Source organism: Xenopus laevis, chromosome 3L (genome assembly GCF_017654675.1).
Source record: "Xenopus laevis strain J_2021 chromosome 3L, Xenopus_laevis_v10.1, whole genome shotgun sequence".
In the NCBI taxonomy this organism is placed as follows: Eukaryota; Metazoa; Chordata; class Amphibia; order Anura; family Pipidae; genus Xenopus; species Xenopus laevis.
Genome location: NC_054375.1, coordinates 130299158 through 130408262, shown reverse-complemented (window position 1 = coordinate 130408262; position 109105 = coordinate 130299158). Strand labels below are relative to the sequence as shown.

General features: G+C 40.0%; 2 protein-coding genes across 4 annotated transcripts; one reads left to right on the top strand and one right to left on the bottom strand.

Moving 5' to 3' along the window:
* The first annotated feature begins 19110 nt into the window (after positions 1-19110).
* On the top strand, positions 19111-67049 carry arhgap25.L (Rho GTPase activating protein 25 L homeolog). 3 transcript variants are annotated; one of them, XM_018253416.2, is made up of 11 exons: positions 19111-19494; positions 38900-39102; positions 50146-50233; positions 52706-52825; positions 55521-55728; positions 57464-57596; positions 59318-59391; positions 60561-60682; positions 63127-63317; positions 63963-64504; positions 66174-67049. In XM_018253416.2, exons 1-11 carry the CDS (start codon positions 19434-19436, stop codon positions 66382-66384), a joined length of 1953 nt encoding a protein of 650 aa, XP_018108905.1. In that variant the 5' UTR covers positions 19111-19433; the 3' UTR covers positions 66385-67049. The 3 variants fall into 3 exon arrangements, with proteins under 3 accessions (XP_018108905.1, XP_041442899.1, XP_041442900.1); XM_041586965.1 differs by lacking the exon at positions 38900-39102 and having other exon boundaries at positions 19120-19494; XM_041586966.1 differs by lacking the exons at positions 19111-19494; positions 38900-39102; positions 50146-50233; positions 52706-52825 and adding an exon at positions 53849-53972.
* Positions 67050-94813: 27764 nt separating this feature from the next.
* bmp10.L (bone morphogenetic protein 10 L homeolog) lies at positions 94814-103067 on the bottom strand. The gene is made up of 2 exons (XM_018253414.2): positions 102351-103067; positions 94814-96027 (listed from the first exon to the last, which is right to left on the bottom strand). The coding sequence occupies exons 1-2, from the start codon at positions 102679-102681 to the stop codon at positions 95093-95095; spliced, it is 1266 nt and encodes a 421-aa protein (XP_018108903.1). The 5' UTR covers positions 102682-103067; the 3' UTR covers positions 94814-95092.
* Between the last annotated feature and the right edge of the window lie 6038 nt (positions 103068-109105).

Sequence of the window (109105 nt, the reverse complement as noted above, 5' to 3'; positions counted from 1 at the left end):
ATTTAAAGGGAGCTATCACAAAACTAAAAAGTTTTTTTTTAACTTTTTGTACCATTTTGTAAACAATACTTTATTATATATGGTTTTGTCTCCTCCCCTTCACTTATAACTGGCAGCTTGATACATTCTGGGGAATAGCATTATGAGTAGCAATCAGCATGGCTTTATGAAGGATAGGTCATGTCAGACAAATCTGATTGCTTTTTATGATGGGGTAAGTAAGAAGTTAGACAGTGGGAGCCTTACGCGTTTCGTGTTACAAACACTTAGATCACCTATGAAGAATGGTGGAAGAATGCCTTTATTTTGAGTGTCTACTCCACAGGTTTTTTCAGTTGATCTGCTCCCTTTGAGGAGGGCTCAGGGCGGTGCAACTGGGCTTCTTCCTCAATGTGGTGAGTTGTTACTCTCTTGGGACCTTTGATCCATTCATCCTTACTTCAACATTCAATACAGTGCCCTACAGACAACTGCTTTCTAAACTATGGTACAGGGCTCACAGACACACGGGATCCCTTACATGTTTAAAACAGGTTACTCTGTCTGTACCAGCAATTACACTAGAATTCTGTCAAACGAAACTGCAATTTTGGTATAAACCATAACTTAATCACATTATAAGCTTGTTTAGTTGATTCACAATATATCTGTCTTTCAACTAATCATAGGCCAGTGTCATTGCACCAATCAGCCACCATAGTTTGGGCTGCTGGAAAGTACCGTAACTGCCTCCTGGTCTCCCATTTAACTGGACAATGCAAGGAAGTGAAGGTGTGAGCACTATTTGAGCAGAGGGAGCCCTAATATCAAGCAGAGAACAAGAGATACGATATTCCCATTGTCCAGGACAATAGACAGCGGCTTCCAAACTAACCTCAGTACCTCCATATACCAGAGCCGCTGTTCCTGGTGCAGGGAGTTTAGTACAAAGAATTCTCAGAAAACACCATATAAACTTTTTGTGGACTGTTATATAGAATCAATTTTTAAATTGAAATAGCACTTTAAGAATAATTTACTGCTATGATACCATTATTTGCAATATGAATAAGAAATAAGTACTGCCAAAAGTTCAATTTAGACTTTTATTTATCCTTACAGCTCTATTTCTATACTAAGAGGCACATGACTTACTGATACACTACCCCTTCCAATAAGTTGGACCAATGTTGATGATACTATGGTTTATTTGCCATCTACTGGAATGAAACAGGCTTCCAAGTCAAGAAGACCTTAGAGGTAAAGAAGACCATAATGCAGGCTTCCTCGAAATCCTGTCACCTGATTCAGCACATTTAGGAATGTAACTAGCTTACTAACCTCTCAGATTCAATAATAAGGATAGCCAATGCATATTTTATATCTAACATCCCTCATGACCCCTTAGTTATCAGATGGTACAGCAACTTGGATCACCTAACTTCTCCGAAATAATCCATAGCAATCAATCCAATATTAGCTCTCATTGGTTGAAAAATTAAAGAAAGCACATTTTTGATTGGTTCCCAGGGTTATTGGTCCAATGTAAAGTTTTGTGAATTCCCCCTTGTCATCACAGTAGCCTATTTTGTATCCATTTGTTTTAAAATATCCCCCCTGATTCCTGGTTAAATACCTTTTGGAATTAAATCATGAGCATATTTATGTGGATTAGGGTCTGTGGATACTAGCAGAAACCGTCATGGGTATTTATAACTCTTTCAGAAGATGCTTTGAAAAATTTTTCATGGAAGAAAATAATATGCACATTAGTTACTGACCTGATAATCTCCATTATGTAATACACAAAAACATAGATTAGATTAGTTTCATGAGACTCTGCAAAGTGCATTATGTGCCATTAAAATCAAAGTGCTGTTATCAGATTCCATCTCATCCCACAGTTACAAATGTTCTGTCAAGCGTTGGGCAATGTGTTAGGCAGGAGTGAGAAGAACCACACGTGTGGCAAATTGCTCCCTGTGGGGTATGTTACTATTTTGATGATCAGTTATGGCAAGCTATTTTCAGCTATGTGTTCTGGACTGGTTGTAGGAGAACAAGGAACATCTTGGTTCCAGTAATGAGCGTCACGTTTTGATTATTATGAGTAGCCTCTTCTTTCATCATAACTGATTTTATTATTTTTTCAATCAAAGGATTTTATTGATAAGAAACACAGAGGTCAAATACATTCACTGTCTTTTCTAGGTATGGTAAAGTGTCCCTTCCAAGGTTTAAGTGAAATAGAAAAAAGTTCTGAACTGCAATAGAACACTCTATGGGGGCCCAATGATTTTGCTTTGGGGACCAATAACTATGATTCCATTGCAGACAAGTTTATGCTGCTCATGTTAAGCTTCTCAGCATTTTCATTGCTTGATACGTAACGTAATATGTAAGTTATACTAAGTTTCTTGTTAAGGTGGGCAGTTTTGAGGTTATGTAAATTGTGTAAGTTCTAAAGTAACTTATGTAACTTTTGCGACACAGCCAAGCCCCTCTTTAGAAGCGGATTTCAACAGGCCCTCTCTCCCCATGATGGCGGCCCTGGTAGGATATGGAGGCAGTGGTGGGGGGAAATCTGAGTGTCACAGACAGGAGAGAATACAGTGGAAAGGATAGCAGGGAACTAAAATCTAGAGGGAAACCTAACGATTAAGAGACAGAAGAAGAAAGGTGATGGAAAACAAAGTAAGAAAATAAACAAATGAAAAAGAAATAGTCTGAGTGGCCATACTGCTGACCCAACTATTTAGCCGATAGGGGAATATAGAGTAAAAATGGAGAGAAGGACAGATCATAATATGCAAAGGAGAATAAAGAAGGTGTGAGACAAGAGAAGCAAAAATAGTATGGAGGATGGGACTTTGCCAAAAGTTTTCTGGTGGGCCCCTGGCATCCCATTCCACTGTCTGTAGAATGAAAGAAAACAGCCAGTGTGAAGGAATATAAGACCAAAAAGAATGGGGAGAAGGTGAGAAATAAATGAAGGATAACTAAAGCCTAACTAAAGAAGTAGCTAGAAATGTTGTACATTATGTTTTGTGTTTCTGCACCAGCCCAAGGCAACCACAGACCTTTAGCAGTATTGTATTACTCTATTGAGGACAGGCCCAGATTGGCTAATGGCAGAAGGGCTACTATCATAGACAATCACTATTTAGTGGGCTTTTTGGGCCTCTGTGTATCTGGAATGCCAGGGCCTATTTTGAGTCCCTCTCTAGACCTGATTGAGGAGGTTAATTTTGGTTTTGGTGGGATCATTTCCTTTTCTTGGCACCAGAACTGGAACAGGAGGTCCCCTTATGCCAGGAAGAAGGCTTGGCATTATGAGTTTAGAGGTTGTGCAAGAGCTGAGAATGTGGCTGGGTTGTAATGGATTATAAGTTTGTTGTACTTTCATGGTGTTGTCATGACTACAATCAGTATTGGGAATACCACTCATTGTTTTGATAGGAATATTGCACAAAACAATTTCATGGTCTGCCAAGTATGAAACATGCTAGGAAAATCAGTTAGGTAGGGTGGGCACGGTGAAACCAGACGCTCTCCTGCTGCGGATGAACTTTATTAAGCATCTGGATGATATTTGTGTTTCTGAGAAAAGATAAGATTTTTTTGAGCGTTTGTTGGGGGCCGGAAAATTTATTTTTAAGAAGAAATTCATGCCAAGGAGTTTAGTTGTTTTATATAGGGGAATGAAGAATGTACAAGTGGTTTGGGATTAATATTGTAAATCTAAGATATATGGGGTTGTAAGCTCTGGTGAGTAGGGCCCTCATTTCCTCTTTTATTCTGCAACCTGTGGTCATTTATTGTGAGTCTCCTGTAAGTTTTATTATTACAGAGCTCTACACACTTGCTGCCTCCCTCGAAATGAATGATGTCAATAACAATGGGATCTGGCTCTCTAGAACTTACTTTGTTTTTAGTATTATCATATGGTCCCTGATGAAAAGGATAAATAAGAATAACCTGAGCCTTAGTCCATTTTGCCCTATCATTCATTCTTTTTTTTGGGTCGTTTCAAAATGGCCTCATCCCATATATACCAAACCATGGTCCCTTGACTGCTACAGTTGCCATCTGTCCAATTTTCACATGGGCTATCCAGTTTAAACTGCCTGTGAAGAGTTCCAAAACCCACAACACAAAACTATGTCACTAGGAGAGTTGGCATTCACCAATCACCCCAAAATACATCATAACCTTGCCCCTAAACATCATCACCCCATCCCCTGATGTCACTGTCCTGCCCCCTGGGCCACCTCCACCTCTAAATGTCACTATAAGGGCTAATTCTTTAGCTTTATTTAATTTCCAAATATTCTTTATTGATTTAACCAAAGTTAAATAGGGTTAAACAGTATACATTCGTTCTCATACATTTATTTGTACATTTCTCAGTACACCGTTAAGGTCTTTAGCTTTATTTAAGATTTGTACCAAGTGAAATTGTTAATGGTTATAGATCCAGAGAGGAATCTAATTTCCAATATTAGGACAAATGGACATTTATTTTATCTGCCTGGCTAGTGTCTTCTTGGTTTTTCTTTTGCTTGCCATCATCTGCATTATTAGAAGGGTCGAAAATCAATTTATTGGTTTTAGTGCATCTCTACTATGAAGCAGGGTTACCAAATGCCCATATTTTTTTAATGTAAGGTTACCAAATGCAATCCGGGGATGGATGTGTACTGCCTTGCTCTCCTATGCTACTACCCATTTAAGCACATCCAATCAATATAACAGCCATAGATATTTTTCAATGCTCTATAACTGTAATTGGCCAGTGCATATTCCCCTAAATAAAACAAATAAAACAGGATATATGCTCATTACTCCAGACAGAGAGCCATAATGTGTAATAACCAGCTCTGAGCACATGGACTCGCCGCTACTTGACCCATACACTTGAAAAAGGGCCCTTGCTGCCCAAAACATGTGGATGCACAATAAACACTAATTAGCAGGTATTGTGCTTTTCGCCTTTTCTTGATTCACTCATCCTACAAATTGTACTTGACCCATAAGTGGCTTCCCATTATCTCTGTATTTAGCCCAGTTTTTTCTTCTCCTTTTCACTCTCTGTTTACTCAGTCCCTTTATCCCCACTCCTTACACCTGTTCCCCTACCATACTTCCCAGAGCTCCCTGTACATGTTCCCCTATAATGTCTTGTTCTTCATCTAATCCACTACTGAGCTCCCTGTCTTGTTGCACCTCTTTCCCTTACCACTCTCTTTTGCTCCTCCTCTCATCCCATCCCATGTTCTTTCATTTAGGAGCTTTGAGTTAGTGGAGGAACACAATGTGTAGGGCAACAGTACAAAGAATATAATTGAGTCCCTATACAAACACCACCACCACACCACCATTCTCATAAAATACTTTTTCTTCTTTCTCCTCTACTAAACCCAGAGTCAGTTCAAGATTAAATCACCCTATACCATGCTTCTGTCAAGAGTTGTTCTATACTATATATCGCTGGTATTCCCTGATGATGGTACATGGTTTCAGGACCTAGTTTTATCTTTTTTTTTTTAGTCCTTTGGACAGTGAACAGGGTGTAATGAGACAATTAAACTGATTCCAACTCTCCAGCCAATCATTTTCTACTGTTGAGCAGTAACTAACATTGCTGTCCTCCAGCGCTGGGGTGTTTGGCTGCTGGGTTGCTTTCTGGCCACCACACTACCTACAAGGAGGTTATAGAGATCATGTTCAAAAGTGTGAAAAAATGGCAGATTGCAGGCCCCAATTTTTGTTTCACTTTGCACAGTGATGTGCATTGTGTAACTTGCTGCAAGTCTCTCTAATAGAATGCTCTAAGAGGGGAGAGTGGGGGGAGGCATATAGTAGTCCCCTCTCCTGTCTATATGCATACCCTACCTTGCAGCAGGTGCAGCCCACAATGGGGTCCTGTGCTTGCTCCCTGCCATAAGGGTTTGGCAGCACCTCAGATTTTTGATTAGGTGCTCGGCTTCATTTGGAGCCAATTAACCTTCCTCTATGTTTTTGCTGTGCCTAGCGGAAGTCCACCCAAGAACATATTTCCAGGGTGTGCAAGTGCTAGAGAACTATTCTAACTAGGGATGTGTGCATTTTCAGGCGATCACCCAGGATTGCTGCACGTAATGTGTTTTATATGCAGTGATTCCAACTGATGTGAAAGGGGCTTCAGTGCTTTGTGGCCAGCGAGAGAGGAGATTTCCCACTGCCAATGAAGTGCCCTGTGTGACAGGGCTGTAAGGCACTTTATTGCACCCTTAGTACTTGTGCCTCCAAGAAATAAAAATTGATGCCTTATATGTTCTTGTGTGGACTTTCTCTATCCGTAAATTAAACCTCTCTAAAACGAAAATGGTTCACTTCCCCACAACTAACACCCATAACATCCCAGAAGTATCCATCATCGTAAACAATTCCACTATCACCCCATCTCCCCAGGCCTTGGAGTCATCCTAGATTCTGCCATGTCCTTCAATCTCTCATCATATCACGTGTAGACTACTGTAACCATCTTTCAATTGGCCTTCCCTGCCAGAGACTGTCAGCTCTCCAGTTCATAATGAACACTGCCGCCAGGCTCATACACCTCAGCAACCGCTCCTCCTCTGCCATGCCACTCTGCCAATCCCAGCTCTGGCTTCCACTACCTTTCAGAATTAAATTCAAACTAAGGAACCCTGATATTAAAAACACTTCATAACTCTGCCACTCCCTACATCTCTGAACCCATCTCTATATACTCACCCAACTGCTTACTATGCTCCTCTACTGACCTGCTACTCAATTCTTCTCTCATTACCTCCTCACATGCTCGCATTCAAAACTTTGCAAGGGCTGCACCCCTCCTCTGGAATTCTCTCCCATGGTCTGTCCCACTTTCTCCCAAGCTTTCTACTTTCAAAAGATCTCTTAAAACACACTTATTTAGAGGTCTATCCTCTGCTTAGCTACCAAATGCAATGCCATATGCTTCATCTCTCCCCTGCTTATTTCTGATCGTGCCAACTCCCTCACCTTGGGACAAATTCACTAACCTGCGGAAATTCGCCAGCTACGGCTTCACTCACACCGACACACTTCGCCAGGCAAAAATTCGCCAGGACAACGCTAATTCACTAAAATGCAAAGTTGTGTCCAGGGCGTCGAACGATGGCAAAGTTTTGCTAGCGTTAATTCGGTAATCAAAGCGAAGTTGCGCTAGCGTTGCCTAATTTGCAGATGGCGGGAAGTTAAATTTCAATGGACGTACAGTTTATGTTGCAGCAAATACATTATACTACACAAGCCCAGGGAACCTTAATAAAGAAAATAAAGTTGCTGTACACATGAGCCCACTAGCAAATTTACACCAGTGCCCGTTAGTAAATCAGTGAAGTCCCGAAATGACGTCACACTGGCGAATTTTCATCAGCGTTAGTCACTTCACCCTTTAGTAAATTTGCCCCCTTGTGTCTCATTCCCTTCCCCTTTTAGATTGTAAGCTCTTTTGCACAGGGCCTTCCTCACCTTTTGTACTGGTATTGGTCATTATGTATGTAATTCTGTATGTTCTATGTATGTAATTTGTGTGATTTCTTTGTATAAGCACATTTATTTTACAGCGATGTGCAATATGTTGGCGCTCTAAAAATACATAATAATAATAATATGGACTCTAATAACATAGATAAAAGTTAGTTGGCTCATGTAAATGTAAAGGGGACCTTAGGCTGTTGTCTTTGCTGGGACAGGGACTGATATATAATCTGCAGTAAACTCTGTATAAATAAAGGTTAATAATAATACTATATACACCCAGCCTCTAACAATAAACTTGTGTTTTGCTCTACTCTGAGGCTTTTCATGCTCCCGTCTTGCACCACACCCTGTTGATTTATGAACCCTGAGGTACCTCTTCTGTCTTCTGCTTTCTCTAGTGATACCGTCAATGGCTTTTTTACTTTAGAAGAATTATTCATTTACAGTAGGGTGAAGATGGAGAGTAGAGGGATATTAACCAAAAGGTTAAGGAGGAACTCATTCTGGAGAAAGAACACATACCATGCTGACTAGTGGATGAGCCAGTAACACAGTTGGAAAGAGGAAATACAAATGTTTGTTGTTATTAAAAGAATGTGAAAAATTTGCATGCAAAAGCAAAAAAATACATTGCAGCACAAAGCAACTTCTCTCCAGATTTTACGGTGCCATTGGTTGAGCCTTGTGTTGCCTTTCTCCTTCCTTCCTGAGCTTCACCCACTGTTCCCCACAACCAACACTCTCTCACCTTTTGCAATCCTCACTCGCAGGTTGCGGCACATGCTATCGAAAACTCAAACTTATCTCGTATTTTTATTAAACCTCGACCAAACTCCCATCCACGATTTTATCTTATTTAAACTCGATAAAATAGAGGGAAAACTCGAATCGTATGAACATTTTCGAACTTTACTCCCAAATCACTCAATTTTTTTTTGGTTAACCCTGAAAACCCTGGATTTTTTGGATTATCAAGCTAAACACAGCGCAGACAATTATATCTTCAAATTGGGATAGGGACATCTGCCATTGAATTATACATGACCTCGACAGGTTTGAGATTTGGATTCGGGCTTTTTACAGTATAATAAATCTCAAAAAATTATATTTCCCCCCCCCAAAAAGAACGACCAGAAACAAAATTGAGTTTTAGTAAGTAATCCCCTTTATGTTGGGACTACATCATAGCACATGTGGTACATAATAGCATTAGAGTCTGATTCATTTGTGGTAAGTTTGTTGTATCTATTGGCCTTTTATAACCACATCCATATTTAGCAGACATATCAACCACTGAATACTATGATATTATCTTGTTTATACCATTAGCCAGTAAGAAAAAAAAAAATATTGGGTTACATTATGATTATTGCTTAATAAACTTCCTTATTAATAAGATTTTTTAATAAAAGTCACCCTTATGGAAATATATGCTGCCTATTGCAGGCTCCTATTCATTTCAGCCTTGTACAGTGTTATGTTATACAGGAGCATTACCGGTAAGTAGGGGCAGGGGCCCCAAGATTTTTTTACCTGTCAGCCACATTCAATTGTAAAATGAGTTGGGGAGCAACACACACATGACAAACGTCTTTGGGGTTGACAAGTGTTGTGATTGGCTATTTCCTCTTCCTGCTTCTTCGGTTTTCAAATCTCCTGGGGCAGACACATGCGCAGTAGAGCAAATTAGTCTATTTCGTTAAAGTTCAGCTTTTTGCTGTACTGCACATGCGCAGCCGAGAGAAGACCCGAAGAAGCAGGAAGAGGATCTCTCCGTGGTGTTTGTTGGAATAACCCTGGGCTGGGGCGGTTTTCTGCTGATAGAAGCACCAGCATGGGGTGTCAGGTATGTAAAAGTAGTCACTTGGGGGTGCCTAACTTTTGGCACTCCCAAGGGTAAAATTGTATTTGTTCTGCTTTAAAGAAATACTAATACCAGAAATGAAACCTTTTTTTTTAGATTATAACATTGTCTTCGCATTCTATTTATCATTTTGCCTTAAAAGTATTATTGATATTATCTCATGCTCTACCTTCCTACCTCTGTGAGGAAGCTGCCATGTTTGTGCAGCAGTAGTCCATTAGCATTAGAAACTGACAGGTTGAAAAGGGACAGTCAGGTTGGCAAAACTGTCAGGTTTAGAAGCTTTAATTACTTACTTAGCTGACTTATCAGCGAAAAAACCCCCCATCAACATGACCTATAGGCAACTTTTAATGTACATTCATATTTTAAAGAGTAGTTTTTATAGTGTCAGTATCACTTTAAGCAGTACAAGACAAGGGAGTAGAATGAGTGGAGTGTTGATAAGAGTGGAGAGACAGGCAATTAGGAGCAGCAAAGAGCACATTCCTGCATTCTTTATCATTTTCCAGGCCTCAGCATTCTTACCTCCATGGTCAGCCTTACTCCATATTGTCTCATCCATCTGCTGTCAATGCCTATACATGCAATCACAGTCCTCCTCCCTCCTCCTCTCCCTAACACCCCTAAAAACCTTATAATTAGGCTTAAAAGTAGGCAGCATGATGTAGGAGGTTACAAGAAGGAAGGAGCATGGCTGACCACAGAGGTAGACATGCAAAGACATGTCAATTGATTAAGAGTATGGGGATGAAGAAAAGATAATGACCTGTGCAGAGGACACATATTTCATTCTTAGAAAACCTGAAAGTTGATGGGGAGAATCACACATGCAAGAGACAATTTGGCATAGGGAACATCATGTCAAGGGTCCACCCAAGTCAGAAATCAATAGTCTATCCATCAATGTTCACAATGGAAAAAAGCAGAGTCAGGGAACAACAGATAGCAGGTGCAAACACTGAATTAAAGGTTACCAGCTGGTCAAAAATCCTGTCCCGGAACAGATCAAACACCTGTGTTATTTATGTACTGCTTGACTCCACTGGAAACTAATTGAATATATGATCTTTTTAAAGATATTCTTTTCTATAGAGAGAAGAAAGTAGAGCTGAACCTACGGAGCACTCTATTGGTGGGGTCATTGCGTCACACACAGTGCAACACCTGTCACACATTCATATTTACACAATGTTGCAAATAGAATTCTCCAAGTTCTTTTGTGTGAGGGGTCCGTTCAACAGAAGAGACATAGGGTGAAAAGAGAATGGTATAGGTACCTTGTGTTCAGGGAGACAAGGGGGAGTGTGGGATGAGATACACTGCATGTTAGACTTGAAAATATTTAAAAGGCATCATAAGGTTTGCTGACTGAATAGGCACTAGGGTCCATTGCTAATAGAGAACATTTGTGTGTAATGGAGGAAGTCAACTTTTAAACAGAGGAACTAGGTTCTATAATGGAGGAAGTTAGTTCATGAAACACAGAACCGTGATACTATTTGCTATTCTTTTCTTTCTATTCTTATAGTAAAATATGAATGCACAAACCAAGCAAAAACAGGCACACGTTGGTGCATTGCATATCTAGTGTGAACTCTGAATTGGATTTTGGGCCCATGGAGCATCTGCACGGGCTGACAAGAAACAAACTGCCCATAATTTGATATATATTTATATTTATATAAACAATAGAAAGCTAATTAGTACAGGAGGAGAGCAATTGATTAAGACAAAATGAAATGGGTTCTTTTGGAAAAAATTTATGTGTTCTGTATGCAGCAGGGGAGGTTAACACCTCAAAAGTTTCAAGACCCCTTCGTGCACTCTTTGCCAAGTTCCAAACTAACTTTAGTAGCAACGTGAGCATAAGAACTTTCCCTTGTCCTCTCCATGTCAGTACTCACCGGGACTAGCCCCTCCCCTTATGCTCCGTCAGAAGAACCCTCCCACAAACAATAAAGGTGTCACTTACACTCTCGACGGTGTCTTTTTGGTTCTTCTCCTTTGCTCCGCTCCTTTTCTAGGAGCTCGTTTTTCTTTTAGGGGGGATTAGCTGGGACCTGCCCATAAGGCGTCCCTGGAACCGGCCTTTTCCCTGGCGAGTCAGGGTTTTTCGCCCGCCGTCTGCCTCAAAATAAGAACTCGGCGTTCCCCTGCTTCCTGGGTTACCGGCCTGCTCATAAAGCGTCCGGCTCCCATGCGACCTATGGCAGCCGCATCAGTTTTTGGAACGCAGGCGGGGATGCGGAAGTTAGCGCTCAGCCACAATCGGAGGAGTTCGTCGGGGCGATGACGTCATATCCGGAAATCCTTTCTTCCGGGTTGCGGACAAGCAGCGCGCCTTGTTTGAATTGGCATCCTGGGTCTGTGTCACGTCTGCTCTCGGCCACTGCTGTTCTCCTCTGGGTAGGCCTTAGTTTAGCGGACTCCAGGGGGTACCTGTAATTATTGGGGCTGACTCAAGGGAAAGATTCCCACCTAACAGCTACCGTATTTTTTCTTTTTACTGCAGGTCCCTTCCTGGCTGGGTCCAAGCCGCATCCCCCAGAAGTCTAGTCCCCCCCCTGCTGAGGTAGAAAAAAAAAAGATAAATCAAGCCCACGCAAGCACTACATCTGTGTAGGACCTGGGCAGGTGGGGATATTAATAACTATATGCCTCTCTGTTTTCTCCTAGCACCATGAAACCGGCCGCTAGGCGAAAGGAATCCCCCAGCCCTACGGAGGCCTCAAGCAGTCAATGCCTGGGATGCTCTGAACCAGCGCTAATGGGCAAAAGACTATGCCAGCTCTGTCTCACAGAAGCAGCAGGCACATCGATCCCGCCATCAGATATACGGGCCTGGATCAAACAAGCTGTAGCCCAGGAATTGTCAGGTGCCTCAGCTGTCACAACCCGAGCTTCCAAAGAGGCTCATCCACCAGAAGAGGATGCCTGTGGAGACCTATTGCTTGATTCTTCCTCAGAGGAAGATTCGGAAGAGGAACATTCTTCCTTTGACTTTAATCTGATTTCCCCATTGATCAGGGCCATGAGACTGGCCTTAAATCTCCAGGAAAAAGAGGCATCTACTGCCCAGTTCTTACCCTCAGCAAGGAAGAAGGGGCAAGTTTTTCCTCTACACCAAGAGGTGGCAGATCTGATAAAATCAGAATGGGAGGTCTTGTCCAAAAGAAGTCCAACTCAACAGCGATTTAGCAAGTTATATCCCTTCAATGAAGAAGATATCAAGGACTTCTGTTCCGTCCCGGTTGTGGATGCCCCAGTACTAAACCTTTCCAGGAATACGCTCTTACCCATTGATGATCAAGCCTCACTGCGCGACCCCATGGATAAGAGACTTGAGACAGACCTGAAAAGAGCCTATCTTAATGCAGGAGAGTCTCTTAAGCCAGCGGTGGCTAGTCTTGCTGTAGCTAAAGCCATGGAGACTTGGCTAGCCAATATAGAGTCTGCTATCAAAGAAGGCCAGGACAGAAACGACATTCTAGAGGGCCTTACGGAACTAAAGTTGGGTTCTTCCTTCCTGATAAACACGTCTGTGGATCAGGTTAGATTAGCCTCAAGATCATTAGCCCTCTCTGTCTCAGCGAGAAGGGCTCTGTGGCTCAGATCATGGGAGGCGGACACTACTTCTAAAATTGCCCTTTGCACCCTCCCCTTCCAGGGGCAGGCATTGTTTGGAAAGAAAATGGAAGATCTAATTTCCAAGGCTTCTGGAGGAAAGAGCCGCTTCCCCAAAGGAAAAGAAGAAGGTTTCCAGAGAAACAGTCCTCAAAGGGCAAGTTTCCTTCTAAGACTAGACAAACGTCTGGAGAATCATATTCCTTTCGGAATAAGACCTCTGATGACAAATCATCGAGTTGGCGCGGGGGCCAGTCTGGATTGTTCAGGCGCTACAGAGGAAAATCCTCAGGCCCAGCCCGTCGCCCGTTCTGAAGGTGGTGGTCCCCAGGGTCTCCAGTTGGGGGGAAGACTCCGCCACTTCTGGGACGCCTGGGATCAGTCCACAGACGATGCTTGGGTTCGCAGGGTGATCAAAGAGGGCTACAGTCTAGAGTTTGTCACCATCCTTCCGCGACCAGTCTTTCACCGTTCAGCTGTTCCAAGGAACCCAGAGAAAAGAAATGCTCTTCTCCAGTGTCTAGATACCTTGACCCAGCAGAATGTCATCATTCCGGTCCCGAGAGAGGAAAAGAAGTCTGGGGTATACTCAGTCTTCTTCCTAGTCAAGAAGGCCTCGGGAGCTTGGCGCCCGATCCTAGACCTGAAATCAGTAAACAAGACTTTACGGAAGCAGCATTTCCGAATGGAGTCCTTGGACTCAGTGAAGAAAGCCTTATGCCCAGGCGATTGGATGTGTTCCCTAGATATACGCGACGTGTATCATCATGTTCCGGTCACCATCCGGGATCAACAGTTTCTGCGATTTGCAGTAGGAAAGGCTCACTTCCAATTTCAATGTCTTCCTTTTGGCCTCTCTACAGCCCCGAGGGTCTTCTCCAAGATACTGGTGGTACTGGTAGCCCTTCTAAGATGGCAGAAGATCCGAATCTTCCATTACCTGGACAATCTAATCCTCCTTGCAGGCTCCAGGAAACAACTAATAGATCACAGGGAACAGGTGATATCTTTTCTACAGGGGCATGGATGGTATCTGAACTGGCAAAAGAGTCAACTTCTCCCAACTCAGAGAATAGTGTACCTAGGAGCAATCATAGACTCCTGCAGGGGTACCATCAGTCTGTCCGAAGAAAGACAACGAACCTTAGCTCTAGAAGCAAGGGAACTAAGATTACTCCCCAGAGTCCCAGCGATCAGATTGGCGAAGATCTTGGGGATGATGACCTCATCCATAGGATTAGTCCCTTGGGCCCAGTGGAAGATGAGGGGAATTCAATTTCCTTTTCTTCAACAATGGGATGGGTTTTCCCAGGATCAGAGAATCATAAAGTTACCTTCAATGTTGAAAGCTCTTTCCTGGTGGCAGGTCCCTCAACATTTGGCCAGGGGAGTCAAACTCTTCCTGAAACCATGGTCCATCCTGAACACAGATGCATCAGGCATAGGCTGGGGTGCAGAGTTAGAAAACCAAGTAGCTCAAGGCTCATGGCTAATTCCATCCTCAGACGTGCCCTCAAATGTGCTAGAGATCAGGGCGGTAATCGCAGCCTGTCGATTCTTCAGCGGTCAACTTCAGGGCCAAAGACTAATGGTTCATTCCGACAACATGACCACAGTAGCCTATATCAGAAAGCAGGGGGGCACAAGAAGCATCTCACTGATGCAAGAAGTAGAGCCTCTCTTTCAAATTGCGGAAGAAACCTTGGAGGATCTCTCAGCAGTCTATATTCCAGGCAGAGAGAACCAAACAGCAGACTTCCTGAGCAGACACACGCTAGAAAGGCACGAATGGGAACTTCATTCCCGGATTTTCAGGATAATTGTCCAACGCTGGGGCCATCCCACAATAGATTTGATGGCTACTTCAAGGAACTCAAAATGCAAAAGGTTCTACTCAAGAGATCCAGAACACAAGGCACTAGCAGTAGACGCCTTCTGTCAGAAGTGGATCCATCCTTTGGCTTATATCTTTCCTCCTCTTCCTCTGATCAGGAAAGTGATCCAGAAGATCAGGGAGGACAGGGCGGAGGTCATATGCATAGCTCCGGCATGGCCGAGACGTCCCTGGTTTCCTCGTTTACTACAAATGACAGTGGATGCCCCATGGAAACTTCCATGTGCAGGACCTCTCCTAGTCCAAGGGACATTCATCCATCCAGACCCGGGTCCATTGGCCCTGACGGCTTGGCGACTGAGCGGCAGAATCTAGAGGCTCATGGTTTATCGGGAGAAGTCGTAAACACATTACTAAAATCCAGAAAGGATTCTACCAATAGCAGATATGGGAGAACCTGGGAATGTTTCAGGATGTGGAGAGAAACTAGAGGCATGCCTTCAGCAACCATTAAGGTTGGAGAATTGCTCGAGTTTTTGCAGTCAGGTCTGAGTAAGGGCTTGAGCGTAAGCACCCTGAGGACTCAGGGCTCAGCCTTATCTGCCTTCTCTGAGGTACGCTGGTCCCAGCATCCTTTGGTAGTTCGCTTCTTCAAGGCAGCCGTTAGAATCTTGCCAGCAAAGAGACCTTCTTGCCCGCAATGGGACCTACCTTTGGTACTACAGATGCTGTCCAGACACCCCTTTCATCCTACAGAAGAAATGTCATTATGGTTCCTGACGTTAAAAGCTGTGTTCCTGGTGGCAATCACCTCGGCCAAGAGGGTAGGGGAACTACATGCTCTTCTATACGACAACACCAGTCCAGTGTTTTTTCAGGATAGAGTAGTCCTGAGATTTGCGGCTTCATTCAAACCCAAGGTGGTATCTCCTTTCCATCTGAAAGACGAGTTATCTTTACCATCCTTTCCAGATGAGGAAGAAGACCAAGATCTTCGAGCATTAGATGTAGCAGTGGTGGTAAGATCCTATTGTGAGGCCACATGTCAGATACAAAATAGTGACCGTCTTTTTATTGTCCCTGCGGGAAAGAATAAGGGGAAAGCAGCCTCTTCCTACACGATCTCCAGTTGGATAAAGCTGGTCATTAAGAAGGCTTACTCGTCTCAAACCACTCAGGACCAAGCAAGCGTTAGGGCTCACTCTACCAGGGGGCAAGCAGCTTCATGGGCGGCTGAAGCGGGGACTCCAATGGAGGTGATTTGCAGAGCGGCTTCATGGTCATCATCCAATACCTTTCTTTCACACTACAAGCTGGATGTCTCCTCATCCAGGAACGCTCAGTTTGGCGCCAGTGTTCTCAGATGTGCTTCTGGAAAGCAATAAATGTTTTTGCAGTTCAATGTCTGTGGTTATTTATCCCACCCTATGGATCTGGGGAGCTTGCTACATCCTGGTGAGTACTGACATGGAGAGGACAAGGGAAAAGGGAAAATTGCGTCATATTTACCGTGATTTTCCTTTCCTAGGCCTCTCCATGTCAGTACGGCCCTCCCAGACATTTAATTAAGGAGCTTGTTACTAGACACCGTCGAGAGTGTAAGTGACACCTTTATTGTTTGTGGGAGGGTTCTTCTGACGGAGCATGAGGGGAGGGGCTAGTCCCGGTGAGTACTGACATGGAGAGGCCTAGGAAAGGAAAATCACGGTAAGTATGATGCAATTTTCCCTTTTCTGTTGTGAGTATTGATTTTTGTGGGCCAGCAGCCACAAAGTCCTAGTACCACCATGCACAATGCCAAAGCTTTGTCTAAAAGTCATTTCCATTAGGCTAGGGCCACACTTATGTGGCCTGTGGAGAAACGCCGGCCATTAATCTGCTCTCCTGTTGATTTTCTTCTGCTGATCTGCTGCACTTGGAAGCACAGTCTCTTCTTGGGTGCAGACAGGCGCCGCTGCATTTCACAGCCGATATCCAACATGCACCCAAGATAATATTGCTCTTGGGTGTAGGCACATCAACCAGAACAACAGCAGTAGTACCTCTCTAGATGTATTTGGCCACTGTGGAAGCAGTGTGGAAGCACTAGCCCTAGCCTTAGGGGCAAATTCACGGAGATGCGAAGTTGCGCCAGGCGCAACTTCGCCGCACTTCGCCGTACTTCGCCAGGCGTAGTTTCGCCAGCGCTTCGCAAATTCACTAAAATCCGAAGTTGCGCACAGGGGTAGCGTAAGGTTGTGGAGTTGCGCTAGCGTTGTTTCGCTATATAAAGCGAAGTTGCACTAGCGAAGGCTAATTTGCATACGGCGCGAAATTCAAATTTCAATGGAGGAGCACGTATCTGCACTACAAATGCCTAGAAAACCTTCAAATCTGCAAATAAAAATTTTATTTTGCCCTACACATGTGCCCACTGTCTAGGTAAGTTGCCATGAGTCAGGAAATGTAGGGGGGAGGAAGGGGAGCCCCAAAAATTTTCCGATCTTTTTCAGCCTTCATGTAGAAAACACGCCAGCGTTTTTTGGGACTTAGAAAAATTTTTGACTTTTTATGAAACAATCCCTATCTACTCTATTGCGCTTCGCCAGGTCTGAGGTGGCGAAGGAAGTCTAGCGTAAAAGGTAGCGTTCACTACACTGCGCAAGTTAGTGAATTTGCGTAGTTTCATCGCTAGCGAAGATTCGCCTGGCGTAAGGTTGCGAAGTAACACTAGCGAAACTACGCCAGCGTTCGTTAGTGAATTTGCGCAGTAGCGAAAATGCCAAACGCTAGCGAATTAACGCTAGCGTTCGGCGCTTCGCGCCTTAGTGAATTTGCCCCTTAGACTCTGAGCAGTGGAAATGTGTTATCTGGAGTAATGTATATTGTATTGTACCTAAGTGAACAATGTTATGCAATTTGGTGGGGAGGGGGGAAGAATGTTCTAAGGTTATTTGTCATTGTTTGAGCTAGGGCTCCTGCTTCCAGTGGATACAAACCTCAACACTTCAGTGCACAATATCATTTTAATGATTCCATGCTTCCTACTTTGTTGCCATGGAAGTCCAAAACTTTATTGACCTGTACATTAATGGGCCAATGTGGTCAATGAGTCTGCTCTGACTCAATCACTGGCTGCGAGGCCGCACAATCTGATCATTCTGTATTAAACCAGCAAAAATAAGACAAAGATCCACTCACTGTCACTTGCTTCAGCTGGTGCAAAACACTGGCTAAAGGGTGGGACTGGTAGTGAAATTTAAATTTAAATTTAAGCACCCCTGTTGTTATGCCAACCAACCCCTGCCCACTAACCGAATTCAGTTTGCCCAGGCAGACATTACAGGTCAATAATGAATGGTTTGAAATATACGCTAAAGAGCAGGGTAGTCCTGTTGTCTGGGGTGGATCATTCATCTCTGATATTTATTTTGCATTGGGACACTCCTGTCTAGTGGCCTAGCTGACTAGTGAGACCCGATTGGTGGTGGTTAACCGTAACTTAGTAGTATGGGGCCCAATGATTCCTGACAGTGGTCCAGACCATATAGTACTTTAAATTCTGTATATTTATACTTATTGTATATAATATATTCATTTATTATAATGCTTTTCCTCCCTGTGTGTACCTTTCTGCATAGTAAAATGGTGCCATGCTGCTTATCCTAGTAGCACTATATAAATAAGCTGCAATTACATATAGAGGAATTAGTCACCAGTAGTTTGTCTAGTGGCCTAGCTGACTAGTGAGACCCGATTGTTGGTGGTTAACCCTAACTTAGTGGTATGGGTCCCAATGGTTCCTGACAGTGATCCAGACCATATGGCACTTCAATTCTGTATATTTATACTTATTTATTTATTATTATAATGATTTTCCTCCCTGTGTGTACTTTTCTGCATTGTAAAATTGTACCATGCTGCTTTCCCCAGTTGCACTATATAAATAAGATGAAATGCCATATATATAGGAGTTAGTCAACAGTAGTTTAAAGTGTAATTTGGGTAGACCTGTTTTTATGATAGCACAATATTTTCAGCCATGGCACTAGCAGAGATGATACAATATAAGCTGTATTCCATGGATGCGGTTTAGCATACACATTCTGACAACATGGGTAGTAACACATTATACCATAGGCCTCTTTGATAATGAGCTTGAGACTATCTACCAGACACGGGCTGCTTAATGCCAATAACTAGGCCCTATAGCTCCCCCTTCTTATTGTAAACAAGCAATACCTCCTCTTTAAAATGTATGTCGATGAAATACCCACAACTTCCTCAAAAGGGTGTAATGTAGCTGTCAGACTGGAGCGTCAGGTTTCTGCTTGCCTGCCCGCAGCACAGCCTTAAGAGGATCAAACTGGACATTGTGGGGGGCCTGGATCTATATCCACACTGGCCAAATAAATCTAGAGAGGTACATGCCTAAACTACTGACAGAGCTGCAGAGAGCTGCCCACTTCTCATAAATTTTAACCTACGGGTCTTATAATCTGAAAGAGGAAACAGTTTTTTTTTAGTGCAACATGCTGAATGGAAGAAGGATCTGAGCGGCAAGACCCATAGATTCAGCCTTCATCATTTGTGGTCCAGTCTTCCTCCTCTCCAGAAATGTCACTGAGACTGCCACGGACCTGGGACTTCAACTTGAAACCTGATTTGGGCAGAATAGGTACCAGTAACTGTTCTTTGTTTCATTTTGTGCAACTTTTGTGTGGTTTTGATCAGCATTGAACTGCCGTATTCAGTGTAGGGGTTGCTGGTGCAATAAGCAATACAGCTTATGTGTTTCAATTGTGAGCTTTGGGGCCAGACTTTACCTTCTATGTCAATTGATATATGTATATCATTTGTGTGTTCATTGTATACTCCCATTTATTGTACAGGACTGCAGAATAGGTTGGCACCATATAAAATACATGATAATACTACTACTAATACTACTACAGGAATAGGACCTGTTATCCAGAATGCTTGGGACCTTGGGTTTTGCAGAAAACAGATCTTTCCGTAGTTTGTATCGTCATACCTTAAGTCTACTAAAAAATCATGTAAACATTAAATAAACCCAATAGGCAATTTGCCTCCAATAAGGATTAATTATATGTTAGTTTGGAACAAGTACAAGCTACTGTTTTATTAATAAAGCGAAAAAGGAAATTATTTTTAAAAATGGGAATTATTTGGATAAAATTGAGTGTATGGGAGATGGCCTTCCTGTAATTCGGAGCTTTCTGGAGAATGGGTTTCCGGATAATGGATCCCATACCTGTACTGCTACTACTATTAATAATAATATGTCATCCCCATTAATTATATAAACCAGTGCCAGCTACCCTCCAGCCCTCCAGCTGAACTGCAACTCTCAGCATCCCCTGGCTGTCTGAGATAACTACAGATAGAAATAAAATTTGGACAATTTTAGGCATCGATGTTTATCTTTCTCCTTTCAATCCCTGTGGGTATTGTTTCTATCATTATAGGCAGTACTGCTGTCTGGATAGTAAAACAGAAGAGTAGCTCACCATTATATCATATAGCTGCTTCTCTTTGGAGTACCCAGACATGTTTGTAGGTACAGTGCAGGTAACTTGAGAAAGTTCTGGCGGGAAGTTGTAGTTTGACAACAGCTCTAGGGAGATGCATATTCAAATGCAAAATAAAGGCACATGTGTGATGCTTTTGCCCCAATGGCACAACTCGTGCCCTCCAGGAAAGGGACACTATTCTTGAAACACAAAATAGAACACTGGTGAATGTAAGAGTCACATTAAGGCAGGAATTCAGTAATCAGTGGAATGCACACCTTTATGTTTTTCACTTTCTCTTTGTTCATTTACACCCTAAGGGAAAAATGTACTTGTTTTTTTATTTTTTATACGTATTTCCTTTTACAATCAACCTCTGATTAAAGCAGTATTTTTTTCAGTACCTTGTATTTTTCCTAGTATTGATGAGTGTTATACTGTACGTCAACAGCCGGCCGACTTACTTTGCCCAAGCGTCTAAGTGTATAGTTTAGAATCTCAGACAGCACAGGATGTGATTGTATAATACACAGGTCAGACTGAGCTTCCTGCTGCACCATGAATCACCGTATTCGGAAGAGAAGCACAATTTTATTCATCATAATGGAGCCTCTTTTAGTAAGCTGTGTCAGATTCACAATTCCATTGTTGCAGGCGTAGGAATTTCATGGACCAGATGCCACATGAGAAATAGACACAAAAGGAACATATTGTATTAATGTTATTATATATCCTAATTCAGGGATCCCCAACCTTTTGAACCCGTGAGCAACATTCAGAAGTAAAAGGAGTTGGGGAGCAACACAAGCATGAATAATGTACTTGGGGTGCCAAAGAAGTGCTGTGATTGGCCATTTGGTAGCCCCTATGTGGATTGTCAACCTACATTGAGGCTCTGTTTGGCAGTACACCTGGTTTTTATACAACCAAAACTTGCCTCCAAGCCTGGAATTCAAAAATGAGCACCTGCTTTGAGGCCACTGGGATCAACATCCATGGGGTTGGAGTGCAACATGTTGCTCACGAGCTACTGGTTGGGAATCACTGTCCTAATTAATTTAAGGTTCTGTTTAAGCTTTACTGACGTATGCCATATAATACCTTCTAACAAAATAAGTACATAACAACAGGGCCAGGTCTAGAGGTATTGGTGTCCCAGGCAGGTAACTTGCCCCATCCACTCCAGATTTCTCACTAAAACAGACCCTCCCCCCCCTAAAACCACTCCTTCACTCACCTGTCCAGGGAAATGGAGTGGATGGTACCATTCAATATATATATTGGACTTTGTGATCAAATACATTTTTATTCAATTGTCAAAGACCAGCAAAATGCAGAACTTTGCTTTTAATTATATATATATATTTTTTATTGTGTGCTCCGGTATAAGTCAATGGGAGAGGCACCTATCTCAATTTGAAGTTTTCGTGGCCTGCTCGGGGTCTAGCCTGTAAATCCAAGCGATTCGGGAAAAAAAGCCCAAAAAATTTGAGTAATTCTGGAAAAAGTGATTTGGATTTTTTGCTCTTATATAAAGTTTTTCTGTGATCCAATTAATAAATTTGGATTTTAGTAAGTAACTCCCCAAGGGGCAATTTCACTAACCTCCGGAAATTCGCCAGCGACGGCTTCGCTCACAACGGTACACTTCGCCAGCCGAAAATTTGCTAGGACAACGCTAATTCACTAAAGTGCAAAGTTGCGTCCAGGGCGCCAAACGCTGGCGAAGTAGTGCTAGCAATACTGCGGCAAGTGAAGCGAAGTTTTGCTAGCATTGGCTAATTTGCATACGGCGGGAAGTTAAAATTAAATGGACGTATATGTTGCAGTAACTACATTACACTACATAAGCCCAGGGAACCTTAATAAAATAAAATAGAGTTGTTATATTGCCCTACACATGTGGCCACTGTATAGTTTATAATATATAGATAGGTATGCACACTCAAAAGAAGGCAAGTATGGTATATTTAAAATAAAGTTTTACTTGTTTATGCAAATAATACACACAAAGCCACAATAGTAGGCCTGTATAATACAATACATAAGCTTACATGGTATATACCTAACGTTTAAACATAGCCACAATTACATAACAGTAAACAGTAAGTATTACAATTATACAGCAAGGAGCAGATACACCTACCACCAGTATGAGAATGGCCCCAACGTTTCGGCGTAAGCCTTTGTCAAGGGGATTCCCTTGACAAAGGGACAATTCTAAGTCCAAAAACTGTATATTTGTGCTATTAAATGTGCCTGTTAATTTTAGGTTTAAATCGTTATCATTTAGTGTTTCCAAATATTTTGAATACGTTTCCCCATCCCCTTTCCATACAAAAATCAAATCATCTATATAGCGTTTATAGATCATAATTGCACCCGTGTCCTTTATGTTACCTTCATATATGTGTTTCTCTTCCCACCAACCCATATAAAGGTTGGCGTATGTGGGTGCGAATTTCGCACCCATTGAGGTCCCACATATTTGGAGGTAATGTGTTTGGTCAAATTTAAAAAAATTGTGTTTTAATAGAAATTCAATTGCTTCTAGGATAAACTCTTTAGTATCCGTGTCATAATTACTGTATCTTTCTAAGTGGTATCGAATTGCATGCAGACCTTTTTCGTGGGGTATGCAGGAGTAAAGACTTGTTACATCTGCAGTTGCCCAAATATAATCTGATTTCCATTGAAAGTTTTCAAAGATCTGTAAAACCTGCTTTGTATCCCTCAAGTACGAAGTAAGTCTTTTTACCAAAGGTTGTAAATACAAATCGATTAACTCCGAAAGTTTTTCGTTTAATGAGTTAATCCCTGACACTATAGGTCTCCCTTTGGGCGGAAATATTCCTTTATGGACTTTGGGGAGATGATAGAAGATTGGTAGTATTGGGTTATCTGGTACTAGCAGGGATTTAATATCTTGCCCAAATATTGCTAAATTGTGGCCCTTTTCTACAATCCTTACCAATTCTTTTTTAAAAAGCATTGTAGGATCTCCCTTTAGTACCTGGTAGGATGTGTCATCGCTTAGTTGCCGTTCAGCCTCTTTTACATAGTCCACTGTATTTAATACTACTACTAATCCCCCTTTGTCCGCTTTTTTAATTGTTAAAGTTTCATCTTTTTTTAGAGATTGTAATGCCTTGAGTTCTATATTATTTAAATTTGATGTCTTTATATTTTTAGTGTTATTAACTTCATTTGACAATTTCGTGAGTTCTAGTTCAACTACTTCCTGAAATGTTTCAACTGCACTCCCTCTGAAGTGTACTGGGTAAAATTCAGATTTCTTTTTTAATTTTTCCAAATCTTGTTTGTTTAAACCCTTTCTAATGATTGAATTTCCTTCTGTTTCGTTCGCTAGGGACTCTAGGTGTGATATGGTTACCTCTTCCCTAAAGCTCCACATAACATTTTGTACATTATCATCTATCTCCACTACCAAAGTCTCGGGAGATGCAACTTCTGCTGCTATGTCTTTTTCTTTTTCTTTTTCTAAAAAGAATTTTTTCAAAACTAATTTTCTTACGAAACGATTTACGTCAAATAATGTTTCCAATAGATTAAAGTTTGTTGTTGGACTAAAATTTAGACCTTTAGCTAGAAGTTGCATTTCCCCATTTGACAAATTTTTATCAGACAAGTTTAATACATAATCCTCCCAGTTCCCCGTTTTTTGCGCAACTGATAGTTGCGTTGATCTACTTCTCTTGCGTCTCCTCGGTCTCCTCTTTCTTCTGCTCGTTCCCTCTGGGGTTGTCCTTTCTGTAAAAAATTGTCCCTCTCATTCTGTGGTGTCTTTTCTTTCTGTATCCATTTCTTTTGTTGTTGTTGTTGTTGATAATGTTTTTCTTCTTCTTTTCTCCTTTTCTCTTCTTTGTGTCCTTTATCTCGTTTGTCACTGGTAAATATTTCCATCATATGTGTCTCACGTTCTTGCTGTAAGGAAGCAGAAAAAGAAGCAGAACCTCCGGAAGCATTATCATTCTCATTAAGAGAGTTATTTTCAAAGCTTGAAAAGCTGACTTTCTTTGGACTTAGGGGTGGTTTTAGAATGGATTTTGGTGTACTCCTTCTGAATGAGCGTTGGTTAAACTTCGATCTAACTGGTGTTTTTACGTAAACTTTTCCTACTTCATAATCCATTTTGTCTCTACTAAATTTCCTTGATTTTCTATTCACTGTTTCATCCTCCTCTTTTTTCAATTTTAATTTTAATAATTCCTCTAATTTCGCAAACCCTTCCGCTCCTCTAGATTGTTCAATTTTATCTTGTTGTTCGCTTACTTCCTTTTTCACTTCAAATAGCTTTTTACCGTTACCTGGAGTCCTGTGGAGTGCGTGCCAAAGTGTTGATTTGTACCTTGAAGCTTCAAATAATGTCACATAGAAATGCTGGTCTCAGCCAGACAACTAATATCTATCACAATCTATATGAAGCTGTGCAAAGGATGCATAAAAACGACAAAAGCTACCTACTGACTGGCTGCTATGTGATACTACTCCTTGTTTGGACCTATAATTGTACAACCAATGTACTGCCTGTAATTTGCTGCGTGTCTCCAAAGACATTTTCCTGTATATTACTCTTGTATTAAGCAAAGGAAATGGTAGATTTCTTTGAATAAAAGATTTTCTCATGACACCAGAGTATCACTCAGGAAGGAAGACATACAGTCGAGGGGAGGCTGTGTTCACCACAGGTGTGAAGATACTTGCTAGTAGTTTGGGTGGGTCTGTTTATACATCATTTATCACTTACTGTTTGTTTGTTTGTTACATTCTCAAACCCAAGCATTCAAGGTCTTTGGCGTGGTATCATTCACATCATATAGATTTAATTTCTAGTTATTATATCTGATTCCAGCAGTAGGTGAAATAGTTTTATCATTTAATGTATTGTTTAAGTATTGCTTGACATTAGATCATTTGCGTATTTAATCCTCACTTCATTCATCTTTTTTTACACTTAAAGGACAAGGAAAGGATATTTTAACCAATTGTCACCACTATATAGGTGATCATGCTGCCACCCAAAACTGCTTTTATGTATAATGCAACGTCTTATTCTGACTACTCTGCTGGTTGAAGGCTGCCATCTCTAGCGTATAGGTGGAACCAATTCAATTTCACTTGGGGTTGTGGGGGGTCGTGGCAGTTGCTCAGTGTTCAATGATAACATGCTGTATAACTGATCTAGGCATGTGCAAGATTTGGTATCTTATCACTATGTTTGCCCAGAAATCTAAATCTGAACAAGACAAACCTGGAACAAGCAACAAGCTATGAAACCCTTTTCAAAGGAATAAAGAAGAACTAAAGCCTAATAACAAATAATGCTGTATGTATCAGGCCCGGATTTGTGGAAAAGGCCACCTAGGCCCGGGCGGCATGCTGCCCAATCACACGAACATTGGTTTGAAAGCTCTAGTTCTGCTCATGAGATACAATAGTTTTTTACAAATTTCCCATGCACCAATCCCCAGTGCTCCTGACCTGATGATGAAAATTTGTGCAAGTGCACGAATGAAGGGGAGGGGACAGGGGTGACGAACAGCAGCGGACCTAGAGGTGACCACTATGTAAATCCAGCCCTGCCTAGAAGTTCTGCAGCCCTATAACGGTAATGATTCAGGCCTTTAAAGTTGCCCATAGGAGGTCCCAACCTTGGATCTTGGTAAACCATCTTTTGAGTGCCAGTGACACTGCACGTGCTCAGTGTGCTCTGAGAAGCTTGGCTCAGGGGTTGCTGAAAATCATCATGCAAATATTGAGGTTTGTTGTAGAAGTGGACTACTACAGGGATGACTATTACATCCTGATGCAGAATGGTTTCAGAGTTACCATGTAATGTGAACCTGAATTCATTACTAATTAGGCTAGTATGGTTAGAGTTACTAGTGTCGTATTTTAAAGGGGAGGATGGTAACCCTAATTATGGTGACATATAAATATATATATACACATATATATATATATATATATATAGCCCATCAATGGAACGCACAACCATGAGTTCAACGATTGCCTGGGTGCCAGTCTAATTATAAACAATAAAGTAAATCCCAAGGTGACGGCACTCGCAGGAAAAATTGCAACAACACAATAGAGTGAAACCAAGGAAGGTTTATTGTAATCCTACGTTTCAGTTCCTTATTGGAACCTTCGTCAGGGAAAGAAAATAGAACACAACAGTGCAGAGTTTTTAAATGGTGTCAAGATGGCGTCATAAAGTGGTTGCTAGGGTGCCTAGCAACCCATGCATAAAGAAATCGTGACAGTGTTAGGGTAAAAAACGGTATCACAGGCATAAGTCAAACCAAATATTACAGTAGGACAAGGGCTGCCCGAAGGCATCATTCAAATTGCCAAGTCATGCCAAGCTTAAGTGAAAAGCCGAGGTAACGGCTGAATTACCCGTCCTTCATTCTGCTAGCGGCGGACCATAACTTCAATAAGCGCCGGGCAGTTGAGTGAACAGAAGCAGCGGCGCGTAGGCAACGCATACGCTAAGTCCGCGTCCCAGCAATGCGCTAGCCCTTCGTGACGGGCTGTTCATTATGCCGTATATACAGCATATTGGTCCCTAAGCTCAGTAAGTGACAGCAGCACAGAGCATGTGCAGTGAATCAACAGAAAAGGAGATGGGGAGCTACACAGATCTTACTGCTAAAGGGCTGTGATTGCCTTGGGCTGACCAAAACATAATGTACAACATTTCTAGCTACTGCTTTGGTAAGCGTTATTTATTTTTAAACTATAAGTTGCTGGGGAAATGGAGGCATACAAAGCAATGGGAAGCAAGGTATGGCAGCAATATTTATGGGGCTTTTTGTTAGCAAGGCCTGAATGGGCAATTTCCTTGTCCTTTATATTTAAATAAAGGAGTATTTTAAATTATCCCTGACATTAGTGAGTGCTCATCTAGGCTGTTTTTTTTGCACCTGTTTGTAGTTGTATTTTATGCCTTTGCATATAGTATAGTCATTCTAAGATTTTCCCTACCTGTATTTTTAGGGAGTTCTGAATTCAAGGGTTCGCTAAAATAAAAGGAACTATAAACCTGTAATACAAGTAAATGTAAAATTGAGTACAGCACTTTTCTTAGCATTTTTGCCATTTCCATACACTTTTAATATTATTTTTGAATTCCAAGATATGAGCAAAAATATGTACTGCTAGTTTTAGGACTTTTTTGAGAACAGCGTCATTTGTTTGTCAGTTTTCCATCTGTGAATGTGGGGAAGGTGTCAGAAGGAAGAACTGTTCTGATGTTGTTCTGCTCAGTAGAAAAAAGTTATTTAAACGCTCTGATCTCTTTCAGGGGCGTAACTATAGAGGAAGCAGACCCTGCGGCTGCAGGGGGGCCCAGGAGGTATAGGGGCCCCATGAGGCCCTAATTCATATACAATTTCAATAAATATTGGAGTCAACCTCTAAACATTTTGGGGGCCTGAAAAATAATTTGCTGTGGGGCCCAGTAATATCTAGTTACGCCACTGATCTCTTTCCTAAACAGAACAACATCAGAACAGTTCTTTCTACAGATTCTGAACCGAAGTTGTAAACCTGACCAGCAGGTGGTGCTGTCCTTGCAGAATTCATTATATTAGCAGTAGACATTTTTCTCCACATCTTGCAATATTTAAAACAACAAAAAAACAGAAGAATTTACATTCATTTATTTCAAAGTCTACATTTCGGTTAATGACGTTTATTAAAGCTGAAATGCAAGGATTGCTTAGTTTCAAAAACGGTACCTTAAAATGGCTTTAATCTGTACAAACATCTGTGGTTGTACGGGAAAACCATGCAATGTTAGTTGTTACTGTGTGTAACTTATAAGTGCTGGTGCTTTTCTGTGTTCCTAACACACTTATTTCATTTTCAGCAATGGCTTATACTCAGCAATATGGAGCACACGGTGATTTAGGAAAAATCAAACCTTCTTTATTGAAACATACGTAAAATCATCATCAGTACATGTATGGATATGATCTCCCCCACACTTGACGCGTTTCGTGGCGTCTCGCCACTTCCTCAGAAGCAATGGCTGACTGTAAATCTATTTCCTCTACATTTTCAAGATAGTAGCCATTTTTAACTGCTAATATAATAAATTTGAAACAACAGTGCCTACTGCTGTTCAATTCAATTAACTGGATATATATATACATTTTGTGATCAAAGGAACGTCTTGTGTTGTTGCTGTGCTTCGAACTGACCAGATGACTCTTCTCTGCTTATTAACAGCATTTTCTAACAAGATCAACATCATAATTGGCCAAAATGAACAGCAGCTGGCAGTATTCTTTCACATTCATTATATTACCTTGACTGATATTGAGTTGTAACCTCTTCCTAAATGAATGTGCTGGAGGTATTGATCATTGTATATGTCACAACTCACTGTTACTATACCTGGCGGTCTAGTGGGCTGGCGGGGACATCCACAGCCTTCTTCCTAGTTGTGCACTTCCTGGTTTGGCGCGCTTCTTTTTATTCGTCACAACGTACCTGACGTCATTGCGCTTGGCATGAAATTCAAATATTTAAAGGAAAACTATACCCCCAAAATTAATACTTAAGCAATAGATGGTTTATATCAAATTGAATGACATATTAAAGAATCTTACCAAACTGGAATATATATTTACATAAATATTGCCCTTTTACATCTCTTGCCTTGAACCACCATATCGTGACTCTATCTGTGCTGCCTCAGAGATCACCTGACCAGAAATACTACAACACTAACTGTTACAGGAAGAAGTGAGGAAGCAAAAGGCATAACTCTGTCTGTTAATTGGCTCATGTGACTTTACATGTGGTTTGTATGTGTACACAGTGAATCTTACGATCTCAGGGGGCGGCCCTTATTTTTTAAAATGGCAAATTTCTATTTATGATTACCCAATGGCACATACTACTAAAAAAGTATATTATTATGATAATGGTTCATTTACATGAAGCAGGGTTTTACACATGAGCGGTTTTACTCAGTATCTTTTAATAGAGACCTACATTGTTGGGGGGGTATAGTTTTCCTTTAAAGGCACCTCGTCCTTTCACTCATTGCTAACATAGTTCTATTGTAGATAGTTCATAGTTGTGCTTCTAGTCTGTTTTCTCTGTTCCTTGACCTTTGCCTATCCTTGACCACTGTTGTATTGCTGCCTGAACTGACCTTTGCCTGTTTGCTGGATCCTGATTCTGTTCTGCACTGACTTATTGGTTTTGACCCCAGTCTGTTTCTTAGACTACGCTTGAGCTGGCCATAGACACAACGATCCGATCCTACGAATCGTGGATTCGTACGATTTTCGGACCGTGTGTGGAGAGTCCCGACATTTTCCGTCGGCCGTTTGGTCGATCGGAAAGGTTAGAAAATTTCTGTCGCCTGCCGATAATATCTCTGCGTGTATTGCTGATCGTACGATTTTCAGTGGGAGACTGTCACCAGCTTTGTCAGACATAACTATCGTACGATTGCTGTCAGGGGCAGAACATCGGCTCATCTGTTCTTTAACTACTTTATTTGATCTGAATGGTAAGACTTTGATCTGAATGGTTAGCGGCAGGTCGGGAGATGGGAAAGTCCGATCGTACGTTGATTCGTACTATCGGATCTTTGTGTCTATGGCCAGCTTAAGTTCTTTCCCCGTTGCTGCAATCACATGTTCCGGTTCCCTTGTTTGCCTAGAACTCTCTCCTTGGTTCTCTCAATTTAAGACCTGGCGGGCATCCAGTGAAGGACTCCTCCCGCTGTGAAAGGCGGCTGTTATAGGCAGAAGCGTGAGCCGTGACCGGATCCTTGGCGTTTGTTCTGGGTTTGGGATACAGAATACAGACACAAAGGTTGAGCATTTTCCTATTGTGTGGGATACGGAATGTGACACCCACATTCTAAATAGTTCTAATCCGGATTTAATTCCTTCTCAGGAAAGTACCGTATATCAATTACACACTATTTAAAAAGATTAGTATGTGAGCAGGTCCCCCTTAACTCATAACAAGGTTACAGAAACTGTATATAGAAACATTGGTTTGGCAGTCACGCTAGTATACTATGTGTATACTATCCTAATGTAATTGATGGTGGGATTCCAGGAATATACTGTAGTCAGGCAGCTCTATGCATATTCTTCTCATGCCTGTACCCCAATCTTGTGAGAATTTGGGAATTTGTATATATTTTCCTAAATGAAAAAACATCTACAATAGCAAATGCCCCCCTGGGAAGGGACAGGCCAACAGTTTTGGAAACTCTGCCACATTGAGATAGGAATGTATGTCAACGTGGCCACTGTTTTGATAGATTTCAGGTGGAGAAAATTGCTCTTCTAAGAACACAGGGTCAGTTGAAGTTAGATCAATGCATATTTCAAAGTGATCACAGCAGATTATCCATTAAAGGGGAAGTTTAACTTTAAATAACTATTAATATGTAATAGGTGGAACTTTTTTAAGCTTTTTTTTAATTAGTCTTCAATATTTATCTTGTATGGGTTTTTATTTATTTGCCTTCCCATTCTGCCTCATTTCAGCCTGCAACGGAGAATGCTGCCTGCAGGGCTGTATTTTTGTCCCATGCCACTCTAGGCACATGACTTCAGCTCCCCCCTCCCCCGGTTGCACCCGAGGGTCACACCTCTAAACCTGCTGTTCTAGGCACAAGCCCCCAGGTGCCTATATCTAAATACGGTCCTGCTGCCTGATTGCCAGGGTCACAGACTCCTTCACTTTTGTGATTATTTTTATTATGTGATTTCAAAATGGCTCCCTGGTTGCTAAAGTAAGTAACTACCTAGCAACCAGATAATAGTTAAATAGTTTCAGAACAGAACAAGAAATATAAATAACTTTAAAAACTTCCAAATAATAAAAATGAAAGTCTACTTACAAATTGTCTACAAATGATGCTAGAGAGCTGCAGAACAGAATTTTTGCTATATCCTAAAAGTACAAAATAACAAACACTAACGACCAACTGCAAATTGCCTGAATCATTCTAAAAATTTACTTCTAGGTGAACTGCCTTTTTCAAGCGTCACATCTTGGGAAATAAATTTCTACTGACCGAGACGCAAGTTTGTTGCACAGCCCCAGCTCTACATGGAAATAACAATTCTGACCATATTGTTATCACCTTATACAACTGTGACTGCACAGAGAAGAAGATTCTTTTCCCACCCTGGGTTCTTCCTCTTTTCTTTCTTTCTTGGGTTCCTGAATTCAAAGAGCAGTTAATGACAACACCAGGCTTAAAAAAAAATTTTTAGATAAAAAAATTCTTGGTTCAAAATTCTCGGGATACCAATTCCAAAATAGAAATTCCCCCAGAATCAGACAAGGCCACTTTGTTTTTAAGCCACTTGCCCTAGTTTCAGAACAAACACTGGGCTCCTGATATTACACAGCATGATACAACATCCGGAGTATCTCTTACTTTTCTTAAAGGGGCAATGTAAACTTTATGAGCAAAGTTACTGTAGTATATTTTGGGCTAACATTAATTCGGTATTCTTGAAGATTGGCCATTGTATGGACACCGTGAAGGAAATATAAATCTTATATCATGTAAAATTGAAGCACTTGTCTTAACATTTGATGCTATTTTTTTTGCAGATTGCTTTATATTTGTAAAAATGTATACTAGTGCTTCTACTACTGAAATTTAAACTATTTTATCATCTGCAGGTCAGTTATTCTGTCCATGATACAGTTAAGACAAGGAATTGTTCTAATGTTGCTCTGCTTAGGAAAGACTTCAGAAAAGTTATCTAAGGTTTCTTATGTCTTCCCTGAGCACAGCAACATCAGAATAGTTCCCTGTTCTTCTTATGATATCTTCTTCTGACTTCATCATGGATGGAAGAACTGACCAGCAGGTGGCGATGGCCAGTTTGTTTTGTCTTGAGGATTTACATTTCCTTTAACTGAGGGTGGCATAGGTTCTTATTATGAACTCTTCCTTAAAGGGATACTGTCATTGGAAAACATTTTTTCAAAATGATTCAGTTAATAGTGCTGCTCCAGCAGAATTCTGCACTGAAATCCATTTCTCAAAAGAGCAAACAGATTTTTTTATATTCAATTTTGAAATCTGACATGGGGCTAGACATATTGTCAATTTCCCAGCTGCCCCAAGTCATGTGACTTGTGCTCTGATAAACTTCAATCACTCTTTACTGCTGTACTGCAAGCACAAGCACAAAAACAGGAGGCAAACCATGATTTTTGCATTTGTGTTTAGTTAATAATTTTAACGGTTTATTTACCCCATTGTGCTCATTTAGGGAACACTTCTGTCCAGTGACTTAACTACTGGGGATATAGGGGGAATCTGGGCCTGCACAACACAAGGCATAACACAGATGGCAGGGCATGCCTCACCCCTCCCATCCCCTGCTGCATTCACCAGCTCTATATGTATGCATGGGTGCCCCAGAAACCTGCAGCAATTCATTTAGGTTCTATCGCAGCCATAAACATTTAGGACTGTGCCCTTTTTGCACTTTGCATTCTGCCATCATCATTAATGACTAATGTAGTCTTAAGTATTCATGGAAACCACCTGGTCCTCTCCCACTCACGTTTTTGGGCGGCTAAAGCAAATTACCTGCAGTTTGTGCTTTTGCCTGACAGCATGTGGGAGATGTGTGCTACACTTGCAAAGGGTTAACACTTTGGAGGAGCTATGAATTCAGTTCTGCATTTTTATCTACTCTGCAAAACACCCGTTTTTTTTTTCTTCTTCTTTTTTTTTATTTTAAAGGGATACTGTCATGGGGAAATTTTTTTTTTCAAAATGAATCAGTTAATAGTGTTGCTCCAGCAGAATTCTGCACTGAAACCATTTCTCAAAAGAGCAAACAGATTTTTTTATATTCAATTTTGAAATCTGACATGGGGCTAGACATATTATCAATTCCCCAGCTGCCCCAAGTCATGTGACTTGTGCTCTGAGAAACTTCAATCACTCTTTACTGCTGTACTGCAAGTTGGAGTGATATCACCCCTCCCTTTCCCTCCCCAGCAGCCAAACAAAAGAACAATAGGAAGGTAACCAGATCACAGCTCCCTAACACAAGATAACAGCTGCCTGGTAGATCTAAGAACAACACTCAATAGTAAAAACCCATGTCCCACTGAGACACATTCAGTTACATTGAGAAGGGAAAACAGCAGCCTGCCAGAAAGCATTTCTCTCCTAAAGTGCAGGCACAAGTCACATGACCAGGGGCAGCTGGGAAATTGACAAAATGTCTAGCCCCATGTCAGATTTCAAAATTGAATATAAAAAAATCTGTTTGCTCTTTTGAGAAATGGATTTCAGTGCAGAATTCTGCTGGAGTAGCACTATTAACTGATGCGTTTTGAGAAAAACATGTTTTCTGATGACAGGATCCCTTTAAGGCAAGAAAACAATGTGGCTGTTTCCCAGTAGAAAGTCCCTGTAGGCAAATATTTCCTTTTCAGCTCACTCATTCTGCACAAAATACACGTCATATTACAATAAGAACCAACGGTGTCATCAGATTTTTGTTGCTTTTTTGGATCAGATTATAGAGGCCGATAATAATGTAGGAAGAGTGGAATTGTTATTTTATTCTGTCTGCCTTGGATTTCTGTTTATTGGAATTTTATTTCATTCTGCAGCGTTTTTGTTTATTGCTTTTGCCTGTTCAATATTTTATTTACAGGTCTCTACAAGCCCCATAGTTTCGAAGTCCTATGTATACAGGTATTAGTCTGTTGGGAGAACGCTCTAATTTGTATCTAATTTGTATTTTTATACCTGTAGATATGTGGATGATTTAATCCAGCAAAGCCAGGTCCTTCAGTACTGGAGCTGTCGGCATTGCACCATGGTCATAGATCTGTAACAGAGAGTAAATATAGAGTAAAAATCATAGTAGGCATGTAGTAATAAACCCTCCTTGCTGACTCACTAATTGCTTACTGTACTATAGAAGGATCTGTGGCTGGAGAAAACTGGGAACCCTAGGTCTGCAGTTAATTCCCATACATATAACACTACTAGGACTGAATAACTGTCACCAAAGTGGCTGCAAACCCTGCAGCTGGTGTATTTCTCTTTTCCTTTCATTTCTGACCTATTTTCTGTCCAGATTGGGGTAACACAGAGGTTTTAATCAGGTTTTAACCCCAGCAGCCAAAAAAATATGCAGATTCTATTCATACAATCTGGTGACTTTCTAACTGCTGCCTGGGTGCCAGGGTAATTAAAGGGATTGTTCACCGCTGAGTTAACTTTTAGTATGATGCATAGAGTGATAGTCTGAGACAATTTGCAATTGGTTTTCATTTTTCATTATTTGTGGTTTTTGAGTCATTTATTTTTTTATACAGCAGCTCTCCAAGTTTGCAATTTCAGCTCTTTGCTAGAGTCGAACTTACCCTAGTAACCGTGCATTGACTTGAATGAGAGACTGGTATACGAATAGGAGAGGCCTGACTAGAAAGATGAGTAATAAAAAGTAGCAATAACAATAAATGTGTAGCCTTATGGGGCATTTGTTTATAAGATGGGGTCAGCGACCCCCATTTGAAATTTGGAGAGAGTCAGAAGAAAAAGGCAAATAATTAAAAAAACGATAAAAATTAAATAACAAAGGCCAATTGAAAAGTTGCCTAGAATTGGGCATCCTAAAAACATACTAAAAGTTAACTTAAAGGCAAATCACTTCTTTAAGGTCCTTGCTACCAGATTGCAATTCAAAATTTCAGTCCTAGCTGCACAATTAATAGTTGCCTTAGGTAGCCCCAATAGTGACAATGTTAGAGGAGCAAATAGTCTGGCAGCAGGCACATTGGTTTATTTTCTTGATAGCTATTAATAACTGTACACTCCCATTATAGACCCTCACGAAGAGTGTCCCTTCCCACTCACACCTTGGCCTGCAGTTTCCTACCAGTGGGTTTAGTCAGCGCTTCTCCCTCTACCCGAGCCTTGCCCTGACACCGCACACGCTAGGTGGTTCCAGAGGAAGTCTCACACCCTTCACCGGCTCCGACTTTGCCTATCCTCTTAAACCCTGACTGGCTGTATACCCACTGGGTCACCATGCCCACATACTCCTTGTTGGAGCCATAACTGCCCATGCTAATTACCCTGTCTCATCTCACACTCCTATAGTATCCTCTTACAACCACTAGGCCTCACAATAACTAAATTCAGTACCTCTCCTGGAAGATGACTCCACTGCATTTTATAACTTTCCACCCTCTTGGGACTTTCCCTCACTCTAACTACTATTACTATCTAGCTTCCTCTGGTGGCCAACCCATTTGCACATTAACTGTCACAACACCTTGCCTCAAGAAGACGTGGTTATAGGGGAGGACTTACACAACACAACTCCTTTAGGGAATGCAGCTCTTTATTGTAGCATAGCAACTTCAACATCACAGGTTTTCCTCAAAGTCTTGTTGATAGCCAGCCGGTAGCCATTAGTTATGCTTGTGGATGATGCCAGGGTTGTGTACTGCTATTGTTGGTTACTGGAGCATTTGATTACAGCTGTGATGGCTTCCAGCTGGGTAGTCTCGGTGGTCCTCCATGTATGTAAAAAGACTAAGGGGCAAATTTACCAAAGGGCGAAGTGACTAACGTTAGCGAAAATTCGCAAGCGTGACGTCATTTCGTTACTTTGCAGGTGTAACTTAGCTAGCAAAGGAGATAGACTCTAGCGGTATTTCGCTCCCTTACGCCTGGTGAAGTTGCGCTCTGGCGAATGGACGTAACTATGCAAATTCATTAAGATGTGGATTTTAATGAACATTACCTCTTGCGCCAGGCTTGCCTTCACCACCTCAGACCATGCGAAGTGCAATAGAGTAGATAGGAGTTCCTCAAAAAATAGTTGAACATTTTTCTAATTCCCAAAAAATGCTGGCGACTTTTTATTTTTCAGGGTGATAGGCTGCAAAAGATCGTAAATGTTTCTGGGGTAACCAGCTTCCCCCCTACATTTCCTAACATATGGCACCTAAACTATACAGAAGGCACATGTGTAGGGCAATTTAACAACTCTATTTTATTTTATTAAGGTTTCCCGGGCTTGTGTAGTGTAATGTATTTGCTGCAGCATATACGTCCATTCAACTTTAACTTCCCGCCATATGCAAATTAGCCAGTGCTAGCGAAACTTCGCTTCACTTGCCGCAGTATTGCTAGCGCTACTTCGCCAGCGTTCGGCGCCCTGGATGCAACTAAGAATTTTAGTGAATTAGCGTTGTCCTGGCGAATCTACGCCTTGTGTAATGTTGCGATGTGAGCGAAGCTGTCGCTGGCGAATTTTCGGAGGTTAGTGAATTTGCCCCTAGCAGTTTAGAATTGTAGATAGCCAACTTTGTAAGCCAGAAAGGGAGCAGCCCATGTCATAAATGCAGAACAGGGTTTGATTCCTTATGCAAACCTAAAAGGCAGCTTCCAGAAGGGCAAAACACATGATAGGCTAGGCAGGCCATTATAGGGACCAATCTGGCCATGAGTTGTAATGGGGCCAATCACAGCTAATGCCTTGCATAGGGTCTCTGAGCCAATTATGTGTATTGTGTTACAGAGAGTTCTGGTTTGTTTGCCCTCACGGTAAGGGTCACTTACCAAAAAATGCAGATCTGGCTATACGACATCAAAAAATCTTCTGTATTGTAGGGTCTCTTGATAGTACAATGGTTACTCACCACGTCAATGAAGTGGCCCAGATGCACCACCCTGGGCCCTCAGCACAAGGGGCGGAAAAACCGAAATATCAAAATGGAGCAGGCACTGAAAGGCAAAAACTTCCACCAGGCAGATCTGAAACTAACTGGACTGGAAAAGTGTAGGAAGGTGATTTCAACATATGTTGGAAGAACAGGTCCACATACCAATCTTTTTGGTCCCTAAATTGAATTTTCTGTGAGTAACTGTTAGTGCTGTCAGTAGCATCTAGTTACCCCACTGCATGGAACTTCTCTCTCTCTCTCTCTCTGATTGCTCAAGGTTATTTACCGTAGCCACCAGGGGGCCATTTAAAATCAAAATAAAAATTCATAGTAATATAAAATAATCAATTAAAAATGAAGTATACAATAAAAGTAAAGCATCACTCCATATGTATTTCCTTGTTGCTGTGGACAGTGACCCCTGACACCACATTTAAAGGGCATGTAAAGTGTAAAATAGAATAAGGCTCGAAATGCTGTATTTTGTATACTAAACATAAACATGAACTTACTGCACCACAAGCCTAATCAAACAAATATTTTATGCTTTCAAAGTTGGCCACGGGGGTCACCATCTTGTAACTTTGTTAAACATCGTTGCAAGACTAAGACTGTGCACATGCTCAGTGTGGTCTGGGCTGCTTGGGGATCGTCATAAACAAAGCTGCTTGAGTTCTGCATGGCTGGGAAGTAAGGCGCGGGCTCCCCCTGCTGTTCATAAGTATGATTGTTTCCCTGCTCAGCAGTTAGGGACCATCTGACAATTCCTATCCACAGCAGTAAATGAAGGGAGAATTTCACTGCATACAGTCAGGTTTCTTATAAAAACGGTACACATTTTTTAATCAAAGTATAATGGAGATAGGTTTCTTTTTCATTAAAGAAAGTAAAAATGGGATTTTATTTTTTTCCTTTACATGCCCTTTAACTGTCACTAGCAGACTAGAAAGACTAATAATTTTTTTTAAAAAAAACATACAAAAGAAATAATGAGAAGCAGCTAAGAAGTTGATTATAATAATCCCATCAATAATACGGTGACATTTAATTTAAAGGGGAACTTCTGCTTCAATACATTGTAATACAGCTGATTAGGGCTGTAATAAAATACAATCTTTAGTTGGTTATGGAATAGCAGCTGTGCTACTGAAACCAGATAAGCAGTATACATAGGAAGTGGCATAATCACAAGCAGTTTCTATCAGCAAGTTCCACATAGTTAACTGTGACTGCAGATTCATGGAGGGTTATTGGGCATTATATTATAGGCCTTGTTATTCATATCACATTTGACTGTCCAGACTATCACAGGGCTGCCGGGCACCCCAATAATAATTACTATAATAATATCCCAAAATGTATCCTATTCTTTAAGAAACACCCAAAATACTTCAAATAATTTGCATGTGTTAATGACTATGTAGATTTAGTTCTGCTTGGATGCGCAATGCTGTACATTTCTACAATGCATTAATCATTAATCAGGAACAACATTGATTGTTTAGCAATAAAAATAAAGCTGATATAGGTGTTATTTGGTTGTACCCTGCCACTCTCTCTAAATCCCTCCTACGCACCAGAGGAAGTCTATTTTGAAACTTGCTTTTGGCCACTTCCTTAAAGATTCTAACACCAGCTGTTTTATGTCTTTTCCCCTCAGTCTCCTCTCCTTGCCTACCAGAACTGAACACTCTCCCTTCAACCCTAATTGCTCTTATTTAATTACAAGCTTTTGTACATTTGTTTCTCCCCCACCCTACGAATGTTCTCCTGTGGATCATTTTTCCTTGTTTGCTAAACTTGCAGTCCGATCGGTCAGCGTGATGTCCAGTGACCATTCTGCATCATCCAGTCGTCCTCATCACCAGAATTCCTTGGAAAAGCCGACCAAGAGCGGATGGTTGAAGAAACAGCAGAAGTCATTTGTCAAAAACTGGCAACAGAAATACTTTGTACTGAAAGGGCAGCAGCTTTGCTTCTATAAGGACCTGGATGATGGAAAGGCACAGGTAAGTACAGGAAGGCATGGTGATTTGTGCAGAGTTTGCCTCAGCTCCTACCATGTTGGGACAATGGACCAGAGAAGTTGGATACTGGGAGGACTGTTCTATTGTACATAGGTGGCAAACTATATGGAATGTACCAGTCTGTGCTAATGTTCAAAGGCAGCAAATAATAGAGAATGTACCAGTCCGTGCTAATGTACAAAGGTAGCAAATTATAGAAAATGTACCAGTACATGCAAAGGCATAAAGGTAGCAAATTATAGTGATTGTACCAGTCCATGCTAAGGTATAAAGGTAGCAATTAATAGAGAATGTACCAGTCTGTGCTAATGTACAAAGGTAGCAAATTATAGAGAATGTACCAGTCCATGCTAAGGTATAAAGTTAGCAAATAATAGGGAATGTAGTCCATGCTAAGCAAATGTGATGTGAGTTACCTACACTCTCTAATATGTTTGGGCCTAGTTCTCCATGAGACAAATGGCAATAGCTCTGTTTGCCTGCAATTGTTTGGAATAGGAGAATAATATCCATTCTGTTTTTCTTATGTTCTGTTTCGATGGATAAACATTGGCTGATCCTCTGTGGCATCTTTCCTGCAGGGCAAATGGACAGGCACCCTCTGAGTGGCTATATATATATATTTATATGCCTGGCCACTTTCCATTGTTACTTATATTCAGGCCAAATGATGGGAACTGTAGGAGGACAATATGGCATCTGTTGCATCACCCGGAATCTGACAGGAATGCAAGATGGCCTGCTAAATCTGACCTGATGTACATGCCCAGACATTCTGCCAATAAAATTTAAATTTGACAAACTGTCTGACCACAACTGGGCACATTAGAGCTGAACAATGTTCTTCTTTCTGTGCCTACTGCCAGGGGTTCTAGACTAACTGTCAAACTGCCAGTGGCTCTTGCAGGATGTTGGCATTTGCTTTTCACACTAGTGATGTTCTGAGCTTCCCCTCTATTTCTAATACATGAATATTGATGTGGCAGACTACTGTTGTCATGTATATCATGTTATTTTTGTTTCTTTACTTATACAGTGATAGCTACTATGTAAGGTGCAATTTTGGGGCTTTAGGGTGATGGCTCATGGGATGTTTTCTACCTGCTCTAAATCACCTGTGGCTGCAAAAAAATTGAATGGCATAACAATGATTTTCATTTTTTGTTCGATCACAAAATACAAATGTTTCACCAGCAAATATTTAGACTGATGGAGGAGACAACACATCCCCTGTGCCGTTACTCTTCGAAGAGTGTGCCTCCTTTTCTGGGGCTTACGTGGATTCTGAAAGAGACAATCTAGAAAGATATAGATAAAGCCTTGTGGAGCAACGTGGCTCTAAGTTTCTTAATCTTTGACATCTTGGCCCATTTACGACTGTCTTGAAGGGGATTTTTACCTTTACATTAACTTTTAGTATAATGTCGAGAGTGATATTCTGAGACCATTTGCAACTAGTCTTACTTTTTTTTTGTGCTTTTTCAGTTACTTATGTTTGTGTTCAGCAGCTCTTCAGTTTGGTGTTTCAGCTGCGATCTGGTTGCCAGGGTCTTAAGGTGGCCATACACGGGCAGATAAAGCTGCCGATATTAGTTTAGACCAATTTGACAGTTTATATGCCCGTGTATGGGAGCTTTTGATGGGTCTTCCCAATCGATATCTGGCCACGATATAGATCGTGAAGGTTTGATTTTTACCCGACCGACCCGTTGGAGCCCCTTGGAGTATCGTAATCCAATCGTTCAACCATACTGCCGTTCGGATTACCCCCGATATAGCCATGCCGTTAGTGGCATGTCGGGGAAAGATCCGCTCGTTTGGCGATGTCGCCAAACGAATGGATCTTTGAGTCTATAGCCAGCTTTAGTTAGTCGAGCAAGCAGGCAGTGGTTTAAATGAGAGAATGTATTATGAATAGGAGAGGGTCTGGATAGGAAGTTGTGTAATAAAAAGTAATAATAAAATTGTAGCTGCATGGAACAATAATTATATTTTTCCTACCAGGGCCAATTACCTTAATCTGCTGCAAGGAAGCAGAAGAAGACACATTCAATAACTATATATGAAGAAAACAATAAATACCATTGTGAAATTCTATAGTGTACTAAAAGTTAAAGGGGTCGTCCGCCTTCCAACACAACACATTTTTAGTTCAGTTGGTTTCAAATTGTTCACCAGACTTTTTTAAAAATGATCTTCTATTTGGGCAGTTTTTCTAATATTGAAGTTTAAATATTGAGTGCTCACCTTCTTATGTCTTTCTAAAACTGCTCTGGGAGGGTGGTCGCCGTCTCTGTAACGGTTCTAAATTGGTAAATTTAGTTGATCCATTTCTTATCTTTGTGCCTGCTGAGTAGAGTCCCCGAGTTTCATTAAAGACAGCTGTTAGAATTGATACAATAGTTGCTAATACTCCAGAGATGATGCTGAGAAATGTATCAATTAAATGTTGAAAATTGTAATAGTTCAGAATCTGCACCTGAATTACTGAGCTGCCAGATTGAAACACGAACATTAAACTTTAAACATTAATTTTGGAAAAAACGTTTAAGAATAAAAAAAGGAAAGCAATTGAAAATAAATCTTTATTTCTGGAAAAAAGTGTTTGGAAGGTGAACAACCCCTTTAACTAAAAACTGAGTCACCCCTTTAGGGCAGAGACAGATGAGAAGATTCGGGGAGATTAGTCGCCTGGTGACAAATCGCCTCTTCGAGTGACTAATCTCCCCGAACTGCCTCCTTGCCGGCTATAATCTAAATCGCCAGAATGGCACTCGGCGCGTTTCGTTTTCTGAAGTCACTAGAAATTGCCTCACGAGGAAACTTCGGATGACTTCCGAAAACAAAGTGAACTGAGTGCCATCCCACCGGTGATTAAGATAGCCAGCAGGGAGGCAGTTCGGGAGATTAGTCACCCGAAGAAGAGGCGATTTGTCGCCGGGGCGACTAAATTTCCTAGAATCTTCTTGTCTGTCTCTACCCTTAAAGTGGCCATACATGGGCCGATCCCATATTGAATATGGGCTGAGCAGATACATTGTCTATACACAGTATGGCCACCTTTCTGTTGTTCTGTTTGTTCAGGAGCCGAAACAATTGGAACTGAAGGGAGTAAAAAGGATCTGCTCTTCAGTTCCTTATGTACTGATGTACTATACAGTGGCTGACATGGTGCTGTGGCAGATAAAATTTACAAACCCGATTCACGCCAATAACTATCTGAGCCAGAACTGTCCCATAATCCAGCTCCCCCTTTATTAAACGTAATTTTCAGCAAGCATTAAAAGTACAGCCCTTCTAGTTGGATTTTCTAGATGTCTCCTGCTTTTGTTCACGTGATCTGGGAACCTTACATTTTCCAAACTTTTTCTAGAATTCACTACTTTTCTTTATCTTACTCCTAGCTTTTAGCCACAAGCAATCACTTTGTATTTTAGCAGCGTTATCACTCTATGTGCAGAAGTCAGCATGGGATGCCCCTACGAAGTCACACTGCGGAAGGAGCATAGCAACTGATGCCTTGCCAAAATATTGCTTTGTTCCTGCAGTGTGGGTGGAAGAGAACACGCTTGTTGTAACCACATTGAGGTGGATGGATCTTTCAACATGGGTCACATATTGTCTGTGGTTGGATGTCTAGTTTATCAGGAGGAAAGTTGCAGGTTGGACAATGTCAGATTGGGGATGCTCCCTTCTGAAACTGCTCTTACTGATACCTACAAAGAGCAGAAGCCACCATTAGCACAAAAACTCTGTTCTTCTGTCCTTGACTTTGAAGAGGAGGGGACATGCTAAACATGCTAAATGGATGCCAGAAAATATTATTGCTCAATTTGTGGCTTTCTTTTATGCAGTTGAGGGTTGCTTGGCTAGAGAATAAGCATGGCAGCCCTGTGGCATTATAGTAATTAAAATAATCCAAGGGTGCCAAATGTGTAATCTGGGAAGGAGTAAACGTTTGGAAGGAGCTGGATGTAGCCACACAGGCCGGGTCAGAACCAGACAACAGGAGCAGAAACGTGAGGCAAACTCAAGGTCAGGAACAAGCCATGGTCAGAACTAGGAAGTCACACAGGGGACAGGAACACGTAGCAGAAGTCAAAGGAAGAACAAATCAGTCTTTAGAGCTCCTACGACCAAGCGAGCTTGACCTATAATGGGCAGTTCATTCAGTGGCCCCTTAAAAGAAGTCGAATAAACATGTTACAAATTCAGAGTTGGATAATATCATGTCTCTTTTAAGAAATAGCACTCATAAAATGAAATCATGTTTGTGTACTTAAATAAACCCCCAATGTTTACATGTGGCCATTGCACTGACTTTGCTGTAAAAGCTTCTGAAATGCCGCTTTGCTCTTGATAGTGTAAAAATAACCATGCGTGCTATTAGGCCTTACCCGGAGCTTATGTGTTGTTTTGCACTCTGGTTTCTTATCAATTGCACACATCCTGTGATCAGCAGCAAGTTCACAATTTTATATTAACTGTTTGTGTACAGAAAGGGAAGGAGCTGTCGTATAGTGATTATTCTGTGGTACCGCTAACGGAGAATAAACTGGTTCTGTATCCTTCACTGCAAAGGAGTAAGATCCATCCAGTGCTTCTGGTCAGTAGAGTGGGTTGACACAGGTTCAGGGCTGTAGGAATAGCGATAACCAAATATCTCTGCCTGATGCATAGGGAAGGCAATGAAATTAGAGACTCTACTGAGCTTCCAAAGTTCCCGGATCCTTTCCTGAACTGTGCGTGAGAACAGTGACACTGGACCATTAAACCATCTAATTCTTCAGTTTCTCTTGCGTAAGGCATCTTTAGGAGTTCCTTGAAAAAATATTGTCTCGGGGGCCTCCTGGATGACTTTAAAACTGGCTTTCAGATGTGTCTGGTGATTAAAGGCTGCTTTGGAAAGGTGAAGCAACCATCTTTGTTTTTCCAACATCCCTTATGTCCTGGGTTTGTGGAATAATGTAGAGTTTGGGCTAAGTGAGCCTTATATGTCACGATTACTGGTTACTTTGTTTCACTGTCTTCTCTGGGTTCTAGGGCTTAAATAACTAAACCTGATATATTTGTTATCCAGTTGGTCAAGACGGTCCAGATGGCCAGATTGTACTTTTATCTCTTGCTGGAACTGGCATGTATGGCAACTCAAACCCCATGGGAGTGACTGGATTCCTGTCTATGCATGTTCTTCTGCCTATCTGCCTATAACAATCACCTTTGGCTTTGGCCCTGGCTGGGTGCCGCCAGGACTTAGAGAATCCAGTAACTCCCACACAGGCAGGCAAGGGTGCCAAATGTGCTAGATGTAGTCAGACAGGCTGAGTCAGAACCAGATAGCAGGAGCAGAATTGTGAGGCAACTGAAGGTCAGGAACAAGCCATGGTCACAACTAGGAAGTCACACAGGGGACAGGAACAGGTAGCAGAAGTCAAAGGAAGAACAAATCAGTATTTAGAGCACCTGGACCAAGCGAGCTTGACCTATAATGGGCAGTGAATCAGTGCAGAGCAGGGGATTATATAGCCAGACTAATGGCCAATTCTCAGTACCTGTGTCCATATTAGCAACAGGTGAAACAGGCTATGCCTACTTGCAAATACAGGGATAGCAATAGCAGTGAACCAGGTCCTTAGCTGTCTGCTCATATAGAGTAGAGGTAATGCAGATAGTATAACAACACCAGATCACTGGTTCAAGCCAGGCCGTATGTTACAGGATTTAGCAGTGATCCCTGATGATTTCTCTACCCTGTGAGCTGCCCTTTAGTCAATTGTATTTGCACATTCTTAGATAATTGCAGAGAAGATACATAAGATACTGATCTACAGTCTAATTGGTATCCTTTTACATAATGTAGCTGTGTTGACCTTTGTCTACTGTGTGTTATTCAACCAAGACATCTCTCATCTTCTGAGACATAAGCCTCTTTATTTGTGCATTGCCTTGTGGGTGGGTGTCGTCTCACCTTCCCTCTTATTCACTATGATCTCTTAAAGCTGGCAGATAAAAGTGTTAAAGGAGCAGTAACACCGAAAAAATAAAAGTGTTAAAAATGAATGACAATATAATGTAGTGTTGCCCTGCAATGGTGTATCTGGTGTGTTTGCTTCAGAAACACTACTATAGTTTATATAAACAAGCTGCTGTGTAGCCATTGGGGCAGCCATGCAAGCACAGGAGACACAGTAGATAACAGATAAATTCTGATGAATTCGATTGTATATTAATGAGCGTATCTATTATCTGCTGTTTATCTTGTGCCTTTTCTCCTTTTCCAGCTTCAAATGGCTGCCCCCATGGCTTGTAAAAAAGGAACACTAAGGGGGTTATTTATTAAGGTTCAAGTTGTGTTTTCCACGAAAATTCGCGTTTTCAAGTTGATTTTTTTGGTCAAAACATACATTTTCAGGTTAAAAAAAAAACACGATTTTTTCGAGATTTATTATACCCCGACCCTGGACATAGATCGAATCCCAAAATATACCGTTTGAAACCTGTCGAGGTAATTTAGGAGTCAATGTCAGAGGTCCCTTGAACCATTTGAAGATGTTAATAACCTCCATGATGTTTGAGTTTTTTTAGAGGGTTTTGCCCGAAAACTCGAATAATTCCAGCGTTTTGAGTATTTTCCCCGCAGAGAACTCAATTAATTCTAGTTTTCGCAACTCGAGTTTTTTCCATCTCAGTTTTTTCTTAAATAAGAAACCATTCGAGATCATTCGAGGTATAAAAAACTCTAACATTCGACCTTTGATAAATAACCCCCTAACTGTAGGGTTTGCTTAATTATTTCTGTACTTTCAGGACTCTGAGGTCTTTACATCACGCTGGCATTTTACAAAATGAAGTTAAAAGTATTGTATATATAAGCCTATTTGGCATAAAAGTGCCTTTCGAGCTAGAGAACATGGGTCACACTGGATGCTCTTATTTTCTCTTATTCAAACATGCACCAGGGTTTAGTCATGATCAATTGAGGTAGATTATGCAGACAAATAATTTAAGGCTGAGCATAGACTGACCCCATCTAAAAAGAAATGCTCTGTAAGGCGACAAATGTATTGTTATTGCTACTTTGTATTACTCAGCTTTCAATTCCGTCCCCCTGCCATTCATATTCCAGTCTCGTATATGATTCAATGCATGGTTGCTATGGGAATTTGCACCCTAGCAACCAGATTGCAGACATTGCAAACTAGATAGCTGCTGAATAGAAAGCTAAATAACTATAAACAATAAAAAAATGAAAACCTATTACAAAATTGGCGTATTTTCCAGTCTAGTACAAAGCCTAGGTGCTGGTACAAATAAAGTACATAGGGCCAAGGACAGCATCCGATTGCCAAAAAAAACCCAAACATAAATAAAAAAATAAATAAATAAAGGTTCATTACTATGTTTCAGTCTTACACAGAAGTTCCATGATTGGGATGAAAGCATTATTTCCCTATATACTGTATATCCAAAAAACGAACCTTTTTTTAACAATGAATAGACAATGATACGTGTGTATTGTTTGCTGTATATACTGTATATCTATCCATTGAAAGTCTACTGTTCAGTGACATTAGCTTGGACAATGGACATGATATAGTAACTATCCACAGAAAATGTGTCCAGTTTGAAAGATGTGTGAGAGCTTTGCATACCCATTGCTTGTGCATCCTGCTCTGGTGGCCCAAATCTATATTGTGGCTTTTTCATTCATATGTGTGCGTGGGGAGGGTGTGTGTGGGGGAGGTTTTACTTGAATGTTCTCATGCATTCTACTGCAAATACCAATGTCCTTCTCAACATGCAAACAATTTATAACATACACGCAAGACCAAACTAATTATCTATTATATTTATCTATTTTCCTTTCTCTGCCCATCACTTTCCTTCCTACTGAAGCCATTCTATCTTTCTCTCAGATTTGTGGCGAGGCGGAAAATTTTAGGGGCCATCCTGCCGCATCCTAAGGAGCACTGAGTGCTCCGTTATTGAATAGCGATAGGACCGCACAGACAGAGGAGGGTGGGCACCAGAAGCGTCTTCCTCTGGCCTCAGGGCGCCACTTACATAAATCCGGCCCTGCACTCACTCCTCTCGCTCTCTTTGTATATACATAGGGTTGCCACCCGGCCGGTATTTTACCAGCCTAGCCGGTAAAACACCTGCCAGGGCCGGGGCCGGTATTACAAATTTACCGGCAATGTAGCTGCCGGTAATTTGTAATACCATTTACAAAATCCCCTGCCCGCCGATGAAAACTTACATTTTTGTCGGCTTCGGGCGGTGGCCCCACCCCTTTTGTGATGCTACACCCCCATGGCTCCACCCCTTTTCACATCATGCCCCGCCCCTTTCTTTTCCGCCCCCCCCACCATTGGGGTAATTTTTTTTTTAAAAGGTGGCAACCCTATATATACAGTATATATATAAATAAATGGATGCTGTCAGGCTATACTGAGCATAAAATAGTAGAAATGCCCAAGCACAAGTCAAAATTATGGTCTAACCCAGGAGTCCCCAACCTTTCTTACCCATGAGCCACATTAAAATGTAAAAAGATTTGGGGAGCAACACAAGCATGAAAAATGTCCCTTGTGTGCCAAATAAGGGCTATCAGTTACAGAAGAAGTCCAGACCTAGTGGCCCTGCAGATGGGACATATCTACTTCCAGTTTCCTCGGCCAGCTGCTGGTTGACTATCAACCTGTTCCCAAATTTTGCAGGGTCTGTTCTGTAGAATGGGGAAGAATAAATTCATATAAAATGTTTTCCATTGCATTATGGTATTTACCCAACTTATCTGAAAAGACAGCATACAGTGGAGGACATCTCCTCCCATTTTTTTTAGTCCTTTACACTATACATCAGGGGTCCCCAATCTTTTTCTACCTGTGAGCCTTTTTTAGAAAGCAATAAAAGCAGGCAAAAAGTTCCTGGGGTGCAACATATGAGCTGTGAATGGCTATCTTTAGCCCTTATGTGGAATGGCAGACTACAGGAGTCTCTGTTTTACAGTACACTTGGTTTTTATGCATCCAAAACTTGCCTCCAAGCCAGGAATTCAAAAATAAGCACCTGCTTTGAGGCCACTGGGAGCAACATCCAAGGGGTTGGTGAATAACATGTTGCCTATGAGCCACCAGTTGGGGAAGACTGGTCTAACCTATGCAATATGCTTATCTTTTACCTTTAGGGGTTGTTCACCTTTGTTAACTTTTAGTATGATATTGAGAGTGATATTCTGAGATAATTTGCAATTGATTTTTATGTTTTATTATTTGTGGTTTTTGAATTATTTAGCTTTTTACTCAGTGGCTCTCCAGTTTCAGCAATCTGGTTGCTAGGGTATAATTACCCTAGCAACCATGCATTGATTTGAATGAGGGACTGGATTAGGAATAGGAGAGGCCTGAATAGAAAGAGGAGTAATAAAAAGTAACAGTAACAATTCATGTGTAGCCTTACATTTATCGTTTGTTTTATGAGATGGGGTCAGCAACCCCCATTTTTAAGTCTGAAAAGAGTCAGAGGGAGAAGGCAACTAAACAAACAATAATAAAAATAACTAATAATGGCCAAAGTTGCTTACAATTGACCATTTTATTACATACTGAAGTTAACTTAAAGGCGAACCACCCCTTTACTGCAGAAATGTTCATGTAGAAGAAGACAAATATTCATAAACTATAAAAAAAAAAAAAATGAAGGCCAATTGAAAAGTTTCTTAGAATTAGCCATTCTGTAATGTACTAAAAGTTAAGTGAAAGTTAAACCAACCCTTTAAGTGAAGGTTAAAGCCTCTTATTTTGGTTTTAAGGCAGGGTTATGTGTTTAGCACGAGGCATGTAAATACCTTCTATTATAAGAAGGCTCTTGGTAACATCTCTTGCATTTGATAGGGATTCTTTAGTTCATTTTAGCCCTTCTCATCTCCTCTATAAATTACAGTGAGATATTATCCTAATACACTTGGGGAGAAATCCATTTATAATATTTTGCATTTGTATATCAACAACTGGTTTCCTATTGCTGCAGTCTTTGGCTAGCCTACCACTTTCCTCCTTGCTCTACTGTTGAACAAGTATGGGATCTGTTATCTGGAAACCCGTTATCCAGAATTACTGGAAGACCATCTTCCATAGACTCCATTTTATCCAAATAAACCCATTTGTTTTAAATGATTTCCTTTTTCTCTGTAATAATAAAACAGTAGTTTGTACTTGATCCCAACTAAGATATAATTAATCCTTATGCGAAGCAAAACCAGCCTATTAGGTTTATTTAATGTTTAAATGATTTCTGAAAACCCCCAGGTCCCGAGCAATTTGGATAACAGGTCTCATACCTGTATTATAATGCTCGAACAAAAAGCCTGCAAAGGGTATTTCCCAGTGTCTAGTTTGCCATCTTAAGATGTTGACAGTTGCAGACATCTGAAACAATCAAATGTTGGAACAAAATCCTATACATATGGATACAGTAAAAAAAAAACGATATCAGTGTATTTCTCAACACAAAGCTCAATCACATAGGAAATGTATGGCATTTTAATCTTGAAAGAACCAAAGACAAAACAACACTTTGAATTCAATTGCATGTAACACAATGATAAATATTTTATTTTCTGAACTTATTTTTAAAATGAACCAATGATCAAATTTTATGGCACTGTTCCATTCATTTTTAATGAATCTGATTATTGTTAAAATCTTGAAAAGAATAGGCCTGTCACTGACTTCTATGGAAGCTCAACAGGCTTTGCTGAATTCTCAACATTTTTTAGAACAAATCTTGAAAATTCCAGCTTCTCAAATAGGCGGAAAAAAACCCACAATCTCACATTTTAATATATTTGCCCCTAGTGTCCCTAGTGTCAGGCTGAGAATTACAATTGTCTATGGCAAAATATAAAAGTCAAGCTGAGAATATATATATATATTTTTTTTTTTCACTTGCCTGTTTATTAGCATCAAATGGGTTGAAGCAAAATGTTTTGACGGCTAATGTATATTGTTTCCTTCCCGCCAGGGCTGTCTTTTCCTTCCCCGGAGCACTGTCAGCGAGGTTTCCTATAGTCCAGATGATGCTGGCAAGTTTATATTTCAGGTTATTCCAGGTAAGATGTGTTGCTGGCTGTAAATGGGATCTTAATGTAAATTGGGAGCAAGATTAACATCGCTATACAACAAATACATTTATTGTAAACTTCACTTATTTATGGGAAGACAACTTCTAGGAAGAGAAAAGCAATATAGTTACAGAAGAAGTCCAGACCTAGTGACCCTGCAGATGCGACTTATCTACTCCCAGTTTCCTTGGCCAGCTACTGGTTGACTATCAACCCGTTCCCAAATTTAGCAGGGTCTGTTCTGTAGAATGGATTTATGCAAATCTTAATTTATAGGGAAGATTAAATTAAATTGAATTAAAATGTTTTCCATTCTGCAAAAAATTATCATTAACCCAACTTGTCTGAAAAGGCAACATACAGTGGAGGACATTTTTCCCAGGAATTTTGTCTCCTTCCATTTACGCTATACATCAGGGATGCCCAACCTTTTTTACCTGTGAGTCTTTTTGGAAAGCAATATAAGCATGCAAAAAGTTCCTCGGGGTGCACAATTTGAGCTGTGATTGGCTATTGTTAGCCCCTAGGTGGACTTGCAGACTACAGGAGACTGTGTTGGCCATATATCTGTTTTTTATGCAACCAAAACTTCCCTCCAAGACAGGGATTAAAAAAATAAGCACCTGCTTTGAGGCCACTGGGAGCAACATCCAAGGGGCTGGCGAGCAACATGTTGCTAATGACCCTCTGGTTGGGGATCACTGCTATACAGCATAGTCATACCTGGATTATAGGAGTGGTATCAGATCCATTATGACATGTATTACAGCCTTATAAATAAAAGTTCAACCTATCCTTGTGGCTTTGTAGCTAGACAAGTGACTCTGCACCAGCTGGCTAATACTGACTATCCCATTCCTGAAACAAGATATGCTAGCATTGACACAAAGTTGTAGAACACCTAGGCAGCAGCAACTAATGCATGTTCTATGTCCCCAGTTCTATGTTCCTAGCTGCCAGTTTTTCCAGTCTCTGTTTTAGGAACCACAGAGTGTTGGACATAAGAACCACAATACCAGCCAAAAACAACAGAAGGAGCCAGTGGCCATCTATGTCCTAGTTAATGGACCATATCAAAACCTTTATTTGGGTTACTGGAAACTTTTGCAATGCACTCCGCACTTGAAGTGTTCGAGCAGTCCTGTGTGCCATTTGGATTCTTTTGCTTAATGAACATCTTATACATAGTAACCCCCTGTCTGTCTTGCCAAATCTTTGGAGTTGTTCATATTGGAGGAGATACTTGGGGTGCAGCTTTTTAAATTATGCATTTGACACGGTGTTGTTAAAAGCATCTTTAACAAGAACATTAACAGGGTCATGCACACAATTAGACAACATTTGCTGTGTTTCTTTACCCATAATGCATTGTTCTCGCCCCGGAATTCGAGTGAAAAAGAGTGTGTTTCTTCTGGTCAACAATATTAAACTGTTAGCTCCAGGGATCCCCAGTGTCAGTTGCCCCCTAGTGCACAATTTGGGAGAAGAGGCAGGACAGACTCAATAGTGCTTAGTGCAACTATATGGAAGCTGAAAGTGTGTGTTTGGACACAAATACATTTAATACATGCACAACAGACGCAATATTTTCTTTCATTTTAACATAAAATGTAAATTACCTTTTGTTTACTGGTTCAAATTCAAATAAATGAGGACATTTTATTTTATGGATAAAAAGTAAAACTGTTTCTCCTAATTCAGTTCCAGTTTTTCCCATAGACTTATATAGAGCTTTCATGTGATAAACAGCGAAATAAGTTTCTTTTAATTGCATCTGGCTGTATGGGACAACCTGGAATTCAATTAGGAGATGAACTGTTCCTATCGAACTGAAATCCTGTTTTTTTTAGTTTGAAAGATGTTTCTGACATTTTCTAGTGCTCGTACTCCATGCTTTCCTATCTTTTATTAATTTTGAATTTAATATTTGGATGAAGAGCCTATCATTTCATGTCTCAATTAGTCCCTTATGTTACAGTTATGGTTACCTTTCCAGGTCCTTGGTGGGGGTGACAATGGCACAGTTAATGTTTAATGCTGAAGTGTTACTTTTTTAAAACCATGATTATGTGAACACTTTTACTCATTAGAAGATTTAGATGCTGTAGTCAGCAGTTAACAAATAGAAAGAGAGGGGGTATGGTACAATTATGTGCATGGAGATTAATGCAGAGAAACTTACTTTGCTGCCATTGCCTGAGTCAGGAGACCTTTAAAACAAGAAGCCACTTGCAGTCTTATTTGGAGCCACCCTGCACACCCAAAAACCACAGAAAATGCAAATGGGATTAATCATATGCAAAAATCATCTTCATGAATTTGGTTTTATGTAGGTTCTCTATCAGGAAAGGCTAGTATAATTCATTTTCATTCCAAAACACAGAATATAAGGGAGTTATTAAGGACTTTGATGACTGGTATTTGCTCTTTGAACCAATTGTTGCTTTGATGGATTGACAGCATCCTCCATGGAACAAAACAAACCCATCCCAGATCCTTACGTCCTGATGGCAAACTCACAGGCTGAGATGGAAGAGTGGGTGAAGGCCATTAAAAGAGCAGCAGGGTTTCCATCTGGAGGTAAGACAAACAATATACACATACATGTGCACCAAACAACGCTGTCTCTTCAGCCTTCTGTAGAACAATGCTGTCCAGGGGAATGTCCATAGACTGGATGTAGCCATTAAGGCAGGGGTCTCCAACCATTTATACCCGTGAGACACATTCAAATGTAAAAAGAGTTGGGGGAGCAACACAAGCATGAAAAAAGGTTCTGGGGTGCCAAATTCAGTATTTGGTAACCCTATGTGGACTGGCACCTGACAGGAGGCTGTGTTTGGCAGTACACCTGGTTTTTATTCAACCAAAACTTGCCTCCAAAATTAAGCACTTACTTTGAGGCCACTAGGAGCAACAACCAAGGTGTTGTTGAGCAACATGTTACGGCAGTAGAATAGAACAGCACCACTCAATCTTTTCCAGATAAAAATGCCTTTATTGCAGATCTCTGGGCATCACAGCAAGTTTCAGGCCTAAATGGCCTTTTATCAAGCTCTTCATGTTGAGCAACATGTTGCCCATGAGTCACTGGCTGGAGATCTCTGCCTTAAGGGATGTCTATTTTTGCATGTCAGCTTGCTCAGAGGCTCCAGAGTACTTGTTTGGATATGCATTATTCCAAGGACAAGTACAACCAAATTATGATGTAATTAGAAGGTAAAGGCCCTTCTAAATCTCTATTTAGATGTCTTTTTCTACTTACATATATGGAAATTCCCCATTCTTTCCATTAGTCCTGTATACTCCTGGGCACCGTTTGTTACAACCCTGGCTACATCTGGCATCATGTATAATTGATCTCATGTATAAAACAAAGAGCTTTATTTGGTGTTAATAGAATGAAAGGACATGAAGTGGTTAAAAATAGCAGCTAAACTGAACTTTCTGGGTGGAGTCACGTACACTGTTTTATATCAATTTCATTAAAACAAAGAAAGGCTTTTGTATTACAGGCAGGTACGGGCAGGCTGCAGTAAGCCTGGAGAACAAAAACCACAGTTCACCGTGACCTGGAAACACTTTGCAAACAGTAGAGCTGAGAGTGGTCTCGCTCCTATGATGCCTAAGGCATTTGGGAGGGCAGGGTGGGATCTTGGCTGCCTTCCAGGCTTGAAGATGAGGCTAATTTGCTTTGGGCTCGACAAGAGAAAGTCCCAGACAAAAGGTAGTGAAATCCTTGATTCCTGGTATCAGCGATCGGCTGTTTGGTATTTAAACAATAGCTAGTTAGGGATGCCATGATATTGTGTTTATGGTTTGTTTCTCCCTTTGCTTTGCTTTTTTTATCATTGGTCAAGGAATGCCCATTTTGTAAAGCAATAATTCTGCCAATCAGAGTTAAGTAAATAGGAGACAGGGGTTATCTTTATATAGGAGCAATGAATTATCTGATTGATAGATTAATAATGAAGGAGAAGTAGGACTAGTAGGTGGATGAATAGATAAATAATGTTTGGAACTGAGTAATGTATTAGATAATGTGTTGGCACAGTGTTTATTACAGAAATATTTGTCTTTAGAACTTAGTAAGCAGCAGAACGGCTCTGGACTCGGCATGTAATTGAGCCCCCCTAGGCAGAAGTTATATAAGCAAATGTGTGAAATGTGTAAGTTATGCAGCACCAACAAAGGTTGAGGGTACATGTAGTAGCAGTGGATATAATATCTACATAGAGACAGGTGTTGTAAAATAGCTAGAGTAGCAACGGAATTCTGTCTACAGTAGCAGTGTGACTGTGGGATAGCAGGTATAGTAGGGAGAGATGGAGGCTACAGTAACAGTGGGATAATAGTCTCTGGGAAGGGACTGTGGCTGTGGGGTAGGGAGTGATGGTGCCTATAGTCACAGTGGGATAATAGTCTCTGGGAAGGGAGTGTGGCTGTGGGATAGCAGGTATAGTAGGGAGAGATGGTGCCTATAGTAACAGTGGGATAATAGTCTCTGGGAAGGGAGTGTGGCTGTGGGATAGCAGGTATAGTAGGGAGAGATGGTGCCTATAGTAACATTGAGATAATAGTCTCTGGGAAGGGAGTGTGACTGTGGGATAGCAGGTATAGTAGGGAGAGATGCTGCCTATAGTAACAGTGGGATAATAGTCTCTGGGAAGGGACTGTGACTGTGGGATAGCAGGTATAGTAGGGAGAGATGGTGCCTATAGTAACAGTGGGATAATAGTCTCTGGGAAGGGAGTGTGACTGTGGGATAGCAGGTATAGTAGGGAGAGATGGTGCCTATAGTAACAGTGGGATAATAGTCTCTGGGAAGGGAGTGTGACTGTGGGATAGCAGGTATAGTAGGGAGAGATGGTGCCTATAGTAGCAGTGGGATAATAGTCTCTGGAAGGTATTGTGGCTGTGGGATACGGGTTTTATGGGCAAGATGGCAGAAGCAACACATTATGTCAGATTTGCCCAGCTCACAGCCCTTTTGTTGTTAGTTTCTTTGAAGTTGTTGTTTTACAAGATATAAGGTCCTAAGTTAGGACAGTATCATTTTATATAAATAATGTGGTTGTTCAAAGTGTACCCTGGGCTCTATTAACCTTAAAGACAGCCCTGAGCACAAACGGTACACCAGATTGCATCCCTGTGTGTTACAAGTTCATCTGAAAGATCTTTTATGATCTTTTTGCATAGTGTGCTGACTAGATCTATTTGTTATATCAATGTTTGTTAAAATGTACACAATCTGCCACATTCTGTTTTTATGCAGCTGTGTTTGGCCAATGTCTGGTGGACACTATAGCCTATGAAAAGAAATATGGAAGGCACACAGTCCCTATTTTAATAGAGAAATGCGCAGACTTTATCAGAGAAAAAGGAATGAATGAAGAAGGAATATTCCGGCTCCCTGGTCAAGACAATCTGGTGAAGCAGTTGAAGGAAGCTTTTGATGCAGGAGAGAGACCTTCATTTAGCAGGTACTTTATCTTCAGTTCTTGGTCCTTTGGTCAGGGCCCCCTTTAGCTCATTACAAGTTTAGATCACTAGGAAACATTGGTGCCATTCAGTCATAGCTTCTAAAATGTCTAGGACAGTAAATAAGTTTCAAGCCAAATCTCAAACTTAAATCACCTTCAAGCTTAACTTTTAGGTATATCTCGGGAAGTAGATCTCTTTACCCTAACTATCCTGCTCCTGGGGTGCCAATCCCACAATTTGGGAACCACTGGTTTAAGGTATAAATCATTGTTAATATTTGATGGTTTTTTGAACAAAAAAATTGTTTTTTTTCAAGATTTATTATACCCCAAGCTGCAAAAAGTCAGAATCAGAAAATACACCATCTCAAACTTGCAGAGGTCACGTATAAGTCAATATGAGACGTCCCTTTTACAGTTTGAAGATATTGTGATCTGCTCTGGGTTTCATCCAATAATCAGAAAAATTAAAAAATGGAGTGATTCAGGTGTCAAATCAGAAAAATTGATATGATTTGGGTTTTTGCTAGATTCTATCGAGTTTTTTCCCAACCCGACTTTTTCTAGTTATTTTATTGATAAATAAGATTAAAATCAAGGATGGGAGTTTGGTCGAGTTTGGTTTAATAAAAATAGAAATAAACCCCCAAGAATGATCCAAAGGACAGGCAGTGATATGACTCAGAGGCCATGTACCTTGTGGGGGGCACACTGGAATACAAATTATTGGAACTTACTTTGTTTTTTGATAAATTGTGGAGAAACAGGGCCCCAATTTATAATGCTGAACTAAATTGCTTCTAGGTTTTGTTCCTCCATTGAAAATTATGCAGCCATAACTCTCAAAAATGCTGTTTGCGTGGCATTGGCACAGCTCAACCAGTAAATTTAATACCACCAAACCATTTTAAATTAGTTCTACTTTAAAGGGATACTGTCATGGGAAAATTTTTTTTTTTTCAAAATGAATCAGTTAGATTTCAAAATTGAATATAAAAAAATCTGTTTGCTCTTTCAGAATTCTGCTGGAGCAGCACTATTAACTGATTCATTTTGAAAAAAATGTTTTCCCATGACAGTATCCCTTTAAAGACAACTACTGTAGAACCCCCATTTTACATTCCCATGATTTTAAGTTTCCCCTCATTTTACATTGTTGTTTTGTGTTCCCACCTATATATTATGCAAATCAAATTTCCCTGATTTTACAATTTCCTGGATTTTATTCATTTTTTTCTGGTCCCCTGAAAAAATGGGGGTTCTACTGTATATATGTTGCATAACACATCTCATGATTCTTTAAAGTGTTTTGAGTTAACTTTTATTGCAAATGGTTTTCATTTTAGTTATTTAGCTTTTTATCCAGCAACTCTCCAGTTTGCCATTTTGCAGTCTGGTTGCTCCCCTAGCAATTGATTTGAACAAGAGACTGGAATATGAATAGTAGAGGATCTGAATAGAAAGATGAGTAATAAAAAGTAGCAATAACACTACATTTGTAGCCTTACAGAGCATTTGTTTTTTTAGATGGGGTCAGTGACCCCCATTTCAAAGCTGGAAAGAGGCAGAAGAAGGCAAATAATTAAAAGTCCAATTGAACCACCCCTTTAAACCCAGAAATTTTGCCTTTGTAGTTACTTTAAAATGATTCCAAATTCTAACCGGAATTTGTACACCAGACCAGTGGGCTCCAAACCATCATTTTGACACTGACCTCTCCCTTTTCATGTCCCAGTGATACAGACGTACACACAGTGGCCTCCTTATTTAAACTCTACCTGCGGGAACTGCCTGAGCCAGCAATACCTTGGCGACAGTACGAGGATTTTCTCTCCTGTGAGAAATTGATTACCGTTGATGAGGAAAAGGTAAGATCATGAGACTCTCATGTATCGCAGAGCAATGAGATGAATTCAGCCTCTTTATTGACATTTACACTGATATTTGAGTTTTGTTTGCCCCTTTAAAACAGTGATCCCCAGCCAGTGTCTCCTGAACAACATGTTGCTCACCAAACCTTTCGATGTGGCTCTCAGTGGCCTCAAAGCAGGTGCTTATCTTTGAATTCCAGGCTTATTCGCCAAATCTTTTTACATTTGAATGTGGGTATAAAAGGTTGGGGACCCCTGCTTTAAAACATGGCACAAATAAAATGACAGTGGTAACATGGCAGCCTTAGATCTAGTCATGGATACTGTATTGAAGGATCAAAGCTGCAAATGAAACCAATAGATGCTACAGGTTACAATATGTATTCATATATACAGTGCCATACACAGATCTGCGCAGGCAAAGTGAATCCCTGCTTTATAGTTTGGAATGCTTGACCAATGGTAAAGGGAATAATATATATATATAGAGTATGGCCCCCATAGTATTCAAAGCACTTTTCCAACAATAAAGGTAACCAGGAGTTGCAACAGGGAATCAAACACTTAACCTCTTGGCCAACCCTTTGATAATGACGAACAGACTCTTCACTAGGGTGCACCGAATCCAGGATTCGGTTTGGGATTCTGACAGGATTCGGCCTTTTGCAGCAGGATTTGGATTCAGCCGAATCCTTCTGCCCAGCTGAACCAAATCCGAATTTGCATGTGCAAATTGGGGGCAGGGAGGAAACGTGACTTTTTGTCACAAAACAAGGATGCAAAAAATGTTTTCCCCTTACCACCCCTAATTTGCATATGCAAATTCGGATTTGGTTCGGTATTCGGACGAATCTTTTGCGAAGGATTCGGGGGTTCGGCCGGATCTAAAATTGTGGATTCGGTGCATCCCTACTCTTAACCCTGACTTGCCTGAGCTAGAAATGTTAGGTTTCTCAAGAAGCACTTAGAATAAGTTCTGTAGAAAGGATTAGCATATTGTGTGCACAGAATGGATATTATTTATACATAATGTATTAGTCGGACCTGCAATATTGCTTCCTTGGCTAACACAATGCCCATTGACACCATTATTATTGCCACCCACAGCTAATGCACAATACTTTACCATTTCAAACTGTGCCACATGTTTTAAAGCAGGGGTCCCAGCCTTTTTTTTTTTTTTTTTACATGTGAGCTACATTCAACTGTAAAAAGAGTTGGGGAGCAACTGAAAAAAGTTCCTGGGGATGCCAAATAAGGGCTGTGATTGGCTATTTGGTAGCCCCTTTGTGGACTGGCAGCCTACGGGAGACTCTATGTGACAGTACACCTGTTTTTTATGAAACCAAAACTTGCCTCCAAGTCAGGAATCAAAAAATAAACACCTGCTTTGAGACCACAATGGGTTGGTGAGCAAAATGTTGCTCCCAAGCCACTGGTTGGGGTTCACTGTTCTATAGAATTTAATGGTCCCTCAGTTGTCTCCTTTTTCTGGAATTTCGTTCCACTTGTGCAGGACATGCCAACACTGTTGTGCAGGAATCCACATATACAGGGGAAGGTTTTATAGAAGGTTTTACAGTGAAACTCTTACTCCATGTAGCTAACAGAAACTGAAACTCATAATGGCTGGTTGGAAGAATCCAAGAATAGTAACATTGTTTTTATACATTAAGGTATTATTGTATCATTGAAAATGTGTATGTCATTGGTTATAGGGGCACAGAGACCTGATGAAACAAATTTCCATTCTTCCAAAGGAGAACTACAACCTGCTCTGTTTCATTTGCAGGTACAATCTCTTTATTCAAAATTCTAATTGACTCTTCTGAAATGGGCACAATTGCCAATGGATACTACAATGCAATATTCTTTCCCCAGCATAACTAGGCTTGCAAGTGTTAGGCTATAGTAAAACTAGTGGCACCGTTACTCTAACTATGAGCCTTACCCCAATAATTGCTCTGGGTGAGACCTATATTTCTCTGGGGGTGAGCCCTTGGTGCAGAGGCAGGCTATAATACATTGTAAGCAGTATACTTTCAAATAATGGGCACCCGTGGTTATTTGAACAATAACCAGAACTAATTAATTAGAACAGATCCATAATGGAGAATATAGCAACAGTAAGAACACAGACATTGATTAGTCAATACACCTAACAATAAAGATCATCAGCAGAATAATCCCTCTATAAAGCTTGAGAGAGGGGTAACATACATTTCTCCCAGACAATGTTCCCTCTAAGCTGTGCGCTTGTGCGAGCACACACAGACAGTTTTTAAAAATGCACACACAAGTTTAAAATGTGCGGACAGAATTTTTTGCACACACAGCTGAGAAGAAATCAGAGGGAACATCGCTCCTGTTTTCTTGGGGGACACCTTCTCAGTGGAACCCAGGTGGTAATCTATCTAATCTCTATGATATGTTTTAGAGTTTCCTGACTTGGTAACAATGCCCTTGGGAATCTAATCCCTTCTATACTGCTTGGTGGAGTCAAGAGCTGCTCATTTATGTAGCCCTATGCCTAGCTATCTCTCCTACAGAGACCTGTAACAGAAGCTGACTTATACTCACTGAAACCTATTCTTACCGGGGGGTCCCACTTCTCTCCCTTCCATTGGGGAAGCTGCTGGCAAAAAGCACTGAGACTGCAAGGCTCATTCAATATATATTATTACACAATGCCAAATTTGGGAAATCTAGGGGTCTTCCCAGGAAGGAAAAATTACTCCAATAACTAAGCACCCCTGTAGTAGTCAAACCAAACCAAAGTAAGGACACCATTTATTTTTATTAAGAGCACAACATCTAAACTATTCCACTAAATAAAGGTTCTATTTGTTGGTGAATGTGCTAAATCTTCATGTCCGCTTCTTCCACTTTGAGGAGACCTGCCTCAGTGTCTGTAGCACAATGTAACTGTACAAAGCTAATGCTAGGATTCTGCCATGACAGGTTTCTTTTTGAGGTGCAGAAGAATTCTGGTGTAAACAAGATGAGCGTGGATAACTTGTCTATGGTGATTGGAGTCAACCTTCTCAAGCCACAAACTGAAGATCCGGAGGCCCTCATGAGAAGTAAGAATCATTGTGTACTGCAAAAATACACTATGACTTCAGGAATACTGTATCAGGCTTGTATATTGGTAGGACAATTGTTGATGGGGCAGAGCATATAGAGAAAGAATAATAACATAAGTGGATTTGCAGCACAGTATGCCTAATGGTACCAAAGTTGCTTAAGCTGCACAAGTTTATGAATAAATGCCTCACCTTTTATAAATTTACAATCTTGCACTACAAAATGTCATGAATCATGCATGAAAAAATATTCTATTCATTTGTATACCAGGTATGGGAGACGTTATCCGGAAATCGTTCAACAGAAAGCTCCAAATTACAGAATGGCCATCTCCCATAGACTCCATTTTTATTATTTTATCCAAATAATCCACATTTTTAAAAATCCTTTCCCTTTTCTCTGTAATAATAAAACAGTACCTTTCACTGAATCCCAACTAAGATATAATTAATCTTTATTGGAGGCAAAATAATCCTATTAGGTTCATTTAATGTTTAAATGAATTTTTAGCAACCTTAAAGTGATACTGACACTAAAAAAACTACTTTTTAAAATATGAATGTACATTAATAGTTACGGGTCATGTTGATTGTTTTTTGCTGAGAGGTTTGTTTTTGTAAGTTGTTGTTAGTTGAAGTTCCTAAACCTGACAGTAAGGGGCTGATTCACTAACTTCGAGTGAAGGATTCGAAGTAAAAAAACTTCGAATTTCGAAGTGTTTTTTGGGCTACTTCGACCATCGAATGGGCTACTTCGACCTTCGACTTCGAATTGAAGGATTCAAACTAAAAATCGTTCAACTATTCGATAGTCGAAGTACTGTCTCTTTAAGAAAAAACTTTGACCCCCTAGTTCGCCATCTAAAACCTACCGAACTCAATGTTAGCCTATGGGGAAGGTCCCCATAGGCTTGCCTAAATCTTTTTGGTCGAAGGATATTCCTTCGATCGTTGGATTAAAATCCTTCGAATCGTTTGATTCAAAGGATTTATTCGTTCGATCGAAGGATTATTCCTTCGATCATTCGATCAAACTATTTGCGCAAAAATCCTTCGACTTCGATATTTGAAGTCGAAGGATTTTAATTCCCAGTCGAATATCGAGGGTTAATTAACCCTCGATATTCGACCCTTGATGAATTTGCCCCTAAGAGTTTCTAATGCTAATGGACTCCTGCTGCACAAATATGGCAGCCCCCTCATACAGGAACATGGGACACCAGACCGGTAATGTACCGTAAAAGCTTTGGGCAAATACTTTATGGCAAAGTTATAAGTAGCTTTCAAAGGCAATATTATGACAGATGTAAAGAAAATGTAATTTCTGGTGTCAGTATCTCTTTAAGGTATAAAGATCAAAATTATGGAAAGATCCCTTATACAGAAAACCCCAGGTCCTGGGAGTTCTGGATAACAGGTCCTGTATCTGTATAATATTCCATTTTTGAAATGTATATTTCACAAAACAGCATATTTTCTTCTTAATAAAAACCTTCACTTTTCACTTTATAGGCAGTGGCATAAGTAGATGTTACTGGGCCTCACAGCAAATTGATTTTACAGCCCCCAACATATCCATAGGTTGTCCTGTTTTACTAAAATATATTGAACTAGCTTTTTAATTATGGCCTCTTAGGGCCCATATATCCCCTGGCCCAGATGTTGATTATGTGCTACCTAAATCACTGAAAACAAAGAGTGATAACATTGGTTTGTTTACAAAAAGGAAAAAAGATGTCTCCAGACCTCAGAGCATTAATGAAAAGAAGCACTAAAGGGGTCATTTATGATGGCAAGTGCAGTGGGCTGAGTGCAATTTCAAGCACAACTGACATTTTGTTTTTTACTCAAAATGCAGTGTTTCCCTATGATTCCAGCATAATTGCAGTCACCAGGGGGAGTTGCACCCGATGCATTTGCAGTCCTTTGCATCAAAACTGACGATTGCAATTCAAAGCATATTAGACCCAGTTGTTCTGAAAATATGTGTTATTTCCTCCATACTGAGCTTTCACTCTATTCTTTTGCCGCAATAGAAGTTTGATGTAGGCCGCTGTGGAAACCCAGGTTTGGAGGCGGTGGTAGTTCCAGAGTTTCACTGCGTGAATAGACAAAACTGTGTGGAATTCAGAATAGGAGGCAGGAGGAAGGCATCGGTGCTAAGCTCAATCATACATCAGAGAGCATGTGTTGAAAGAAGTAACAAATGGAAATTTACGCACAACTGACTGTGGCCCAGTGCAACTACAACTGCAATTGTGGTCATAAAATACCCCTTGATTGTTTACATGAGCCAGAACTAGTTTATGTTAATTCAAATAAATACATTTCATACTCCACTGCTATCCGTGTTCTCAGGATGTGTTGGTCTGTGCTTTTTTTTTTTTAAAAAAAAGAAACATTACAATAATTATTAGTAACAAATAACACTCCACACACAGGTGCTCCTCAGATCCAGAGGTTAATGACAGTGATGATTAGCCACCATGAGAAGTTTTTCCCGAAATCGAACGACCTGCCTGAGGAACCAGAATCCAAGAAGATCGACCCCAGGAAGGTGCAAATCCCACGCAGTTCAGTTGGGTGGGATGCAGCTGAAGAAATTGTGTCTCCTGGAGCAGAGCAGACCAAAGTATGTGTGAAGAATGTGAAGAGGTCTTTTAGTCAAATACTAATATTGATGATAGATTTGGAGTAGCCATACAGTATCTTCAGGATTAATTCAATTATGTTGCTATTCTAATACGACTTTTTTTTTTTTACTTTCATGTCCTTATAGTGATACATTTATCCTTTGACTGTAAATGAGATGAACCCTGTTTTGGAGGCTCATTTATCAAAGGTCGAATTTCTAATTCATGTGGATTTTTTAAAATTCGAATATACTGTACTCACAATTCGACTGGGAGGTTATTTAAGAAAAAAATCGAATGTCAAATATTAGATCAAATGGTTTCCGACCCGAAAATTCAAATCGTATTCGATTCGTAAGAATCGAATTACTCCCGAAGAAAAAACTTGAATGTCAGGAACGCTATTGACAAATTGCTCAGCGGTGCCATTCACTTATACATGAAATCAGCAGGTTTGAGGTTGTGAATATTCGATGTAGGACTGTTTCCAAGGTTGAGGTGTGATAAATCTCACATTCGAATTTACATTCAATGTGTGAATTTTTAAACTCGAAAATTCTAATTCAAATTGACTATTCGACCCTTGATAAATCTGTCCCTTTTAGTTGATGTCTTAATAACATCAGGCTTATTTATTTTATTAGAGAGACACATGGGGTTCCCGTGGCTCCTCCACATCAGAAGATGGATTGGTATCCCTAGAAGAGGATGCCTCTTTGTTAAGGGACATATCAGGGTCATGGAAAGCAATTCCCAGAAAAAGAACACAGACTCTCCCCATAACAAACCTACCAATGATGGGTAAATATATGGATGATAATAATATAAGCCCCAAAGGGGAACTGTTTAGCGGTGAGTTTTGGTCTTCACCTTCCAAACAACAGACTTCCATATTGTCTTCTTCTCCCGGACAAAAGAGGGCCCTGTCAGAAGAGTTAGAATGTCACCGTAGATCGACTTATGATAATGTACCATTTCTACAAGGTGAAAGTGGGCCTTGCATGACTTCCATGAGCATCATGAACTCTGGAGAACAGAAGGTTGCTCAACCAATCCTGAGTTTGAAAAATAGTATCAATAGACCAGGGGCCGATGGCACACAGGAAAATGAGCAGGAAATGTCCCTCAAACTAATGGATCTGCAAAGGGAAAAAGAAAGGAAAGAGCTAGAAGAAAGGATTCAAAGGTAACAAAAATCTATTTCCTTTGTTTCAATATCAACGTCAGCAATAAAGTGATTTCTACTGATCCTTTACTGGATTTTTGTGCAATTCTTGAGCAATATCTAAAAGTTAATGCTAATGCTAACCGTATTGAACACTGAGCCCAGGCGTCCAAACCACAGGCAGTTGCTTGAACACCTTAATTCCACAAATATATTACTTCAGAACTGAAAATCCCTCATCGGTATGAATCAGTGGCCCGGGTGCCTTGCCCCAGGCCCGTAGCTTGAGGTTAGAATTGAACTCTTAAAGAATTGAAGTTGGCAAGTACTCAAAAGATAAAATTGAGGTTTTATTTCACACCATTAATATCACAGATGCCTGACGCATTTTGTATCTATTGATACATAGTCATGGGCTAAAGTTTACACTTTAAAAAAAACGTTAAATAGGAAGCGAGATAACCTGATTGGTGATACATCATGCAAAATAAATGAAACATTCAAAACAAGTAGAAATGGTTAGTGATTTTTTTCGCTAGGCGTGGATTTGAGGCAAAATTACGCAATCGACATGTAAAACATGTTTAGACGTAGTGGGTAGCTGTAGGTGCAGCTCTACCAGATGCTTGACTTGCATTATATGTGCATGTATCTAAAGATTTCCCATGTAGTGTCACTGGGAAAACCTATAGGATGCTTTCAATCAGGTAGCTTCTGGATCTGATAGCACTACGGTATCTAAGCATTTTAAAGACTGTAATATAGGGAATGCAGCTTGTCTGCAAATACAGGGCATAGAGTGTGTTTGTCAATCAAGTAGAGGTGGTGATTTGCTCCCAAGGCTGTTGCGTAGAGAGGTATATTGGATTTTTTTTTAATTTTAATGGTTCTTGAGAAATAGCCATTACTGTTTCTAGTAGAAGTAAATCTAGATCAAATGGATTTGCTGATTAATCATTGAAGACGTTTCACTACTCATCAGTTCAACTGACTAGTGAGGGAAATCCTCGGCATATAAACTCTTCCAATAATCCAAACATCTTCAATGATTAATCAGCAAGTCTAGTTGCTCTATATTTACTTCTACTAGATACACATGACCTGGATGAATGAAAACTTTCATAGACAGCACTTGCTATTATTTGTTCTCGTTTAGAGTCTATACTGGTGTATAGTTTTGCTTTATGGTTTATAGTTGGATGTCATTGTAAGCCTAGTAAGGTTCATACATGGTGGTAGCTTCAAATCTTCTTCTTCTATACTAAACTGTAAGTCTGAGTTTTTTATTTAAAAAGAAAACGTTTAATCCAATTTTTCCATTAGCTTTTGTTTCTGTTACGTCAAGACAAAAATTGAATTAAAAGTACAGATTCATAAGGCTGTCGTCTGAATGATGACAGCAGTAAGTATGGGAGTCATGCAGAGAATCACTGTCAAATAACATAGTAGGGATGGCCGGTCTTTCATCCTCCAACCTTTGGCAGTGGGATATTAGAAGTTATTGTTCAACCAGATATAGATAACAACAGGCTGCCAGTCCCAGGTGTACAGTATGACCAGCTATACAAGCTGCAAAGATCACACAATCAGGGGAAACATTAAACACCTGTTTACATGGGAATTTTGAACCCCACTAGAATGGGGTTTAGGCTCATGTCTAACTGACATTTATATAATAACTTTGTTTCAGCCTCGAGAAAGAAAACTATGACACTTGGAAAAAGGTGGTGAAGTTACACGAAGATTTGGAAAATGAACAAAACAAGCGGAAGGCACTGGAAATTACGCTACAGAATTCTGAGCGATCTCGAGATGATGCCGAGAGGAGAAATAAGATCCTGGAACAGGAAATCCAAGGGTTTGTGAGAGCCATGGCCCTGTCAAGCACCAAGACAGAATAAACATGCCACAGCTATCATGGTGAACATAGGCAGGAGTCTTGTCTATGGACATAAACAGTTAGGAAAATAGCAAAATGGCTATTAATGGGGAATTCCTGACAGAACTCAGGCACATCAAGGTACATTCCATTCCTTTAAAGTCTAAACTGAAACTGGTCAAGCAGGTGGAACTTCACTTTTTGGGTTCTAGTAAAATATTTCTCCCTGAATGAGCCAACATTACACACCACCATTCTAAGGAAGGAAGGAGCCAGTTGTCTTGCACAGCGCGGGGGGGGGGGTCCTACTGTGTTTTTTTGTTTTTTTTGTATCACTGGGGAGAAACTGTACATAAAGATGACACCCTCAGGCAATAACGTTATCGTACATCCTGGATTGGGGGAATCTGCATTTTTCTAAATGGCCAAAGCTCAAGGTGTTTTGCACAGAGGAACATTACACCAGACGATGTTCATTATTTTAGACTGTAGCCCTTTGAGTGTCTTTGCCTCAGATATCCACATTTCCATTCTGTATATTCACAGTCCAGTTCTGTAGACTTGTGACACTGATGTTTTACAAGACTATTCTAAAATACATAATCACCCAGTACTACAGCTAAGGAGGAACCGCGTAGGATGTTTGCTTGGATGAACTTTTGTAAGAATAAATGGCAAATATTTAAGGCTGGGAATTCAATGATGACCTCATTACAGGCACTAATAATTGCACTTCGGGTGATACAAGGCCTGAACGCTTGATTCCTACATGTGCTTACCATGGTGTATTTAAGAACTAGATTTCTTATTCGTACTGTCCATTCATGGATCATAGTGTTCCCTGGCTTCAAACTATATTATCACTATATAATAATGTTTTATTATTAAAAGACTAAAGTAAAAGGCTCCACCTCCTCACTATCAGCTGGGGTACTTTAAGACCCCATTCATGGGCCCCATACTGTAGAGATAAATAGTCCAGACAGCTCTTGCACATGAACTCAGGAACGGGAACACTTTCATTCACAGCTAATCTCTCACTTAGGCAATTAATACAGTGCAAGGTTTCACAGGAATCAATTAATGCAAGTACTTAGGAGTATACCACCTGATACACATGTGAATACCCTGAATAAACAATATTACTGTAACCCTTTCAACACCCCTTTGTCGGTGTTACACTCCGGGGCAAATTTACTTAAGGTCGAATATCGAGGGTTAATTAACCCTCGATATTCGACTGTCGAAGTTAAATCCTTCGATTTCGAATATCGAAGTCGAAGGATTTAGCACTATTCGTTCGATCGTTCGATTAAACGAACGATTAAATCCTTTGAACCGATTTTAATCCATCGATCGAACGATTTTTGTTCGACCAAAAAGAAATTGCTAAGCCTATGGGGACCTTCCCCATAGGCTAACATTGACTTTGGTAGCTTTTAGGTGGCAAACTAAGGGGTCGAAGTTTTTTCTTAAGAGACAGTACTTCGACTATCAAATTGTCGAATAGTCGAACGATTTTTAGTTTGAATCGTACGATTCGAAGTCGAAGTCATAGGTTTAAGTAGCCCATTCGATGGTCAAAGTAGCCAAAAAAACATTCGAAATTCAAAGTTTTTTTTCTTCTATTCCTTCACTCGAACTAAGTAAATGGGCCCCTACATGTGAGCCCAAACTACTCAGATAGCTGGCTGACTCCTACATTATTTATCACAAGTCAATGGGAATATCTTGCAACTCAGTACAGTATCTGCCAAAGTCATTCAAAATTAGCTTGAATTTCTCACCTTTCTGCGAACACAAAGGCACTGGACAGTAACTTGCAACGTAACAACTTGATATCAGAGACAAATCATCTCTTTGAAGGATACACCAGAAGGTATAGTATTAAAGGTGGGATAGTTATAAACCAACCAGAAGATGGCACTGCAGATTTAGACAGTACTTGGTCAGACAAACTAGTGAGTAGGAATATTTGAAAGCTTTTGGGCCAGCAGTGAAACATTAGCCAGCCAACACCAGTGACAGGCCATACAACTAATCCTGGAGACCCAGGTGTGAGATAAGGGGTCTTTCCATAATTTGGATCTCCATACTAAAAAATAATTTAATTAAACCCAATAGGATTATTTTGTTTCCAATAAGGATTAATTATATTTTAGTTGGGATCAAGTACAAGGTACTGTTTTATATATTACAAAGGAAAAGGAAATCATTTTTAAAAATGTAAATTAAAATGGAATCTAATGGGAGATGGCCTTCTGATAATTTGGAGATTTCTGGATAACGGGTTTCTGGATAACAGACTCCATACCTCTATTATAGCACAAGGGAGGAAGAGGCACTGGGGAGTTTGTGTCCCTGATAGGCAGGCACCCTGACCCATATAAGTGGACTTAAGGAGGACCTGTGCTTCAGTGGGATACTATCATCAAAAATAAGTTTAAGTTTATCTTTAGTAAAACACACTATTAACAAGATCTCCTTAAAATGTGTGCTTTGCATTGGTAAGTGACATCATACAGACATGTCCACTTTTTTGTGAGTCTCCATGATTTAAAAGGGGTGGTTCACCTTCAAGGTAACTTTTAATATGTTATAGAATGGTCAGTTGTAAGCAACTCTTACAGGGCAACCCTTTGAAATAAAAAATTACAAAAGTGGTATAAAGGCTAACTATTGGCTAACTAATATAATCATAGCAAGCTTTCAGAACATTTTAGTTCCCTTTTCAAGATGATTACAATGAAGCTGTGGTGTTCTCTGGTATATATACACACAACTTTCAGCTTCAAAAAGGAACTTAGATGTTCTGAAACCTTGCTATGATTATAGTAGTTAGTCAATAAAGGTATCACCTTTATACCACTTTTGTTATTTTTTATTTCAAAAGGGTTGCCCTGTAACATTTTTACTGGCTAACACGGTACAGCAACTTTACCTGCAACTCTTCAAATAGTCTTTATTATTTATTTTATTTCCAGCTTTCAAATCTAAAAAAAATGCTCTGCAAAGCTACACATTTATTTTTATTGCTACTTTTTATTATTCTTCTTTCTATTCATTCACTCTTCTATCCATACTCCCAGGGCTGGAACTAGGGGTAGGCAGAAGAGGCAGCTGCTGGGGGCGCTGGGCAATCCCTAGACCGGACTTCTATCTTCTAGACCGGACTTGGCACTGGATTTGCGCCGGTAAATGTTGCTGTGTGGGTGGCTCTGAAAAGAGCCTTTGGGTGCGAGTGGATCAGTAGCCGGGGGGAAGGAGAGGAGCAGATTTAGCTGCCGAAGCAGTAGAGAGTGCGGCCCTGGCCTTTCAGAGCCTACACGACATCCATGGACTTGCTCCGGTGAATGGTGCTCGTGCACATGCCCACAAGAACATTGCTGCACGAATTTGCATTGAAATATATTGATTGTCGGGTGTAAATGCATAACCTAAAGACTCCATCCGACTTATCTGATCTGACTTTACATTAAAGCCTAGTGCATCAGATTTTGTAGCATCCTACAAAAGCTTGTGCTGTTGCGTGGTGTTGCGCGGTGTAGTGTGGTTTTGCATGGAGGATCAGATAAAATCTGACCTACAAAATATGATGAAAAACACGAGCATTTTGAATTCGATACCTTTCAGGTCCGACGCGACGTGAGGAAACACAGGTGTCACGTCCGATGCGCCGAATCTAAGGTAAGTGATAAAAATGTTGGACGTTGTCGCAGTGTGCATCCGACACGACACGACTGTCAGATGAAGACGCAACATGCAGCGTTCACATCCAACAGTCGTATGCACGCTGCAACAACGTCTGACATTCCTATTACTTACCTGAGATTTGGCGCATCTGAGATGACTTCTGCGATTCATCGCGTCGCGTCGGAATGGAAGGTATCTGATTCAAAACACCCGTGTAGTTCTACCCTAAAAAGCAGTAGTTTCTTATCAGACAGTCCTTTCCAGTCACTCCACTGGATCTAATCTCATTTATAACAATTTAATTGCAGTGGAAAGGTGCTTAAAGGGGTTGTTAACCTTTGAGTTAACTTTTAGTATGATATAGAGAGTGATATTCTGAGATAATTTTCAATTGGTTTTCATTCATTATTTCTGGTGTTTGAGTTATTAAGCTTTTTATTCCACAGCTCTTCAGTTTACTATTGCTATGGTTCAAATTATCCTAGCAACCATGCATTGATTTGAATAAGTGACTGGAATATGAACAGGAGAGGACCTGGATAGAGAGTAATAAAGGTAGCAGTAACTATACATTTAAAGCCTTACAGAGCTTTTGCTTTTTATAGATGGGGTCAATGAAAAAAAGGACAAATAATTCAAAAACTATTAAAAAAAAATGAAAACCAATTAATTCTTTAACATACTAAAAGTTAACCTGGAGGTGAACCACCCCTTTAAACCTCCCAGTTATCTGGTGCCCATAGCATTATTTGGGTAGTGTGTGTTAAACGCAGGAACAAATTCATTAACGGGAATCTCTGGCCAAATGCATTCACAGCCCCCCTATTTAAAGCACCATTTACATTTACCATAAACATTATTTTCAAGGGTATTCTTTAATACAAGGAATTTCTGAAAGTAGATTATGTACAACATCACCAATATCTGTGCCTAAAAACTGTATGGAATATATAGATATTATAGTACAATATACACCAAAAAGAGGCAAGTAAGTTAGGCTTTGGCATCAGCATGATCCTTTGAAATTAATACATTTTCAAACAATGGAAACCCATTATATACCGCAAATCAATTTACATGTGGAACATTCTTTGTGAGCCTGGCAATATTTGTACTGTAACTGTAGAAGCAGTTATAATGCAGTAGTTACAGCCTCTACCGTTAACCCTTTCTATCATGATCTGAGTCAAAAGAACCTGGAAGAGCTGGAGAGCTAGAAGAGCTAAAAGAAAAATGATTTATACAGGTGGAGGCTAAAAGCCTCATTAGCTGTCAATTTGAACCTAACTCTTCATTTGGAAAAACACAGTTGACAGGAAATATTTCTTAAAAACTGGAGTCAGAGCAAATTCGTTTTTCAAGTGAGGCTCAAAACATTAAGGGAGAGGCAGGGTAGATACGTTAGGACTGGACTAGATAAGGCAGGACTAGACAAAACCAGAATATGGAAAGGCAGGGCTATAAGTAGACTTAGCAAGAACTAGAGAACTAGAGTCTCAATTCTCATGCCAGGACACGAGGAATGGCTTATATATTCATAGGTGTTACCTTAACCAATAAGGCCCCTAGGATTTGTGAGATATTACATATGTTCACCAATATCGTCTTGACTGCCTCCCTAGCACAATAGTTGGTTTAAGACAGATCCCACCAGATCCTTACAACTAGTATGTTTAATTTCTCATTCATAGTAGCTGAATATTTTCTCCCACGCTGATGATAGAGAATAAGCTGTTGTGTATTCAGATTCCCCCCGTGAACCCCCTTGACTTGGATGGATTCTGTTCTCAAGCTATAAATAGGTATGTTGAGAAAAAAATTTTTTTTACTGACATAGTACATTGGTCCTTATTATAACCTGGTCAATCTACATGTACAGTACTGAGCCTTTCTTGACATGTTACTACTTAAATGTCACATTTGGCAGTTGCTTAAAAAATATTTTGTTGAGGTTATTGAATCGTTAAAGTTCATTCTCCTGCCCTCGGAGATCAATGGAGATAATGGACAAAGGATAATCCTACAAGCAGGTTCATTATTCCCAAATAGTCCTTGATGAAAGGTTCGGCCTAATAAAGAACAGAATCCGAATCCTAATTTGCATCTGCAAATTAGGGGCAGGGAAGGAAAAAGTGAAAAAAAAATCTTCTTTAGTGACGAAAGTCACGTGATTTCCCTACCCACTCCTAATTTACATATGCGAGTTAGGATTCGGTTCGGCCAGGCACAAGGATTCGGACGAATCCTGGCTGAATCCTGAACCGAATACTGGATTCGGTGCATCTCTAATACATTTTAGTGAGTGCTGCTGGGAGGCTCAGTTGAGGCCTGCTTCTTTATAGTCTCCTAACCTGTTTATAAGAAGCCATAGCATGGATTACAACCCATTTCCAGATTGGGGCTACTAGTTGCTTTGAAGCTGTTGGTGTAGGATATAGAATATTCCTGCTCTTATTTTCAGTCAGTGGCAGGATTAAGGGGCTGATTCACTAAGGGTCGAATATCGAGGGTTAATTAACCCTCGATATTCGACTGGGAATTGAAATCCTTCGACTTCGAATATCGAAGTCGAAGGATTTAGCGCAAATAGTGCGATCATACGATCGAAGGATTATTTCTTCGATCGAACGATTAAATCCTTCGAATCGAACGATTAAATCCTTCGAATCGAACGATTAAATCCTTCGAATCGAACGATTAAATCCTTCGAATCGAACGATTAAATCCTTCGAATCTAACGATTCGAAGGATTTAAATCCAACGATCGAAGGAATATCCTTCGATCAAAAAAAGTTAGCCAAGCCCATGGGGACCTTCCCCATAGGCTAACATTGAGTTCTATAGCTTTTAGATGGCGAACTAGGGGGTCGAAGTTTTTTTTAAAGAGACAGTACTTCGACTATCGAATGGTCGAATAGTCGAACGATTTTTAGTTCGAATACTTCGATTCGAAGTCGTAGTCGTAGTCGAAGGTCGAAGTAGCCCATTCGATGATCGAAGTAGCCCAAAAAATACTTCGAAATTCGAAGTTTTTTTACTTCGAATCCTTCACTCGAAGTTAGTGAATCGGTCCCTTAGTATTGCACTCAAAGATTCATTTCAGAAATGTGTTTTTTGGACAGAGGCCATTTTATCTCTTTAGGAAAACCTACGGTGAGCCCACACCCAGACATGTACACAGTACAATGAACACACCCATAGCACCCAGTGCTTGATTCCAAATCTGCAAGAACAAAAGTCAATTCAATGGATGTGGACATGTTTGGGGAGAATTATGGGCTAACTGCATTGTGTTATTTACTAATTTATTATTTGTTCATTGTATACTTCAGACATTATTTGGGATTTTGTTCCACCAATGCTTTTGATATCACCACTGGGGTCACAAACCACATGAAAGGAACTTTATATTGCCTGTTTCTGAACAAAAATCTTATTTAGCGTTTCTTCTTTTTCAATGTACGCTTTTAGGGGCACTCGTACACAGTTTTCATAGCTGGAACTCAAGCTTTATCAAAACTTCTTTCAAGTCTATAGGAGAATGTTTCACTGAATTAGGAGAAAAGCTTTCTTCTCCAGTTGAATGTGGTTCATTTTGTGACATTATCCTAAAGTTGGATATTCAGTAAGGATATTCAGCATGATTGATGCTAATGTCGTGGAATTTCCAGAGACCACTTGGGGTAAAAGACAACGTTTACTTGACATGAGCTCTGTGGATCCTGAACTCACACAGAATCAGAACCCTAAACAAAGTAATCACAGAGTTTTTATAGACTTGTAAGAAGGGAGTTACCAGTGATAAAGATATTGTTTCACTGCACAAAAAAAACAAAGAAGTGCTGTTACAGCCAAACAGGTGGCTCTGCCCTCAAGGCCAGGGTAATGGTGACCAAGGCTATATTGAGAACAGAATCCATGCCAGTTATGTGGGCTCATGGGGGCTCTTGGGGGAATCACAACATTTTATTTCTTTCAAGAAATCAATATTCTCATTTCCTAGCCTAGGTACAACAGCTTTGAGCAAGACGTGCATTCATTAAGCAACTGCATGTAGGCAATGTACCTATGAATGAGGTGCAAGTTGTAGCATGCAGAGGCGCAAGAGGGACCCTTTCCTTTATACCTGCCTAGTGTAACAATTAAGCAGACATGTTAATATATGTGTCATGCCTCTTTTCTTGTTGTATGTTACATTTTACACTGCTTTGCAGCAGGTGCAGTTGCCCTGGCATTGTCTGTGAAAACGAAACAGAGACAAATGCTCAGATTTGTTGTACTGTTGCAAGTGAGATATTCGACATATATATGAAGTAGTTTGTTTAGTAAGCAATGGTCAGTTACTGACTTTCTCTTTTACCTGCTGAAGCCAGCCATAATCTTTGATTCTGCATTAATGATGTTTTCAAGCTCACAACAATGCATTACCATTAGGCTGAAAATGTCATAAATGCAACATCTTTTCCTTTCTTTTACATTTTAAAATTGTTATTTGGCCTTTTGCTATGAGCTGGGACTGACAAGATCAATGGGTCCATATTTGCCCGTACAAGTTATGTTTTGCAGAGACAACACGTGCTGCAAGGAATACGCATCACATGCCTACGTGCCTTATTCACTTCTCTCTGGCTGTTATTCAGTATGTGCTGGAAGAGAAGCCTATTCATAAACTAATCCACCATCACTAAGCCTTATCTCCTTCTCTGCCACCTAATCGGTCTGATTACTGGTTGCTACAGCAAGTGACATAAACTTCCATTGTGTATGTCCACATTACTGTATATGCTGTACATGGCCCACCTTGCATTCACTTAACACATAGCTTTTCATCACCCTGCTCTCTGCGAGGTGTCAGCGGCACGCTTGTGAAATCTTAGGCACGCTGCAGGGGACGGAAGCTGGGATTGCACTTTACACTCAGTACTAGATCAGGATGGAATCCTGCAAGGGATGCTTTGAACAACAAACAGATTCATGTGGGTGCCCCATAAAATGTAATGCGTTTACACAGGACTATTATTATCTCCTTCAGGAGGTCAAATTTTACCATAAAGTCAAAAAGTATAACAGATTTGTTTTTTTCATGTACCCATACAATATATATATATATAGAGAGAGAGAGAGAGAGAGAGAGAGAGAGAGAGAGAGAGAGAGAGAGAGAGAGAGAGAGAGAGAGAGAGAAATACAAGAGTCCTCTGCACTCAACCCATTATCAATATATTTAAGACAGAGACATTTTGTGCATATTGCTACTGAAAAATGCCTTACCCTTTAAACAAAACAGGGATTGTTTGTCCATATATTGCAATATATTTAAGCTGGCCAACTACGTCAAAGTCATCCCATATCTGGCCAGTCCTATGCTCAATTTTATCTGATTCATTAAGAATTCTATTGCTTCATTATACATTTTACAAAGGGACTAAGTTTTACCTGCAACTTACTGCTTTCAAAGTAAAACTCCCAAACTTGGCCTAATGATTTAAAAAAATAGCGGTGAGCACAACTTTCCCTTGTTTGTTATAGTTATACAGGAGCAGTGACCAGCTCCATGTTGTAGCTCCCACCCTTCCCAGCTATAGTCAGGTGATCCCACTGGTGTCTAATAAAAAGGCAGCCAAGTTTGGGAGTTTTACTTTGAAATCAGCAAGTAAGTTGCAGGTAAAACTTAGTCCCTTAAAAATGTCTAATGAAGCAATAGAATTCTTAATGAATCAGATAAAATTGAGCATAGGACTGGCCAGATATGGGATGACTTTCCCTTGTTTGTTATAGTATATATATATATATATAGGCAAGAGACAAAAACCGCACCAACAGGTCTTTATACAAAAATAGGAAACCTTTTATTCAACGTTTCGGCTCGACCGCTGGAGCCGTCTTCAGGAACAAAAGACGGCTCCAGCGGTCGAGCCGAAACGTTGAATAAAAGGTTTCCTATTTTTGTATAAAGACCTGTTGGTGCGATTTTTCTCTCTTGCCTATGACTATTAACACATGTAACCAGCACACAGGCATTGCTGTTTTCGGTTATCCGTGTGCACTGTACTCAAATTTGCTATATATATATATATATATATATATATATATATATATATATATATATATATATATATATATATATAGTATATAAATACACAGTCGGGCAGAGGGCAAATTTGCATCTGGGCAGCGTGAGAGTGTGTGAGTTCTTGACATGAAATCTGATAGAAATAGTATAACATTACATTATTGGGGTCATTTACTACCTACATGGCACCACCGCACTGGTGTCTACAGATCAAAAGTTTAGAGACCTGTGTTCAATGAATTAATACCTGGTGCTCCCTGATAAAATCGGCACATTTTGTAGCCCTTAACATTTTTGTGCTTTCTTCTGGGGTTAAGGTCTGCCCATGAATATGTCTTTAATTACTTAAGAAGCCACCAGACAGGTACGTCCTTGTTTTCTCTCCCAGGTGACTGACAAGCCCACAGCAGGTATGTTTGCTAATATCCAGTCCTAGGAAGTCCACATTTACAAAGTAGGCGGATTCATGCACAGTGATAATCAGGCCCGGGTAAGGCCATATGAAATAAGAACAATGTCCTAGAGCACCAAACAAATGCAACATTTTGTTATGTTACTAATTTGTGCACAAATGAAGCTGTCAGTGCAGAGCAGGAGCAGGGCTCAATTAATTTTAGAAATCAGATTTGAATAACGAATTTTGCCCTAATGTATAATAGGATAATTCAGTACAATTAATGATGACCCCATTGTTAAAAGGAGCAAGACTGAGTTATTTCTGTGTCCCCGAATGTCATTGACAATAAAATTACATAGAACCAAGTACTCAAGCAGGGGTCTATATTAGAGCCCTACATTGAAACCTTGCGTAAAGAGTGTGTTACAGATAAAAGAAACCTAGCAGCTCTGAAATAATGGTTGTTTTTTATTAATAACTACAGTTTGTGCATTATCCCCTACATATTTACCATGTAAATTTCAACATTGGCAGTCCTGTATCGTAAATGCCATGCACTGTATGCCACAGCCATGAGACCATTACCTTTTCCTATCAACCTTAGTCCTTCCCATTGAACCCAATGTTTATTTTATTTTAACCACAGCCCTTACTTTTGGACACAAATTTTCTTTTCTTTTTAACCATAGTTCTTCCTATTGAACCCAATAAATCATTTCCTTTTAACCATAGCCCTTTCTTTCTTGAACCCAATAGTCCTTCCCTTTAAATCCAATGCCTCTGTATAAGTGTTTCTACGGTGATTCTTCTATAAGGGAAATAATGAAACCCTACTGCACTATTTCTAGTTGCAATAAATGGAACAATTTAGTTCACAGGTTGTGCCACTGATACAACAGTGTGCTAACACCTACTCCAAAGGTTGCCATACATACAGACTCAACAGAACAATTCCTGGGATTCAAAACAGGCACTGGAATTTCAAAGGCCCAAAGAGCCCCCAACATGCTGATTTAAGGTGGCCGTAGACGCACAGATAATATTGTACGCAACTAATTTTCGTACTATATTTAGTGTGTGTATGGTGGAAAAAGAGCCAACCAATATCGACTAGGATATCAGTCGGCTCATCGACCGGGCTGGACGGAAAATTTTGATCGGGTGCCTTTGAAGACACCCAAACATCCACCATTGTTAGTGGTAAATCGTCAGATACAGGTAGAATTCTATTGTTTCTACCTGAATATCTACCTGTTTATCTGACGATTCTGCTTTACATGTGTGTTGAAATGAACAATCTTTCTTGGAATGATCTTTTCCAAGAAAGATTGTAATTGTTACGTCTATGGCCACCTTAAATATTGACTGTCTATGGCAACTTACAGCAGCCCCTCTGGCAGTTGCTAGAATCCACAGATTGACAGTCAGACCCTGGAGGAACCTGACTGATTTTGACTGAACAGCATGAATGATTGTGCTAGATCTGGCTGGACTCAAGATTTTTTGATTCTGCTTCAAGGCAGTGGAATGTTGCATTGACAGATTGAGAAGAGAGAAGGGTTTAAAGCTCCCACTCTCTTCCATTTAAACCGGCTTGTTCGTTCCATTGCCACAACGTATGAATAAGAAGTGGAACAGTATGCAATCAGTAGAGACCAAACCTAAAATCAAGCAGAATTAAAATATCTGCAAAAAAGGCATGTGAACTGAAAAAAAACTGAGAATAAAAATATTAGTCACTAAAATATGACTAAGGCTTGCGGGCAAATATAGCTTACTTATTAGTAATGTGTGTGATTATGTAAACAATGTTGTGGAAACTGTTGCTATAGACAAGCGAGCCTGCATTGCAGATAAAAGGTCTCACCTAAAGGTACCTCTTGCCTACTGAATTGGCAACTCGCATTCTCGTGTTTTTCTGAAGCTTCTTATCTCGTCTAAGGACCCAGAAGCCTGCTAAAAAAAGCATGAAATCCCACTGCGAACCCCCTGTCTGCTGCTGTCAACTTTAAAGAGATCTAATTGCTGGGTAATCTCCTCATATTTGAGAGAGGGACTCTTATCCTTCCACCTCTCTTCCCTCTATTCACCGAGAGAAGAGCTGCACTTGCAGAGTTATCTTGAGTCTCTCCCCGGCATGCTTACGGTGAGAAATCACTCAGTCTCTCTCTGCAGTTTCACCAGCATCTGTCACTAGGACCCCTCTCCAAGCTGTCATAGACTTGTCTAACATTCAGCCGGAATCATTCATTGTATTGCCAGCTGTCTGGAACTCAGCAGCGCAACTGGAACAAATTTGCTATTAACAAAAATTCAGTCCTAATAATTTAAAGGGAGTGATACAGTTCTGACTTTATATTCTGTATCTCTTCATCCTGATACATGGCTGCAGGGTCATTAACTTCTATTTTGCCATCTTATAACTGATACAAATGTCTAGTTGCTATGTTTAGTAACGTTGGCAATTAGCAGTTTCAGTATGATTTACATAGATTATTACGGTGTACAGCATATTGCATTCTGTACCAAGACTCCTAAAGTATCTGCACTGCTGTGTTAAAATGCTGGTGGGTCCAGGGCAATGATTCAGTTGATTAAGTTATAACTTTTGGCATATTACCCTTATAATTAGAACTTTTGTTCATACTAGGGTTGCCCATGGGCTATCTGAACTAAAAGTAACAGTCAATGGGAGTTGCAAAATCAAAGATGGCTTCCAGATGAAGCAATGGGCAGAGGAAGGCAGTAATCCTTATAAATGTTGCCTCTAAAACATGCATTTACAATCATAGTGGATAAAACAGCTATCCACACATTTAAAAAAATGGCCTTGAATGGAAAAAGGCCAGACTGCAGTGAAAATGCTGGGCATGAGAAATCCCCGGATTTCCATTTCTTATGAGCTGGTTAGGATCAATAGGCACACTAACATATGTATTTTATTATAGAATGAAAGGGCATGCTAGGTTATTTCTTGTGATGCATATGCTAAGGCTTGTAAGGAGAGGAAGATCAAGCCTGTGAAACCAGACCTTATTACAGGGGTATCCATGAGCCACATTAAAAATTAAACAAAGATGGGCAGCAAAACAAGCATAAAAATGTTCCTGGGGTGCCAAATAGGGCCGTGATTGGCTATTTGTTAGCCCCTATGTGAGCTGACAGACTACAGGATGCTCTGTTTGGTGATACACCTGTTTTTTATGCAACAAAAATAACAAAGTGGTGAGAAACATGTTACTCCCTAGCCACTTGTTGGGGATCACTGCCTTAGTAGAACGAGCCAGAAGAGAAATCACTGGCCACACCCTTTGCCTCCTAGCTGGAAACATGACTGACTTAGGCCCCTTGCCTGGTTGTTGGAAACCTTATGATGATTGCAGATATTTAAAGGAGAAACAAACCCTCAATAAAAAAACCCACCCTACTTAACCCCCCTCCCTCCTCCCCCCCAGCCTAGCTGCCCCCCCCGGGCAAATGCCCCTAACTCTTTAACACCATGCTGATTCTGTGCAGCTAAGTTTATGGGCGCTATCTTCCTCTCTTCGGTAATCTTCAGAATGAGAACGCGAAGCAACACATGTGCAGTTGGAGCAATTTTCTGTTTCGTAACAACTGCACATCGCAGAAACTCACGGAAATTGCAGAAGCGCCGGTCTCATTCAGAAGATTACCGAATTGGCTGAAGATGACGTTTGTGAACTCCGCTGGACATAATCTGCATGAGGCGTAAGTGAAGAGTTAGGGGCATTTGCCCGGGGGGCAGCTAGGCTGAGGGGAGGGGGGGGTCTATGTAGGGTAGGGGGGTAGGGTTTTTTTTTTATTAAGGGTTTGTTTCTCCTTTAAGACACCTAATAAGGCACAACTTCTGGTGTAACCTTATTTGTTCAAATTAATGGCTCCCTGCCCCACAGTTCCCTTCGCTTAACCTTTTCACATAAGGGCTGTCACAAAGCTATGAGGCCCTCACAACTTCTGCTGATGATTTGAAGGAAGTTTTCTATTGCATATGTGTCCTGTACTGCGCTGCAAAATCATATATTCTGGCTTTCATGTTGGTAGGTGTAGTAAAGGTATGGGATCTGTTATCCGGAAACCCATTATTCAGAAAGCACTGAATTACATGTTGGCCATCTTCTATAGACTTCATTTTAATCAAATAATTACATTTTTTAAAACTGGCTGCCATTTTATTTGTAATAATAAAACAGTACCATGTACTTGATTCCGACTATGATATAATTCATCCTTATTGGAGGCAAAACAATCCTATTGGGTTTATTTGATGTTTAAATGTGTCCTGAACTGAGCTGCAAAATAGTCTCTGCAGGCTTTCATGTAGTATAGGTATGGGATCTGTTATCTGGAAACCCATTGTCCAGAAAGCTCTGAATTACATGTTGGGGATCTTCCATAGACTTAGAATTTAAAAAATTGGTTGCCATTTTCTTTGTAATGATAAAACAGTACTTGATCCCAACTATGATATAATTCATCCTTATTGGAGGCAAAACAATCTAATTGGGATTATTTGATTTTAAAGTAGATTTAGTAGAGTATGGTCATCCAAATTACAGAAAGAGACCTTATCTGGAAAACCCCAGGTTCCAAGCATTCTGGAATAACAGGTCCCAATCCTGTAAAACTATTTGATGGAAAAAGAAAAGCCCACTTTTAAACCACCTCTGGCTATTGTGCATGATCTAACATCACTGCCCTTAGAGCAAAAAACAATACGCTGATGGCGTAACTCCACCCTGCCCTGCCTGCCATCTTGGAACCTACACTATGCTAGGAATGAAAAGATAATAGTACTGGAATACCAAAGTGATGTACTATTGAAACACACCCACCTAATAAATGGATAGGTCCAGTAATTGATGCAAACACAATGAACACCATTCATTTCAGTTAGAAAAGATCATAGTCGTTTTCCTGGGTGTCTAATAAACAGCTTTCATGTGATATTAGCAGGAGGGATTTACTTTGCTTTTGGTTCATGTTTGTCAGCGGACAGTGATTTTGTTACGGTGTGCACTGAGGGACAGATGGTTGATGACGTCAGTTGTGCCAGGCAGTCAGCCAGCCTCAGGACCCATTACATAGCATTGTTTCCTAAAGGGTGTTTATTCAGCAGTCAGCACGCTATCCACTGTAATTTACATTTTGTGAACTTTATTGCATTTTTTTAATATCTCCTTGGATAACACTAATAAAAAAATAAATAAGTATATCATAAAAAGGAGGGGGAGCACTGTTATTCTGGCTGATTAAACAAATCAGGATTGTTTGGACATATGTACACAAAAGTCGAATTTTCATGCTCTTGCTGGCGCACGTTCACGTATTAAAAAAGACTGTGTGCCTAGAGGCGGGATAACAGCAATGTGTTTATTTGTTTACTTGTGTTGATTCCAGTCATGGAAGCGTTAAGCAGGCAGTTTCTCTTGAACCCCTGTTACCGTAACCCTTTTGGACCCCTGTTTTGTAGCCTGTACAACAAGCAGTCCTCCCCGCTAATGAAGATAGATTGATTCCTGTTGTAAACAAGGACGTTTTCACAGGGCCATGTTGTGATCTGGCCTCTTTTTTTTTTTTGCTTGGCTCTGCTTCATCTTACAATGAAAACACTGCCCTTCTCCCACCTCCCCTGGAGCAGTAAATGCCTTGGTTTCTCAGGCCCCCCAAAGTGTCTGCCTCTTTAACTCCTTGCAATACTCGGTGAGTTCCACTGGTTTGCGCTGCAGATGGGTGGTACCATCAAGTGATACTGACACATGCTGGAAAGCCCCAGACCTACTTCTATTTAATAATAAACTATACTACGTTACAGTAGGGATGAACTAACTTGAAGAAGACTTTCTAAGCCTTGTGAATTTGCTAATAACATGTAACCTTTCTATTCATGGCAAAAAGTGGGTAATTAAAGTGATTACAATGGGCTGTGGGGTTTGGGGGCTTCAACACATGTGACCTGGAGGCTACATTTGCTGGAGTTGGCAACATATGGGGTAATGTTATATGTATGTTCAACTTTAAATTAACTTTTAGTATGATTGAGTTATTTAGCTTTTTATTCAGCAGCTCTCCGGTCTGCAATTTTAGCTATCTGGGAGCTAGGGTCCAAATTCCCATAGCAACCATGCATCGATTTGAATAAGAGACTGGAATATGAATAGGAGAGGCCTGAACAGAAAGATGAGTAATAAAAAGTAGCAATAACAATAAATGTGTAACCTTAAAGTGCATCTGTTTTTTAGATGGGGTCAGTGACTCCCTTTTGAAAGCTAGAAAAAGTCAGAAGAAGAACACAAATAATTCAAAAAATATAAGGGCAGGACTCCATGGACGATTCCGGCACGATGTGACATGCTGCGCAAAAACGCAGGCATTGAGTCGGATGCGACGGAAATAAGGTAAGTAATTCTATTGTCGGATCGTGTCGCAGCATTGATGCAACGTGACATATGTCAGGCACTGCACACTGTGTCTGCATCCGACAGTCGTGTTGCGTCTCATCAGCAATGCGACATGATCCGACAATAGCATTACTTACCTTATCTCCGTCGCATCCGACGTGACACCTGCGTTTTTTGCGCAGCGCGTCGGATCGCGCCGGAATCGTCTGTGGAGTCCTGCCCTAAAGGTGAACCACCATTTTAAATGTGTCCACATCTAGTAACCCATAGCAACTGATCCGGTGTTTCTTTTTAAACAGCCGAACAGTAAATGCTAACTGCTGGAGGGTTGCTATGGGTTAGTAGCATAGGAAAAAAACAATATAAAAATATATACGGTATATACCAATTATCACCAAATAGTGCTCTAATTATATAACACAGCAACCTGATAAACCTATAAAATTCAGTGGGCGTGTTTTTAAGCAATAGCTACAAACAAGAAACCATCTTAGAACAGATGAATCCCCATACTGAGGGCTCACACAGGTGGTCTGTTATCAAAAAGCTCACATTATTATTACCACATTAAAACGGGTACTGAGGGAATCAAAGATTATGTGAGGGGAAATCTTTGCTTCACTCAGTACCCGGGTACTTTGGCCTTTATATTAGAACTCATGTGTAACTGATCTTTTTGTGATAATGTTTTCAGTATTTGTATGTTTTTAATGTGGTAATAATAAAGTGAGCTTTTTGATAACAGACCACTTGTGTGAGCCCTCAATAAAGGGATTGCTCCGTTCTAATACAGTTTCTTATTTGTAGCTATCACTAGCATCCGAACAGCAGCATATGAATAATAATCAGCTGCAGGTCGAGGGCTGCCACAGAAAAGTGCTTAAAGGAGAAGGAAACCCCCAGGGCGCTAAACCCCTCCCCCCTTCCCCTGTGCTGCCCCCCTCCCTCCTCCCCCCTGGCCTACCTGTCCCCCTGGGCAAATGCCCCTAACTTTTTACTCACCCCTCTGCGCAGGTCCTGTCCACGGAGTACGCAGTCGCCATCTTCTCCCACGCGCGTCTTCTTCCTGCTCTGATCGGCGTTTTCTGGCGCATGCGCAGTAGGAACAGGTACCGGTACGGCTCTACTGCGCATGCGCCGAATGTCACGAAGTTTTCCGATTTCACTTTGTGACATTCGGCGCATGCGCAGTAGAGCCGTACCGGTACCTGTTCCTACTGCGCATGCGCCAGAAAACGCCGATCAGAGCAGGAAGAAGACGCGCGTGGGAGAAGATGGCGACTGCGTACTCCGTGGACAGGACCTGCGCAGAGGGGTGAGTAAAAAGTTAGGGGCATTTGCCCAGGGGGACAGGTAGGCCAGGGGGGAGGAGGGAGGGGGGGCAGCACAGGGGAGGGGGGGAGGGGTTTAGCGCCCTGGGGGTTTCCTTCTCCTTTAATATATTTATTTTCATGTGACCACTATGGTCATGTGATTTCAATGTCCACTGAGGCAGGAGCAAACCAAAATATTAATATTACACAGGGATGTCCAACCTGTCGTCCTCCAGCTAGAGGATGAAATAGTTAAACAATAGCTAGAAGGTTGCCGGTTGGACGTCACGTTTACATGTTTATTTTGCCCTCAGATTCATGATCCTTTATAAACTCTGCAAATCTGCTCTTGGTCAGTAACCCATAGCAACTAATCAGAGAATATCTTATTTCAGACAGCTGATTGGTTGCCTTGGTTACAGCCAGGCTTCTCTTTACCAACTTCAGGCCTTGGCACTTCCCTGCATTTATGCATTTAGAAATGTAAGGGGGAGAAGCCATATTGGTTATTGAACCTGAGGTAAATGAGAAAACTTCCCTTATATGTATAAGGGCTCAATCAGTCCCACAAAGTGCAACGATTGAATGGAGCAAGGAGAGATTGTGAATATTGTTTGCTCCAGGCCAGACTTAAATTACAGGCTTTCTGTGGCAACTAGGGATTTGCCAAATCCAGGATTCAGTTCAGGATTCTGACTTTTTCAACAGGTTTTCGGATACGGCCAAATCCTTGTGCCTGCCCGAACCGAATCCGAATCCTACTTTGCATATGTAAATTAGGGGTGGAAGGAAATCACTAGACTTTTCGTCACAAAACAAGGAAGTTAAAACATTTTTTCTACTTTTTCCTTTCCAGCACCTAATTTTTTATATGCAAAGCAGGATTCAAATTCAGTTTGGTATTCGACTGAATCTTTCATGAAGGATTCAGGCATTCAACCAAATCCTAAATAATGGATTCAGTGCATCCCCAGTAGCAACCAATGAGTTGTCGGTCTTTCAAGGCACAGTGCTAAAATAAAGGGGATCCCCCACCCATAAATAAGATCCCACATTTTTATTACAGCTCTCATTCATCTATATTAATGCAGATATGTAAAGATGGTAGATTCTGCACACTACATGCATGTACGTTTTAACAAGCTTTTAACACAAAAATTATGTACGGTAACCACCAATTTCATACATAAATATAATATATATGTGTGTGTGTGTGTTTGTGTGAGTGCAGCTATGCAGCGAATCAATGTTCTTTGCATGAAAGACTATAAAAGGCAAAATAATACCCTAATAAACTATTTATTTTTACCCTTCAACAAACCTATAAATCATTCTTAACTCGCCTGTTACAATGTACCCACAACAACAACCTCCCTTGGCTTATGCCAATTGCCTTACTTCTAAATTCAGATTTCCAGTGAGATAGGATAATCCAAAATCTGTATGCACACAGGGAATTATAAAGGCTAACCACGTTATGCTAGAATTATGCAAGAATTTATCAACGAGGACACTTTCCCATCCACCCCATTACTTTTGCAAGTACTTCCAGCTTGGTAAATGCATCAATATGTGCATGTAAGTATGGCTTGAACAAACAAATACGCAGGAACCAGTGGGAGTTTGTTAAAAAAATATATAGTTGATAGATGACAATCATACTGCTGAATTTACAATATATATTCATACATTACAAATACAATAATGCCAGTAAAACAAGTCAGACATTATATTAGTAGAGAAAAAGACTATACAAAAAGAAAAACAAACCCAGAAAGAGAGAATGGAACAATAGTTATTGGCCACAGCCCTTCAAGGATTTTTACACTGCAACTCACAGGCCAGTGGATGCTGGGAATTGAAGTTTAACAGCTGGAGGGCTGCAGGCTTGACATTCTTTCTTTATATGTACAGCATTATCATACCCTGTTATTTCTTTGGCCATTTCACTGATAAAAAAATAAGAGGGGAGGGGTGAACAAGACTTCCGCTGTGCAGAACTAAGACACAAGTAACTATAATGTCATGTGGTATGGCTCAGCTATCTTGTTTCCAAATCAATATGGCCGATTTCAATTTGGAAAAAGAAGCAGGGCTGTCCGGCACTCAAACGGATCCACAGGACCAAAATATTTTAGTTAAAAATATATCTTTTATTATGAAGCCTATGATTAAGGGAATTGTTTCCCGAAACGCGTAAGGCCATGTGATCCTCTACTGTTGGAATAAATTCTCTTTTATTTTTTCTGGAGTGCCGCCCATCTGCTTTAATTTCTATGTACTACGGCTGAGGACCTGGGGGCTGAGCACCTGGATTCGGAGCTGTACGAGGAGAGGACATTGACCCGCGAGGGGCAAGTCTGGAACGGCTATTTTTTGACTATATCTTTTATTGGTCAAAGTTAAAAATTTATTCTTATGAAAGATATATTTTTTAAATAAAATATTTTGGTCCTGTGGATCCGTTTGAGTGCCGGACAGCCCTGCTTCTTTTTCGAATTTTCTGGAATGTTGCTCCCTAAAGCTGGGGGTCTGGTGCACCACATCTACTACTTGGTGAGCTATCTACAGTATATTCTGGGTCACCTTGTTTCTTTCACTATTGCGATTTAAATTTGGGCCTGCTGAATATTCTCAGAGGGTCCATTTACAAAGAGCCAAGACACAAGTTCAAGCAAGAGCGCTCCTGCCAAGAGGCTAGGTGAGAACCTTCCTTTGGTGGCAGTGCCCCCCAAGTAACATGGGGCAATAATCTCGGGGGGCTAGGGGGGTGCAGAATCGACCCTGAATGCAAGAGCACAGGGCAGTCACTACAAGGCTACATTGTGATCTGTACCCATCAGCACTCCCTAATCTGTGATATGCAAGTTAGGGGACTCATAGGGGGATGCAATAATACTCCTCTTATCTACACCTCATTAAACAAAGTTAATAAATGCAGGTAGTGCTGCATTCATAGGGGAGCTGTAGGTCTCTGTAGTGCAATGGTAGATTGTAACTGTTTTCTGCATTTTGCACCCTGCCCTGGACTTAATCAATTACCCTTCGAATCTCTAAATTGAGAGAGGAATAAACACAAATAAATTAGGGAAGCAAGATTGGTAGCCAACCAGTTGTTATTTAACCATGACTCCAAGCATGCCCACTACCTTATGGCTATCTATTGTGGGGTCCCAGGGAAAATGACTTGCCTTAAAGCCAACACAAATCATGACCAGTATTAATCCTTAGCTAGAATACAATGCATATTGATATTTACACATAAACTATTTAAAGTCGCATAACATCAAGGTTTATATTTATAAATTGTAGTATCTGTTGTAAACAAAATTGCACATGAAGTGATATTCTGTAAAATCATACTAGGTTAAACAACAGATGATTTAAAGGATTTAAGTTCTTGAGCAGAGCAGTAAGGACCGGCTGGATTAGGATTCCAAAGTGTGCTGATACCCACTAATGTATCAGTCAGTCATTTCAATGGCAAGTCTCTTATCTTCTGTGGGACAGATAAGTTGGCCTTAAAAGATCCAGAAACTCTCAGCTCTGGGAGGAGGCATCAACGTCAGCCACACTTTCCCAAGAATCTGACAAATTTGCGGCTCAGTATAAATAACGCCAGGGTGGGGGGGGCATTTGGTTACTTTGCACTGACACCTTCTTATCAGGAGGGTTAGTCAGGAGAGTGGCAGAAACATGGCAGATGACAAAGGGGGTGGACATGTGAAGGCCAGATAGTTCAGAATGTGGATATAGATAAACGAGGGGGTCTACAGTTTTGCAGCCAACTGGCTTCAGAAAATACTAATGAAAAATAAAAAATGTACAGGAATAAATAATGTAAAGGAATAAAGGGGTTTGATCAGTAAAGCCACATATTGTTATGATACCATTCTTGGCTTTTTAGGCCTAAACAAAGAGTACTAGTATGTGGTTTGAGGTGCTCCTACTGTATAAACCATTAATAAGAATCACAATATATTCACTATTTACAGCTGGGGACATTTGACTCAGAAGATTAAAAAATTAATTAAGCTAGCAGGAGGTTAGGGAATGAGCACCAAAAGCCTTGATGCCATGAGTCATCTAGAAACAGGCATTGACATGGCATATCAAGATATTCAGCCAGCACCATTCCAGACCTTAATACACTACAAATCCTATTGACATGTATCAGCCAGGGAGTTGTAATACAAGTCTTATGGCTGCTGGAGAAATTGAGCATAAAGATCCCTATTGCGAAGAAAAATCACTTCCATCATTCAGGTTTGCAGGACACCTTATATGATAGACATGTTTCAATGAAAAAAAAAAACAACTGAATCAAAAGCATACACTTGCATGCTCAATTATTATATATATATATATATATATATATATATATATATATATATATATATATATATATATATATATATATATATATATATATATATATATATATATATATATATATATATATATATATATATATATATATATATATACATGGTTATTTCTAGTAGAGGCCTTCAAGCAAACTCCATTACATGCCACATTTTTTTGGCTAATGGGTATCACTGGGAGCTAGTGGCCTGGAGAATTCAGCAATAAATTCAGATAGTCAGGTGACGGTTTGGATTTACCATGACAGACAAAAGCAAAAATGTCAAAAGAACAGAGACATCAGCTAACCCTATGTCATTAGGGCAATTATTATCCACAACATTTTTTGGGGATCTTATTCCATGTTACCATTTGAATGTAGAGGAAATAGGTCCTAAAAAATCCAGGACTAATAACATGGGGTTAGTTGACTCTGCAAGAAACGCTTGGCTACATAACAACCATTGTATCAAAATGTCCCAGCAGTGACAATGGATTGACTGTTGCCTTCTCGAGGAAACAATGCAAGAAATATTTAATAGATTTTGACAAGCTTTCTTATTTTAAAGGTCATGTAAAGGCAAAAAAATAAAATCCCATTTTTACTTTCTTTAATGAAAAAGAAACTTATCTCCAATATACTTTAACTAAAAAATGTGTACCGTTTTTATAAGAAAAAAAAGCGATGCAGAACTCAAGCAGCTTTGTTTATGATGATCCCTAAGCAGCCCAGACCACACTGAGCATGTGCACAGTCTTAGTCTTGCAAAGATGTTTAACAAAGTTACAAGATGGTGACCCCCTGACCCCCTGTAGCCAAATTTGAAAACATAAATTATTAGTTTGATTAGGCTTGTGTAAGTTCATGTTTATATTTAGTATACAAAATACAGCATTTCTAGCCTTATTCTATTATAGACATGCCCTTTATGCACAAATGTTCAATCATATGCTTTGAGAAAATATGAAGATGGATAGATAAAATGAAGATTTTGTTCCAAGCCCCATGTTGAATAGGGATTAAGCCCAGAATTACCAGTGCTAATTACCATCTTGGAATTAAGTGGAAGGACGTCTTAAACCATTATGGGCTGTTATCTCAATAATAACCTGAAGTTTATTGACATCTCTAAATGTAGGAAAAGCACATTTTCTATATCATTACATAACACAGTCCGCGATCCTCGGGTCAAGGTCAGAAAGGTAAATCAGCCATCAAGCAAAAATATTAATAATAGGTTAAACCTCTCCCCCCTTTCTGTTGGGACTTCAGGACAGAATCCAATAAAAGCAGAGCAAGCTCACACAAGAAGGGGCATTACAGCTGTAACACTACATTAATTGGTTGCAGATTGTCAGTATTTGACAACATGTGTTTCGCCTCATCCGTCTCTGTTCCTCTGTGTAAGTCTGTACTTAACATATTCATCGCCACAACTGTGTGATATAAACTGGTCTGCTAGAGCCCAAATATCTGAAATAATCAGATTTATTCAAATTTGATGGGCCAGGACAGGCCCATATCTTTCAACACACATATCTATATCTATAACTATCTATCTATCTATCTATCTATCTATCTATCTATCTATCTATCTATCTATCATCTATCTATCTACCGTATCTATCTATCTATAATATTTAGAGAGAGAGAGAGAGAGCGAGACTAAAGCTGGTCATAGACGCAAAGATCTGATCGTACGAATCGAGGATTCGTACGATTTTCGAACCGTGTGTGGAGAGTCCCGACATTTTTCGTCCGGCGGAGATCGGTCGTTTGGTCGAGCGGACAGGTTAGAAAATTTCTGTCGGCTGCCGATAATATCTCTGCATGTATTGGCGATCGTGCGATTTTCAGTGGGAGACTGTCACCAGCTTTGTCAGACATAGATATCGTACGATTGCTGTCAGGGGCAGAACATTGGCTGATCTGTTCTTTAACTAATCTGACTGGTAAGACTTTGATCTGAATGGTTAGTGGCCGGTCGGGAGATGGGAAAGTCCGATCGTACGATGATTCGTACGATCGGATCTTTGCATCTATGGCCAGCTTTACTCATAAAACTAGACTCAGATCATTGCACCTTGGGAGTTAACCGAGGATTTGGCATATTTATTTTACAGAGCAATCTGTAATATAACAGTCTGCTATCTGTGAGAGAATGGTCTGGGCCTGAAATGTTTAAGACATCCTTCCTCTTTATATTGCAGAAAGCAAGTGATGGTGTGACAAAACATGACATTAAATAACATTTTTGTTGATAGCTTTTGCTTAGCTAGCCTGCATTAGAATGCATTTCTTTTAATAACAGCTAACCTGAAGCTTGGAAATGAACTTTTACTTTGCAGCTGAGAAACAAGGGCCAAGCATCAGTATTGTATATATACCGCCCTATGTCTGGGAGCATCATGACAGCATAGATATCAATAATTACCATGTCATTGGGGACATTAACATCCAATTCAGACATATTTAGACCACATTTGACTTTATACCAAATTATACCATTATAACATTATACCAATTATAACATGGAATAAGTTAATTTGGATGCCTGGGCTGGTTCATTATAACCCATCCATTAGGCATCTAGTATTAAACAGAATGATGTTTTAACAATAAGCTCTGAAGCTATTAAAAAAGGTAGTAGACCATCATTTTACATCTTGACATTAGATTCGTTTGCACAAAGGTTAACAGTACATTTATAGTGTAGGCTCTGGAAAAGAGGAAGATATGTCAAGTTGGCTGGAGTTACTAAAGCAGCTTTCACCCTGAAAATAAGACTAACAATATCTGGGTGTACCAAGTGTGATCGACAAAGGTGCGTACTCACCAACCGCCATGGTATTATATAATAAAAATATTTTTGATGCTTTTCATATCTTGCACTTAGTCATAAGCAAAATGCAAAAAGCATCATGCATGTTCCAATAAAGAAAGACATTTCATATGATGCCATGGCGGTCTGGTGAGCATGCACTTATTTGGATGGGATGTTTGAATTCTACCCTTGCTACACACTCAGGACTGCAGCACCTGGGCCACCAACACCTTCCAGTGAGTTTTAAAAGTGCAGTTGAAGTGTTAATATTAACTGTGATTGCAAAGGGCTCAGGGCATGAGCACCCCAGCCACACTTTAAACTTGGTATGTAATGTTAAATTGTTAATGACAACCCTAAAGCAACTATGAGATGATATGAATGTACAAAGTGTCACATTACTTATTTATTTCTTTCAAATGTTCTGTTTTGGGAATACTGCAGGCCCTGAAATTAAGAGAATAATGTCAACAATAATTTTCTGTGGGCAAAATTTGCTCCATCCAATAAAAAACAGCAGCCAGTAAGCAGATAGCTTTGGTCTAGCTCATATATTTGATTAGTTTCTGTCACTATAGTTTGTTCATGTACTGTAAACTCATCACATAGGGATATAGGATTCAGCATGTGTCCTTTACTCAAGTTCTTCCACTCACTTCTGGACCTTTGGAGAGTTCTGTACTGTGTAAGACAGACGTTTAAGTGGGAATGTTGACCGTTACCTTAAGGTATTCAATGACTTTAAGTCCTATTTCTATGCTGAAATTAATACAGGTATAGGACCTGTTATGCAGAATTCTCGGGACCTGGGGTTTTCCGGATAACGGTTATTTTGCTGTAATTAGCATCTTCATACCTTAAGTCTACTAGAAAATCATTTTAACATTAAGGGGCAGATTCATTAAGGGTCGAATTTCGAAGTTAAAAATACTTCGAAATTCGACCCTCGAATTGAAATCCTTCGACTTCGAATATCGAAGTCGAAGGATTTAGCGCTAATCCTTCGATCGTTCGATCGAAGGATTTTTCGTTCGATCGAACGATTAAATCCTTCGAATCGAACGATTCGAAGGATTTTAATCCAACGATCGAAGGAAAATCCTTCGATCAAAAAAAGGTTAGCAAACCTATGGGGACCTTCCCCATAGGCTAACATTGACTTCAGTAGGTTTTACCTGCCGAAGTAGGGGGTCGAAGTTTTTTTTAAAGGGAAAGTACTTCGACTATCGAATGGTCGAATAGTCGAACGATTTTTCGTTCGATTCGATCGATTTCGTTCGAATTCGAACGAATTTAACCAATTCGATGGTTGAAGTACCAAAAAAATACTTCGAAATTCGAAGTATTTTTCATTCGAATCCTTCACTCGAGCTTAGTGAATCTGCCCCTAAATAAACCCAACAGGCTGGTTTTGCTTTCAATAAGCATTAATTCTATCTTAGTTTGCATCAAATACAAGGTACTGTTTTATTATGACAGAGAAAAAGAGAAATCATTTAAAAAAAATTGGATTATTTGGTAAAAATGGAGTCTTTAGTAGACAGCCTTTCTGTAATTTGGAGCGTTCTGGTTTTCATACCTGAAATATAATTAATGTAGATCAGTCACCCTAAATGTTAAATTTATGACAATGTGCTGGAGGCAATTTTGGTGCCTAAAGAGTCAATGAGTAAGTACTTTACTGCCCCTCCTTGTTTAAAGCTTGGTGAGATTATGCAGATCATTTTTGTGGCATCTGTATCCCATTTCCATGTGCAATATAAACGAACAGCACCACTGGCAGATTTATCTCACATGTGGACAGACTCTGCTGTAGGATTTGAGCACAAACACACCCCTTATTCTGTTGTGAACTACAGAACCCAGCATTCTCATTCAGCCATTTCTATAGGATACTGGATGCTGCTATTCACAACAGATGGTGGGGCTAATGTTTGCCATTGCTGAAGGCAGGTCCGGACTGAGAATTAAAATAGGCCCTGGCATTTCAAGTACACAGAGGCCCACTCAGCCCACACAGAGGCCCAAACAGCCCCCACCAGCCCACTAAATACTGATTTTCTATGGCACCTTATAGCAGCCCCTCTGGCATTTGCCAGAACCCACAGATTGCCAGTCCGGGCCTGGCTGAAGGATTAAAAACAGCTCAATCTCCCATGTGTTGCCAGTGAACTGCCCATTATCAGATGTATGATAAGGCAGGATGCCGCTATTCCTATTACTTATCCCAAGTAACATTTTCACAGTTTGAGAATTCTGCAAAATGTTGTTGGTGAATAAAGAAAATAAGGAAATAAAGAAAAAAATGCATTTGTATTACAAATGCATATATTATTTATTATTATAACTGCACTATGTATTTTTCTTTTGGCTGGTTTAATCACACATTACAATGTACAGTCTAATTTAATTAACAAGCAGTTTTCCCCCCAAGAAAAATAGCTGACCACCTTATGAATGCGATGGTAGAAACAGTGACTATTCTTGAGGGCCCAGGGCACAGAAACAGATACAGAAGATTATTTAACATGTCCTCTAAACATGTCCTCACATCAGGGCATAGGAATAGAACAGTAGGATAGATCAATCCTGAGCTCCTGAAATCATTATAAACTGCAGTAATGGGGGGTCATAACAGCAGATTCATAGTTAATTGAAATAGGAGGACATTTTTTCTTATATTTTTTGTACTCGATATACAATACATGACCTGACATTTGCACTCTAATTACACATACAGTATTGAAGAGAATTGATTTAATCCATGCATTTCATCCACCTCCAGCAACCAGGCAATGACCAACAAGACGTAAATATAAGAATAAAATCTATTATCCAGAATGCGTGGGACCTGGGGTTTTCCAGACAAGGGATCTTTCTGTAATTTGGTTCGGCATACCTTAAGTCTGCTAAAAATCATTTAAACATTATATAATCTCAATAGTATAGTTTTGCTTCCAGTAAGTATAAATTGTATTTTAGCTGGGATCAAGTACAAGGTACTGTTTTTATATTACAGAGAAAACAGATACAGTATGTTTTAAAATGTTATATTATTTGATTAAAATGGATTCTATGGGAGACAAGCTTTCTGTAATTCTGAGCTTTCTGGATAATGCATCCTATTCCTGTATATCTATTATTTTGGATATCACATATTGCATACCAGAGTGGTTAGGAAAGGATGGCTATGATTACCTGCATTGTCTATGAAGAACACAGAAAAACCAGAACATAGGAATCAATCATTCTAAACCCAAACCTTTATATCTTGGCTGTCTTATAACTCTGTCAAGTTCCAAAAAGTGACGGCTTGTTAGTGTAGATACCAGCCTGTTTGTCATGTGCAGAGTGCCCTATTACTTCTTTTCTCCTTATTTAAGTTCAATATAATTAGAGCCAAAGAAGCCAGCAGTGAACTAAAGAGAATAGAACTGTGCACTGCAATGCTACAAGATATATTACAGCCTATAATTAAGTCTAGTCAAGGGCACATTATTAATATGCACCTCTAAGTCAATGTGGCCCAATTCTGAACACTTTTAAAGACATATATTATCTGTACACACATTCTTAAATAAACTCTTTAAATAAGGAAATACAAAATGTACAAATTTACAACAAAGCCCCATCCACGTGCAGCTTTTACTATCTGCATCCACACTCTGCCACAACCATGCCCTCGTATTTAAATTTGTAAGTGACCACTCCTGCGTCCAGGTAAAGGATGGAGATAGGGTCCAACTTAGTGGCAACACAACAGGCTTTGGAAGCTTTCTGAGCATTCTTCATGTGGACTAACGTTTGCACAATGGCATGCTTTGTTGGTGTGACATGCTCAGTTAAAGGGTAGGAGCACACTCCCCGGCACTCATATGCCTCATAGCCCTGGGGTGCAATAATCCATGAATTCCATCCAATTTCACTAAAGTCAATGTAAAGGGGTGTCTTTTTGCAGTAATTGCCTTTAGCATTTCTCCGGATTCGGGAACTTGCATCATAGATTATGTTGGATCTCATTTGCAGCAATGATTCTTCACTTAGACCGTTACCCAGGCCAATGTCTTCTCTGTTCTCCTGATCCAGTCCCTCCTCATGGTTAATCATTTCCTTCAGCTCTTCTTTCTCCTCCTTCTTGTCACTGCTTTGGTCATCAGAAAAGACAACAAGGAAAGGCTCATGCTTGCTTTCTGGTCTCACTTCAATATCCAGATTTCCTTCTCCAGAACCTTCAAGATCGACATCAGGATTCTGCACTTGCACTTCTAGCCTGTGAGTGGCAAATTCTGACCTACTCCAGCGGCGTACTGCCTCTGTGATGTCAAACATCTGCCACTCACTGCTGGTTTTGTATATTAGTCTGGAAGCAAGCTCCACAGCCCTTATGGTATCCTCTCCCTCGCTGTATATTTCATATACTGTGACTTTTCTGCCTACTCCTTCAAACATCATCCTGTCCCTTGGAACCATCATGTATAGCTTAAGTTCAGCCATGACTAATGCCTCGTGGTGGGGAATAGACACATTGAACAGCAGAGGGTACCTCTTTACACCAATTGCATCACTATACGGCATTGTAAAATCTGAAATAGAGAAAATAATTGTGTCATAACAAACATGAGATGTTTACTGTTTATAGATTTTCAGGAAATATAAGACATAATGGCTTAAATCTATGCAATCCACTTATCGTTTCATTTAACGTAGACCCACATGCTAGATACTATATAATGCATATGGTGCAGTTCCTGGACATCCCCCTGCCCATTAAAATAATTTTCAATATTTTGCAAAATAGACTTTAACCAAGTCATAGGTTATCAAGCAAATTAAGGAACTCTCCATTTAAAGGAAATTACTAGAATTCCTCTTCTTCTGCAGAACCCAATTATCAAAGCATTTTCTCCCAGTTTTCTCCACTTAGCAGAAAGTATTGTAGTTAGGCCGCTTCATATTACCAAAGAATTTTCAGACAGCTCAATAGATTTAAGCCATTATCTCTAAAACTGTATCCTTAAATGCTCACATGGACATAACAGAAATTATACAAAGAAGGATTAGTGTAATTGCATATTATCTACATTTAAAAGTACTACCACATGTTAATTTTGAAACAGAGAGGTACAGAAAGCTGTTTAACATATGAAAGGAACATCTAGGGCTCAGAAATGCAATCCCCCTGCCAATGAGTGGATAACAAATTTTTTGGCCATTGGAGTACTTCTTTGGGCAAAAGAAAAGGTGTTGAACTGCAGTGCAATAGAACTATTTTAGCAATGACGATGGGCAAATCCATTCAGCAAATTTGACATTCTTTGAATTTTGGTGGTGTTGCAAATAAAATAAAATGACCTATTGGCATCACTGGGGTATTTTTTCCTGTTTTATTCATTTCTGCTTGTATGTCTACATCAAATGGGCAGTATTAGGACTGAGGTCAGTCACAGCACTGGGATATCCCCATTTCCAGTGCCAACTGCCAACTCTTGCAATGATACCAGAATCGTCCTAATGTTTTTAGTGCTCTGCCTACATACAGTAGGTCATGTCACAGTCTACTGTAAAATCACCAGATTGTGTAAAATCCAGATTGAAGGCCTGCACTAACCGCAGGTAGTTTAAATGCAATCAGCCCAACATCTTGCAATTATTGATTTAGTAACCTTATTGTAGTGCCACAAGCTGCCCCATGTAGGGTTAGTGTCTAAACTACAGTGCATTGCTTCAATTTGTATACAGTTTGCTCACTAGCTCATATTTGCTCTGAGTTTTCAAGCCAAGCCTTCCTGAGTATATTTGCACATATATCATTTACAGGCCAATAATCAGTGGTGTAACTACAGATGGGGCAGACCCTGCAGCTGAAGGGGAGCCCAGGAAGTATAGGGGCCCAACGAGGCCCTCATTAATGAGAATTTCAACATATTTTGGTAAAACCTCTGGATATGTTGGGGGCCCTAAAATTAATTTGCTGTGGGGCCCAGTAACATCTAGTTACGCCACTGCCTATAATTGACCAAAGTCCCCCCCCAGCACATCCTTGCTGTTGCTAAGTGTAGGCACCCTGAAATAGCCCAACTAAATGAAGAGGTCTGCTCAGTGTCTCCTCGCACTGCAACCAAACACAGTCCCGTGCTTTTAGCACCTTTCTTGTCTGGGAACTCATAACCAGAACATTCACACACTTGTTTGAAGTGGGGAACTATATGCATTTAGAACATATGGTGTAACAGCTTCTAAAGGATCGAATGAACACCAATGTTTATGGATAGCATAGGACTCGCCTAACAAATAACATATCCTGGCATTGCTCAACTTTTATCTCCTAGTCATTGTTGATAAAGAGCTGTTTCCCATATGTGAGGGGTTATAGATCTAAATGGTAATGTTCCAGTTACCTTTAATATTCTGTCCCAATCAAAAGCATAGGCAAAAAAATGTTTCAATTCCTGAAATTTCTAAAATGATTATGTGTAGCATATTTTTAAATATACAGGAAAAGCCCGTGAACTAAATAGATTGTCATTACATATGCTACACCCCTCATTTGATTCTGCTTCCTATTTTGAAGGTAAAAGACACAACCCCCCAGTGTGTGGGTAGAGTGGATTGAAATCACTCGCAAAAAATGTAACATTTATAAAGCTCTAAAAAAAAACCCTCACAACTTACTCCTGCTATTCACTAATTGACTAAATGTTGATGTACATTCCATCATGGCCTTCAAGTTATTCAAGCAAACTGTTGTTGATATATGTAGGTAATGCTTTCATCGCATTATATATTTCTGCCATGGGAAGCTAAAGGGAACAAAAAAAAAGAAAAGAAAAACAAAATCAAGAACTAAGGAACTAGGTAACCAAAATGACCTCCAACATCTAGGTTGCTCTGAGGAGCAATGCTTTCACATTGGAGCTTGTTGAATAAGCAGCATGGAATATTGGTATGGAGGGAACTTTCTGGATAGGGACTCAGTAGACAAAAGAAAAATACACTATGAATGAGGCCACTAATTCCCATTTCAAGAAGAAAATGTCTTCATTGCTAGCAATTATTCTGCCTTCACAAATCCTCTACTGTAGCACGGTGGCTATTCATTTCTAATTTCCCTTCTGTTTCAGTTTATTAAACATCCAGCTAATTCGTTTACAGCTAAGGAGAAATTAAACCTGTAACTTAAGGAGCTTTGTAAAAACATCTGCCATATAACTGTTTCCTTACACATCATCCGCGAGACCCAAGTAAGAAATGTCACTATGTTACTTTGTCCAAGAGGCTGAAAAATGTTATTACATTTTTTTAATAATATTTTACCAGCATCTGTAAATGGATCTTCTAATTTTTTCATGCAAGTGATTACGATGGATGACATCTGTTATGGGAACAGACTTCATTCAACTCCTAGTTGTAGAAGATTTCCAGAAAAAAAAATTTCATCCAATGGCAAGGAATTCATGCCAATTTTCTATAAATGAAGCCACGGTAAATATCAGTTTGGAAACCACTTCTTCTTTTTTTTTTTAATTAAAAACTCATTGAGTATCCAGGCAGATACTTGTGTTTTGGTTAATGCAGTTCCCCAAATTATAATAAAACACAGAATGATGAACTGTAAAAATGGACCATGTCAATATGATATAGTCTGGATGAGAAAAGGTACTTCACTGAGTTACATAGTTGCTCTTAATCTATTTACCATTCATTTCCAAGCCTTACCCATGTTTATGAGGATGCCACTCATGTTTGACAGTGAACAAGAAAACTGAGAATTGTTATTCCTGTTAATAATATCCTTGGGAGAGGGGATAAATAAGAGACAACATCAATGTCCAACCTGAAGCCTTTCAGCTTTTGTAAACTACAGTGGTTGTAAAATGTTTTTAGTTCAAGCCACCTTTGGAGGTTCAAACGTTGGTTTAGGCACACCTTAGCTCAGAGTGCCCATACTTTGCTAATGTGGGGTCTACTTTTAGTGGTGATGTCCCATTATGTTCTACATCCATAAAAGCATTGTGAGCATTCAGTTCCATGGAAAATATGACTTAAATATTGATTTATGAGAAAATGAATATTGCTTTATTTAACAAACAATTATTTCTTATGTAACCTAAACATAATAAATATCTGAATGAAAAGCATGAAACAGGATGGTGATTCCCAGCTAAAAGTCTACTGGTAGATTCCAATCTACCTTTTGGGCACCCCTGCCTTAGCTCATAACAAGGTATACACAAACATTGGTTAATAAATTGTAGAATATCTGGAATAGCAAATATGTTTTCAACTTATAATTTAAATTCAATAAGGACTTTCAGGTGTATTTTAGGAAAGCAAATACCCATTCTACCCTAATCTCATCCTAACTAGCATGCAGGCTGAACTCCCCTTCTACTGTTCCAAGTTTAGGAACCCCTTAACTACATCTCCCAGGACCTCTGCTAGTCTGAAGTTGTTGGGAGGTGATGGGTGCTGCCTTTCGACAACACTTTGGGGAGATAGTCAAAAGTTGGGCATCCCTGCTGTACAAAAAATCAAAACCGGTCATGGAAGCCAGATGTGAATTTCCATCAAATTTAATTGGGCCCTAAAATGTTACAAGATCACAGGTATCTACTCTATATGGATTAATAACTATCGAATGGGTGGATTTCTCCACAAACCCCTTCAACCCTCACTGCAAGGTAGACATTAATAGTTCCTAAACCTGCAACTTGACTTCCTAATATAATTACCTCTACTTTATTTGGTGGGTTGGTCGGATAGTAATGGCTGTAATCCCAACCGTCTTCCATTCACTGTTTCCATTTTCCATTCATTTAAGTTCATTTTAAAACACATCTCACACCAAATAATAATAATCATTCTAAAGAGATCTCTCCAAGCATAAAAGAGGGGGGGGGGAGAAATATTAAAGAGAAGTTGATCGTGTAAAAGATTTATCGACTGTACTTTTTCAAAATGTATAGCCCACTGGGAGCTAGGGAAGTTTAAAGATAATTAGAGCCAGACATTGTGCCTGTATAGCATATGCTTACAGAATTATTCTGGGGAGAAGCCAGTTTTGCTGTGTAATACACCCTTTGCATTCTAAAGGGCTTCAAAATTTAGCAAAATTTAACCAGCTCCACCCACAGCCCAAAGGTCTTGTATATTCAACTAGTAAACGGCAGGACAGAAAACACAAACAAACATAAATTAACATAGAATCTGAAAATCTGACAGAAAACCTATTGGCCCAAGAAGTCTGCTCTTTTTCAGTCTCCAGAGAAATCCAGGATTATTACCCCTAAACAGTTCTTAGTTCCCCTTGCATTCTCTGGTCCTGCAGATTATATCTACTGGAAAACTGTACCATGCATCAACCACTCTTGCAGTATAATATTTACTAGAGGCTTTACATTGGAAAAGAAAAGCTTTCTTCTGGAGATGAATATGTAACTCCAAAAAGGTAATTTTTGAAATACTAACACTAATATAAAAATGCCATTCATTACATATTATTATGTTGTATAATTTGTGATATTTTCCCAGCATTATCCATCTTCCCTTAGAGGTGGTAGGTTGGAAGTTGTAATTTAGCAGTAACTACTAACAATAACTACAGTTTATAGGCATGGCATCAGTAATGCTGTATTGCTTGGTCCCACTCTTCTCTTCTTCATGTAGAGGGAAGGAAATAGAGAAGAATAGACCACCATGTGAAGCCAAGTAGGACATATGGCCTCACTGAAAATATAGTTGTAGTGAGAAGAAGATATATGTCTGTTAACAGCACTCTCTGAAACATTTTGGAATAAGTTGTGTCCAAAACTGTGAGTCAAGCTGAATTTTTGATTGCAACTGGCCCACTAACCTCTAACCTCATGTAAGAACTATAGGTGAGGCCTTTCCCAAAACAGACTTTATTTTATGTGAGTCTGGAGAGAGATTACAAGATATCTGAGATGAGAAGCAGCTGGACATATTGAATAGAGTCAGGAATCATTTTTAAGGTCTTTGTAATGTGAACAGAAGAATTGAGAGATGTTGGAAGGTCACAGCTCTATTCCTTTCATGTTAAGTTTCAGGACCAACTTCAAATACCTCAAGAAAAAAAAGTGAACTGATGTTAACTCATTCGGATCATTGAAGGGCTTCAGGGGATATATTCTGCAATTTATCATGTAATGGGAAAAAAACAGTTTTTAGAAGTCCTGTTTCTGAGGCAAAGTTAGAAAAATGTTTTTCAGCAATGTGTCTGAGGTCTATCCTCTTTGGTGCACTAAACCCATTTGCACCCAGTAAATTGCAGATGCATTAATACAACAGACTCCCATTAAAAGATGGGGAATTCAGAAAGTTCTTCTGGACTGAATAGCTAATAAACCAAGTTGTGATTTTTAGTTTGGACTGTAAGCTTCTGTAGGCCTGCCCCATTGTGGAGACCTTTTTTACATCATCAATTCCTGTCTCTCTGTTTGTCCCATAATATGATTATTATATTTTATATTATGACATTCATTTACAAGTAACATTACAATATGACTTTAGCAGCTGCTCCTCAGCAGAGCTATTTCAAAACTTAAGCCTTTCCTTCTCAAAATTGCCCTTGCGATCCATTAACAGACCAAAATATATGAATAAACACATGGGAAATAGATGCATAGGTAGCTGGCAGGATATCCCTTGTCGCATCCACCTGTGCTAGCGATCAAGCCACTTGTGATGGTGCATGTATATCCTAGAAACATGACCTGTTGGTGGGCCAGAGAACAGGTTTGGGAAACTATGTAAGAGTTAAAGAAAAATGGAGAAAAACTGTCATAATCTGGGGCCCCATAATGAATTGCATACAGATGTATTCATTTTATTAATCTAATCATATCCAAGATTTTCAGAGACCCCCCCCCCAATGCCATGCTCTTACCTTCATTTTTGAAACTTCGTACAATGTTTGCAGAAGGCATGGTTGTTCTGTCCTTTGCAAACCTGTTGTAGAGTTCCAACATGTATTCTGGAGGATCCACTTTCACAGGTGGTTGAATTGGGATGCCAGAGAGGTTGAGAGTCCTCAGGATGTCGTCTTTCATGGTCTCCCGCAAGGAATTAAAATCATATCCATCCTGATCTGAAAATACTTCATCGAACAACGGTAACCCATCTTCCAAAGGATCTTTGAGGTCCAGTATAGGACTTGATGAAATGCCACGTGCCAATAAAACGAAGGCCATGTAGGACCACAGAGAGACAGGATCCATGGTTGAAATTCTCTCCTACTCAAATGAACTTCAGCTTCCAGTGGTGTCCCGTGAGTCTGATTTATTCTCTCGAGAGGACACTGCTTTTGTCATCTGCAGTTGACAAGTTTGGAAATTCTTGTCTGCAACTTGTGACCATTCTCTCACATCCACACTCCTTGTTTTCTCCCTCCCTCTTTGTCTTCACCCCTCTTTAAAAAATTCAGGTTTTACTAATTGGATAACATGTCCCTACAGCATCCCTGTTCCTCTTATCTTCTATACTAGAAGCGTCTCACCAGATTTTGCTGCTATCTCAGAATCCCACTTCTCCTAATGAGCATTTTGTAAACATTTCCATATTCTGACACTGCCGGCGAGATAGGCCAAGAAAAAAAAAAAGTTTGCCCTTATTCTGCAACTTCCCTGTTGCAAGCTGCCAAAGTTTCCTTCTGAGAAGTTTTATGTGATTTAGCTAACATGCAAGAAGCATATATAGGCTCCGGGGTGAATGAATAGATTTTCTTGCTGCTAGTTCTTGGTTATCTGCTAGAGAATGTGTTGAACAGCGTGGAGAAGGATTTTCTTAGTGCAAAGTATGGAATACTGAACTGTACATTTTTCTTTTCTCTCTAAAATTATAAAGGTCATAACCTGTTTCAAGGATATGTGGGCCTGCAAGTAATTTTCAGCAAATGAGACTTTTATATGATGTATTTTCAGTAAATGAGATTCTCTTTATATCACTGAATCTGTTCTGGGCTAAACAGGACAACTTGCTTTGTGAGTAAACCTTCTAGAAGTCAGGTACTAGTTTTTTTAAGTATTTATGTGTTAAAGTCAGCTGTTAATAAAATTGACAGGGTGGGGAAATTATTTGCCTTTTGTTGATTAAAATCAGGGGTATTGTTCTGTCTTAATAGGGTTACTGTATAGCATTATATACTACACTGATTATAAATAGGTTTTCATTTGAATTATCTTTTCTTGCTGTATGTAAACTTTTCAGGCACACAAAGCCTTATTTATCTGCATTGTTTTGTATTCATTTGTGTGGGAGCTGCCCTATTGTTTAGCCAACCAAAATAATAGTATATAATATCATCTGTATACTCCAAAGAAATAGTTTACTCCCCAGTGCCCATGTTAGGACACTTGTTTGGTTCTATCAAACAATAACATTTGAATAAATATGTGTCAGTTTTTTTTAAATCAGCAGCACAACATTCGATGTTTTCACAATCTATCTATGTAATGTCTCCTTAAATTACATGCCTTACATGTTCATTAAATGGATAATGTGCAGTAAATAATTGATGAATAAGGATTGTCCTCTTATATTCCAGAGAAAAGAGCAATAGTTTCAGTAGTTTAGACAACGGGATTGTCCCAGTGTAGTTGCCTGGATTTTCAAGATGGCCATAGACACAAAAATCTGATCGTACGAATCATCGAACGATCGGACTTTCCCATCTCTCGACCTGCCACTAACCATTCCGATCAAATAAAGTACAAAAAGAACAGATCAGCCGATGTTCTGCCCCTGACAGCAATCGTACGAAAGTTATGTCCGACAAAGCTGGTGACAGTCTTCCACTGAAAATCGTACGATCGGCAATAGAGATATTATCGGCAGCCGACAGAAATTTTCTAAACTGTCCGATCGACCAAACGACCGATCTACGCCGGACGAAAAATTACAGGACTCTCCACACATGGCCCGAAAATTGTAGGAATCCTCGATTCGTACGATCAGATCTTTGCGTTTATGGCCAGCTTATGTGACACTTACATAGGGGATAAACTAACCAAACAAAACCTTTCACAAGGCGTTCGGTCCTACACCCAGACACAGCGCCTATCTACTGATTAATGTAAATGCAACTGCAAGTTGAATCAGCGGATTTCAGCAATTATACCCTTTCCTAATTACTTTTTAATCATTGCATGTCTTTTCAGTGGGGTGTACAACTTCTAGGTAGACCAAGAACAGGACATTCAATGGTCTTTATGTGACTTACCCTTCCATGTTAAGGGCTGCCATATTTTAAAGGACATGTAAAGCCTACATTTTCCTATGATGTATATAAATTGGGCATATCGCCCCCACCCAAATGCCATTTTTTGTACTGTAGATGCCCCCTCCATTTGCCAGCATCATTACATTTCCCTAAAACAAATATCGCCTTTCACCCGGGGGTAATTTTCCCTCTGACACATCACCAGTGCATTTACTATATATCTGCAAACAGCACATATGCAATGTAAAGTTCATGCAATTAAAGAATGAAGGCTAACACAGGCAGCATTTACTATGATGCAAGTCCTGCTTGGATTCAGCATTGCAATGATTACTCTGAGCTCAGGAGAGGTGGTTAGGATTTAAAAATAGGAGCAGACAGCTAGAGAAGAGTTTCTATGGGAACCAGCAAAGCCCTCTTTTTTATTGGCTGCTAGAATGGATGGTGTGTTTAGTAATCTGAGCTGAGAAGAACTGAGCATTCTCATTAGCCAACAGCCAAAGGAAATTCCCGAGGGAGGGAGCAGAGTGGGTTAGAGAAGTAGAAGGAATCCTAAGTTATTAAGGAGATGCTGCAGCCTTACTATTAACCTTTGAACAACCAGAGTGGCAGGTATTTAGAGATTTCAAAGAGGCTTTTCAATGATTACATTTTTGCGTGGGGGGTTTACATGTCCTTTAAGGAAGAAATAATAGCCTTTCAATATCTGCTATCTTTCCATCAATCATCATTTTTACTGGCTTGGCTGGCAACCTAGCCGAGGTTCATTGCTCATTAGAGTTGTCTACCCTGGTCCTTTTATCAGTTGTGTTTTGGCCATGCCTTATTGTGCCCCCTGAAAATATTCCTGATTGTTATCTAAGCTCTGCCAGATGCTGCCTGTAATATCGTATTATAAATATATTTGGGAATGTTTTCCCTTTGTCTTTCTCTATTACGGGCGGTTAAATGGAGATTATACCCCTAAACATTGCAGGTCTCTATAAAAATATATCAAATATGTAAAATACTGTTTCAGATAAACAAAGTCTTTTTCCTGAAAAATATACTTTAACAGTAATATATTCCATTGGATAAATCAATATTGACATTTTATGTTTTAATGCCAGCTGTATTAATACAAAGGCACTCATGGGCCTGTGGATAGGGTTTACACGGGTATAAGATCTGTTATCCAGAATGCTCGGGACCTTGGGTTTTCCGGATAACAGATCTTTCTGTAATTTTGGTAATACCTTAAGTCTACTAGAAAATCGAGTAGACATTAAATAGGCTGGTTTTCCTTCTACTAAGGATTGATTATATCTTAGTTGGGATACAATACAAAGGTAAAGTTTTTATTATTACAGAGAAAAAATGAATAATTTCTAAAAAATTTGGATTATTTGGATAAAATGAAGTTTATGGGAGATGGCCTTCCCGTAATTCGAAGCTTTCTGCATCACGGGCAGCAGAACTGAGTGGGGGATAGGTTTTCCTTTGGAATCAGTGCATGTGCAGCACTCAGACTGTATGGCAAATGCACTGGAAGCCAAAGGACTGGTCTGGTCCCTAGGGTGACATTGGACCAAAATACAGCCCTGAATGTCTGTCCCTCTGACTCTTATGAGGCAATGTACTCACACACAAACTACACTTGCAAGATAGGTTACATCAGCCAATGAATGACCAGAGCTGTTTATTTTATTCCCACACTACTTCCTGTTCCTGAGTGACACTGAGAACATTGCAAAATGGTGTCCCAAACCATGTATCTATGTCTATGCACATATAATGATGTAAATTATAATAGGGATTTCTGTTATTGTCATTATTGGTTAACAGATATACAACAGACGGAGGGCCCCACAGTTTGAGCACTGAGCACTTGTGAAACAAGACCAACACCCCATACATTCCCCTACATGTCAGTAACACTGTACAATTGCAGTATGAAGGAGGTCCCCTTTTCTCCCAGGGATTGTTATGCAGCGCTGCCATGTATGTTGCTGTGTGCCCTTGTAACCTTCTGCAGCTTGTTTGGTTATCTTGAACCTTCCCTTGTTTTCCGTTCCCAAACTGTGACCTGACATTTCTCCTTTGTCCCTGTCAACAGCCTGCACTGTACGGCACAGCTTGGACACAGATAAATGATAGAAAATGTCCATATGGCTTTATTTGGAGAAAACATGATTATATTAGCAAGGCAGTTAATTCTGTGGTTTCCAGGTGTAGCAGGAAAAGAGAAAAAAAAATATTTTTTATGTGATAACATCTATTGGCCAACTGCTATTTTCGAGAAAAAATCAATGGTCTTGTAGAGGGTAAGCCTCAGCAAACCAACACCAATTAATTTCTGACAAGATACAGGAGGGATATATTATACAGTAAATAATACTGGCACACTTTTTATCCTGCTATGTGTCCTTGTTGGAATTTATACATTGAGTTGATACTGTATTTTTATTTCTACCTTGTGTCCTGGAAGGTATTATCCATAAGGGGTAATTTACTAGCCATGGGGAACATGTGCAAGGGCGCTAAGGGGTGACCTTCCAAAATGGAGTGCAGAGGAATGTGGCTGAACGCAGTGTGCAAAATGCAAAAAGAAGTTGATTGTGGGACCGGAAGTGACAGTAAGTACAAAGTGAAATTGGCTTATTATTACGGTTTAGTTAGTACCAGAAGTAAGAAAAAAATATAGCTATTTAGTAATTAAAACAATAGGCAAAAATATATTCAGCACAAACCCTATTCATTCAGCTCATGTTGTCCAACTTGACTACTGTCCCTTTAAGGTACTATAACGGAATACATGTAGCAAATGTTTTTAATCACCCCCTAAACGCAAAAATCATAGCAGTTGTAATAATGCTAATGACATTGTAGTTTAATATTTTGGCACTTACTGGAAAACAATACAAATCTGTATTGATCTTAAGGGACAGGTTGTTTTGTAAAATGTTGATATATAATTCAGACTTTCGTCCCTGACTTTTGACAGCTGTTATATTTAAAATACAGATATAGGATTACATGACATTACTTACTTTCCTGACAGGCATGCCATTAACCCATATGCTCTGATTAAAGGGGAACTAAAGTCTGAAATAGAATAATGCTGTATTTTGTGTACTAAACATAAACATGAACTTACTGCACCACAAGCGTAATTAAACAAATGATTTATACTTTACAGGGGGCTGTCATCTTGTAACTTTGTTGCAAGACCAAGACTACGCACATGAAGACCAAGACTACGCACATGCTCAGTGTGGTCTGGGCTTCAGTTGGGAGGTTAGGCATGTAAAGTCTAAAATAGAATAAGGCCAGAAATGCTGTATTTTGTTTAGTAAATATAAACATGAACTTACTGCACCACAAGCCTAATCAAACAAATAATTTATGCTTTCAAAGTTGGCTACAGGGGGTCACCATCTTGTAACTTTGTTAAACATCTTTGCAATGCTAAGACTGTGCACATGCTCAGCGTGGTCTGGGCTGCTTAGGGATCGTCATAAACAAAGCTGCTTGAGTTCTGCATGGCTGGGAAGTAAGGCGGGGGCTCCCCCTGCTGTTCATAAGTATGATTGTTTCCCTGCTCAGCAGTTAGGGACCATCTGACAATTCCTATCCACAGCAGTAAATGAAGGGAGAATTTCACTGCATACAGTCAGGTTTATTATAAAAACGGTACACATTTTTTAATTAAAGTATATTGGAGATAGGTTTCTTTTTCATTAAAGAAAGTAAAAATGGGATTTTATTTTCTTGCCTTTACATGCCCTTTAAGCTAAGGGATCGTCATAAATGATCAAAACAGCACAAGTCAAATAATATCTGCCATAAAAGCCAATACAGCAAGACTGATTAATAATCAGAATATGCAGACTGCACTGGGTCTGCAGATACAAATCTTCACACAGTCGCTGGCTGCTTTATAGCGAAACAAACAAAGCTGCTCAAGGTCAGGGAAGTAAGGTGAAGGGCCCCCCCCTGCTGTCTGAAAGTATGATTGTTTCCATGCAGAGCAGTTGTGGACCATCTGGAGTTTCCTATCTGCAGCTGTCAGAGCAAATAAAACAAAGGGGGAATTTCACTGCATACAGTCAGGTTTATTATAAAAACGGTACACATTTTTTAATTAAAGTAAATTGGAGATAGGTTTGTTTTTCAAAAATTGGATTATGTTTTTGTGTTTAGATCCCCTTTTAGCAAGCAGTTGTTCGTGAAGGTACTTAGCTACCATCAGTCTTACCTTACAATAGGGTATGTTTTTCAGAATGTACGAAGTAAATTTTCTTAATTTATCAAGGAAAGGCTAGCAAGAACATGGGTTAATCATTTAAAAAAAAAAACAGCAATTCATACCTGCACTGCTTGAATACCTAGAAACCATAGTATGAACCATATGTGTCAAGTAGGAACAAGCAGGCAAAGGTTTT

Coding starts and splice junctions, on each gene's coding strand:
- arhgap25.L (XM_018253416.2), top strand. CDS start 19,434: ATGTCACTGAGACTGCCACGGACCTGGGACTTCAACTTGAAACCTGAT. Junction 19,495..38,899: donor ACCTGATTTGGGCAGAATAG/GTACCAGTAACT, acceptor CTAAACTTGCAG/TCCGATCGGTCAGCGTGATG. Junction 60,683..63,126: donor TCCGGAGGCCCTCATGAGAA/GTAAGAATCATT, acceptor CTCCACACACAG/GTGCTCCTCAGATCCAGAGG.
- bmp10.L (XM_018253414.2), bottom strand. CDS start 102,681: ATGGATCCTGTCTCTCTGTGGTCCTACATGGCCTTCGTTTTATTGGCA. Junction 96,028..102,350: donor ACGAAGTTTCAAAAATGAAG/GTAAGAGCATGG, acceptor TCTCTATTTCAG/ATTTTACAATGCCGTATAGT.